This window comes from Mytilus edulis, chromosome 3 (assembly GCF_963676685.1).
Source record: "Mytilus edulis chromosome 3, xbMytEdul2.2, whole genome shotgun sequence".
NCBI lineage: Eukaryota > Metazoa > Mollusca > Bivalvia > Mytilida > Mytilidae > Mytilus > Mytilus edulis.
Genome location: NC_092346.1, coordinates 55,651,201 through 55,795,379, shown reverse-complemented (window position 1 = coordinate 55,795,379; position 144,179 = coordinate 55,651,201). Strand labels below are relative to the sequence as shown.

At 32.0% G+C, this 144,179-nt stretch overlaps 4 protein-coding genes across 10 annotated transcripts; 1 reads left to right on the top strand and 3 right to left on the bottom strand.

Annotated features, from left to right (window-relative positions):
- Window positions 1-47,282: 47,282 nt before the first annotated feature.
- Window positions 47,283-71,758, bottom strand: LOC139514362 (uncharacterized). Of its 4 annotated transcripts, none has more exons than XM_071303481.1 (8): window positions 71,572-71,758; window positions 68,206-69,625; window positions 67,353-67,391; window positions 66,507-66,554; window positions 62,609-62,650; window positions 51,394-51,585; window positions 49,130-50,404; window positions 47,283-48,809 (listed from the first exon to the last, which is right to left on the bottom strand). In XM_071303481.1, exons 2-8 carry the CDS (start codon window positions 69,617-69,619, stop codon window positions 48,340-48,342), a joined length of 3,480 nt encoding a protein of 1,159 aa, XP_071159582.1. In that variant the 5' UTR covers window positions 69,620-69,625; window positions 71,572-71,758; the 3' UTR covers window positions 47,283-48,339. The 4 variants fall into 4 exon arrangements, with proteins under 4 accessions (XP_071159582.1, XP_071159580.1, XP_071159581.1 ...); XM_071303479.1 differs by having other exon boundaries at window positions 66,486-66,554; window positions 71,572-71,698; XM_071303480.1 differs by lacking the exon at window positions 71,572-71,758 and adding an exon at window positions 70,935-71,017 and having other exon boundaries at window positions 66,486-66,554; window positions 68,206-70,896.
- Window positions 71,759-72,122: 364 nt separating this feature from the next.
- Window positions 72,123-88,754, top strand: LOC139514360 (uncharacterized). Of its 3 annotated transcripts, XM_071303476.1 has the most exons (9): window positions 72,123-72,600; window positions 72,871-72,978; window positions 80,188-81,608; window positions 81,867-81,905; window positions 82,306-82,353; window positions 82,939-82,983; window positions 84,364-84,549; window positions 84,737-86,011; window positions 86,816-88,754. In XM_071303476.1, the coding sequence occupies exons 3-9, from the start codon at window positions 80,195-80,197 to the stop codon at window positions 87,253-87,255; spliced, it is 3,447 nt and encodes a 1,148-aa protein (XP_071159577.1). In that variant the 5' UTR covers window positions 72,123-72,600; window positions 72,871-72,978; window positions 80,188-80,194; the 3' UTR covers window positions 87,256-88,754. The 3 variants fall into 3 exon arrangements, with proteins under 3 accessions (XP_071159577.1, XP_071159575.1, XP_071159574.1); XM_071303473.1 differs by lacking the exon at window positions 72,871-72,978 and having other exon boundaries at window positions 72,475-72,600; XM_071303474.1 differs by lacking the exons at window positions 72,871-72,978; window positions 82,306-82,353 and having other exon boundaries at window positions 72,474-72,600.
- Window positions 88,755-88,853: 99 nt separating this feature from the next.
- LOC139514361 (mucin-2-like) lies at window positions 88,854-110,712 on the bottom strand. Of its 2 annotated transcripts, none has more exons than XM_071303478.1 (11): window positions 110,549-110,712; window positions 106,589-106,854; window positions 101,091-101,231; window positions 99,888-100,023; window positions 98,760-98,921; window positions 97,975-98,129; window positions 96,963-97,124; window positions 93,495-93,535; window positions 92,632-92,760; window positions 90,322-90,759; window positions 88,854-89,847 (listed from the first exon to the last, which is right to left on the bottom strand). In XM_071303478.1, exons 1-11 carry the CDS (start codon window positions 110,657-110,659, stop codon window positions 89,621-89,623), a joined length of 1,968 nt encoding a protein of 655 aa, XP_071159579.1. In that variant the 5' UTR covers window positions 110,660-110,712; the 3' UTR covers window positions 88,854-89,620. The 2 variants fall into 2 exon arrangements, with proteins under 2 accessions (XP_071159579.1, XP_071159578.1); XM_071303477.1 differs by lacking the exon at window positions 110,549-110,712 and adding an exon at window positions 107,686-107,874.
- A 9,027-nt stretch (window positions 110,713-119,739) lies between these two features.
- Window positions 119,740-136,181, bottom strand: LOC139515329 (nuclear pore complex protein DDB_G0274915-like). The gene is made up of 9 exons (XM_071304895.1): window positions 135,934-136,181; window positions 127,703-127,838; window positions 126,805-126,966; window positions 124,992-125,146; window positions 124,698-124,859; window positions 123,437-123,477; window positions 122,782-122,910; window positions 122,045-122,449; window positions 119,740-120,315 (listed from the first exon to the last, which is right to left on the bottom strand). Exons 1-9 carry the CDS (start codon window positions 136,179-136,181, stop codon window positions 120,089-120,091), a joined length of 1,665 nt encoding a protein of 554 aa, XP_071160996.1. The 3' UTR covers window positions 119,740-120,088.
- Window positions 136,182-144,179: the final 7,998 nt, after the last annotated feature.

The following is a 144,179-nucleotide window of genomic DNA, read 5'->3' as shown; positions in this document are numbered from 1 at the left end:
AAATGTTTTTTTAGATTGCAGTATAAAGACAATAATAGTGCATTGACTTGACATATCAACGATATAAGGATTCGACCCGAAACGGGGAAATAGCTCGGCACAGCCTCGCATTTCCCCGTTTCTAAGCCTCATCCTTATATCGTTGATATGTCAAGTGATTTTCTCAAGTCAATGCACTATTATTGTCTATATACTTGTATGTATATGACATGCTTAATGCCTAATTCATTTGCAATGAACTTGAATTAAATTAGTATAAGTTATACAAACTAACAGCGTTCGATTTATTAACTTTATGTTACATTTAAAAACTATTGATAAAGAAACTTTGTATGCACTCTACTGGTCTTGCATCTAACTAAATCCCGATAAAATTATTCCATAAACTAAATAGAATTAAATTGTTGTATAAGAATGATTTATTTTGTTCTTGAAAAACGAAACAAGAATATTTTGCAGGACCTGGAAATATCATAACATGAGACTAATTTTGTCCACGGGATGCACGTTTCTCCTTCACAAGACTCATCATAGATTTAGTGTCTTTTTGTTGTTTGGATGTACAAGTCCTCGACCAAGTCCACTCTGTGTTTTTGTCAGATGTATGTCTATTTGTATCCATCTGATGAGTTAAGCCTTTTTCAACTGATTACTGTAAATTCAGATATTATTGCAATGTTTTTATTATTGCGAAAAATACGACAGGATTATAATCGCAATAATTTCAACTCGCAATTTGAAATTTTTTTATATGAATTAAACAAGATTTTTCTCATTATCGCACACATTAAAATCGAATTTAAGTCTAAAATGACAAAATCGCAATAATAAATGCACGCAATAATTTCTGAAAATCGTTCTTATGTTCTACTGTTACACACTGTCCCAGGTTAGGGGAAGATATGTATCCCGGTAACATGTTCATCCCCGTAACACTCTGTATGTTTATGCCTGTCCCAAGTCAGGAGCCTGTAATCCAGTGGTTTTAGTTTGTTGCTGGGTTACATAATGGTTTTGTCATTTTATTTGTGCATTAGTTAGACCAGTAGTTTTCTCGTTAGAATTGTTTTACATTTGTCATTTCACGGCCTTTAATAGCTGACTATGCGGTATCGGCTTGGCTCATTGTTGATGACCGTACAGTCCCATATAGTGTCTCATAAGTCAATTTGTTTGGCTGGGTGTTGATTATCTTAAATATTGTATTTGTTTTACTGTATATTGTTCAGCTGTTAATCAATACGTGACACTTTGATAACATAATTTATTATTTATTATTATTATAGTTGTTAATTTATGTGTCATATTTTGGATTCGATCGTCACTGGTGAGTCTTTTGTGGACGAAACGCGCGTCTGGCGTAATTACAAAATTTAATCCTGGTATCTATGATGAGTTTAGTTGGTCTCTTGTGAACAGTTGTCTCATTGGCAATCATACCACATCTCCTTTTATATATAAATAAGGTTTTACTTTCAGAAGATATCAAAAATGACAAACCAAATTCCATATAAAAACTGTAGATTTATGAAACCGAAAAAAAGAGGAAACACATGAATTATTATCTGGTTTAATTTTTAAATTTAAACTACTGTGCTAGTTTTTTCGTGTCCTAATTAAGTCATGGTTAACCATACCATTGGAATTACAATATTCTGATGTCAAGAAAGATTTGATGTTGACGCATTTATTGCCGTTCAGTTTTAGCTTAATCATTAGAGATTTTAATTATAAAACATATTATAGTCGAAGACATCAGATTGCTTCATTAATGCTGTCATAAATTATTGCCTTAAATTGGTTTAAAGAAATTTTACTTTCATTTCCATAGGAACTGAGAAAACGATTAGTTCCCCATAACTAACTTGCGAGTTTTTTTATTTTGTTCGTCTGCACGCAAAAACTACACAAATTGTATACTAAAAAATCTAAATCTGAAAATTTGTAGTATATATAGAAGGAAATAAGGGGTAGACGTCAATTAAATAGTACTCAAATGAACACTAACAAATCACCAACACTGACTTTGAAACGACATCTATAGAGGTCAACAAACGGTCTTTAAAAACATTTAGTAAGTGTCCTTACCAAGTTTCGAGCACTATACTAGACAAGTTTGGAATAAGTTTACTTGAGATCTGCAAAAACCACAAACGTGTCTACAAATCAACGAATATACCATAGACACCATTTACGGGGTTTCAGATATGTCAGATGCGCATTGATTGAATGGGATTTCATATGTTATATTACGCATGCCCATTTTATTTAAGGTTCATAATTCAATAAATCTGTTATATGATATTCTGTCTTCGAACACACAAGTAGCGTTTGTCTTTATGACATTCAAAGTGTATTATGACTGAATGTTTCCATTCTGTGTACACGAATATTCGTTACTTCTTTCTTTTTTTATTCAAATTCGTTGAATATTGTTTGTTTTTTTTTCCACATCATTTGACAAATGAAATGTTGATATTTATCCGGTAAACAAAAATGTATAATTTCAAAATGTAAATATGCACAAAAGAAATGTAATGTACCAATGTTAAGTGTTGCATAATGCATAATTTATTCTGTATTTAAATTTACCGCAAAGAATTGCTCCCAACCGGTATCTACTTACATCTAGGGTTCTTTCAAGGAGCGATTAGTAACCATATTTTCCCCATAATTTAGAAGAAAGGGTTCGTTTTCAAGTATCGAGGTTCAACTAAACTTTCCATATCAAACAACATGTAAGCACCAGATGATAGCTGAAGGAACTGGAATCAATGTAAGATATTTTTGATTGCGTTTTTTGAATGATAAATACTGTATAACATAGGATTTGGTACTTCAGATATTCATTAAACCAGAACGCTCTAAAATGAAATTAACGATATGTCGATATACTTTTCTTCCTCCAACACAAAGAGCTATGACTTCTTGAAAATGAAGAATTCAACAAAGAAAGCAATGGGGCAACACATTAGTGGTACTAGTATGCTTTCTTAAATCAATAACTCATCCCCCTTTTTCTAATTCGATGTGGTAGATAAAAAAAAACAAATAAAGATTTTTTCAGACAAAACACTCACCTCTTTAATGTCGGAACTACAGAGAAGAAAACAACGAGAAAATGCACCAACTCTTCAATGTCGGTTGAAAAACAAAAACGGGACACGTAAACCGATATTGAAAAATATCATACCGAAGAGAATTCTTACAATTACAAAGTCGGTTATTTTCCCCGGCTTCATTCACCATTAGAAACTGACAACTATTATACAACCAAAGTTGCTGAGAGTGGCGTTAAAAACCAATCACATCTCTAAATTGAAATATTGAGCGAGAGAGATGGTCCGAGAACACAATTAATTCGTAGTGCATTTCTTTTAGAACATAAATGAAAATTAAAAAATTCCCACCTGCGCTTTCTCAATGAAATTTTTACAGTGTGTTGTACTACTTTTGGGACAAATTATATCAAAATTATAGAAAACTTCATCGCCTCTAACTCAAAATATGGACAATTTTGTGTTTAGGGTGTCTTGAAATCTTTTGACAGCTTCCGAAGTGCTAATTTTTAACCTTTTTCAGCTGGACCAAATCACTACTTTTCTGTAAAATTCTGGACCCAAATTTTTTTACAGTGTAATTTCACCCCCCTACTTACAAATTGAGGCATTAAACATGGAGAAATAAATTTGGAAGAGGTATAAAAATTATTGGCAAGTAACCCACTGTTAACACTAGGGACTATATTCGTGAACAACGAAAATCAAGGGACGACAATTGTGGTCTCGGACCTAATAGGATAGAAAGAGTTGACAAATCTTAAAAAAACTTGGTATGACCAAAGCTTAATAAATTATAACACTACTTGCAAAGTTTCGTAACAATAGGATATATATTATAGACAATATGTTAAATTCTATACTCATCTTTGCGTGTTAAATTTTGACGTTAAAATTGAATAATTTCAACTATCAACATTTTGGGCTTTGAAAATTAAAATATTGCAAAAAAATACTTTTTAAATGCCCTAATATATCATTTATTATGTACTAAAAGCAATAGAGTACTCATTTGATTTATCAGAGTTAGCATAATTATTCAAAAGTCAAATTTATATCAGCCTGGGCCTAAAAATTGAGGTTTTTCAATGAAAGGGGGCCTTACATGAAGATGTAATATTTTCCAGCAATTTTAAGTTTGTGAAGCTTTTTGGTTATAAATAATCCTTACATATGTATTGAATGTACTTTAAATGGAAAGAAAAGTCACAAATAACATATCATATTAGTTTAAAAGGGTCTTAAGCCAAGTAAGACTGGAAAAAAATAAGGGTCAATTTAGGCCGTGCCACATATTTACATTAAAAAATGCATATTGAGGCTATAAGAAATAAAAAATTGTGTCTTTTTTATCATTTCTATACTCATGTGATATGATACAACAAATCGGAGCACAAAAAGGCTCTTGCAATTAACTTTTCTTACAGACAGTATGGTCTGATACAAAGATTTTTGCCTTTTTAATGAAAAACTTGATTGTAATTTTAGTCTCAACAGGCTTATATTTAAACCACTTGCTATCCTACAGAAGAAAAGAAAGATATTATGTGAGATGGAACAGGTACAATAGACATTGTAAAGTGCTTTTGATACAAATTTAGTGAGGTCTTTATTGTGGACTTCAAATTTTATGTACCAAGAACCCCACTTTTGACTTCATCCAAACAGGGCGTTAGACAAGGGTCATTAATACAACACATTTTGTACATATTGTCTGAGATAATCTTCTTTTCTGTAGATTCTGAGTTCAAAAACAAGTAAAAGAACTAGATAAAGGCATAGAAACACAAGTATTGACACATGAAAGCCTGTCAGATAGAAAGTCAGGATGCCATGTATGCATCAGTATTAAAAAAGCCTTGAAATGCCTATTTTGACCATAAAATGCCAAAATTGGTCATTTTTGCAGATATTCTATTAAATAAAAGTTTAAATCCTTTAGTTTCATGCTATTTGACAAATTGACACCACCAAATCATTTAGGGAAGATGCCAAAGTACAGATTCTATATTTACAGACTTCACCTCTTAGGTCCGAGAACACAATTAATTCGTAGTGCATTTCTTTTAGAACATAAATGAAAATTAAAAAATTCCCACCTGCGCTTTCTCAATGAAATTTTTACAGTGTGTTGTACTACTTTTGGGACAAATTATATCAAAATTATAGAAAACTTCATCGCCTCTAACTCAAAATATGGACAATTTTGTGTTTAGGGTGTCTTGAAATCTTTTGACAGCTTCCGAAGTGCTAATTTTTAACCTTTTTCAGCTGGACCAAATCACTACTTTTCTGTAAAATTCTGGACCCAAATTTTTTTACAGTGTAATTTCACCCCCCTACTTACAAATTGAGGCATTAAACATGGAGAAATAAATTTGGAAGAGGTATAAAAATTATTGGCAAGTAACCCACTGTTAACACTAGGGACTATATTCGTGAACAACGAAAATCAAGGGACGACAATTGTGGTCTCGGACCTAATAGGATAGAAAGAGTTGACAAATCTTAAAAAAACTTGGTATGACCAAAGCTTAATAAATTATAACACTACTTGCAAAGTTTCGTAACAATAGGATATATATTATAGACAATATGTTAAATTCTATACTCATCTTTGCGTGTTAAATTTTGACGTTAAAATTGAATAATTTCAACTATCAACATTTTGGGCTTTGAAAATTAAAATATTGCAAAAAAATACTTTTTAAATGCCCTAATATATCATTTATTATGTACTAAAAGCAATAGAGTACTCATTTGATTTATCAGAGTTAGCATAATTATTCAAAAGTCAAATTTATATCAGCCTGGGCCTAAAAATTGAGGTTTTTCAATGAAAGGGGGCCTTACATGAAGATGTAATATTTTCCAGCAATTTTAAATTTGTGAAGCTTTTTGGTTATAAATAATCCTTACATATGTATTGAATGTACTTTAAATGGAAAGAAAAGTCACAAATAACATATCATATTAGTTTAAAAGGGTCTTAAGCCAAGTAAGACTGGAAAAAAATAAGGGTCAATTTAGGCCGTGCCACATATTTACATTAAAAAATGCATATTGAGGCTATAAGAAATAAAAAATTGTGTCTTTTTTATCATTTCTATACTCATGTGATATGATACAACAAATCGGAGCACAAAAAGGCTCTTGCAATTAACTTTTCTTACAGACAGTATGGTCTGATACAAAGATTTTTGCCTTTTTAATGAAAAACTTGATTGTAATTTTAGTCTCAACAGGCTTATATTTAAACCACTTGCTATCCTACAGAAGAAAAGAAAGATATTATGTGAGATGGAACAGGTACAATAGACATTGTAAAGTGCTTTTGATACAAATTTAGTGAGGTCTTTATTGTGGACTTCAAATTTTATGTACCAAGAACCCCACTTTTGACTTCATCCAAACAGGGCGTTAGACAAGGGTCATTAATACAACACATTTTGTACATATTGTCTGAGATAATCTTCTTTTCTGTAGATTCTGAGTTCAAAAACAAGTAAAAGAACTAGATAAAGGCATAGAAACACAAGTATTGACACATGAAAGCCTGTCAGATAGAAAGTCAGGATGCCATGTATGCATCAGTATTAAAAAAGCCTTGAAATGCCTATTTTGACCATAAAATGCCAAAATTGGTCATTTTTGCAGATATTCTATTAAATAAAAGTTTAAATCCTTTAGTTTCATGCTATTTGACAAATTGACACCACCAAATCATTTAGGGAAGATGCCAAAGTACAGATTCTATATTTACAGACTTCACCTCTTAGGTCCGAGAACACAATTAATTCGTAGTGCATTTCTTTTAGAACATAAATGAAAATTAAAAAATTCCCACCTGCGCTTTCTCAATGAAATTTTTACAGTGTGTTGTACTACTTTTGGGACAAATTATATCAAAATTATAGAAAACTTCATCGCCTCTAACTCAAAATATGGACAATTTTGTGTTTAGGGTGTCTTGAAATCTTTTGACAGCTTCCGAAGTGCTAATTTTTAACCTTTTTCAGCTGGACCAAATCACTACTTTTCTGTAAAATTCTGGACCCAAATTTTTTTACAGTGTAATTTCACCCCCCTACTTACAAATTGAGGCATTAAACATGGAGAAATAAATTTGGAAGAGGTATAAAAATTATTGGCAAGTAACCCACTGTTAACACTAGGGACTATATTCGTGAACAACGAAAATCAAGGGACGACAATTGTGGTCTCGGACCTAATAGGATAGAAAGAGTTGACAAATCTTAAAAAAACTTGGTATGACCAAAGCTTAATAAATTATAACACTACTTGCAAAGTTTCGTAACAATAGGATATATATTATAGACAATATGTTAAATTCTATACTCATCTTTGCGTGTTAAATTTTGACGTTAAAATTGAATAATTTCAACTATCAACATTTTGGGCTTTGAAAATTAAAATATTGCAAAAAAATACTTTTTAAATGCCCTAATATATCATTTATTATGTACTAAAAGCAATAGAGTACTCATTTGATTTATCAGAGTTAGCATAATTATTCAAAAGTCAAATTTATATCAGCCTGGGCCTAAAAATTGAGGTTTTTCAATGAAAGGGGGCCTTACATGAAGATGTAATATTTTCCAGCAATTTTAAATTTGTGAAGCTTTTTGGTTATAAATAATCCTTACATATGTATTGAATGTACTTTAAATGGAAAGAAAAGTCACAAATAACATATCATATTAGTTTAAAAGGGTCTTAAGCCAAGTAAGACTGGAAAAAAATAAGGGTCAATTTAGGCCGTGCCACATATTTACATTAAAAAATGCATATTGAGGCTATAAGAAATAAAAAATTGTGTCTTTTTTATCATTTCTATACTCATGTGATATGATACAACAAATCGGAGCACAAAAAGGCTCTTGCAATTAACTTTTCTTACAGACAGTATGGTCTGATACAAAGATTTTTGCCTTTTTAATGAAAAACTTGATTGTAATTTTAGTCTCAACAGGCTTATATTTAAACCACTTGCTATCCTACAGAAGAAAAGAAAGATATTATGTGAGATGGAACAGGTACAATAGACATTGTAAAGTGCTTTTGATACAAATTTAGTGAGGTCTTTATTGTGGACTTCAAATTTTATGTACCAAGAACCCCACTTTTGACTTCATCCAAACAGGGCGTTAGACAAGGGTCATTAATACAACACATTTTGTACATATTGTCTGAGATAATCTTCTTTTCTGTAGATTCTGAGTTCAAAAACAAGTAAAAGAACTAGATAAAGGCATAGAAACACAAGTATTGACACATGAAAGCCTGTCAGATAGAAAGTCAGGATGCCATGTATGCATCAGTATTAAAAAAGCCTTGAAATGCCTATTTTGACCATAAAATGCCAAAATTGGTCATTTTTGCAGATATTCTATTAAATAAAAGTTTAAATCCTTTAGTTTCATGCTATTTGACAAATTGACACCACCAAATCATTTAGGGAAGATGCCAAAGTACAGATTCTATATTTACAGACTTCACCTCTTAGGTCCGAGAACACAATTAATTCGTAGTGCATTTCTTTTAGAACATAAATGAAAATTAAAAAATTCCCACCTGCGCTTTCTCAATGAAATTTTTACAGTGTGTTGTACTACTTTTGGGACAAATTATATCAAAATTATAGAAAACTTCATCGCCTCTAACTCAAAATATGGACAATTTTGTGTTTAGGGTGTCTTGAAATCTTTTGACAGCTTCCGAAGTGCTAATTTTTAACCTTTTTCAGCTGGACCAAATCACTACTTTTCTGTAAAATTCTGGACCCAAATTTTTTTACAGTGTAATTTCACCCCCCTACTTACAAATTGAGGCATTAAACATGGAGAAATAAATTTGGAAGAGGTATAAAAATTATTGGCAAGTAACCCACTGTTAACACTAGGGACTATATTCGTGAACAACGAAAATCAAGGGACGACAATTGTGGTCTCGGACCTAATAGGATAGAAAGAGTTGACAAATCTTAAAAAAACTTGGTATGACCAAAGCTTAATAAATTATAACACTACTTGCAAAGTTTCGTAACAATAGGATATATATTATAGACAATATGTTAAATTCTATACTCATCTTTGCGTGTTAAATTTTGACGTTAAAATTGAATAATTTCAACTATCAACATTTTGGGCTTTGAAAATTAAAATATTGCAAAAAAATACTTTTTAAATGCCCTAATATATCATTTATTATGTACTAAAAGCAATAGAGTACTCATTTGATTTATCAGAGTTAGCATAATTATTCAAAAGTCAAATTTATATCAGCCTGGGCCTAAAAATTGAGGTTTTTCAATGAAAGGGGGCCTTACATGAAGATGTAATATTTTCCAGCAATTTTAAATTTGTGAAGCTTTTTGGTTATAAATAATCCTTACATATGTATTGAATGTACTTTAAATGGAAAGAAAAGTCACAAATAACATATCATATTAGTTTAAAAGGGTCTTAAGCCAAGTAAGACTGGAAAAAAATAAGGGTCAATTTAGGCCGTGCCACATATTTACATTAAAAAATGCATATTGAGGCTATAAGAAATAAAAAATTGTGTCTTTTTTATCATTTCTATACTCATGTGATATGATACAACAAATCGGAGCACAAAAAGGCTCTTGCAATTAACTTTTCTTACAGACAGTATGGTCTGATACAAAGATTTTTGCCTTTTTAATGAAAAACTTGATTGTAATTTTAGTCTCAACAGGCTTATATTTAAACCACTTGCTATCCTACAGAAGAAAAGAAAGATATTATGTGAGATGGAACAGGTACAATAGACATTGTAAAGTGCTTTTGATACAAATTTAGTGAGGTCTTTATTGTGGACTTCAAATTTTATGTACCAAGAACCCCACTTTTGACTTCATCCAAACAGGGCGTTAGACAAGGGTCATTAATACAACACATTTTGTACATATTGTCTGAGATAATCTTCTTTTCTGTAGATTCTGAGTTCAAAAACAAGTAAAAGAACTAGATAAAGGCATAGAAACACAAGTATTGACACATGAAAGCCTGTCAGATAGAAAGTCAGGATGCCATGTATGCATCAGTATTAAAAAAGCCTTGAAATGCCTATTTTGACCATAAAATGCCAAAATTGGTCATTTTTGCAGATATTCTATTAAATAAAAGTTTAAATCCTTTAGTTTCATGCTATTTGACAAATTGACACCACCAAATCATTTAGGGAAGATGCCAAAGTACAGATTCTATATTTACAGACTTCACCTCTTAGGTCCGAGAACACAATTAATTCGTAGTGCATTTCTTTTAGAACATAAATGAAAATTAAAAAATTCCCACCTGCGCTTTCTCAATGAAATTTTTACAGTGTGTTGTACTACTTTTGGGACAAATTATATCAAAATTATAGAAAACTTCATCGCCTCTAACTCAAAATATGGACAATTTTGTGTTTAGGGTGTCTTGAAATCTTTTGACAGCTTCCGAAGTGCTAATTTTTAACCTTTTTCAGCTGGACCAAATCACTACTTTTCTGTAAAATTCTGGACCCAAATTTTTTTACAGTGTAATTTCACCCCCCTACTTACAAATTGAGGCATTAAACATGGAGAAATAAATTTGGAAGAGGTATAAAAATTATTGGCAAGTAACCCACTGTTAACACTAGGGACTATATTCGTGAACAACGAAAATCAAGGGACGACAATTGTGGTCTCGGACCTAATAGGATAGAAAGAGTTGACAAATCTTAAAAAAACTTGGTATGACCAAAGCTTAATAAATTATAACACTACTTGCAAAGTTTCGTAACAATAGGATATATATTATAGACAATATGTTAAATTCTATACTCATCTTTGCGTGTTAAATTTTGACGTTAAAATTGAATAATTTCAACTATCAACATTTTGGGCTTTGAAAATTAAAATATTGCAAAAAAATACTTTTTAAATGCCCTAATATATCATTTATTATGTACTAAAAGCAATAGAGTACTCATTTGATTTATCAGAGTTAGCATAATTATTCAAAAGTCAAATTTATATCAGCCTGGGCCTAAAAATTGAGGTTTTTCAATGAAAGGGGGCCTTACATGAAGATGTAATATTTTCCAGCAATTTTAAATTTGTGAAGCTTTTTGGTTATAAATAATCCTTACATATGTATTGAATGTACTTTAAATGGAAAGAAAAGTCACAAATAACATATCATATTAGTTTAAAAGGGTCTTAAGCCAAGTAAGACTGGAAAAAAATAAGGGTCAATTTAGGCCGTGCCACATATTTACATTAAAAAATGCATATTGAGGCTATAAGAAATAAAAAATTGTGTCTTTTTTATCATTTCTATACTCATGTGATATGATACAACAAATCGGAGCACAAAAAGGCTCTTGCAATTAACTTTTCTTACAGACAGTATGGTCTGATACAAAGATTTTTGCCTTTTTAATGAAAAACTTGATTGTAATTTTAGTCTCAACAGGCTTATATTTAAACCACTTGCTATCCTACAGAAGAAAAGAAAGATATTATGTGAGATGGAACAGGTACAATAGACATTGTAAAGTGCTTTTGATACAAATTTAGTGAGGTCTTTATTGTGGACTTCAAATTTTATGTACCAAGAACCCCACTTTTGACTTCATCCAAACAGGGCGTTAGACAAGGGTCATTAATACAACACATTTTGTACATATTGTCTGAGATAATCTTCTTTTCTGTAGATTCTGAGTTCAAAAACAAGTAAAAGAACTAGATAAAGGCATAGAAACACAAGTATTGACACATGAAAGCCTGTCAGATAGAAAGTCAGGATGCCATGTATGCATCAGTATTAAAAAAGCCTTGAAATGCCTATTTTGACCATAAAATGCCAAAATTGGTCATTTTTGCAGATATTCTATTAAATAAAAGTTTAAATCCTTTAGTTTCATGCTATTTGACAAATTGACACCACCAAATCATTTAGGGAAGATGCCAAAGTACAGATTCTATATTTACAGACTTCACCTCTTAGGTCCGAGAACACAATTAATTCGTAGTGCATTTCTTTTAGAACATAAATGAAAATTAAAAAATTCCCACCTGCGCTTTCTCAATGAAATTTTTACAGTGTGTTGTACTACTTTTGGGACAAATTATATCAAAATTATAGAAAACTTCATCGCCTCTAACTCAAAATATGGACAATTTTGTGTTTAGGGTGTCTTGAAATCTTTTGACAGCTTCCGAAGTGCTAATTTTTAACCTTTTTCAGCTGGACCAAATCACTACTTTTCTGTAAAATTCTGGACCCAAATTTTTTTACAGTGTAATTTCACCCCCCTACTTACAAATTGAGGCATTAAACATGGAGAAATAAATTTGGAAGAGGTATAAAAATTATTGGCAAGTAACCCACTGTTAACACTAGGGACTATATTCGTGAACAACGAAAATCAAGGGACGACAATTGTGGTCTCGGACCTAATAGGATAGAAAGAGTTGACAAATCTTAAAAAAACTTGGTATGACCAAAGCTTAATAAATTATAACACTACTTGCAAAGTTTCGTAACAATAGGATATATATTATAGACAATATGTTAAATTCTATACTCATCTTTGCGTGTTAAATTTTGACGTTAAAATTGAATAATTTCAACTATCAACATTTTGGGCTTTGAAAATTAAAATATTGCAAAAAAATACTTTTTAAATGCCCTAATATATCATTTATTATGTACTAAAAGCAATAGAGTACTCATTTGATTTATCAGAGTTAGCATAATTATTCAAAAGTCAAATTTATATCAGCCTGGGCCTAAAAATTGAGGTTTTTCAATGAAAGGGGGCCTTACATGAAGATGTAATATTTTCCAGCAATTTTAAATTTGTGAAGCTTTTTGGTTATAAATAATCCTTACATATGTATTGAATGTACTTTAAATGGAAAGAAAAGTCACAAATAACATATCATATTAGTTTAAAAGGGTCTTAAGCCAAGTAAGACTGGAAAAAAATAAGGGTCAATTTAGGCCGTGCCACATATTTACATTAAAAAATGCATATTGAGGCTATAAGAAATAAAAAATTGTGTCTTTTTTATCATTTCTATACTCATGTGATATGATACAACAAATCGGAGCACAAAAAGGCTCTTGCAATTAACTTTTCTTACAGACAGTATGGTCTGATACAAAGATTTTTGCCTTTTTAATGAAAAACTTGATTGTAATTTTAGTCTCAACAGGCTTATATTTAAACCACTTGCTATCCTACAGAAGAAAAGAAAGATATTATGTGAGATGGAACAGGTACAATAGACATTGTAAAGTGCTTTTGATACAAATTTAGTGAGGTCTTTATTGTGGACTTCAAATTTTATGTACCAAGAACCCCACTTTTGACTTCATCCAAACAGGGCGTTAGACAAGGGTCATTAATACAACACATTTTGTACATATTGTCTGAGATAATCTTCTTTTCTGTAGATTCTGAGTTCAAAAACAAGTAAAAGAACTAGATAAAGGCATAGAAACACAAGTATTGACACATGAAAGCCTGTCAGATAGAAAGTCAGGATGCCATGTATGCATCAGTATTAAAAAAGCCTTGAAATGCCTATTTTGACCATAAAATGCCAAAATTGGTCATTTTTGCAGATATTCTATTAAATAAAAGTTTAAATCCTTTAGTTTCATGCTATTTGACAAATTGACACCACCAAATCATTTAGGGAAGATGCCAAAGTACAGATTCTATATTTACAGACTTCACCTCTTAGGTCCGAGAACACAATTAATTCGTAGTGCATTTCTTTTAGAACATAAATGAAAATTAAAAAATTCCCACCTGCGCTTTCTCAATGAAATTTTTACAGTGTGTTGTACTACTTTTGGGACAAATTATATCAAAATTATAGAAAACTTCATCGCCTCTAACTCAAAATATGGACAATTTTGTGTTTAGGGTGTCTTGAAATCTTTTGACAGCTTCCGAAGTGCTAATTTTTAACCTTTTTCAGCTGGACCAAATCACTACTTTTCTGTAAAATTCTGGACCCAAATTTTTTTACAGTGTAATTTCACCCCCCTACTTACAAATTGAGGCATTAAACATGGAGAAATAAATTTGGAAGAGGTATAAAAATTATTGGCAAGTAACCCACTGTTAACACTAGGGACTATATTCGTGAACAACGAAAATCAAGGGACGACAATTGTGGTCTCGGACCTAATAGGATAGAAAGAGTTGACAAATCTTAAAAAAACTTGGTATGACCAAAGCTTAATAAATTATAACACTACTTGCAAAGTTTCGTAACAATAGGATATATATTATAGACAATATGTTAAATTCTATACTCATCTTTGCGTGTTAAATTTTGACGTTAAAATTGAATAATTTCAACTATCAACATTTTGGGCTTTGAAAATTAAAATATTGCAAAAAAATACTTTTTAAATGCCCTAATATATCATTTATTATGTACTAAAAGCAATAGAGTACTCATTTGATTTATCAGAGTTAGCATAATTATTCAAAAGTCAAATTTATATCAGCCTGGGCCTAAAAATTGAGGTTTTTCAATGAAAGGGGGCCTTACATGAAGATGTAATATTTTCCAGCAATTTTAAATTTGTGAAGCTTTTTGGTTATAAATAATCCTTACATATGTATTGAATGTACTTTAAATGGAAAGAAAAGTCACAAATAACATATCATATTAGTTTAAAAGGGTCTTAAGCCAAGTAAGACTGGAAAAAAATAAGGGTCAATTTAGGCCGTGCCACATATTTACATTAAAAAATGCATATTGAGGCTATAAGAAATAAAAAATTGTGTCTTTTTTATCATTTCTATACTCATGTGATATGATACAACAAATCGGAGCACAAAAAGGCTCTTGCAATTAACTTTTCTTACAGACAGTATGGTCTGATACAAAGATTTTTGCCTTTTTAATGAAAAACTTGATTGTAATTTTAGTCTCAACAGGCTTATATTTAAACCACTTGCTATCCTACAGAAGAAAAGAAAGATATTATGTGAGATGGAACAGGTACAATAGACATTGTAAAGTGCTTTTGATACAAATTTAGTGAGGTCTTTATTGTGGACTTCAAATTTTATGTACCAAGAACCCCACTTTTGACTTCATCCAAACAGGGCGTTAGACAAGGGTCATTAATACAACACATTTTGTACATATTGTCTGAGATAATCTTCTTTTCTGTAGATTCTGAGTTCAAAAACAAGTAAAAGAACTAGATAAAGGCATAGAAACACAAGTATTGACACATGAAAGCCTGTCAGATAGAAAGTCAGGATGCCATGTATGCATCAGTATTAAAAAAGCCTTGAAATGCCTATTTTGACCATAAAATGCCAAAATTGGTCATTTTTGCAGATATTCTATTAAATAAAAGTTTAAATCCTTTAGTTTCATGCTATTTGACAAATTGACACCACCAAATCATTTAGGGAAGATGCCAAAGTACAGATTCTATATTTACAGACTTCACCTCTTAGGTCCGAGAACACAATTAATTCGTAGTGCATTTCTTTTAGAACATAAATGAAAATTAAAAAATTCCCACCTGCGCTTTCTCAATGAAATTTTTACAGTGTGTTGTACTACTTTTGGGACAAATTATATCAAAATTATAGAAAACTTCATCGCCTCTAACTCAAAATATGGACAATTTTGTGTTTAGGGTGTCTTGAAATCTTTTGACAGCTTCCGAAGTGCTAATTTTTAACCTTTTTCAGCTGGACCAAATCACTACTTTTCTGTAAAATTCTGGACCCAAATTTTTTTACAGTGTAATTTCACCCCCCTACTTACAAATTGAGGCATTAAACATGGAGAAATAAATTTGGAAGAGGTATAAAAATTATTGGCAAGTAACCCACTGTTAACACTAGGGACTATATTCGTGAACAACGAAAATCAAGGGACGACAATTGTGGTCTCGGACCTAATAGGATAGAAAGAGTTGACAAATCTTAAAAAAACTTGGTATGACCAAAGCTTAATAAATTATAACACTACTTGCAAAGTTTCGTAACAATAGGATATATATTATAGACAATATGTTAAATTCTATACTCATCTTTGCGTGTTAAATTTTGACGTTAAAATTGAATAATTTCAACTATCAACATTTTGGGCTTTGAAAATTAAAATATTGCAAAAAAATACTTTTTAAATGCCCTAATATATCATTTATTATGTACTAAAAGCAATAGAGTACTCATTTGATTTATCAGAGTTAGCATAATTATTCAAAAGTCAAATTTATATCAGCCTGGGCCTAAAAATTGAGGTTTTTCAATGAAAGGGGGCCTTACATGAAGATGTAATATTTTCCAGCAATTTTAAATTTGTGAAGCTTTTTGGTTATAAATAATCCTTACATATGTATTGAATGTACTTTAAATGGAAAGAAAAGTCACAAATAACATATCATATTAGTTTAAAAGGGTCTTAAGCCAAGTAAGACTGGAAAAAAATAAGGGTCAATTTAGGCCGTGCCACATATTTACATTAAAAAATGCATATTGAGGCTATAAGAAATAAAAAATTGTGTCTTTTTTATCATTTCTATACTCATGTGATATGATACAACAAATCGGAGCACAAAAAGGCTCTTGCAATTAACTTTTCTTACAGACAGTATGGTCTGATACAAAGATTTTTGCCTTTTTAATGAAAAACTTGATTGTAATTTTAGTCTCAACAGGCTTATATTTAAACCACTTGCTATCCTACAGAAGAAAAGAAAGATATTATGTGAGATGGAACAGGTACAATAGACATTGTAAAGTGCTTTTGATACAAATTTAGTGAGGTCTTTATTGTGGACTTCAAATTTTATGTACCAAGAACCCCACTTTTGACTTCATCCAAACAGGGCGTTAGACAAGGGTCATTAATACAACACATTTTGTACATATTGTCTGAGATAATCTTCTTTTCTGTAGATTCTGAGTTCAAAAACAAGTAAAAGAACTAGATAAAGGCATAGAAACACAAGTATTGACACATGAAAGCCTGTCAGATAGAAAGTCAGGATGCCATGTATGCATCAGTATTAAAAAAGCCTTGAAATGCCTATTTTGACCATAAAATGCCAAAATTGGTCATTTTTGCAGATATTCTATTAAATAAAAGTTTAAATCCTTTAGTTTCATGCTATTTGACAAATTGACACCACCAAATCATTTAGGGAAGATGCCAAAGTACAGATTCTATATTTACAGACTTCACCTCTTAGGTCCGAGAACACAATTAATTCGTAGTGCATTTCTTTTAGAACATAAATGAAAATTAAAAAATTCCCACCTGCGCTTTCTCAATGAAATTTTTACAGTGTGTTGTACTACTTTTGGGACAAATTATATCAAAATTATAGAAAACTTCATCGCCTCTAACTCAAAATATGGACAATTTTGTGTTTAGGGTGTCTTGAAATCTTTTGACAGCTTCCGAAGTGCTAATTTTTAACCTTTTTCAGCTGGACCAAATCACTACTTTTCTGTAAAATTCTGGACCCAAATTTTTTTACAGTGTAATTTCACCCCCCTACTTACAAATTGAGGCATTAAACATGGAGAAATAAATTTGGAAGAGGTATAAAAATTATTGGCAAGTAACCCACTGTTAACACTAGGGACTATATTCGTGAACAACGAAAATCAAGGGACGACAATTGTGGTCTCGGACCTAATAGGATAGAAAGAGTTGACAAATCTTAAAAAAACTTGGTATGACCAAAGCTTAATAAATTATAACACTACTTGCAAAGTTTCGTAACAATAGGATATATATTATAGACAATATGTTAAATTCTATACTCATCTTTGCGTGTTAAATTTTGACGTTAAAATTGAATAATTTCAACTATCAACATTTTGGGCTTTGAAAATTAAAATATTGCAAAAAAATACTTTTTAAATGCCCTAATATATCATTTATTATGTACTAAAAGCAATAGAGTACTCATTTGATTTATCAGAGTTAGCATAATTATTCAAAAGTCAAATTTATATCAGCCTGGGCCTAAAAATTGAGGTTTTTCAATGAAAGGGGGCCTTACATGAAGATGTAATATTTTCCAGCAATTTTAAATTTGTGAAGCTTTTTGGTTATAAATAATCCTTACATATGTATTGAATGTACTTTAAATGGAAAGAAAAGTCACAAATAACATATCATATTAGTTTAAAAGGGTCTTAAGCCAAGTAAGACTGGAAAAAAATAAGGGTCAATTTAGGCCGTGCCACATATTTACATTAAAAAATGCATATTGAGGCTATAAGAAATAAAAAATTGTGTCTTTTTTATCATTTCTATACTCATGTGATATGATACAACAAATCGGAGCACAAAAAGGCTCTTGCAATTAACTTTTCTTACAGACAGTATGGTCTGATACAAAGATTTTTGCCTTTTTAATGAAAAACTTGATTGTAATTTTAGTCTCAACAGGCTTATATTTAAACCACTTGCTATCCTACAGAAGAAAAGAAAGATATTATGTGAGATGGAACAGGTACAATAGACATTGTAAAGTGCTTTTGATACAAATTTAGTGAGGTCTTTATTGTGGACTTCAAATTTTATGTACCAAGAACCCCACTTTTGACTTCATCCAAACAGGGCGTTAGACAAGGGTCATTAATACAACACATTTTGTACATATTGTCTGAGATAATCTTCTTTTCTGTAGATTCTGAGTTCAAAAACAAGTAAAAGAACTAGATAAAGGCATAGAAACACAAGTATTGACACATGAAAGCCTGTCAGATAGAAAGTCAGGATGCCATGTATGCATCAGTATTAAAAAAGCCTTGAAATGCCTATTTTGACCATAAAATGCCAAAATTGGTCATTTTTGCAGATATTCTATTAAATAAAAGTTTAAATCCTTTAGTTTCATGCTATTTGACAAATTGACACCACCAAATCATTTAGGGAAGATGCCAAAGTACAGATTCTATATTTACAGACTTCACCTCTTAGGTCCGAGAACACAATTAATTCGTAGTGCATTTCTTTTAGAACATAAATGAAAATTAAAAAATTCCCACCTGCGCTTTCTCAATGAAATTTTTACAGTGTGTTGTACTACTTTTGGGACAAATTATATCAAAATTATAGAAAACTTCATCGCCTCTAACTCAAAATATGGACAATTTTGTGTTTAGGGTGTCTTGAAATCTTTTGACAGCTTCCGAAGTGCTAATTTTTAACCTTTTTCAGCTGGACCAAATCACTACTTTTCTGTAAAATTCTGGACCCAAATTTTTTTACAGTGTAATTTCACCCCCCTACTTACAAATTGAGGCATTAAACATGGAGAAATAAATTTGGAAGAGGTATAAAAATTATTGGCAAGTAACCCACTGTTAACACTAGGGACTATATTCGTGAACAACGAAAATCAAGGGACGACAATTGTGGTCTCGGACCTAATAGGATAGAAAGAGTTGACAAATCTTAAAAAAACTTGGTATGACCAAAGCTTAATAAATTATAACACTACTTGCAAAGTTTCGTAACAATAGGATATATATTATAGACAATATGTTAAATTCTATACTCATCTTTGCGTGTTAAATTTTGACGTTAAAATTGAATAATTTCAACTATCAACATTTTGGGCTTTGAAAATTAAAATATTGCAAAAAAATACTTTTTAAATGCCCTAATATATCATTTATTATGTACTAAAAGCAATAGAGTACTCATTTGATTTATCAGAGTTAGCATAATTATTCAAAAGTCAAATTTATATCAGCCTGGGCCTAAAAATTGAGGTTTTTCAATGAAAGGGGGCCTTACATGAAGATGTAATATTTTCCAGCAATTTTAAATTTGTGAAGCTTTTTGGTTATAAATAATCCTTACATATGTATTGAATGTACTTTAAATGGAAAGAAAAGTCACAAATAACATATCATATTAGTTTAAAAGGGTCTTAAGCCAAGTAAGACTGGAAAAAAATAAGGGTCAATTTAGGCCGTGCCACATATTTACATTAAAAAATGCATATTGAGGCTATAAGAAATAAAAAATTGTGTCTTTTTTATCATTTCTATACTCATGTGATATGATACAACAAATCGGAGCACAAAAAGGCTCTTGCAATTAACTTTTCTTACAGACAGTATGGTCTGATACAAAGATTTTTGCCTTTTTAATGAAAAACTTGATTGTAATTTTAGTCTCAACAGGCTTATATTTAAACCACTTGCTATCCTACAGAAGAAAAGAAAGATATTATGTGAGATGGAACAGGTACAATAGACATTGTAAAGTGCTTTTGATACAAATTTAGTGAGGTCTTTATTGTGGACTTCAAATTTTATGTACCAAGAACCCCACTTTTGACTTCATCCAAACAGGGCGTTAGACAAGGGTCATTAATACAACACATTTTGTACATATTGTCTGAGATAATCTTCTTTTCTGTAGATTCTGAGTTCAAAAACAAGTAAAAGAACTAGATAAAGGCATAGAAACACAAGTATTGACACATGAAAGCCTGTCAGATAGAAAGTCAGGATGCCATGTATGCATCAGTATTAAAAAAGCCTTGAAATGCCTATTTTGACCATAAAATGCCAAAATTGGTCATTTTTGCAGATATTCTATTAAATAAAAGTTTAAATCCTTTAGTTTCATGCTATTTGACAAATTGACACCACCAAATCATTTAGGGAAGATGCCAAAGTACAGATTCTATATTTACAGACTTCACCTCTTAGGTCCGAGAACACAATTAATTCGTAGTGCATTTCTTTTAGAACATAAATGAAAATTAAAAAATTCCCACCTGCGCTTTCTCAATGAAATTTTTACAGTGTGTTGTACTACTTTTGGGACAAATTATATCAAAATTATAGAAAACTTCATCGCCTCTAACTCAAAATATGGACAATTTTGTGTTTAGGGTGTCTTGAAATCTTTTGACAGCTTCCGAAGTGCTAATTTTTAACCTTTTTCAGCTGGACCAAATCACTACTTTTCTGTAAAATTCTGGACCCAAATTTTTTTACAGTGTAATTTCACCCCCCTACTTACAAATTGAGGCATTAAACATGGAGAAATAAATTTGGAAGAGGTATAAAAATTATTGGCAAGTAACCCACTGTTAACACTAGGGACTATATTCGTGAACAACGAAAATCAAGGGACGACAATTGTGGTCTCGGACCTAATAGGATAGAAAGAGTTGACAAATCTTAAAAAAACTTGGTATGACCAAAGCTTAATAAATTATAACACTACTTGCAAAGTTTCGTAACAATAGGATATATATTATAGACAATATGTTAAATTCTATACTCATCTTTGCGTGTTAAATTTTGACGTTAAAATTGAATAATTTCAACTATCAACATTTTGGGCTTTGAAAATTAAAATATTGCAAAAAAATACTTTTTAAATGCCCTAATATATCATTTATTATGTACTAAAAGCAATAGAGTACTCATTTGATTTATCAGAGTTAGCATAATTATTCAAAAGTCAAATTTATATCAGCCTGGGCCTAAAAATTGAGGTTTTTCAATGAAAGGGGGCCTTACATGAAGATGTAATATTTTCCAGCAATTTTAAATTTGTGAAGCTTTTTGGTTATAAATAATCCTTACATATGTATTGAATGTACTTTAAATGGAAAGAAAAGTCACAAATAACATATCATATTAGTTTAAAAGGGTCTTAAGCCAAGTAAGACTGGAAAAAAATAAGGGTCAATTTAGGCCGTGCCACATATTTACATTAAAAAATGCATATTGAGGCTATAAGAAATAAAAAATTGTGTCTTTTTTATCATTTCTATACTCATGTGATATGATACAACAAATCGGAGCACAAAAAGGCTCTTGCAATTAACTTTTCTTACAGACAGTATGGTCTGATACAAAGATTTTTGCCTTTTTAATGAAAAACTTGATTGTAATTTTAGTCTCAACAGGCTTATATTTAAACCACTTGCTATCCTACAGAAGAAAAGAAAGATATTATGTGAGATGGAACAGGTACAATAGACATTGTAAAGTGCTTTTGATACAAATTTAGTGAGGTCTTTATTGTGGACTTCAAATTTTATGTACCAAGAACCCCACTTTTGACTTCATCCAAACAGGGCGTTAGACAAGGGTCATTAATACAACACATTTTGTACATATTGTCTGAGATAATCTTCTTTTCTGTAGATTCTGAGTTCAAAAACAAGTAAAAGAACTAGATAAAGGCATAGAAACACAAGTATTGACACATGAAAGCCTGTCAGATAGAAAGTCAGGATGCCATGTATGCATCAGTATTAAAAAAGCCTTGAAATGCCTATTTTGACCATAAAATGCCAAAATTGGTCATTTTTGCAGATATTCTATTAAATAAAAGTTTAAATCCTTTAGTTTCATGCTATTTGACAAATTGACACCACCAAATCATTTAGGGAAGATGCCAAAGTACAGATTCTATATTTACAGACTTCACCTCTTAGGTCCGAGAACACAATTAATTCGTAGTGCATTTCTTTTAGAACATAAATGAAAATTAAAAAATTCCCACCTGCGCTTTCTCAATGAAATTTTTACAGTGTGTTGTACTACTTTTGGGACAAATTATATCAAAATTATAGAAAACTTCATCGCCTCTAACTCAAAATATGGACAATTTTGTGTTTAGGGTGTCTTGAAATCTTTTGACAGCTTCCGAAGTGCTAATTTTTAACCTTTTTCAGCTGGACCAAATCACTACTTTTCTGTAAAATTCTGGACCCAAATTTTTTTACAGTGTAATTTCACCCCCCTACTTACAAATTGAGGCATTAAACATGGAGAAATAAATTTGGAAGAGGTATAAAAATTATTGGCAAGTAACCCACTGTTAACACTAGGGACTATATTCGTGAACAACGAAAATCAAGGGACGACAATTGTGGTCTCGGACCTAATAGGATAGAAAGAGTTGACAAATCTTAAAAAAACTTGGTATGACCAAAGCTTAATAAATTATAACACTACTTGCAAAGTTTCGTAACAATAGGATATATATTATAGACAATATGTTAAATTCTATACTCATCTTTGCGTGTTAAATTTTGACGTTAAAATTGAATAATTTCAACTATCAACATTTTGGGCTTTGAAAATTAAAATATTGCAAAAAAATACTTTTTAAATGCCCTAATATATCATTTATTATGTACTAAAAGCAATAGAGTACTCATTTGATTTATCAGAGTTAGCATAATTATTCAAAAGTCAAATTTATATCAGCCTGGGCCTAAAAATTGAGGTTTTTCAATGAAAGGGGGCCTTACATGAAGATGTAATATTTTCCAGCAATTTTAAATTTGTGAAGCTTTTTGGTTATAAATAATCCTTACATATGTATTGAATGTACTTTAAATGGAAAGAAAAGTCACAAATAACATATCATATTAGTTTAAAAGGGTCTTAAGCCAAGTAAGACTGGAAAAAAATAAGGGTCAATTTAGGCCGTGCCACATATTTACATTAAAAAATGCATATTGAGGCTATAAGAAATAAAAAATTGTGTCTTTTTTATCATTTCTATACTCATGTGATATGATACAACAAATCGGAGCACAAAAAGGCTCTTGCAATTAACTTTTCTTACAGACAGTATGGTCTGATACAAAGATTTTTGCCTTTTTAATGAAAAACTTGATTGTAATTTTAGTCTCAACAGGCTTATATTTAAACCACTTGCTATCCTACAGAAGAAAAGAAAGATATTATGTGAGATGGAACAGGTACAATAGACATTGTAAAGTGCTTTTGATACAAATTTAGTGAGGTCTTTATTGTGGACTTCAAATTTTATGTACCAAGAACCCCACTTTTGACTTCATCCAAACAGGGCGTTAGACAAGGGTCATTAATACAACACATTTTGTACATATTGTCTGAGATAATCTTCTTTTCTGTAGATTCTGAGTTCAAAAACAAGTAAAAGAACTAGATAAAGGCATAGAAACACAAGTATTGACACATGAAAGCCTGTCAGATAGAAAGTCAGGATGCCATGTATGCATCAGTATTAAAAAAGCCTTGAAATGCCTATTTTGACCATAAAATGCCAAAATTGGTCATTTTTGCAGATATTCTATTAAATAAAAGTTTAAATCCTTTAGTTTCATGCTATTTGACAAATTGACACCACCAAATCATTTAGGGAAGATGCCAAAGTACAGATTCTATATTTACAGACTTCACCTCTTAGGTCCGAGAACACAATTAATTCGTAGTGCATTTCTTTTAGAACATAAATGAAAATTAAAAAATTCCCACCTGCGCTTTCTCAATGAAATTTTTACAGTGTGTTGTACTACTTTTGGGACAAATTATATCAAAATTATAGAAAACTTCATCGCCTCTAACTCAAAATATGGACAATTTTGTGTTTAGGGTGTCTTGAAATCTTTTGACAGCTTCCGAAGTGCTAATTTTTAACCTTTTTCAGCTGGACCAAATCACTACTTTTCTGTAAAATTCTGGACCCAAATTTTTTTACAGTGTAATTTCACCCCCCTACTTACAAATTGAGGCATTAAACATGGAGAAATAAATTTGGAAGAGGTATAAAAATTATTGGCAAGTAACCCACTGTTAACACTAGGGACTATATTCGTGAACAACGAAAATCAAGGGACGACAATTGTGGTCTCGGACCTAATAGGATAGAAAGAGTTGACAAATCTTAAAAAAACTTGGTATGACCAAAGCTTAATAAATTATAACACTACTTGCAAAGTTTCGTAACAATAGGATATATATTATAGACAATATGTTAAATTCTATACTCATCTTTGCGTGTTAAATTTTGACGTTAAAATTGAATAATTTCAACTATCAACATTTTGGGCTTTGAAAATTAAAATATTGCAAAAAAATACTTTTTAAATGCCCTAATATATCATTTATTATGTACTAAAAGCAATAGAGTACTCATTTGATTTATCAGAGTTAGCATAATTATTCAAAAGTCAAATTTATATCAGCCTGGGCCTAAAAATTGAGGTTTTTCAATGAAAGGGGGCCTTACATGAAGATGTAATATTTTCCAGCAATTTTAAATTTGTGAAGCTTTTTGGTTATAAATAATCCTTACATATGTATTGAATGTACTTTAAATGGAAAGAAAAGTCACAAATAACATATCATATTAGTTTAAAAGGGTCTTAAGCCAAGTAAGACTGGAAAAAAATAAGGGTCAATTTAGGCCGTGCCACATATTTACATTAAAAAATGCATATTGAGGCTATAAGAAATAAAAAATTGTGTCTTTTTTATCATTTCTATACTCATGTGATATGATACAACAAATCGGAGCACAAAAAGGCTCTTGCAATTAACTTTTCTTACAGACAGTATGGTCTGATACAAAGATTTTTGCCTTTTTAATGAAAAACTTGATTGTAATTTTAGTCTCAACAGGCTTATATTTAAACCACTTGCTATCCTACAGAAGAAAAGAAAGATATTATGTGAGATGGAACAGGTACAATAGACATTGTAAAGTGCTTTTGATACAAATTTAGTGAGGTCTTTATTGTGGACTTCAAATTTTATGTACCAAGAACCCCACTTTTGACTTCATCCAAACAGGGCGTTAGACAAGGGTCATTAATACAACACATTTTGTACATATTGTCTGAGATAATCTTCTTTTCTGTAGATTCTGAGTTCAAAAACAAGTAAAAGAACTAGATAAAGGCATAGAAACACAAGTATTGACACATGAAAGCCTGTCAGATAGAAAGTCAGGATGCCATGTATGCATCAGTATTAAAAAAGCCTTGAAATGCCTATTTTGACCATAAAATGCCAAAATTGGTCATTTTTGCAGATATTCTATTAAATAAAAGTTTAAATCCTTTAGTTTCATGCTATTTGACAAATTGACACCACCAAATCATTTAGGGAAGATGCCAAAGTACAGATTCTATATTTACAGACTTCACCTCTTAGGTCCGAGAACACAATTAATTCGTAGTGCATTTCTTTTAGAACATAAATGAAAATTAAAAAATTCCCACCTGCGCTTTCTCAATGAAATTTTTACAGTGTGTTGTACTACTTTTGGGACAAATTATATCAAAATTATAGAAAACTTCATCGCCTCTAACTCAAAATATGGACAATTTTGTGTTTAGGGTGTCTTGAAATCTTTTGACAGCTTCCGAAGTGCTAATTTTTAACCTTTTTCAGCTGGACCAAATCACTACTTTTCTGTAAAATTCTGGACCCAAATTTTTTTACAGTGTAATTTCACCCCCCTACTTACAAATTGAGGCATTAAACATGGAGAAATAAATTTGGAAGAGGTATAAAAATTATTGGCAAGTAACCCACTGTTAACACTAGGGACTATATTCGTGAACAACGAAAATCAAGGGACGACAATTGTGGTCTCGGACCTAATAGGATAGAAAGAGTTGACAAATCTTAAAAAAACTTGGTATGACCAAAGCTTAATAAATTATAACACTACTTGCAAAGTTTCGTAACAATAGGATATATATTATAGACAATATGTTAAATTCTATACTCATCTTTGCGTGTTAAATTTTGACGTTAAAATTGAATAATTTCAACTATCAACATTTTGGGCTTTGAAAATTAAAATATTGCAAAAAAATACTTTTTAAATGCCCTAATATATCATTTATTATGTACTAAAAGCAATAGAGTACTCATTTGATTTATCAGAGTTAGCATAATTATTCAAAAGTCAAATTTATATCAGCCTGGGCCTAAAAATTGAGGTTTTTCAATGAAAGGGGGCCTTACATGAAGATGTAATATTTTCCAGCAATTTTAAATTTGTGAAGCTTTTTGGTTATAAATAATCCTTACATATGTATTGAATGTACTTTAAATGGAAAGAAAAGTCACAAATAACATATCATATTAGTTTAAAAGGGTCTTAAGCCAAGTAAGACTGGAAAAAAATAAGGGTCAATTTAGGCCGTGCCACATATTTACATTAAAAAATGCATATTGAGGCTATAAGAAATAAAAAATTGTGTCTTTTTTATCATTTCTATACTCATGTGATATGATACAACAAATCGGAGCACAAAAAGGCTCTTGCAATTAACTTTTCTTACAGACAGTATGGTCTGATACAAAGATTTTTGCCTTTTTAATGAAAAACTTGATTGTAATTTTAGTCTCAACAGGCTTATATTTAAACCACTTGCTATCCTACAGAAGAAAAGAAAGATATTATGTGAGATGGAACAGGTACAATAGACATTGTAAAGTGCTTTTGATACAAATTTAGTGAGGTCTTTATTGTGGACTTCAAATTTTATGTACCAAGAACCCCACTTTTGACTTCATCCAAACAGGGCGTTAGACAAGGGTCATTAATACAACACATTTTGTACATATTGTCTGAGATAATCTTCTTTTCTGTAGATTCTGAGTTCAAAAACAAGTAAAAGAACTAGATAAAGGCATAGAAACACAAGTATTGACACATGAAAGCCTGTCAGATAGAAAGTCAGGATGCCATGTATGCATCAGTATTAAAAAAGCCTTGAAATGCCTATTTTGACCATAAAATGCCAAAATTGGTCATTTTTGCAGATATTCTATTAAATAAAAGTTTAAATCCTTTAGTTTCATGCTATTTGACAAATTGACACCACCAAATCATTTAGGGAAGATGCCAAAGTACAGATTCTATATTTACAGACTTCACCTCTTAGGTCCGAGAACACAATTAATTCGTAGTGCATTTCTTTTAGAACATAAATGAAAATTAAAAAATTCCCACCTGCGCTTTCTCAATGAAATTTTTACAGTGTGTTGTACTACTTTTGGGACAAATTATATCAAAATTATAGAAAACTTCATCGCCTCTAACTCAAAATATGGACAATTTTGTGTTTAGGGTGTCTTGAAATCTTTTGACAGCTTCCGAAGTGCTAATTTTTAACCTTTTTCAGCTGGACCAAATCACTACTTTTCTGTAAAATTCTGGACCCAAATTTTTTTACAGTGTAATTTCACCCCCCTACTTACAAATTGAGGCATTAAACATGGAGAAATAAATTTGGAAGAGGTATAAAAATTATTGGCAAGTAACCCACTGTTAACACTAGGGACTATATTCGTGAACAACGAAAATCAAGGGACGACAATTGTGGTCTCGGACCTAATAGGATAGAAAGAGTTGACAAATCTTAAAAAAACTTGGTATGACCAAAGCTTAATAAATTATAACACTACTTGCAAAGTTTCGTAACAATAGGATATATATTATAGACAATATGTTAAATTCTATACTCATCTTTGCGTGTTAAATTTTGACGTTAAAATTGAATAATTTCAACTATCAACATTTTGGGCTTTGAAAATTAAAATATTGCAAAAAAATACTTTTTAAATGCCCTAATATATCATTTATTATGTACTAAAAGCAATAGAGTACTCATTTGATTTATCAGAGTTAGCATAATTATTCAAAAGTCAAATTTATATCAGCCTGGGCCTAAAAATTGAGGTTTTTCAATGAAAGGGGGCCTTACATGAAGATGTAATATTTTCCAGCAATTTTAAATTTGTGAAGCTTTTTGGTTATAAATAATCCTTACATATGTATTGAATGTACTTTAAATGGAAAGAAAAGTCACAAATAACATATCATATTAGTTTAAAAGGGTCTTAAGCCAAGTAAGACTGGAAAAAAATAAGGGTCAATTTAGGCCGTGCCACATATTTACATTAAAAAATGCATATTGAGGCTATAAGAAATAAAAAATTGTGTCTTTTTTATCATTTCTATACTCATGTGATATGATACAACAAATCGGAGCACAAAAAGGCTCTTGCAATTAACTTTTCTTACAGACAGTATGGTCTGATACAAAGATTTTTGCCTTTTTAATGAAAAACTTGATTGTAATTTTAGTCTCAACAGGCTTATATTTAAACCACTTGCTATCCTACAGAAGAAAAGAAAGATATTATGTGAGATGGAACAGGTACAATAGACATTGTAAAGTGCTTTTGATACAAATTTAGTGAGGTCTTTATTGTGGACTTCAAATTTTATGTACCAAGAACCCCACTTTTGACTTCATCCAAACAGGGCGTTAGACAAGGGTCATTAATACAACACATTTTGTACATATTGTCTGAGATAATCTTCTTTTCTGTAGATTCTGAGTTCAAAAACAAGTAAAAGAACTAGATAAAGGCATAGAAACACAAGTATTGACACATGAAAGCCTGTCAGATAGAAAGTCAGGATGCCATGTATGCATCAGTATTAAAAAAGCCTTGAAATGCCTATTTTGACCATAAAATGCCAAAATTGGTCATTTTTGCAGATATTCTATTAAATAAAAGTTTAAATCCTTTAGTTTCATGCTATTTGACAAATTGACACCACCAAATCATTTAGGGAAGATGCCAAAGTACAGATTCTATATTTACAGACTTCACCTCTTAGGTCCGAGAACACAATTAATTCGTAGTGCATTTCTTTTAGAACATAAATGAAAATTAAAAAATTCCCACCTGCGCTTTCTCAATGAAATTTTTACAGTGTGTTGTACTACTTTTGGGACAAATTATATCAAAATTATAGAAAACTTCATCGCCTCTAACTCAAAATATGGACAATTTTGTGTTTAGGGTGTCTTGAAATCTTTTGACAGCTTCCGAAGTGCTAATTTTTAACCTTTTTCAGCTGGACCAAATCACTACTTTTCTGTAAAATTCTGGACCCAAATTTTTTTACAGTGTAATTTCACCCCCCTACTTACAAATTGAGGCATTAAACATGGAGAAATAAATTTGGAAGAGGTATAAAAATTATTGGCAAGTAACCCACTGTTAACACTAGGGACTATATTCGTGAACAACGAAAATCAAGGGACGACAATTGTGGTCTCGGACCTAATAGGATAGAAAGAGTTGACAAATCTTAAAAAAACTTGGTATGACCAAAGCTTAATAAATTATAACACTACTTGCAAAGTTTCGTAACAATAGGATATATATTATAGACAATATGTTAAATTCTATACTCATCTTTGCGTGTTAAATTTTGACGTTAAAATTGAATAATTTCAACTATCAACATTTTGGGCTTTGAAAATTAAAATATTGCAAAAAAATACTTTTTAAATGCCCTAATATATCATTTATTATGTACTAAAAGCAATAGAGTACTCATTTGATTTATCAGAGTTAGCATAATTATTCAAAAGTCAAATTTATATCAGCCTGGGCCTAAAAATTGAGGTTTTTCAATGAAAGGGGGCCTTACATGAAGATGTAATATTTTCCAGCAATTTTAAATTTGTGAAGCTTTTTGGTTATAAATAATCCTTACATATGTATTGAATGTACTTTAAATGGAAAGAAAAGTCACAAATAACATATCATATTAGTTTAAAAGGGTCTTAAGCCAAGTAAGACTGGAAAAAAATAAGGGTCAATTTAGGCCGTGCCACATATTTACATTAAAAAATGCATATTGAGGCTATAAGAAATAAAAAATTGTGTCTTTTTTATCATTTCTATACTCATGTGATATGATACAACAAATCGGAGCACAAAAAGGCTCTTGCAATTAACTTTTCTTACAGACAGTATGGTCTGATACAAAGATTTTTGCCTTTTTAATGAAAAACTTGATTGTAATTTTAGTCTCAACAGGCTTATATTTAAACCACTTGCTATCCTACAGAAGAAAAGAAAGATATTATGTGAGATGGAACAGGTACAATAGACATTGTAAAGTGCTTTTGATACAAATTTAGTGAGGTCTTTATTGTGGACTTCAAATTTTATGTACCAAGAACCCCACTTTTGACTTCATCCAAACAGGGCGTTAGACAAGGGTCATTAATACAACACATTTTGTACATATTGTCTGAGATAATCTTCTTTTCTGTAGATTCTGAGTTCAAAAACAAGTAAAAGAACTAGATAAAGGCATAGAAACACAAGTATTGACACATGAAAGCCTGTCAGATAGAAAGTCAGGATGCCATGTATGCATCAGTATTAAAAAAGCCTTGAAATGCCTATTTTGACCATAAAATGCCAAAATTGGTCATTTTTGCAGATATTCTATTAAATAAAAGTTTAAATCCTTTAGTTTCATGCTATTTGACAAATTGACACCACCAAATCATTTAGGGAAGATGCCAAAGTACAGATTCTATATTTACAGACTTCACCTCTTAGGTCCGAGAACACAATTAATTCGTAGTGCATTTCTTTTAGAACATAAATGAAAATTAAAAAATTCCCACCTGCGCTTTCTCAATGAAATTTTTACAGTGTGTTGTACTACTTTTGGGACAAATTATATCAAAATTATAGAAAACTTCATCGCCTCTAACTCAAAATATGGACAATTTTGTGTTTAGGGTGTCTTGAAATCTTTTGACAGCTTCCGAAGTGCTAATTTTTAACCTTTTTCAGCTGGACCAAATCACTACTTTTCTGTAAAATTCTGGACCCAAATTTTTTTACAGTGTAATTTCACCCCCCTACTTACAAATTGAGGCATTAAACATGGAGAAATAAATTTGGAAGAGGTATAAAAATTATTGGCAAGTAACCCACTGTTAACACTAGGGACTATATTCGTGAACAACGAAAATCAAGGGACGACAATTGTGGTCTCGGACCAGATAGAGACAGAAAGACGGGCATTCGGTTCATTTTCTAAGAACAAGAGACAATTTGCAGCTTTCAACGTCCGCAGCAATAAAATGACAAATACCATTATGATATGGAGGTGCAACATTATTCTAACATTTTACACCTGTAATTAAATCAACAGAGTCTTAGGATGTAGCTGGGATAGGTGGGATGTGCCAGTACAGGCGACAACATAAAACGACACGTGAACGACAGTTCTGATAATTCGACAGGAAACAAAGTGTTATTCTTGGCAAATAATTCAATTGACCAAGAAATAAATGTGTTCGTAATTGATAATAAAATTGCAGTTTTCAATACTCCTGCAGTCACGTTTAATGTTTAACCATGTAGTCATTTCGAGGAAATTTGTTCCACGATGTGAGTTATATGGATGAACAAATTAAGCGCTTCTTGTATTTTAATGTAACTTTAAATGATTAATAAATTGATGAGTGCGAAATATAAGGCCAGTCCAACATGAATCTGACGGATAACAACAAACAAGGTAATTAACAGACCAGTGGAAGACATATCACCCTGCATGGACAAAATGTTCTTCCGAGGAGCCTACTGGTCTTGACTTAAGTGTGCTGCTTACCAATTCAACCCAGCTTTACATGAGATATGCTACTGACCGCTCCTGACACTCAATGCATACACCAAAATATATAAAAACCTCTTTAAAATAGGTCAAGAAACATTTCAATATTACTTACGATCAACTTTTAACGTAAGTTTTTTTTTTGTGTGAAAAGGGTAACGGACTCAGCAAGTCACAAATTGCCAAACAGGTCTTCGGTCAAAGCCACTAAGGAGCGGATTCAAATATTTAGTAAAACATTTGCAGATAGGTATAACTAAAAACTGGAAAATTATCAAACAAGGAGCAATGCATAGGGTACGCCTTAACCACTCTTACAAGCGGGTTATCTCATCTTATTCCTGAATTATCTCGCTATCTTTTAATATTAATAATTCGTATATTTTAACAAATTTGGAGTAGGTCCAGTAAGACCCCTTTTTGGCCCCAAAATATAGCAGTTTTACAAAATTGTTAAAATGTAAATTTTTTGTTATTTATTGGATAGTAGAATGGTTCTGCTACATAAATATGGGCTGTTTTTGACAATACAATGCACATATATTGGGTACAATTCCAGCATTTTAGTTACATTTTAGACGGTTTCCGTGTAAAACGAAAGTGGCCGCATTCGTGTTCATCCAAAATATTAAAATGGAAGTTGTATTTGATAATACATAATATATATAAAGATTGAGAATGAACACGGATGCGGCCACTTTCGTTTTTGACAAAAACCATCTGAAAAGTGACATTTTTTCGCATATTTGGTAGATTTTTCATATTTGAGCTTGAATCGGATTGTTTTTAATGATTAAATAAGCTAAAATCTTTCACATAAATTAATTGAATCCTATGAAATAGACACTTAAGTGTTTAAAAAGTGGTCAAAATCTTTCGTCAGATGAAACTGAAATTTGAGGCCAAAATCGGTCCTTACCGGACCTACTCCTTTGATTCGTTTAGGGATAGTCACATGTTAAACTATATTTTTGAAGGTAAAAAGAAAAAACGGATAATAGAAAGCATATTTGCACAGCAAAAAGCATATTGCACGGTTATTTTTAGAATATCTAAAAACCGATATACTTTGTGACATCATGTAATGAATTTCAGGATATTATTAAAAATATCTGTGATCAATTATTTGACGAAACAAATCTTCAAATACATAAGATGACAAACAAACAAAAAAAAAAGCAATTGAAATAACAACTATAATTTTTTGTTATTGTCAAGGAGACAATATGATATCTATAAAATTCCAACAAAATCAATTGACGATTTTGATACAAATATGGTCGGAAATTAATAATATAACAAACATAGCCTTTGTATGAGGTCAATACAGGATATATCGACCCAAAGATGTATATCGATCTCGGACTTCGTCCTCATTCAATATACTTCTTTCAGGTCAATATATCCTTGTATCGACCTCATACAAAGGCTATATTTGTATATTATCTTGAGATAAACCAGAATTTACTCGGGATATTTTTAGATAATCTGGAATTTATTCAGATGAATCAATAAGTATTTACCAGTTTAACAAAAAACGTTACATATCTTTAAATTTCATCCATATATATATAATGACGTTTCTCATTTTGGAAGAAACACTTACCAATACACTCAGGTATAACGCTTTTTGTTTTATGTGTTATACATTATTTTACTTAAATATATTTAAATATTGTTGTCTAAATTTGTTTTATTATTTATATTCCTGCTTACCAGTACTTCTTGTACTGAATTTTAAATATATACCGTCCTCTCAAAGAATTTTACTATACACTGCATATTTTTTGTCACTAGAATTATTATTGTCAATCAAGTTAACTAGGTAAAAATAAACTTGAAATGCTAAATTTATAAGAAAGAGTACAAATATTGGAACCAATTACTAACTTACAGTGAAACCCATGCATACCGCTGACCCTTTGACCAAGGGGTACAGTACATGCACATGAATATATTCAAACTGTTATATTGTTTTTGTTGATAAATAGGGAAAACCAGCTAAGCATGAATCGTAAATGATGGAAATTGAAATTGATAGCGTTTATTCTGTAAAATTTACCAAATATGGAAAAAAAAAGAATTGTGTAGACATTTATATTTTGTCACCAGAAATTTTATTAGCAATCAAGTTTACGAAGTAAAAATAAACTAGAAAGGACAAGTTTGTAAAAGAGAGCACTTATACTGGAAACAATTAGTGGCACCCATGCATAACAATGACCTTTAGACCAATCGAAGTTAACGTGTACGTTTCATGCACACGAAACAATTAACCCTGTTATATCTTAAAAGTAAAAATCTTAAGCATGAATCTTAAATAATGGAACAATTGTATTTGATTGCGGTTATTCTGTAAAAATTAGAGACTTACCTGCCCTTTACAATTTCACAGACTCCTATCATAGAATTGATTTCATTTAACAGATGATGAGATGTATAATAAATGAATCCTGTCTGCATCTGGGGGCTAGGTCATTCGTGATGATACGAAGTGTACACCTCTGAGCAAGCAAATTAATTAACGCCTTTTATCTTTTAATAAATGAGACGTTTTGTCAATTTCTTATTTCAGAAATAATTACTATATTTATTATTGACTATCTAGGTATTGTTTTAAATCTACTTGTTCTAAACGAACATATCATACATAAAAGATAAATAAATAAATAAATAGATAAGTCAATGATGAGATTTTAGATTTAATGTTCACTCTAACCTTATTTTACAAGTGCATTACTAAATTTTGTAAATGTTTACTTTGTATACAGACTATAATTAAAAACAAATAAATGTTCCAATTTCAAAAGGAAAGAACCATCTGTGACTGTTATGAGTACAATGTGATACTTAAATACTTTAAAGAGCAAATAAAGTTCAATTACTACCACTGATTCAAACGTATCTCTTTTATAACCAAGAAATCGTTTTTCTTTTCTTTCGAGTATGCAAACTAAATTTACATAAAGCTTATGATTTGAAGTTTGCTAGGAAAGTTGTTATTGTGGCATGTTCATTTGCGAATAAGAAAACATTCTTCACAACACTTATCATATTGAACCCATCATCTCTTTCAAATTTACAATATATTTTTCATTTACATATCTTCATGCATATGTAACTAGGATATTTGTCTTAAACAATAATATTCTTTGAAAAAAAGTGCTTCGACTATTGCTTTCAATTATTAACATAAGAGCATGCGATCCTTCTGGGCGTTCGTATGCATGTAACTGTTCGTTATACTGGATTTACTTCGCTTCCTTCCTTCGCTCTGTGAAAGATAAGGTCGGGTGCCAACGACTATAACTATGTGTTCTGGTATCAGCTTTTGGTCTGTATTCATTTCTCTTCGTACGATCAGTAGAGATTCATTTTGATATGATTCCTTCGTGTGTAATTAAATTTGTATTAAATCAAATATACAAATAGGAACTCTTTTGTAAAGAGATATTTTAAGATGCCGATAGATAGGAAATGTAAAGTGAATGTGATTGACATGTCGTTGTCATCTTAGCTCGTTATCGTTGTGTTGTTGACTTACTAGAACGATACATCATTATTTATATATATGGACCACACATAAACTTGTTACAGCTTAGCGACCTGCTAATGGTAGATCATTTATCCATTCTTTTACTCGCGAATTTCGTAAAAAATAAGCTAAATATTTTCACAATACAAACAAAATAAATTAAGTAAGGTTCCTGTCCGTACGTCATAACCAAATCAATGTAGACATCAAACGGAATAATTTGATTATATGTTTTCATTGTTTCGTCTCAGATCTACCAGATAGCACGTTGAATCAGCTGATTTGTAATGTTTAAACAGCATATGTTCTAGACCGCATCTAATGATGCTTCTCAATAAATATTATATCGAACCACGCACGTTTCCAAACCAAAGAGTTCTTAACGTTTTATCTTTGTATGTAGGATAATATTAATTATTCGGACAGAAAATAAGCTAAAAGCTTCATTTAATTTCAAGCATACTTATTGGTATTTCGATCAATTAATAACTCTAGATTGAGATTATCTGTACAACAGAAAAACCTTTTGTACGAGTTTACAATTACTTTGATAGAAATTCTTCAATTTTTGATACAAACATCTCTATTTCTTCCGTTTGTCCCCTGTTTTCGTAAAAAGCAATTTTCAACATTATTGAGAATTAACGATCATTTCAGAAATTTTCTTTGTTGGTTCATGTACAAAACTTCCTTCATTCCCCCCCTTATTGAGCGGCTACACGTTAACAAGTAATGCTTAAATTCAATACTACTGGTTGCCACATCATAAAAAAAGTGAGGACGTTGTTTTAATCCGCCTTCGACTCGAACATCATTGAAGAGACGTCTATTGTCGAAATACACATCCGGTATTAATGGTATCACTATACAAGTGAGGTGAAAGATACCAAAGGGACAGTCAAACTCATATTAAGTAAAAAATAAACTGAGAAAGATCTGACAAAAAAGACCAAAATGACCAACATTCTTACACAAAACAAGACAAAGAAAACTAAAAAAGAGCAACACAAACCTCTCCAAAAACTGGGGATAATCTCACGTGATCTTGATCCTGCTCCATATGTGGCACCCATCGTGTTGTTCGTATACATACACACCTGGTGATTAGTCTAATTCATAAGGCCACATTCTAGAAAAGGGGACGGACTTGTGGTTACGACAAGTGGAACATATCCGTCCGTTGTAAACTGTGAATTAAATATTCCAAAATTGTCAACCAATTCGTGATGTTGTCTATAAAACTGACGTAGATATTATTTCAACTTCCCCACTTGGTTTAATAGCTTCCTTTTGAGCACCAACTCTCTATCAAGAAAAGCATACAAGTCCTGGAATCTGGAATATCGTTTTAACTGTAAGATATACCCCCTATTCAGGCGCTGTTGTTTTTATATTGATATTAAGATGATAACACAATATTGACTGCTGTACCCTTATTTTTGACATTTTTACTCTTTGAGTATGTTTGTTTTGTTCATGTATCGTTGACAATGTAATGGAATTTGATGCGACTGTCATACAAGTGAGAGGTTTATCTACAGTAGCTATAAAACCAGGTTCAATCCACCATTTTCTACATTAGAAAATGCCTGTACCAAGTCAGGAATATGACAGTTGTTATCCATTCGTTTGATGTGTTTGGACTTTTGATGATGCCTTTGGTTTTGGATTTTCCTTTTTGAATTTTCCGCGGAGTTCAGTATTTTTGTGTTTTTACTTTTTTTTTTTTGGGAAGTTGCTAAATAGATTTGAAGTTGAAAGTTCACTATTGAAGCTGAAATCATCACTTTTCTTGTAAATTTTTGTTTTCACCCGACCCTCATTGTCAATGTCTAGATGTTGGTCCTGATATGAGACAGGCTTAACTTAATCTATTGTATCCATTATTTTAAGTTCAATAGGATAGATAAATAAAAAAACTTTGAATTATTTATAGTGAGATAACAACATCTATGTAGCGGAGAATGAAGTTAAAAGCTCATATGAATAAAGGGACAAGTCGGCTAGACGAGGAGCAAAGTTGGTTCCCATGAGAATACCAATTGTTTGTTAAAATCAGGTGTGTATGAAATTGTAACCACAACTGGCATCAACAGTAACAATCAGTGTGTTGTTAATGGGTAGAAATGAGATAATCGAGAAAAAAACCGCATTGAATCTGACTTCGACTACTGAAATTCAGTTACATAACAATCAATTATGTTAACTTTACCATAAAGAACCCTTTCTATAGTAGTTTGCTGTAATGTTTGTAAAATTCCATTAGAGAAATCTTGATAGGAAACTCACGCTGGAATATCATCACACTCTTTATAGGTGCTACTTGAATGCAACAACAGGAATATGCCAGTTGCTTACTATTCGACGTTGGATGTGTATGATCTTTTGATATTTTTATTTGATAAGGGACTTTCCGTTTTGAATTTTCCATGGAGAACTTTGCTTTCTATATGAAAATTGCACGTCGTAAAATTGTACAGAACATTTAAGTTCAAGGATATATAGTGCTAGCCCTTTTCATTTTCGTAGAAAGACACGGTGTACGAATTGTGTCTCATATAAAAGGGAACAAGTTTGTGAGAAAACGAGCATAATCAGTTCCATAAGATCTTTGACTGAAATTGTGACATATTTTAAGTTATCTCTAACTCTTACGTGGACAAGCCTCGTCTGAGACTGAGATATCATAATGTGGTGTCGGAGATCTCCTGGTCCTTCAATCGCCCTAAAATTATTGATAAGCAATGTTTTTCTAGTTTCCTTGAAATGTTTCTATTTGTACTAGTAATATATAGCGTAAACAGTTTTGTAATTTATATGCATTCAATTATATCTACCTCATAATATTTGTATATCGATGAATTCATCTAAATAAAATTAACTTAAATTGATCTTGATAAATGTAATATTGCATATGAAATAACTGATATTAGGTGTGCCATGGTAGCCTGACACATTGAATTTTGACCATGAGATACATACTCTCTCTGAATAACATGAACGCCCCCTTATAATTTTTGGTGATATCGTCATTCTCCAGCTATATATGATTCCGTTTTTCTAAATGATGCATAATGTTGCAGTGCTACTACTTGTCATCACTAATGGATTGCATTTGAAGCTGTTGATCTGTTAAGAATTAAATTTCGATTAGATTGTTGAATGTAAATGATCCATAGTCAAGTGTAAGTGCACATGTCAATATTGTTTGTTTATTTACGCCTCATTATCTCTTTTGAACGATTTTTCACATTGTTCATATGCATTCTCAGACTCCTGGTTTAGTCTTTTCTTTGCTAATCAATGTAATATTGAGAACTGATTTTCACATACTTAACTTGTTCATTTACCACATGCTAAAAATATGTAAATTGTTTATTCAAGATATATCTTATACAAAAACTAAAACATGGCATTTTTTAGAGACAAGTCAAACAAATAATTTTAACTGAATATTTTGTAATATTTGATTCAGAATATTAGAATAAATGATAAGTGTGCAATATCGTTTGAAATTGACATTATAAATTTGACATGCATGGTTTGTCAAACACAAAACAAATGGTGGTGGTCCCATGTTGATGAATAGTATCACTAGAAGAACAATTGAGCAACATCCAAGTGGATATATAACATTTTAAAACTTGGTCATATTTCTTCCAGGCCGTGATAATTACGTGAAAGGGAAACAGTGGTAACGTGTTTCTTTGTAGAATTTCTACTGGACGGTTTAAGCGTGTTTGGAAGGCTAAAAAAAGCTTCCGTTATTCGACGATTATACCCAAGTTCCATTTTAATTGACGTCAGAGATCCAAGGAAACATGGATGACTACAATTCATTAAGGACCTTCATTTCAGGGAGCAGTTCACCAGCGATGTATCGGCCTGGTGTTTTAGAACAAACATAAGTGAATATTTGTTGCACATTAGACATGTTTTTTTATTGTCACAAATGTTCCCGATCAACTGTACACTTGAAAATGCATGCTATAATTGCCAATAGAATTTAAGCAACCAACAATCAATAAAAAATTTAAATAACAAAAATACCGTAGACCAATATAACGGAAGACGGAATGCTCTATAGCAAATGGCAAACTCACAAGCTCATATACATCAAACGAATGGGGAAAAAAACTGTCATATTCCTGACATACGATATTACTTTATCTTTCATAGATATTTTCTTTCCTCGAAGTTAATTTTGACTGCTATCAGTAGTGAATAATTTTCATATGGTAGAATATGTGCATGTTTTCAGTGATGTTAAATATATCAATGAACACCTTTTCAGTTTTATTCATTTTTACAAAACTGAGAAAGATATCCTTAATTGATCAAAATAAAGTGCAGAATTTTGATAAAGAGGTACATTTCACAACCTGATTTTATTTAACGGTTGTATTACTCATAAATAAAGGCACCGGTAGTATACCGATGTTCAAAACTCATAAATCGATAGAAAAAAACCAAATCCGGGTCACAAACGAAAACCGAGGGAAACGCTTTAAATATAAGAGGAGAATGACGACACAACATAAAAATGTAACACACACAGAAACGAACTAACCATTAGACAAAATCCGGTGAGAATAACAAATATAACATTAAAACCAAATACATGAATTTAGGATAGAAAAGTACCGTGACACGTCTTATAATAATGTGAATTCACACTCAAATATAAGAGGAAACAAACGACACAAAAGAAACACAACGTTAAAATGTAACACACACAGAAACGAACTATAATATAACAATGGCCATATTCCTGACTTGGTACAGGACATTTTTTTAAAGAAAAAAAATGGTGGGTTGAACCTGGTTTTGTGGCATGCCAAACCTCCCTCTTTAATGGCCATGTTAAATATAACATTAAAATGACAACACAACATTTCAGGACTACAATACAAATAAATAGGAGAACATATTTGACACATGAAACACACGAATAATAGCGAACTAAAGGCACCAGGTTTAAAATTTAATACGCCAGAAGTCCGTTTTGTCCACACAAGACTAACTAGTGACGCCCAGATATATATAATACACATATATAAAGTTTGAAAGCCAAAACAAGTACAAAGTTGAACAGCATCGAGGACCAAAAGTTCAAAAAATTTGTGCCAAAAACGGCCAGGGTTTTCTGTTTGGGACCAGAACATCCTTATTATTTAGAATAATTTATTCTTTTGCAAACAGTAAATTTTATAAAATGACTATATAAAAGATATACATGATAAAACTGAAGTATTAAGTAATTACAGAAAACAACCGGATACATTACATAAACCGACAAAATCCAACACAAAAAATAGACACACCCGAATTAGTCAAGGCCTCAACGCAAAGTGACGTCACATTTGAAATTGTAAAAAAGGACAAAAAAAAAAATGACGTCAATTTTGAATTTGTAAAACAGCACCCAAAATTGACGTCACATTTGAATGAATAAAACTATCTATCAAAAATAAGATAGAATTAGGATTGATTTAAGATTATATATGTACTAAATACTGATATAACATTTAATAACAATGAACATTGCAATACTTATTAATATAAAAAGGTAGCAATTAGACAATTAACTATATTCTATGTCCTGTTAATTCTGAATCAAACTGCAAACATAATACATCGTACAAATTACGTTGAACCAAATCAAATCTAATAAATGAAGGCGGTGATTAATTTTTTCTACCATAACACATGAATATAACCGAAAAGACGTCAAGACATTTGACAAAATCCGATGAGAATTATAAATATTACATCAAAACTAAATACATGGATATGGGATAGAAAAGTATCGTAACACGTCTTATGGCAATGCGAACTCACACTCAGCAAAACAGTCACAATCGGGAACAAGTCACGTTCGGTAATTAAAAGATTATACGACGTAATGACAAACCACAATCTAACATGTGGTAAAAATGTCTGTAACTAGTTTGGTCAAAGACACATCGTATGGATCAACCAATTTGTGATGGTGTCCGTAAAATTTACGGAGTGTCAATTTTAATCTGTCCTCCTCATAACTTTGTTGTAGCAGTTTCTGCGTAAGGAGCACACTCCTGTATATGAAGTCCGTATAGTGACAACAAGCACGAGGATAACGTATCAATCGAGATATGAAAACACCATACGAAGGGGCAGAGGGTACGTTACTGCTGAGAAATGGGAAATTGATAATTGGGAAGTTGAAATCGTCCCGTTTATCATAGATTTTCGTGTGAAGTCGTCCATCTTCGTCAATATTGAGGAAAAGATCAAGGTATGAAGCAGTCCTTCTAGTATCAGTAGTATCCTTAATTTCAAGTTCACTGGGATATATGAGATGTAAGTATTGGCTGACATATGGGTTTTCAATGATAGAACATCATTAATATATCGGAAAGTAAAATTAAAGAATTTTGCAAGGTGCTTTTTCTTTTTGTCTTTTAGAAGGTTTTGAATGAATTTTGCTTCATACGAGTACAAAAACAAATCGGCCAGTAGGGGTGCACAATTAGTACCCATTAGAAAACCGACTGTCTGTTGAAATATAAATCCTCCAAACTCATAAAGCTTATAATAACATAAACGGTACCATTTATTCTGCACCAGATGCGCATTTTGACAATCAATGTCTGTTCAGTGATGATTGAGTTCAAAATATTTGAAATATAAAGATTAACTTAGAAGGTGAAGAGTAATTATTCAAAAAGAAAAAAGTAAGAATTGGAATTCTTTTTATGGTCACTCAACAATTTGAATAACTTTAAAGTTTCCTTATTTTTCTGTTTTGATATTTTTAAATACTGTGATGGTACTTATTTTCGTGGGTACCAATTTTCGTGGTTTGTGAGAAATTTACTGGTTCGTGGATTTTTGAATTCGTGGTTTTAGAATTTACATATTGAATCAAGAGTGAAAAAAGCATTTCGTTGGATACTTAAATTCGTGGTTTTCATCAACCACGAAATCCACGAAAATTGGTACCCTACGAATAATAGTACTTTCACAGTATTTGCTTTTGGCATATCACACCGTGTATCATTTACTCGTGATATTCTAATTGAAATCTACTCTGATTTACAGTCAGTAATAGAACAATTTAGAATGACACGAATTAATATCAGCACGTTTAATGTGTGAAGCTTGTTTTGAGTTACTGCGAATATCTATGATACGGTCAGTATAATTGTTTTAACTCAAGAAATTAATTCATATGCCAGCTCTAAAAGTTAGACAATCGATACCAAACGACATTTAATCATATAAGTAGAGACTAAACTGCATATGTTATCGCAAAACTGAAAAAGACCATAAAAATATATACAAAACACAACATAAAAAGCTAAGGACAGGGCAACCCGAATCCCTCAAAAAACGGGCTGAACTCATGTGCTTCAATAGCGTTACACGTTTCACCTGTCGTTTTTGATTATGTAAGTATAAATACGTTGTTAAGTTTAATTCGGTAGGTCACATAAGAAGACGGGATTGTGGTTACTTACCTTAATCCTCTTCATGTTCTTGAACACATAAGGCATCAACAATTGTGGTTACAACGGAATATATCCGTCGTCATCTGTGAAAGAGATATTCCATAACAGCCAACCAATTCGTGATGGCGTCTGTAAAATTTTAAAAGGGATGCCTTCAACTTCATCATTTGGCACTCTTGATTAAAATAACTTCATGAATTACACCAACCCCTTTAAGGTTGCACTTTGTAAATACAGCTGTTTCTCAAAACTTGAATATTCATAGAAAATTAATTTTGTTTACATCCTGGTTCCCAGTTATGCTCTCTCTTTTCCATCTCACAGAGACATAACTTGGCAATGTTACCAGTAAAAAAACATGTGCATATTGTTTACATTGAAAGCAGATTTAACCGTATCTGTTTTATCTCTTATTTCGAATTCGGTAGGCTAGTTGTGTTCAACATAAGCACTAAACTTTTGAGAACATCATCTATATAGCGGAAATTGGTGTTAAGGAATAATGGTAGCTTCTTTTCATTCTTCCTAAAGGACTCCTGTATGAAATTAGCCTACTACGGTATGAATATAAAGCCGACAAGAAGAGGAGCACAGTAGGTACTTATGGCTATGCCGATTGTTTGTAGAAAAAACACATTCATCAAGCGAAACAATATGTTGTCATTCAAGATATAAAACATCTTGATAATGTCAGTTTCAGAGAACATTCCTTTGGATGAGAGTGATGTCTCGCAAAGTACGGTACTATTTTCTCTCCCTAAGACAAGATACTTGTAACTAAATTGACAATTCTTTTTTGTAAAAGAAAACATAACCAATTTAATTTGACTGTTAGTTAAGAACTGTGAATACTGTTTTGATACTATTGAAAGATGAAAAAGTCTTAGAGTGTATGTATGCTTACAGATCTTTGGATTCTTTAGTATTCGCATCTGATTCATGCCGTGTTTAGAACAAATAGTTTCACTATAACTTTGCAACCGGCTTCGGTTGCTGATGCAATTGATGTTATTAATTTGAAAAGAGGTTTCATGGAGCACTTGGAAGACCCATCAATATAACGTTGTTTGAGAGGACACTTATGTAATTAAATTTTAAGTTTTATGTCAACTATTAAGTAAGTCTTTATTATATCTTACGATTCCTTTTTTGTCTTTTAGAAAATTTGTTTTGCCATATATATTTAATATTCTCTTTCATTCTTTTAATTTCTATGTAGTGTTCTGTTGACTGTTGCTTGTTCCTCTACCCAATGATGCCTTCTGTTTTATTCTAATGGGTCAATATTAAAGTATGTTGGTTACTTGGGACTTTTTTAGTTTTTTTAAAAGAAATTGTGTACTTTTTCTGTAAGTACTGTACACAATTATAATTGTTTAATGTTGTTGCATGCCTTTATATATTAATACATATTTCTACTTTATAACTAGTAATTTTTTTCAAAGGACTATCTAAGTTGTGATAACTTGTGTCTGATTCTTTTTGTAATACCATATATCGAATGAAATATATTTGTTGAATATATTACCCTTATTTCAGCCATACCACATTTGTTACGTGCCGAGTCAAGAGCCTATAATTCAGTAGTTTTGTTTTTGTCGTTTGAATCGTTTCACATATCTGGTAGACAATTATCTCGTTGGTAATCGTACCACACCTTCGTATATTCATTTTAGTATATTTTTATGTTTTTGTTTAGTTTTGGAGATATTGATGGCATTTGATTGATAGGCTCTGTTAAATTTATTTTGCCATTTTTTCGGACGTGGAGCGATTGGAAATTTAACATATTTTGAAGACATCAGTCAATTGTCAAAGCATTTTACCTGAAGTCATATTTTATCGTTAGGTTGCTGTCTTTTGACGAATACAAAACCCTCATTTTAATCATCTTGGAAGAAATTTAAAAAAAAACAGTCTAAGGGGGAGTTTTAGTTTTAATTAATTTTATGATTTATCAATTTCCTGGTGATTTCCTTTTTTGCTACTGTCACAGTAGATTTAATATTTTTCATGGATTTAGGATAAATTGTACATTAGTTGATATTTACAGCTTTGAAAAATTCTATTGCAAATTTGTATTTTAGATCATCTTTAATAACGGAATTCACTTAAATTGGAACACTTATGATTAATATTGAAAAAAGTAAAATCACAAAAATATTGAACTCTGAGTAAAATTCAAAACGGAAAGTCCCTAATCAAAAGACAAAATCAAAAGAACAAACACATCAACGAATGGAAGAAATAGAAAGAATTGGATATAGTCGGAAAATTTAACCTCAACATCTACCATAATAAACTTACTCTTAGACTATGGTGCGGGAAAGTTGTTTTTTTTTTCGCGCTAGGAATGTGGTACTATCTTACAGGATGATCTTTAACGTCCCTTTTGGCTTGCAGATTCAACGCACTCACAACAGCCCTAGACACAACTTCAAGACTAAAGTCGTATTTCTAAACACGATTTAATTTCTCTACCCGGGATTACCTCAGGAGTTAAAACGATTTTTTTGTATCGACACATGGAATAAAACATACTGAAGATTCAATGTAAGAAGGATAACTCGGAAAACAATATACATTATTAATATATCTTTTTTCCTTTTGGTAGTTGTAGTTATAGTTTTATCAATTTATTTTGCATCATTTAAATGCTTGCATAGGTTCATTAATGGCTAGTACACCACTGTTAGCTTATATAAATATATGTTTGCGGGACTATTCAGTCGTACATAGCAGGAGTCTTTGTCTAGTTCATCTATACATCATATTTTCTATTGATCGAAATTAATAGAGAGGATGGAATACAGATAAGAACGTTGTTCAATCTAGCCCCATTTTCTTGAACCATGCTTATGTGTGAAATAAATCAGCTGTTTTAAAAACTTGTGTCTAAATGGTTTTTGTTCTTCAAGACTTTTGTAGTTTTTGTGCAGATCTTTCACGTTATGTCATAGTATTACAATAAACACGCTAAAAATAACCAAATGATAACTTAGAAATCCAACGTCTGAGTAACACATACCCCACCAAACACCCGCAGATAATTGCTGGTGCTCCGTTTAGGAAAGCAGATCCAGCTTCAAGTGTGGCATCCGTCGCATTGCTCATGTAAGTACAAACTTGATGATAAGTCTATTTCGGTGATATCATTGTCTAACTGAAGTTTACCAGCTGTGGATTTATAAAAATATGATTGCAGTTTCTATCTTTACTAGGCATATAATCACCATTTTCAATATGATACCACTTTTCCTGCATTTAAAGCCTAATTAAACAAAACAAACCATATGACATTAAGTTCGAAAAATGGTTTTAGTCCGCCGTAACGCCACTGTTTAAGAATCATAATTAATAGTTAAAACCATATATTTCGATTCACCGCCATTACTATAATTTATCTTATAATGAAGAACGTTTTAGTGGATGTTTTCAGTTAAAGCCAGGTTTGATCCGGTTTTGTCTTATGATATTTGAATAGTCTGTGTGGAAATTGTTTTTGTTAGCCATCATCCATACTGTGTTTTTTTTTATCATCATGGTTGATACCAACTTTAAGACGCCTCAAGAAATGTTTTCTTTTGTTGTTAGTTTGGTGTTAAAAAAAAAGTAAAACTCCGAAGTAAATTCTTAAGCAAATGGCAAATCAAATCACAAACACTTTAAACGAATGGATAACAACTGTCATATGCCTGACTTGGCATGTTCTTATGAAGAAAATGGTGGATTGAATCTGGTTTTATAGCTAGCCTTACCTCTCACTTGTATGACAGTCGCATCAAATTCAAAAAGCTCAAACACATCAAACGAATAGATAACAACTGTCATATTCCTGACTTGGTACATGCATCTTATTATGAAGAAAAGAACGGAAACATATTTGAAATAACTTTATTTGTTATAAAATACTGAAGAAGACATGCATATTATATGTATACCGATAATTTTGTATTGAGTTTTTATCCACAAAGAAATGAAATAAAATGTAAATATTTGTACACACGACACGTGGTACTTGAATAAACTTCATTAGGTATGACCGAGACCAAGGTAGGCCAAACATATAGATATCGCTAGTACAGTAAACACAGTGAGACTAAAATAAAAGATCAGCCGATAGCTTAAAAACAGTTCCGCCTTAAAGAAATGTATCATTTAAATCGCACCAGTTCCAGCGCCTTAAAAGACATTGATCTTTATTTTTTTGTCAATATATTTTGGTAGACAACAAAAGCTAAACGATTATTACATTGTATTTGGCATTATTCATTAGTGCATTGCAATAACTAAAAATCTAAATTAATTCATACATTTCAGGACTAATGTGGTCATATATCTACAAATAAGTTTAAATTATTATTAATATTTGGAGATGATTAAGCATATGTCGTCGCCAAAAGTATCAACCAATGGCAATTTGTGTATTTTTTTTTGTATTTTGTAATGAAGACAAACAGGGTGATGATTTTTTGTAATATATGTTATGCAACTTGTTCATTGTGTATTTTGTTGGGCAACAAAGCTTAAAATTTTTGCAGTCACCTGAAAACCTCTAAAATAAACGGCTGTAATATTGTATATGGTATTATTGGGTAAGTCCATTTATCTCATTTAAAACACTTACTTAATTCATATTTCGACTTTATAGTGCATACATGTAAATGTAATAGCCAAACACTTGTGATTAATGTCGTGCGTTTTGGTCTTACATGTATTTGTATATTTCCTGTGCAACAAAAGCCTTGAATACTATTTTAAGATTAATGGCTGTAAGTTTAAATGCGACATTATTAATAAGCGCATTGATTAAAACAAAAAGCTTATTTCATTCCAAATTCTTTGGGACCTTTTGAGCAATATATATACAAATTAGGACTATAATGAATATTATTAGGTTATTTAGCTACTGCCAATTCCAAGATGATCTACGAATTAAATTTGTTGTTTATCTCTATTGTATATCAATGCATATTTATAAGCCTTTAATTTTTTCACAAAGTTGTCAACTGCACTTGGGTTCTTATCACACAGATAAATCTTTCGGATGCTTGTTTTACTTCCAGGCCGTTTCAGATACTCATTTAAAGCCTCCACAATCCAATCAGTAGATTTGTTCACCGGGTATTCATTATTTCCACAACATAAAGCTGGCATGGCAATACTCTTACTTTTCTTTTCTTCTGCTTTTTCTAGAGATGAAGTAATCAGCTTGATGAAATTATTCTTCCCATCAATCTCACTAGATTCTTTGACATTTTCCCATTTTTCACCAGGTATGTGAACAACCCATCTAAAGTTGGTAAGTTTCCCAGATGAACTACAAAATACCTCGTCCTTATTCAATTCCTTTATTTGTTTTGATTGGAGGTAGGTGTGACATTCCAACTGTATTTGGTCACCACCTGTCAAGAAGATTAAAAACAATACCTTTATATTAAACAATTTAAATTTGAATTGGGTTATGTTTTATTTAAATCAGTTCCATATCTAGCATTTTTAAAAAGCATAATATTTTATTGAAATTTAACCTAAAATTTCTAGATTTTGGAAATAATTTAAATGTTTTAGCTATTTACACTCATTCAAAATGCTGTAACGTTCGTAAACGGAATAATGTATCGACACAGGATGAAATGTTAACCTGATAAATGTTACTTTTTTTGTTTATATTGATATCAAACCAACTGTTTACCTGACATATAAATAATTTTCAAATAAATACCTTTTTGAACAAGGTCATGGCCTACACCAATACCAAGCTTCAAATGTTTGTCAGAGCTGCAAACAATTACATCTGCATCAAGATCTGTAATATCACCGAGCAATGTTGTTATAGATTGGCCTGTCTCAGTACAGAAATGGGCTGTACAACGGACACTTCCATGGGGATATCGGACAAAAAAATTGATATGATCTTTGATAGCCTCTACAGTTGACTGTGGTATTGCGTAAATTATAATTTTACTGTCAGATCTTCGAACTTCTACTGTGTCGCCTTTCTTTTTTCTGACTTCTTGCAACTCTTTGTCGAGAAGTCCAGGTGGCGTTTCTTTACCAACGTTAACTTCTGCTATTGTTTTTTTCACAACGTTGACTGCTTTTTCACCTTCTGTTCTAGATAATGCGTAAATGATAATTTTGTTATCTTTTTCAAATTCAACTGCACATGTTACACCTTTATCTTTGAATTCTTTCTCTAATTCTTTCTGAACTGATTTTCTTTTGAAGAATTGATATCTTTCGTTTGCAATATCTTGGATAATGAGAGTTACTTTTGTTTTTAGTGTATCAGAAACTCTATGCTTTGCTGATGCTACAATGGCTGCAGTTCCTGAATATTCAATATTACTGTTTGCTAAATCTGGAACAATGTTTATGGATTTGTGTTCGTTTCTTATACTTTCCATTTCTTTTCCCGCTACTAACAAACGTATTTCGTGATTTTCTAATCTTGCCCTGACTCTCACGGAGTCTGTCAGGAGGTTGATGTGATTAACCACAGATTTAAAGGGAATCTGGTAGCCAACTACAACTATGCTAAATCTGTTTTCATTGGTTGCTATCATAACTCTTTCCTTATCCTTGACATCGACTGGATGAACGCTTTTCTTGATTAAGTCCCATTCGTTTTGATCTATTTTGTATTCTTTAACTTGTAATGTTTCAAAGAACTGTAACACCTCTCTTTCAATATGTATACCCCATACCCTGGATTTCTTCTGAACATCTATCATATCTGAAGTAAGGTTTGAAGCTATGTGAAGAGAACGCTTATCTGGTTTCACAGAAGACCAGTCTATTTTAGCTGAAAATATGCTTAAGCGAGTTTGTAGAACATCTTTGCTAATATTTGAAGCTGTAATGAAAGCTAATTTGTGTTCATCTAAGTTAGAAATCACTTTGACCTCTGGGACATTTTGTCTTTTTTTACCATAAGCTTTTACATTTATGTCGTGGTCCTTCAGCTTATGTCGTCTGATGCAAACATCATTAACAGCTGTAACAAATATATAAAAACATAACTTAATGTGTTTAATTATTCGTTTAGGAAAAATTTATTTGTATCGTTCACTATTTCATTTTGGTCGAAAGACGTTCATTTTCATTGTGAACAATAATATAACCAATAGAAATGTATCGGTTAAATTTATCTAATATTATGGTGAAATATTATTACGACAACCATATCATAAACTATTTTTTGGGTTTATTGTTTTTAAATAAATAGCTATGAAAGTTCAATTTACAAGAATGTGCACGAGTCTATAATTTTGAAGAAATACCTATATTAGCTGAATATTAGAGGCGGAATCTTATCACCTATGCATGCATTCTACTGTGTACTAGTAAACTGCTTTCCAATCAATTTTCATTCATTGTATATGATTTTTAAATTAGTATAGTAATATATATTTTTTAAACCATGGCGTTGTCAATTTATTTTCGATCTATGAGTTTGTATGTCTCTCTGGTATCTGCGCTCCTCGAGCTCTCTTATGAAACTCTGTATTTTATTCCGATAAGTTAAGCGGTTATGGAAACGTGACTTTCCCTCGAAAATGTGCTTAATTATGAATTTGTAACGTATGAAGAGAACTGGCAAAATCAATTATTTACAATTTAGATTAAACATTGCCACACATATAAATTACGCGATGTTTTGTTACTAGTTACTTCTATGCCATTGATATAAAAACATTTTATATCCCATTTATGGGCATTATGTTTTCTGGTCTCTGCGTCCGTCCGTCTGTCCGGCTGTCCCGCTTCAGCTGGTTAAAGTTTTTGGTCAAGGCAGTTATTGATGAAGTTGAAGTCCAATGAACTAGACACTTTGAACACATGCTCCTTATGATATGACCTTCTAGTGGTAATGTTAAATTAGAGTTCTGATCCACTGAACATGGAAAATGATATTGCGATTGGGGCATCCTCGACTATGGACCGATTCTTTTTTTTAAATATATTGAAGTGCCTACAACTTACCTTGAGAGCTTGTAAAAACTACAACACACCATCCTTCATCAATATTGAATTCAATTTTCTTCACTGTACCTCCTCCAGAGAGATCATTGTTACTAAAATAATCTCTTACATCATTTTCTGTGATTTTACTTTCACAGAAACCGTCGATTAAAATACTGCAAGTCTCTCTATCTGTCGTCAATGACACGGCTTCTGTAATAACGAAAACAAAGATTGAATTGTTAAACGGCTCAATATTTTGGAAAATTTAAAATATTAAATTAAGGACTTTTTTCTATTTCAATAATTACATACACTTGTCTATTTCCTGCTTTGTTTGGAGATCCAGTTTTTATGTATGATGATCTATTGTCATTACAAAATAAAAGGTCAAGGAGGTTAATGCGTTTATTTCTTAAGACTCTGGAAATTTAGGGCCTGCCATTTTATAAAGACACTGGTGGTTGCCTCTCTATTGTAAACGTCTCAGCTGAGATTGAATTTCACTTAAACAATCAAGCATATCCTGACAGGAAACAGTATAGCAGAGTTCAGGTTGGATTGTACTACAGTAATATGAAACGTTTACATAAGGAAAGATATAGCCAAAAATTTCTGAGTTATTTCAAGGTTTAGGATAGTCTTCGTTGTAATTGTTTTTTTTTTCTTTTATTCATAATTCATTCATTTGGATTTTTTGTTTTCAAGACAGTTTATTAAAAGATATCTTCTACATTATAGTAATGAATGCTTTTTTCGGATGGATTATTCATGTGTAAAGTCGACCGACTTAATTACGAACTGAATAAAGTTAGAAAGACATTGTTTAATAAAGTGATCAAAAATCCGAATTTACACAACTAAAAACTTAAAATTAAATTTATGACATATAAAATTGAGAATGGAAATGGGGAATGTGTCAAAAAAATAACAACCTGACATCAGAAATTAGATCAACTGATTAAATCAACGTTAACGAAATGAGTTCTTCTGTGTAGGAATTTTAACTTATGACAGGACGTCATAAAACGGTTTCATTTATGTCTATATATATTAACTGAATGTTGATAACAAGGGGGTCAAAAACTAAAACGCTACATCTTCAAACTTTGGCATAATACCAAAATGTAGTTTTATAATATAATGTAGCATATTTACCTGACGAAATCTGGATATAGGTATTTAGTCGGATCTTAACATGTACTTGTGAATTGTGTCGAAATGTTCAGGACTTAATTAAATCTGAATTTGGGTAAGATAATGTAAGCATACGATTTGTATTGAGTCTTACACTTTGAGAAGCAAATAATCTTTAACTACTTTATCAAAATATTGTGTAAAAACGTTAATTATGAGCTATGAAAGTCAAGTGGCTCGAGCATTTTTCTGAGTAAGTTTAAAAAAATTTCAAAGAAATAGTTTTACAGTGGGTTAGCTTTCATTAGTCTTCACTATCCTATAGATTAACACCTTTTGGTTATATTTATAATTTATAATCTTTATTGAAGGTGGAGCACGAATGCACAGTTTATTAATTATATTGATGTGCCATGTGTCTGCAAGAGTGACATTCCTTTGTATTATGTGCCGATTCGAAAAAAGTTATACGAATATTGTCTCCCTTTCATTTTTCAGGTTCATTATTTTATAATTAAGTATAGGTTTCTGATTTAATTTTGAATAATTACAAAATGTATCAATTCAATATATTTCAGTTTTTGTAATTGGTGCATCAAAGACATTGATGTACGAATATAATTTCATAAATTTGAAACGTTTAAAATGATAACTTACCAATATAAAGAACAGTTCATATTTTTTGAAAAAAAGACTATAAATGAAATCCGAATCATGTATCTCCCCTTCATGAAATATTGATTGTGAGATTATGTAATATTGCTAAAGATAAAAAAATAAATATCTAATATTAATCATAGAGATGGACTAGCAAGCAATTTTTAATTGTAGCTTATTTAACGTTAAAGCAATTTGCCACTATAAACGAATGTTACTTGATACAAATATAAGGACTTTGAAAGCTAAATATACAAATTTTATTAGATATTTATGAATTTGTATAACAGTAGATTAACATGCTATATAATGCTATGTCTTTAAAAAATGCTGAGTGTAAAGAATCATACAGGGGAAAATATATTTTGTGTGAATAGAAAGAAAAACAACCGACAAAATTTAATAAAGCAATTACGAAATTAGATAATCTGAGTTATTTCCCCTTATGTTGGTAGTTGAAAAAGAATTACCTACTGTAAATTCAGTTATTGCGTGCATTTATTATTGCAATTTTTGAAAAATGGATAAAAATGCATGATGTATCTTTGCGATGTTAGGAAAATGAGAAAAAAAGATATATGTATCAAATATCTATACAATTATTGGTCGATGTCTGGAAAATATAAACTTTTTTGTATGAGGCTGAGAAACTGGTGAAGAGCCTTCCTCAGTTTTGCGCCGAGAACAAATTTTTTTTTATTTTTATGACATTGACCAAATATTGTTTTTAGACTGCAACTTAAATTAATAAAATGATAGCTTTTTTAATCGTAAAACAAATGTCAAACTTATTTTCACCCCTTAATGGACCTCTGATTGTGGAGAAAGTGTTCCATGATGAAATTAACATTATACAAAATATAGCTATGATACTATATTTAGGAAATAAACACAACTAGTTGCAGTATAAATAGACAATAACTGTTTAGTGTCTTTAAATATCAGCTGTATTTGTACGAGGCTAGGAAACAAGGTGTATGCGAGCTTTTAGCGAGCTACTACACCTGTTTCGAGCCGAGTACAAATACAGCTGATATTTAAAGACACTAAACAGTTATTGTCTTTATCCTGCAATTAATTCTGTATATTGTTTGTGGTTTTTGAAAGACACAAAAACTAACATATTTAGCATTTATTTTCGATTTGTAATCCCTTGAGGCCCGCGTAGTAATATCAAAATCACACATTACGCTGAAGACGGGTTCGCAAAAAAGAATCTCGAATGGTCAACAATAATACATCGCTCAAGGTGAATAATTATCTATTTTAACATAACAACTAATTTCAACAGTAAAAACAAATAACAAAACATTGTCAAATTTGAAACAGAAGTGTACGAGTTGGACTTCCGGTTTTGGATTTGGATGACGAAGACGCGCCTTCTAAACCAGAGGAAAATCTGATAAGTTTGTGTTGTATAACTAGCCATCCGTTGATGGTTAGTCAATATTATTCCTTATATTGTTTAAGTAGAACTATTTGAGGCCATATTTTGTGCTTTTTTGACACTTATTAAGACTTTCTCACCTCCCTTCACCATGTCTGGTGGAAGGGGGGATGGTCGTTCCATTAAAGAGAAAACTGTATTAGTGGATGTAGGTGATAACCGGAATATAAAAGCTGCCGATGTCATCGCTAATGTGGAAAAAGAAGTTGGTGAGGGAACTGTCCTTGCATGTGTTCCAAAAAGCGGTAATAGTTATGAGCTGACGTTGACTGATAAAGATGCTTTGGATTTGATTGTAGACACAGGTTTCAAGGTGAATGACTCAAATTTTATACCCAGAGCTATTTTTTCGCGTGATAAAGTTGTCAGTTTTTTCAACGTGTCACATTATGTGCCTGATACAGAAATACGTGAGAAATTACTGGAGTTTGGTGTTATACTTAAGTCGCCTATTAAGCGGAAAATGCACCCTGGTACGGACGTCGCAAATGGTACGAGGTATGTAGTAGTTCGATTTCCCCCTGAACGACAAAGTCTACCATATACTTTGAAACTTTCAACTGGCGTGAGTTCTTTCGAATATATAAGAGTAGTTCACGACGAACAGAAGAGAGTATGTACCCAGTGTTTTGAGACAAGTCATGTTTATGCAAACTGTCCTGATAACATTTGCTACAAGTGTAAACGCTTCGGACATCTAGCAAGAGCTTGTGAAACTCCGCCGTGTGAAACATGTCATAAAGTGTTATCATACTGTCGGTGTGAGCCGGTATGGAACAGGGGTGAAAATGAAAATGAAACAACTAATAATGACACAGAAAACGATATCAATGCTAACAACTCGAGAAACGAAACAAATTCCGACATTCCTGAACGTGAAACAAACACTGAACAACAAGAATATGATGGTATGAAAGAGAATGAAGCTGGAGACGAACACACGGATGGAGCTAATGGTGATGTTGATAACATGGAGCAGAGTGATGATGACGATGATAACACGGCGAAAAGTGACGGTGAAGACGATGATGATACCATGGAGGAAAGTAATGCTGACGACGATGCCAAAGATGAACAATTTGTTGAAAACGCTAAAAAAGACAATGATGTAACAGTTTCCGATGAAAAACAAATGTCTGGTGTTGATAATGATGAACTAGATTTGATGACTGATGATGAACATTCAAACAAACAAGAGACAGTAAATGTTGATAATAAAATGCATAAAAAAGGGGGGTCTAGCCCATCAAAATTAGAACCACAGCCAGTTCCTCGTGGGCCTAATTTGACCGATACTGCTGGTAAAAAAACAAAAGTAAATGTATCTAAGGAAGCTGATATTGAAATGACCGACGAGGAATTGGCTGCGAATATGAGTAAAGTTAGGAGGAAACGTTTAGTTTCATCTCCGAAAGTTACTTCAGATGAGCTTAAAAAATTAAGGAGGGAACCCAAGAGTAAAAAATCAAATTCAAGTTCATAGGTATAAAATTACTTTCTTTCTTACTTTTTGTACTGATGGTTAATATTGTATCTATTAATGCTAATGGTTTGAGGGATCAGTCAAAATTCCAAAAGTTTTGTTTTTTTTGTTCGGAAAATTATTATGATGTTGTAGCTATCCAAGAAACTTTTTGGTCAGATGATTTAGTTACTAGTTTTGCTAAGTTTTGGAACGGTAAAATATTTTACTCGTGTGCTGAAACACATAGACAAGGTGTTGCTTTCTTGATAAGTAAAAAGGTTGAACAAGAAGTAAATTATATACAAAGTTTTGACGGTAGATGTGTACATATTCAATTACAACAAGATGACAAATTAATAAATATTGTTAATTGTTACGCACCTAATTCTGTTCTTGAAAGAACTACTTTTTTCGAAAATTTGAGCGGAAAATTGATAAATACAGAAAATATTATTTTGTTGGGTGATATGAACACATCTATGTCAAAACTTGACAGGTGCGGAAAAACACAACACACAGAAGACAAATCATACAAAACAATAAATCAGTTGTGCGAAAATTTTAATATTTATGATATATGGCGAGCAAGAAATCCAACATCACGAATATTCTCTTGGCGTCGAGTTGTACAAAATAATTTAATCCAGAGTAGATTGGATTTTATATTTATTCCAAAGTCCTTTTCTGTATTTGTGAAGAACGTTTATTATAAACATAATGCGTTCAGCGATCATTCTTTTGTAAATCTGAATATAGATTTTAGTGAAATTGAAAGAGGCCCGGGCTTATGGATATTCAACAACAAATTGTTAGATGACGAAGAGTTTGTAAACAAAATAAATAAATTAATTGAAACCGAAAAACAATGTCCTCTTTATGACGACGAACCTTTGGTTTGGTATGATAATTTAAAATATAAAATAAAGCAACTAGCAAAAGTTATTGCGCAAGATAAATCCCGTGCCGAAAAATCGGAATATTTTAAAATTCAAAGAGAATTTGAAAAAATTTCATTAGCTGTAGCTAATAATGAAATTGTTGACCTAAATAAATTTGAGGAAGTTAAATTGAAATTAAAATGTCACGAAGAAAACATTTGTAAAGGCGCAATTTTGCGTTCTAAAGCCCATTGGGCAATAGATGGTGACAAAAATTCTAAATATTTTTTACAACTTGAAAAATATAAACAAAACTGTAATGTTATAAAAGAATTAAAAAATAGTGATAATAATATAGTCACATCTACGGAGGCAATTCTTGATGAAGTTCATAAATTTTATAAAGATTTATATTCTTGTACATCAATAAACAAAGATAAAGCAAATGAAATTTTAAATTTTATTTCGGAAAAAGTTTCTGAAGATGATATGGAAAATTTAGAAGCGGAATTTAGTTTAGATGACATAAAAACCGCTTTATTTAGTATGTCTAAAAATAAATCCCCGGGTCCCGATGGACTAACTGTGGAATTCTTTTGTCATTTCTTCCATTCGTTCGGAGAAATATTTTTGAAAATTTTTAAAGCCATTGAAGAAGAAAAACTTATGACAAGATCTATGAGACATGGCATAATTACTTTGGTCTATAAAAATAAAGGAGACAAAAATATGTTAAAAAACTTTAGACCCATTTCATTGTTATGTGTGGATTATAAAATAATGGCTAGAATAATGTCTAACAGACTAAAATTTGTTTTGCCGAAATTGATTTCTATTTATCAAACGTGTTGTATCCCTGGACGAGATATTGCAGATACAACTGCAAGTATTAGAGATTTAATTGAAATCATTGAAAACGATGATTTAGAAGCTTTTCTTATAAAAGTTGACCAGGAAAAGGCTTTTGACAAAGTTGATCATGATTATTTATATTTAGTTTTAGAAAAATTTGGCTTTGGTCCTAAATTTATTCAGTGGATAAAAATATTTTATAAAAATGTAAACAGTAGCGTAAAATGTAATGGCTTTTTAACAAAATATGTCAAACTAAATAATTCAATAAAACAAGGATGTCCCGTGTCTGCTCTTCTTTACGTTCTAGTTGCGGAACCATTAGGGCAGGCAATAATAAAGAATAAAAATATTAAAGGTGTTGTTATTCCTAATTCAAATAAAGAGGCAAAAATTTTTCAACATGCAGATGATACTAATATTTTTACTGCCGACAAAAATTCTATAAAAGAAACATTTAAAATTTTGAATTTATATAGTGAGGCATCAGGTGCTAAAATTAATAAACAAAAATCTGAAATTTTATGCTTAGGTTCTGGTAGCATAAATGATCAAGAACTAAATACATTGCAAATTCAGCGTTGTGAAACTGTAACTAAAGTTCTAGGAATTTATGTTGGTAAAGATAAACAGTTATGTGAATTATTGAATTGGAAAGATAAAATTAAAAAAATAAAAACAATTTTATTTTTTTGGAATAAAAGAGATCTAACACTACCTGGTAGAGCAGTTGTTCTTACTTCGCTTATAATGTCTAGATTTTATTATACTTTAACAGTATGTCCGTTACCAGAGAACATAAAAAACGAAATTCGATTAATAGTTTTAAAATTTCTTTGGCAACATAAGTCCCATTTGGTAAAGTATCAAACAATAATTGGCGAAAAATTAGTAGGAGGTTTAAAGATTCCAGATATTTTTCTAAAAATGCAAGCTTTTAGATTAAAATTCCTTAGAAAATATCTTGACCCGAATTGTCAATCAATTTGGAAAAGTGCGCTTGATTATTTCATTACTAAAGTTGAAAATATGGATTTAAAACAAAACATTGTGTTTACGTATTTGAATTCCAAGCATTTGAAACACTTACCGCTTTATTATCAAGAAATGTTTAATGCCTATTATAGAATAAAATCCAAGATAGAATTTGAAATTGAAATTCAACATGTGTACAATAATCCTATTTTTTGTAATCCAAATATAAAGCTAAACGGCAAAATGCTTCTTTTCGAAAAATTCATTCACTCAGGTTTGATCCAGATAAAAGACTTGTGTTATGAAGTAATTCCCGGATTTTTTACTTCCGGTTCGATAGTAGAAATAATTCAACAAAATTTTCCTGACGAAAAACCACATGAAATAAAAGCTGCATACGACAAGATTTTAAGATGTATTCCTGAAATGTGGAAAATTTTACTGAAATCCATAAACCCGTTAAATACCGAGAGTATTCCGAAGTTACTTATTTGTTTAGAAAACGGCAGAGAAGTTCCGTTTTTAGGGGCAGTTACAAAATTATTTTACAAACTCTTACTGTCAGAAATGTTTGAAACGCCCACAGCTGAAAAGCATTGGGAGGAGAATTATCCGTCGATCAATTTTACTAAATTATATTCAGTAGCCAATCAGAATGGTCTACCTCCTGACTGTCATTGTCTGAACTTTAGGTTGGTTCACAGGGCTATTTTTACCTTAGAAAAGTTGTTTAAATTTGGTCAAGTGGTCAGCAAGACATGCAAAGCGTGCGGCCTATATACAGAAAACTTGTTCCACCTGTTCGCCTTATGTCCGAAGTTGACCCCGATACATAACTTTCTGAAAGATATGTTACATAACATTTTTATTGATTACCCCCCTGATATTGTGAATTTGATAAATTATGAGGAACTGATGATATTTGGATACCTTGGTAGTTCAAAGATTGTGAACACATATTTTTTGAACTTTTTTCTGAGTATAGCAAGATTATGCATCTTTAAAACACGCAATCTTAAAGTGTTTCATGACAAAGAAATAGACACAGTGAGACTATTCAAATTTACAATTAGAAAATACATAGAATATGCATACACTTATTACAAAATAAAACATCAACAACAGATCTTCGATAAATATTTTCTACGCAATAATTCCTTACTACGCATTGAAGACGAGAAAATAATTTTATTTTTTTAAACACATGAAATCTATATCAAACTGATTACAATTGTTAACTAGCAGTTTTTGAACATTTCATTTAGAACCGTTAAGAGAACATTATAATTTTGGAAAAACAAGGAAAAAAGGAAAATTGTCCGAAAAATCACTGTCAAATAGGTGTGTTTGACTTTTGAGAAAATATTAGAGTTATCTCTCTTTGGGTATACGTTGAATTAATTGCCATTGTTTTACAAACACTTGTCTTTTAAAAAATATATCTAGATGGAAATCATTACTAACAAAAAGGTTAATACTAACAACTCTGTACATACCAAAGATGGCACCAAAGAGGTTTGTCTCTTGGTGTTTTTATGTAAATAGTAAATAAATAATTTTAATGATAAAAAAAAAATTGATTGTGAGATTATGTAATATTGCTAAAGATAAAAAAATAAATATCTAATATTAATCATAGAGATGGACTAGCAAGCAATTTTTAATTGTAGCTTATTTAACGTTAAAGCAATTTGCCACTATAAACGAATGTTACTTGATACAAATATAAGGACTTTGAAAGCTAAATATACAAATTTTATTAGATATTTATGAATTTGTATAACAGTAGATTAACATGCTATATAATGCTATGTCTTTAAAAAATGCTGAGTGTAAAGAATCATACAGGGGAAAATATATTTTGTGTGAATAGAAAGAAAAACAACCGACAAAATTTAATAAAGCAATTACGAAATTAGATAATCTGAGTTATTTCCCCTTATGTTGGTAGTTGAAAAAGAATTACCTACTGTAAATTCAGTTATTGCGTGCATTTATTATTGCAATTTTTGAAAAATGGATAAAAATGCATGATGTATCTTTGCGATGTTAGGAAAATGAGAAAAAAAGATATATGTATCAAATATCTATACAATTATTGGTCGATGTCTGGAAAATATAAACTTTTTTGTATGAGGCTGAGAAACTGGTGAAGAGCCTTCCTCAGTTTTGCGCCGAGAACAAAATTTTTTTTATTTTTATGACATTGACCAAATATTGTTTTTAGACTGCAACTTAAATTAATAAAATGATAGCTTTTTTAATCGTAAAACAAATGTCAAACTTATTTTCACCCCTTAATGGACCTCTGATTGTGGAGAAAGTGTTCCATGATGAAATTAACATTATACAAAATATAGCTATGATACTATATTTAGGAAATAAACACAACTAGTTGCAGTATAAATAGACAATAACTGTTTAGTGTCTTTAAATATCAGCTGTATTTGTACGAGGCTAGGAAACAAGGTGTATGCGAGCTTTTAGCGAGCTACTACACCTGTTTCGAGCCGAGTACAAATACAGCTGATATTTAAAGACACTAAACAGTTATTGTCTTTATCCTGCAATTAATTCTGTATATTGTTTGTGTTTTGAAAGACACAAAAACTAACATATTTAGCATTTATTTTCGATTTGTAATCCCTTGAGGCCCGCGTAGTAATATCAAAATCACACATTACGCTGAAGACGGGTTCGCAAAAAAGAATCTCGAATGGTCAACAATAATACATCGCTCAAGGTGAATAATTATCTATTTTAACATAACAACTAATTTCAACAGTAAAAACAAATAACAAAACATTGTCAAATTTGAAACAGAAGTGTACGAGTTGTTCTACGCTTCAGACTTGACATTCACTAAACATGCATGCTGAAATTGACATGGTTGATTTTGTAACACAATCATACACATTCAAGTTTTGAAATCGACAATTGTCATCGTCATTGGAATGCAACTGGAATACACATTCTGAGGTCACACAGGTTCAAACAATACTCAGTCCGGCAGTGGGCGGAGCTTTAAAGCGATATCTGTATAGTATACAGATACAGCATAGCGATATCTGTAGGGCTGTATCTGTATAGTAGGACACCCAATTGCAGGATAAAAGAATGCAATGGTATGGTTATTCATATTAAATTCCTGCTACAAATTTTTGAGTTATTCGAAAAACTAAGGATTTGCTTATCCCAGGAATAGATTACCTTAGCCGTATTTGGCAAAACTTTCTTGGAATTTTGGATCCTCAATGCTCTTTAACTTTGTACTTTGGCTTAACAACTGTTTTGATCTGAGCGTCACTGATGAATCTTATGTAGACGAAACGGTAGTCTGTCGTATTAAATTATAATCCTGGTATTATTATTATTGTGATACTCACTCAGTAGCAATATTCGAATTAAACCTCGCAATAATTTCTGAATATACAGTATACGATTCATAACAGATTTAGACCAATTGTGGTCTGCTATTTTGCAATCCAATAGCGATAAAGACACTAGATATACCATTACATCAAGTCTATGATAGAACCGTGCTACTTTGAAATTAAAGGAATATCAGAAATTAAATAATTTCAATCTTTTGAAGATACAAAGTCTGCTCTGCAAATAAACGAACAAGTCGATATATTTCTTTTTTGAAATAATGTCAATTATCAGATAAAGAAAAACTCAAACGCCACTAGACATATCAAATATTAAAAGATTCATATCAAAATAAACTCACCATAGATACCAGGATTAAATATGGTGTGTCTATAATCAAAAATATATAGTCAATTAATATGTAAAAATTCTAACAGAAACAACCATACTCACCATTTTCGTGATTGATATCATCAGCTTTATCTGGACTGAAATCTAGAAAAATAAGACAAAAATAATTATGTAATCGGTTTGTTTGTTTCAATAACCAAAACATACAGTACATCTTTTTGATTGAGTTAAGCCCGTCAATTGATATTTTATAGTGTGTCTCTCTATATTGTTATGCTACATTAATGTTTCATGTTAGGCCACACCAATTTGATTCCTTGTTCGACGGACCCGCCCGCACCTATTTTTTTCAAAACAGAATATTTTTATTTTTTTTATATTCCCGTTTCCCGCATCCGGAAATGTAATCATGTCCATTTCCCGCACCGTTTTTTGTTGTTGTAAATATTATAAAAAGATATCAACATTTGTTTTTAAAATCACAGTCTAACCTGTATATAACGATTTTAAACATAAAAGCATCCCACCACGCTGTGTAAATATCTGTGAGAATATTTGTTCTAGCATGAAACCTATTTATCAAAAGTGAGAGTGCTCCGATGTAAATAGCGGGAATACCTGTAAAGAACAAAAAATTGGTTTCTTTCCCCCTTACTTATATTCCCTATCAAAACATGTTCGTTGTTAGAATAAAGTACAAAGAACTTTTGAAGGATTTGCCTTCAACTGCAATTATATTGTATGCTGGCGAAACAAACTATCAATAGCCGCTGCATGTTTATGCACCTGTCCTGATTGATTCAGGGGTCTGTCGTTCAGCAGTTATCATTTGTTGATGTGGTTCATTGGTATTTTCCGGTTCGGATATATAAATTAGATCGTTGGTTTTCCTGTTCGAATTGTGTACGCTAATAATTTTGGGGTCCTTTTTAGTTTGCTGTTTCGTCTGTATCAAAGCCCTGTGTAAAAGGCCGTACTTTGACCTGTGTTTGTTATTATCAGGTTGAGAACAACCCTCCCTCAGACAAGGGGTCATTTTACTGATGTAAAAAAGAAAATAGAAATATCAAGGATTTGTATAGTTCTTCTGTACGAAACCTTTGAAAACTTATAATTTTGTACTCAAAAAGAGGAAAGTTACATCATATGTTAAACAACTTTTTCTAAAAGAGGGGTCCACTTATTTTTAATAATATTAAACAGTTAAAGTAAATGTGTTAACATGGTTAAAGTCCAGGAATATTACAAAAATTCTTGGACATGTTTTGACCATTTTAATACCAGATAGATATATAGTTCTTTGAGAAAATATGAGCCCTTTTGTACAAACAAATATATTATATTTTATATTGATCCCTCTTAAAACATGTAAAAGGGATATTTATAACATTAAGGGGTTGTCCCAAAACTGATTATGACTTGGATTGAGAATTGTCTCATTGTCAGTTACACATACATAGACCAGATTTAATTATTTCTTGGTGAACAGGGAAAAAATACTTCAGAAATTAAAGAAATGTCAAGGTACAAGTGATAAATCAAGTTTTAATATTGTCAAAACCTACTATTTTGTATACAAAAAATTTTTATAATTGCTCGCCTTTACTTTTCAAGCTTCGCCTCAAAAATTTTCAAATTAAATATTTTTTTATTAAAATTTTCAAATCGCTCGCTCGCCCCAAATTTTGGAGTCCAAAAATCCGTAGAACAAGAAATCAAATTGGTGTGGCCTTAGGGTGAAGGATTGCGCCTGTTTAAAAGTTTAAATCCGCTGCATTTGTTTGCACCTGTTCTAAGTCAAGAATTGATTAACAGTAGCACTTTTCACAAAAAATCCTAATTGTAAAATTAATCTTACGATACGAATATCTGGTTGAGTTTGACTGACCCTCTGGTACCTTTCGTCCCCCTTATAAGGAATATTTTAGACTTGGGATACAATTTATACTTAAGATATATTTTGTGAAAAGGGCTAGTGTTGTACAGTGGTTGTCGTTTTTGAAGGTGGTTCATAAGCGTTTCTAGTTTCTCTGTTTTACACACATTAAACCGTTGACTTTCCTGAGTTTGAATTGTTTTACACTGGTCATTTTTGGCTCTTTATAAGTTGCTGAATGGTGTGAACAAAAGCTCCTTGTTGAAGGCCATACTTTTACCTATAATTGTTTACATTTTACACATTGTAACTTTGATGGAGAGTTGTCTCATTGGCATTCGTACCACATGTTCTTATTTCTATTGAAAGTATGCAGTGCTGAAATCTTTCAAAATAAAAATTAACTTGTCTAAGTGGTATTCAATTGTTTCCTGTTAATTCTAATAAAAAAGTACATCCGCTCGACTTTTGTTTTTTGCTTAAGATATTTATAAGTTTACTCCTTATTTCTCATTTTTTAGTTTGGTTGCACTCATTCGTAATAATAAGTTATTTATTCAATCAATACACTACCAAACAATTACAGATATAAAAATCCACACGTTCCTGAATCTAATACAATCTTACACAGTGTGCATGTTGGAAAACTGGCATATTTTTTTTTTTATATGACACATGTTCCGCGAATTAACTATCACATTTCTTCCTGTATATGCTCTGCATGTTTCCGTTTTATCAATACTAGAACACACCCGCGAAATCGCAGGATTTCAGAGCGTGGTTGAAAGTATGGAAAGTGTTTTAGGGAGAATTTTGTAAAAGATTTAATGACTTTCAGGAAATGTATCAAAAGGTACTTGGGGACAGTAAAATTGGTTTTTTTTATCCCTCCTCCTTTATTTCCAAAATACCCATTTTTTTTTTTTTTTTTTTTTATTAATTTCAGTATGAATATACATTTAGTGTATTATGAACATGCAAGTCAGGAGCCTGTAATTCAGTGGTTGTCGTTTGTTTATGTGTAACATATTTGTTTTTCGTTAATTGTTTGTATATAAATTACCTTTCTTGTTTGAATTGTTTTACATTGTCATTTCGTGGCCTTTTATAGCTGACTATACGGTATTGGTTTTGCATATTGTTAAAGGCCGTACAGTGACATATAGTTGCTAATTTCTGTGTCATTTTTGTCTCTTGTGGAGAGCTGCCTCTTTGGCAATCATACCACATCTTCTTTTTTCGTAATCAATGATTTTTTTGTGAAAGATTTAATGACTAGAGAACTCAAGTTCAGAAAAGGATAAGTCATAGGTATTTTGGGACAGGACAATTGTTCTTCTAGCCCGGATCCTCTTTTTCCCCAAAAAGTTCCCCCCTTTTTTCTATTAATTTTAATAACACATGAATAGTTTAAGCGCTTATCTGTATATTTTATACATCCATTACTATAAATAAAGAGTAATTGCTTTTTACTTTCAATTTTCAGTTTACTAATCGATCCACGGCGGTCATTGATATATATTACAGACTCTCTCTATCTAACTCTGTGACTGCCTCGGATAGTAAACTTGATTTTAATGATATCAGATAGAAAATACACTTTATTCTTAGTATATGTATGTTCAAAGTATACAGAAAAACACAAACCGGAAGTCTTATCTGACTTAAAAGATCGTCCAATGAAGGAAATAATATTCGGACGCTTTTTTTCTCGTTTTTCTCCCAAAATAACTCAATCTGAATAATCATATGAAGGGATGACAAATGCGACTATGCATTGTACCTATAGGACACAGAGGCATGATGAATGATTTATTGTGGAAAGAAGAGAAGCGACACACAAAATGAGGTCTTCTCGTTTAATAGTATAGATAGCGGAATAAAACAAACAACTGTCATATAGGTGGACGGTCTAGCTAGGTTTAACCCACCAAATGACTGAATCATGTCAAGAATGTTAAAGTTTTTTTTCACTCGTAACTTATGTTGATAAAGTTTAATTTTGTCAGTTAAGAGGTAGAGGACTTCACCATTTTTGAATTTTTCCTGAAGTTTGGTATTCGTTTTTTATTGAGAAGTGTAAATAAAGCAACAGTAGTGTACCACTATAAAACATTAACAGACCCCATTCTCCTTCAGAATCTGTAAATTCTTTTTCTTCACCGAATAAATCTAAAATAAAATACCGAAAGTGTTGATGTGTGTATACACTTATTCATATACAAACTATATTATATTACAATAAGCATATTCAAATACTTGTTTAGTCATAAAGTATCAGATTAGTCCATTTTATCATCTTATAAATGTTAAAACATTTATAGAAAAGGAAGTGGGGGCGTACTCAGATTTTGAATTTTGAATCAAACATTCTTAACTCAAAAATTCCTTAAACGTGTCACAGAAGCTATGAAAAATATGTACATAAACATTTTGTATTTGGAGAACTAAACTTCAATCTTTTGTTGAGTCCTCAGATAACCATTTTGACAGTTTACGCATTTTGCGTTGAACTTTACTCCAATAAATCCTGACTCAATCTTCATACTTTCTATTTTAACAACATTTTTGAGACAAAGGCATATCATTTAAAAATGAAGTATCGAAAAACAAAACACCAAAGGTAATCTCATTTTTATTTTCATTTTTATTTTAGTCAATGATATTGTTATCTCATTTGAGGGGATGGAGGCGATAATTATAAAATGACCAATGATAATCTGTTTATCGCTATTTTACCTATGAAGACGTTGTCAATTTTATGTCAATTTCATTTGCAAGTCAACGTGCCTCCTTAGTTTCTAGCGATAATTTTCCATCTCAAGCGAGTAGCATGATATGAAAAATTATCACAAAAAAGATCAAAGGAAAAGTGCACAAAATAGCGACAATGATGCACATCAGCCAGTGTAGACTCTTTTACACTTCAAATAAAAATAAACAAGCGTGTTGATTAATTGTAATGCTTACCATTTTCTTCTACATTATCTGTCTCTTCTTCTGGATTACCTATGAAAATACATTAATGAATATCTATATATAAAGTTAAAATCAAAAGCAAAATAAGGATGTTTAATTTGATGTAGGCCTTTCTGTGCTTCTTTGTTACATTTGTTTTTTTATTTTGATTAAGATGAAAGCACAATGTTCACATATGTACCCCTATGTTTGACATTTTTAACCTATTGTGTCTGTTTGTTTTGTTCACGCATCGTTGTCAATATAACGAAACATGATGCGACGGTCATACAAGTTAGAGGTGTAGCTACATATAAAACCAGATTTCCACCATTTTCTACAAAAGGAAATGCCTGTACCAAGTCAGGAATAAAACAGCTGTTATCTATTCGTTTGTAAAGTTTGAGCTTTTAATTCTGGCATTTGATTCTTAACTTTCCTTTTTCAATTTTCCTTGGCGTTAAATGTTTTTGTGATTTTACTTTATACTTGTTTCTGTAAACCAAAAATTATCATAAAAATCGTTTAATTGTGAACAAATGTTTTATTGACATGATAATATTTGTTTTGACCTTGGAGTACAGATATTGCAAGAGACTAATCTTTTTGGTTTAATCATCATTTTTTTAATATACCATGGCATCCATATTGGCTTCTTGTGAACTGCAAGTGAAATGTCTGTGATAGAGAAATTGTAAAAACGTTAATATTTTTTATTGAGCGAACAGATTGTTGTTAAAGACATGAATTGCACGGGAACATATGAACAAGAAATATTCTTATTATTATAAATTTGTATTTAGTTTTTTTTATCAATCAATTCATTCTTTTTTTTACGAATCATTTACACTAATTATAATTATACCTGTTACACAGTTCAATGACTCAATCTTCACTTCTTCTGTGAATTGTTTCTTATTCAGCAGAATTTGAATATAAACATTCGAATCTTTGATGTTCTGTAAAGATTTAAATCTGCCATTACCCATACTGGTAAATCGTAATTGTGTTACATCACCAGAGGATTCGTCCTTAAGAACAGCAGACACCCGTAAAGAAGAATCATTTATGGTATTCTCCTTGAAATCCTTCAAAGTTACTTGAAGAGTTTTATTCCCTCTCGTATTTACTATTATCATTTCTGTCCTTGGTGGATATGCATTTGTAGCTGAAATTGCCGCATGGTTTTCAATAATTTTCTGTAGATTTTTTCCGTTCAGTATGCGTGAGTCATCTCCTGTGGTTACGTTTGAAAAACCGATTTGGCTACCAACTCTAGGAGCTTCGTCGTACTTTTCTTGTATCAAATCTTCAAATCTTTGGTTTATAACTGGAACGAGGTTCAGGAATCCTGCTGAATTATTCGAAAGACATGATTGCTCAAGGAAAATGTTTGCATCTGACAATCTATACTTGGACTCTTCTAGTTCCTGTTTCTGTTTCGTCAGAACAATTTCTTTGTTCTGTGAAATCGTGTTAACCGTCTCCAACAGCTCATCTCTTCTTTTCTCTAACAGCTTGATACACTGGTTAAAAAAAGAACTAATTTCAAAATCCGCTGAAATAGTTTGCTTTGTGACATCATAAGCTTCCCCATCTATTCTTTTTTGGAGTCTCGTTATCTGAACTTGCTTTTCATTTAGCTTTTCTCCTTTCTTGAGAAGACTGTCTCTTTCCTCTACAAATTGGTCCTCGATATCTGTTGGTGTATGTTCTGTCTTGTCAGAGTGGTCAACCATCCAGCATGTACCGCACACAACCTTTTTACAACTATCCCCTGTACAGTAGACTTCTAATGGCTTGTTTTTATGTCCTTCTCTACTACATAGCACCTCATGTCGGAAATCCGAAGGATCTTTTATTTCAGTAATGCTTACAACTTTGTGAGTTCTCCATTTTTTATTTTTCTCATGACCTTTATTGCAGCCGCTACATAAAAGGTTTTCACAAACGTAACACCAGAAATCGGCTTTGTTATCACACATATCACACTCTACTTTTGATGACTGGCAGAACTTCTTGTGGAAGGAAACTAGATCTTTTCGGGTGAAATCAACCTGGTAAGTTTCCAATGAATCTCCGGATGTTTTAGAGTTATCATGACATGTTGGGCAAGTAAGGATATTGTTTTTTAAAAGCTTCTCTAAACACGTCGAACAGAAAGTATGCAGGCATGGTAACACCCTTGGTAGATGGTTCTCTTCATCAAACTTTGCTTTACAGTGTAAACATTGAAGGCGTTTTTCTCTTATACTTCCATGAAGACCTCCTTCTGCCATGGTTCACTAAATTAAAGACTATCATTATTTACTGCCTGCATAATGAAACAACTATAATTTCAACAATGTTAAACATCCCCACCGTGTATTGGTACCTCCGAAGCAAAGAAAAAAAAAGTACATACAATCATTTTTATAACAGCGTGGACAAACCACTTCTTGTCGCGCTCAGGTTATCAATTGACTGGGTCATTTTAGGTGAATGTTCGTCTGTAACGCCCACTTGTCATATCGTACGTATCATAGACATTTAAACTGTGGGCTGTCAAAGGTTCTTAGCGCCTAAATCAAATAATACAAAAAACTAGCATAGGACTAAACCTTGTGTGTTGATTTAAATGTTGAATACTGAAACTTTTTTTTTTTTGCTTCTCGTGCATCTGCATGTTCTTTCCTCTATAATTATATTAAAATCCCGATTGAAACGCCTCTGACCGACTGAGTGAGCGTAAAATCACTGTTATCGACAGCCGATAACAAACAAGTTAAGGGTAAATGATTCAGTATTTTTACCAACATACGTATTACGGCTGTCCGCGCTGTTATGAAAATGATTCTATTCTTATCCCCGTACAGAAAACAACAATTCAGTATTGTTGAAGATTAAATGGCATATACCTCTATCCTACGAAAACATCAAATATATAGTTGAAGGATAAACTTATTTGAAAAAAGTAAAATCACAAAAATACTGAACTCCGAAGAAAATTCAAAGCGGAAAGTCCCTCATCTAATGGCAAAATCAAATAATAAAACACATCAAACGAATAGACAACAACTGTCATATTCCTGACTTGGTACAGGCATTTTAAATGTAGAAAATGGTCTCGTTTTTCGCTTAACAGGTACCCTCCTTTCCGATTCAGGTCTAGATACCGCCAAAACATGATCATTCTCAGCCCTAAATAGTAGCTACATTATAAGAATCAATATCACAAAACTTTACACATGCAAGCAAAACGTAGAGTATATTGAAAATATGAAAACATTGATCTTACGTTTTCCCGACGCTTCGTAAGTACGTATGTCCGGTGGTTGATGCTACACAGTATTTAATGTATGATTTTAGTTGTCAAAATAATTGCCGAATTTCCTGTAGTATAAAGTGTTTGTAGATACTAATTATACACGTCATAAAATTTCCCTGTCTAGGCTTTCTTTTTTAAAATATATTCTCTTAGCCTTATCTAATTAATGTGGTACTATTCCATATATACTTTGACAATCTGCTGTTAATATAATTATCAATTTACATGTTAGCTTTTCAAAATCGTGCTCTGATTTTCCTCCGAGTGCAGTATTTTTGTGATTTTACTTTTTTTTTATAGGCCTTTTGAACCTTGTGAATACGAGCGAGAGAAACTATATATAACGTCCGTCGTAAACTTTTATCTATTTGAGAATTCAAAACCCATCGAGAAAAATGTTTATCTTTCTTATCAAACATATTTTTAATCAATTCAAAATGGCCTGTCATTGTTTAAAAATAGAAGTATTCAGTCACGTCTAACTTAACAAGATGTAAGTCTTTAAAATCTTGCATATAAAACCAATGACACAAATTTAACATCAAACATTCAACGATATTGCGACTTGACGGGTTCATATTTTAAAGTACTTTTCCAGACTAGCATCAATCAATTACGCTCAATGCAATATTTACATTTCGAAAATGTTCTGGAATTTAATAAGATGATTATAAGACTTTGAAAAATGATCAAGAAAGTAATAACACAAGATAATATTTCTAAGTTATATTTAAAGTTTAAGTGTCAGACGTCAGCCAGAAAAATCGCGTCAGAAAATAATGAATATTTGACTATTTATAAGAAACGAAACAATTCTGATACCAGATCAACATTTAAATATGAAAAAAAATGAAAAAAAACCTTAATGTAAGATCAAAATTAGTCGATGATTTTTTTTTAATTTCGATTTTAAATATGACTTACCTTTAACCTACGTGTACTCTCACTAAACGAAAATGAGGAAGTAAGATAACTGTTATATTTAAACTCGAACCCATCAAATGTATGTCTGTACGTACTTATTTATAGATTAGGAAATCCAAGAGATTTTCTGAAAGTATGGAGTAAGCGGAATCAATAGTGGGTGACTAGAGCATCATTGCAGAAAGTCGAAAAAAAATATTTAAATTTTAAATAGTAAAACTATACTTGCAGAAGATGATAATTAACAGACAGTTAAAGTAATTTATTGTTTTTGGGACAACACAAAAATAACTAAATATAAATACAATCGTGTAATCTTGAAAAACGCTGGTATTGTATATGCTACCACTGGCGAAACATAGAAACGGAAATAGCCGATCGTTTCGGAAGAATTAGTACATTAAATGCCTGTACCAAGTCAGCAATATGATAATTGTTATTTATTCGTTTGATGAATTTGAGCTTTTGATTTTGCCATTTCATAAAGGGCCTTCCCTTTTTGAATTTCCCCAGGATTTCAGTATTTTTGTGATTTCACTTTTTATCGCATTGCAAAAGAAACAAAATGTGCGCATAACCTATTTAGTAAAGGAGTAACAGAACCTTTACAAACTGTCGAAAAAGGGTTGACATGTGATGTTGGTTATATTAATATGATTGATGAAGCTTTATAATATTTGACAATGTAAATTACAAGAATTACCTTTATAAAATATGAATATAGATATAGGAAGATGTGGTGTTATGCTCATTACTCAAAATAGGTCTTTACAATTCAGAAAAAAACCTACTTTGTATTTTAATTTCCATTTGTTGAGAACATGCATGATTCATGCTTCCATGGCTTCGTTGCCAACGAAACGTATTTCTTGACCTTCGATACAAGCAATGACCAATGATATAAAAAATATTTGAAGCGAATTGCGATGCGCACTTCCACTGTCATATGACATTGACACAAAGATCCAATGATTATCTACCTTGGAATATCAATCAAAGAACTTCCTTGTTCGATTTTAGCTTCCCGAAGTAAGTTACTGTTAGATTTCAACTAGAGTGTCTCCTTTTTGTAAAAAAAAGTTTCTCTAATTATCATATAATAATTATATATAAGCTTCACCTAAGATGTTGCTTATTTGTTTTAAATAACTTGTTGTTGACTGTCAATTGTTCATTCGATTATCATGTAAAAATGGTTTGCTTCACTTTGTGCAGCTTATCTTAAAGAACGGCAAAGTTTGTACCTAATCAATTGCAAAACAAGTAAGAATACGCTATTCAGAGGTCTATTCATTGCAGGTTCATTCAATGGTTTTGACGATCAACGATTTGGTTATGAATACAATTATAAGTAGAACTAGCACAAGTTTTATTTTTGGTCGATTCTAGGGGTGACTGCTGTGAAAGGTAAACAACTATTGACTCTAATATATATTATGTGCAATACAATTCATGCTTTTTAAAGCCTCGTTTTTTCGACGTCAATTTAACTTTATTATCAAGTTTAAAACGTATAGAAAGACCAATAACTGAGTTAACATAAAGTTATTATTTTGCCATAGATAAATTTCATTGTCCTGGCATGCACCTTTTCAAATGATTTTTTCGGGGATATTTATTTCAAATTGTGTCAGGTAAATACATACTAAGATACAGAAGGGCAGTGTCCTCAATTTGGAGGAGTTTTGTGTCTGTTTATGAACACTAAAATTGAGAATGTAAATGGGGAATGTGTCAAAGCGACAACAACCCGACCATAGAGTAGACAACTGCCGAAGGCCACCAATGGGTCTTCAATGTATCGAGAAACTCCCGCACCCGGAGGCGTCCTTCAACTAGCCCCTAAAAAATATACATACTAGTTCAGTGATAATGGACGTCATACTAAACTCCAAATTATACACAAGAAACTCAAACTAAAAATCATACCAGTCTAACAAAGGCCAGACTAGTAAACAAACAGTCAAGTAACCCGGCTACGTCCACATGTATTTTTGTCCATCTGATGAGTTAAGCCTTTTTTAAATGATTTTTATAGTTCGTTCTAATATTGTACTGTTATACCACTGTCCCAGGTTAGGGGAGGGTTGGGATCCCGCTAACATGTTTAACCCCGCCACATTATGAATGTATGTGCCGGTCCCAAGTCAGGAGCCTATAATTCAGTGGTTGTCGTTTGTTTATGTGTTACATGTAGTTTTACGAAAATTTACGTTCATTTTTTTTTATGTCAATAAGGCCGTTAGTTTTCTCGTTCGAATTGTTTTACATATGCCTTACGGTGACGTACAGTTGTTAATTTCTGTGTCATTTTGGTCTCTTGTGGAGAGTTGTCTCATTGACAATCATACCACATCTTCATAGTCTACGTTAATATATGAAACGACTAATTATAAACTTAGCCTTCAATTTCATAGGAACAGAATGACAGTTGTATATACCTTCTTTATTATAACATAGCTTTCAACCTCATTTATCAAGCTGTAATATTAGTGACGAAGAAAGTTTGTATATTAAAAGATTGTCAAAATGTTTTAGATTGGAATTTTGTTACATTTACACCAATATCTATAAAGGTTCAACATTTGCAGATGACTCTGAAAAGGTGGATTGATTATCCAGGAATTTTTAAACAAGCATTTCGTAAAGGGTAGGGAGTGACAAACATTTTATATTATTTTAGAATGAAATTCAAAACAGTGTGGCTGTGGCCATTGATTGACACATTAAATTCATCCATTGACTGGAACAATTTAGGTGAACGTTTGTATGTAACGACCACTGCTCACTATGTACTTTTTAAAGACACTTAAACTATGGGGTCACCAAAGGTTCTCCACACCTTAATAAAGTAATTCGAAATATTAATCAGAAATAACACGATGTTTTGATTTATATCAATTATATAAATCAAAACATAAAGGTTATTCCTGATTAATTTTTCAAATTATTTTATAATTAAAGGCGTTAAGAAACCTTTGGTGACCCCACAGTTTAAATGTCTATCGTAGGTACGTCGTGAACAGTGGTCGTTACAGACAAACGTTCACGTAAATTGTCCCAGTCAATGGATGAATTTAATGTGTCAATCAATGGCCACAGCCACACTGTTTTGAATTTCATTCTAAGTATTGTAATTTTCATTGTTATTAATACATGTTATATCAGTATTACAAACCTAATGTTGAATTCTATCCTATTTTTGGGAAATTTTTGAAATGTGACGTCACTTTGTGCGTCGATTTCTTCGGTTAACTCGGCTCTGCCCATTTTGTATGTGCTGGTTTAGATTGTTTTACGTATTCGTTTTTATTCTGTAGTTAGTCACCACTTCGATGTTAACATATATGTCTATTATATAGTAATTTTTATAAATATTATGTTTGCAAAAGTATGAATTATTCTAAATACTAAGGGTTTTCTTATCCAGGCAGATACAGCCCGTAACAGAGAAGTGATCGAATTGGTGTTTCTTTACCGTCAAAATTAGCTACGTTATCGACAAACTTAATTGAGGAGTGACCGAACTATTTGTACTTTAACGTTAAAAAGATTGACAATGCTGACAAACTTTCATGTGTCGATAATCAAGTTTAATACCGATAATATTGAAAATAATTCTTATTAATATGAATGAAAAATATGTCCATGCACCATTTCGATTGGGCGCAAAGTAGTCATTTCTTCAAAGTCAGAACAGAAAAAAAAAGATTTATGGAAGGACGTCTTGATAGTATTATTTCCTTTACAATTTTACCCAAAACTAAAAGAAATATACTCAGTCTGGTAAACAATTAAAAAGGTGTTTCATAGGAATGAAGTCCTTTATTTTTTCGGACTACAATGTGTACCGTATGTGTGATGGATTTGAATTCAATCAATAACTTTGAAATGTTTTCTCATATGTATACACAAAAGGGAGGACTGGTATTTGTACTTCTGTTAAAATATGTCTTCGTCCGTTTCACATGCCAAACTTTTTTCTAGTACAGTTTAAACGGGAAAATTTTGTTGAGAATTTTTTTTAATATGACAAAATAACGAGCAAAACTATTTCTTGCAATGAAAATGCCTGTTTTGTACATTTAGTTTAACAGATATGATCCAATGAAAATTTTCACATGGAACCTTCGGTAAATAGGAAAATGAAAAGATACGGGGTAATTTACAGAGAGACCACACTCCATCCATGAGAAAAACGGAGGGAATTTAAAAATATAGAGGTCACAAGGCTTTCAACAAGGGTGGAATCTCACTTCTTCTGAAAAGCTCTAAATCGCCCCAACGTGTACATAAGTTTGGTTATCAAGAGATTCTGTTTCTCTTTTTGTGTGTCATAAACATTCAATTCGGATTTGAATTTAATTTACCGAAACATTTCCGTACATTAAATCTTAGGACGGTCAGAACATTTTAAGGACGCAACAGATCGAAGTACAATTTTAAGTAGTACATAGATATGCAATAATTCAGCTTCCTGTACATGTTCATGAAGTTCTAAATTTTGAATGTTGATTTCTTTAAAAAAAACACCATTTTTTTACAATAAAAAATCTCAAAATGTCCGTTAACAATGAAAAAGTTTGACCATGAAAAATCACATATCTAAGAAAAGCAGTCGTTTAATTGATTATAAGAAAGTTTCAGTATATCATGTCAAATTTCTTTAATTTGAGAGTTTTCCTTTAGTTACAAATGTAGCTCCATGTCGGATGGTGAAATAAAAATGAATGTCTCAGAAAGTGGTGAATAAGTTTCCATAAATGACAGATGAATCGGGCCAAGCTTAGTAACTTACAGTAAACAGACTACTGTAACATTGACGCACTCGTCGAACTGTTTAAAAGATTTGTGTTTATGACCAAAAATGTATACACAACTTCATTTATAAATTAATCTGAATTTCATAACACGTCGTCACAATAATGAAAGTTATAAAAAAAAATCTTTAACCACCAGATCTATACTTCTATAAAGAAAGTATTCTTGTACAAAAGGGTATTTATTATAAAATGGTCCTAACTATAGAATAAATAGTTTACCACAGAAATCTTAAACGGAAGGTTCCGACAATTTTAAACAGAAGAGATTTGAAAATAAATTTAACTTTAAATAAACACTGAAATAATTTTAATACCTCGAAGGTGTAAAGAATAAACCAACAATCTCAATCTTTAAAAGTGTCTTTATTGCACTAACCGACGAGTTTATGTTTACAGTAGAAACAGTGGATGTGACTCCAATAAATTCATTATTATCGGCTCCTATTATTATCGGCTCCTTATCGGCTCCTAGGAGTCGATATTAAGAATTCAGTGAACGATGGACAGTCAGTGCGTGAATTTTTCTTGCTACCTGATTGGAACTTGAGATATTACGAGACGTGAATAATCAAAGTTTATTGATTGGTTAGGACAATCCAAACCTAGTAAATGTCCTTCAATCCCGTAGAGTATCGGGTTTGTCCTCTCTATTTTAGCAATTAGATTTTGCCTGGTCATTAATCATGCATTTTTATGATATTGGTACACAGGTAACTTTTATCTATAAATAGTCGAATCTTCTGGAGTTTCGTAAACAACAACGTGTGGTGTAATTCGTAGAATAAAAACAAAATATAAAAATTTATGTTCATTGTCAGAAAAATAAAATGTATTTGTACTCACTAGGAAACAAAATTCCTTCTGTCGTTTGAATAAAAATTTAGTCAGTCGTTTGCTTGTAAATTTCGAGAGAGAAAAAATGTAACGGAACCAGTCTGACTACAGCCAGTCCTGACTATCAACTTGCGTTTATATACGCAAATGGATACATGGGGCTGACTTTAATCAGACTTTACCTGGACCTGAATTGATTTTAATTTTTTTTTTTGCCGAATCAAGTTCTCGTGTATTTCTCAGTCTACGTTAACTTTCTCAGGCCTCATTCCGAATTTGCTGTCTGTCCCATGTAGATTTGGTCTATAGGATTACAAAGCTAGCACTTTATTTTATAAATGTTACAGAAACTATATCGGATTTACTCTCTACAGACCAATGAATTTCAGAGACTGTTTATACTTGGAACACAGGGAAAGTTTTTTGGGAAAATAACAAAGTTAAACCACTTGTTTACATTCCATACTAACAAACTATTTTCTGTATGGGTTTCAAAGTCTGATTGTACAATGTATTGTTCTTTTTCGCCTAATTCTATTCGAATTCTCATCCAGATGATAACCCTTTTCCATTTTGCCCGAGCGGTGTTTTTGACGACCATTTTAACACGAATTAATAGTTGTACAATTCCTGTTTTTTTACAAATCATTCTTAGTTTCTATAGATTAGAATTCTACGTTCAAAAGAAAATTTCATGGGAATACGGCGTGCATCATGAATAAGTATTTTTATTGCAAAAATAAACCAAGAATAAAATAAAGTGACAACACTGAGTTTTTTATTCATAAGAACATATATAGATAAATCTTGCAGATGCTTAAATGTTCAAGAAACAAAATGTTTAAAAGTAAAGTAATACATTTGTAAATGTTAAATGAGCAGAAGAATTGCCGGAAAACGATAAAGCAATCTATGTCAAATAAGTCAACTGTTACGTAGTGCATACAAACTCTTGGCACTCTGCATCTAGAAAAAGTTTCCGTTAAAAATGTCACATAGTTACCAACATGTTTTTTTATTATTTAAGATCACGTTGTTATTGCAGAACCTGCTGCATTGGCTTGTATACATGTGTGAACGTTATTCGATAACGTCAGGAACGATAACTCGTGGCGTAATGTCATTCGGTATCGTGTTACCTTAAACGATATATATACTACTTCATAACGTGTGACCTCACGTGTGTGGTAAAATTTGTTGATTGATGCACATGGCTATTCTAGTAAATGAATTAATCTACAAAGCGAAAGCACTTTCCATTTTCATCAGCTAAGAGTCGACTAGCCCTTTTTGAAAGGCTAATGCTTGTCATTGTAGTCATGAATATTGTTATCGCTTATATTAAATTGATAAAGATTTTATCCAAGTCGCTCCAACTGTTTCTACAGCTAAGATCAGTTACATGTAACATGATCTCGTCGATTCTGTATTTTTGTTTCCGTCAGTTCGAAAGTTTTTGATCATTTCAACTCCTTTGTATTTCATAATATGTGTCATGAACAAAGACATATGTTCGATTGAATAATGATTTCCTCGTAACAAATGATAGAATCTTCGGAGATCCCGTATTTGATCCTTTACCGTTAAAATGAAAATGCCAATGACAGAGGTTGATTATAAAAAATGTTTTACTATGTTAAAAAAACTTCGACTTAAACAATGAAACTTTACACGTTGGACATGAAATATTTTGTCGATGAAGAAAATTAAATTATGTCATTTCTGAAATAAGTTTGTCGATAACGTAACATATTCTGACGGTAAAGAAACGCGAATTCGATCACTACTCTGTTACGGGCTGTACCTTTGGAACTTTTGGTCCTCAATGCTCTTCAACTTTGTACTTGTTTTGGCTTTCGAACTTTTTTTATATGAGCGTAACTGATGAGTCTTATGTAGACGAAACGCGCGTCTGGCGTATTAAGTTATAAGCCTGGTACTATTTGGTAGCTATTATTTGTGTGTCTCTCTGTCTTGTGTGTTCTATCATTTACTTGTAGTGTAGAGTAGTCCTGTCATGTAATGTTGTCATTTTAGTGTTATATTTAATATTGCCATAAAAACGGGAGATTTGGCTAGTCACAAAAACTGGCCATTGTTATATTATATTTTGTTTCTGTGTGTGTTGCATTTTAGTGTTGTGTTTCTGTTGTGTCGTAGTTCTTCTGTTATATTTGATGTGTTTCCCTAAGTTTCAGTTTGTAACCCTGAATTTTTTCTCTCAATCGATTTATGAATTTCGAACAGCAGTATACTACTGTTGCCTTTATTTACATAAACAAGAATATCATTTTTTAAAAAGATTGGTGTGTAAATCTTTTGAATGTATAAAACGCTACTCCATCTCCATCATGATTGAAATCTACTTGACAGCTTGCTTTCCCGCCTTTCCTAGTTTGAATTCACATATGGCAACATGTTTTATTTTTCCTTTAGTGCTATGCATTAAAGAATAATATGAATTAAATAACAATTAGACAGCATACCAGACAACATATACTAACAGCAACCCCTCCTCCCAGAAAACAGAACAAAGACAAACAATGAATAACATATGGTCCAGATAGACAAAAATGGTACATACACACACTGTGGGTGGGTTAACCAGTTTTGGTCCAGATAGACAAAAATGGTAAATACACACACTGTGGGTGGGTTAACCATGTTAACACGCGTTAGAACTTGATATGGGAAAAAGAGTTACACTCTTAGTCTGTTTCTGAAGCGTGTTGAGTGGCTTGCTCCCTCCACACAATTTCAACCTTTCAACATGTACTTACTACAGTTCAACTATAATTACTTGTCGTAGAACCTTATTAGAGGCAACTCTTAATTTGATATAGAGCATTATATTTTTTTCAACTCTCCGTATAGAAATATATTCATGTATATCGATAAACACTCTATAATGAGTTAAGCTTCAGGTAACCACGTCTAAGATACTTATTCATTCTTGTAGTTCAAATATGTCAGAGGAAGTTGAAGGCCTTGATAAATGTGAAGGTATCAACAAAGAGTATTTAGATTGTATGCAATGTAAGAATCAATTTGACGAAGATGACCGGCAACCAATAGTTTTACCATGTCTTCACACTGTCTGTTCCTCGTGTGTGAATAATGGTATTGAAGAATCGCAATTATCATGTCCAATTTGTAGTCGGAAGTATGAAGTACCTGATAGTTCGTCGGACGCGTTTATTGTCGATTATACACGATTAGACATTGTGAATTTTGTCAATACGTTTCATCAAGGCAAGGACATTTCATGTGAGAACTGTGAAGATAGTAAAATCGCTGACTATAGATGCCAAGATTGCGAAACGTTTCTATGTACACCATGCAGAAAAAGTCATACAAACATTCGAAGACGTAAACATCATAAAATCATTGCCATCGCAGATATAAAAGATGTCTCCGATTTTAAACAGGAAATGTTGTGTACAATACCCGGACATAAGGACAACCCACTGGACATATATTGTGCAGGTGAGGCGTGCAAAAAGGCAGTTTGTAGTATGTGCTGGATGGAGGACCATTCCGGCAACGACCATATTAGAAAAGACATAACTAATCAATTTGAAGAAGAAAAAAATCTTCTTTTAACTAAAGCAGATGTGGTAAATGAAAAGTTTAGGAACCTTAGTCGACTTCAAGAAAAGTTGAAGGACGAAACTGATGATGTAAGCAGACAAACGATTAAAGCTGAGTTAGAAATAACATCGTTTTTCAATCGTTGTATTCATTTGATGGAAAAAAGAAAAGAAATTTTGCTAGAAAAGCTGAACACAATGTCGGAAAAAAAGCTAGAAGACTTAAGAAATCAGAAAGTAGATTTAGAAAGTAGAAAAGGCATGTTATCTCATGGTTCTTCATTTCTAGGACAGGCCTGTTTATCTCAGAATCCTGCTGCATTCCTCACTTTAACTTCAACGATTTATAAACACTTAGAAGAGTTGAACACCTTGGAGTTTGAGACTGAGGCAAACATACACAGGGAGCTCACCTTTTTCATTGAAGGCAAAGGTGCATGCTTCGAGGAAAAAGTGAAAACATTGGGAGATGTTCTATCATCCGATGCATACCCTGACACATCAAATTTGTCAATACCAAATTCAATGTTCAGATATCTAAGCAAAACCTTCAAAGTTACTCTGCGAGATTCCAATTCAAAACCAGTTGATGAATCAGCTCACGTGTCATTGTTAGTAAACGAGGAAAGCTCTGGAAAAAGAGCTAGAATTAATTTTAAAGAAATTGGAGAGGGCGTTTATGAGGCCGACTGTACATTTAAAAACTGCGGGACCTACAGTTTAAAACTGTTGGTTAATGGAGTTCCATTCAAAGATTTGCCAGAAATGGAATGCGTAGAACACAAAACAGGTATGCATATTTCCAACATTGATTGCTGTTTAATTAATGTGAAATGAATAAATTAAACATAAACAAATACACATATAAAGCACAACATACATGTAGTTACTTGTGATATGAACAGGAACAGCTATCATTTAAAAATTATAGTGCCAAGACATAAAGGAAATCGAAATTTCAAAGTAACAAACAAAGTATTAAGAAAATTCAAAATCAAAACACACCTACTCGTGTATAAATTTCAAACATTTATCATTATTCTTACAGATTCAATTGAAAATGGTGACAAATATGAAGAAGAAGAGGGTAAGTAGACACACTGAAAACCAAGTTTATGAGATAGTTTGAAATCTTGCTGAAAGCTAAAATTGATATTATACGGTTGTCGATTTTAATTTCAACAAGCATCTATTGTTTAGCCTGCTTTTGATTTCATGAGTTATATATAGTTGATCTATTTTGCCATTTAAATATAATCAGGTGTTTTTGTTTGTTTTCAATTGACCATGTGATCTACTTAATTTCCCTTCAACATACTGCATTATTACAGTTTCTTAGGTTGCCAACTATGGTTAAGCAAAACGTTTAAAGCAAAATAAAATAATATAGTATACATCTTTTTATTTATAAAGTATCATATATTCAGAAAAAAAAAGAAGAAGAAGCATTCCATCTATTGTTTAATAAAATGTTGAATGTTTTGTAGCTTTCTTCTGCAATGGAGAGGAATGTTTTGAAACTGAAGATAAATGTGGTAAGGATATTAATCATAATGTTACCAAAGTGTGCCGATCTATGTGTGAATAATCTGCAACAATGTGTGTTGAGTGTAAAACCTATAAAAGAATTATTAGCAGCTCTATATGATTTTTTTAATACAACTAGCTACGTAGTAGACACAGATTTATTGTGTTATTCTGTTCTTGTTCTCACCTTGCCATGCATTTATACGCTTATTCTTGAGGCGATATATGTTTGCACCAAAAATAAACTCATTTCGCCACAACTGTTTTGCGCCAATGCTACTTTTGCCCTACTTTAACTTAGAAATTAAAGGTATAATTTACGCCCCAAAAAAAACCCATATAATTGCGCCAATTTTATGAATTGATTGACGGTTTTACGTTTCTATGTAGATTGGTCAATCTAAATGAGACGTGTAGGTGATATCATGTATCTACATTTTAATACAATTCTCATGAAATATGATGGACATGTTGAGTATAAACAACGAGATAGGAACACAAAGATTCGATATTTTTTTAAATAGCTGTTCATTGAATTCATTGATCTAAAGCCAGCCTAGACAAAAACAAAAAATGAAAACAATTATTTTCAGGTTCATCGGACGCATATATGGAGGACGATGATGATGATGACTTTGGTAAGTAATTAAAAAAAAATGATAATAATAAAATTAATAAAATAATAATAATATTAATAATAATAATAATAATAATAATAATAATAATAATAATAATAATAATAATAATAATAATAATAATAATAATAATAATAATTATGATAATAATAATAATAATAATAATAATAATAATAATAATAATAATAATAATAATAATAATAATAATAACGATCATTATTATTGTTATAATAAAAGGACATTTATCGTATCTGCACATGAATATCCTATCCGTGCCGTGTCAGATCATTTACTTTGTGAAACGTCACTAGATATAGCCTACATGCTGTTACGTCACTCTTATCGGTTGAGTGAGGATCGTGTACCCACAAACATGTTTAACCTCGCAATATTTTATATGGTCCTGTCCTAGAGCAAGTTAACATTGGTTAAGGGATTTTCCTTTTTTGAATATCCTTAGAGTTGGGTATTTTTGTTATTTTACCTTTTCCTGTAGTTAAGGGGTTGTCTTTGGTTGCTGTCTGTAATTTTTTTTCATTTTCCTTAGGTTGCTGTATGTTTTTTTTATCGTTTGTTCTTTTGAAATAGGTTGCATCGTTGATTTTTTCGTTTGACTTATTCAAAATACTGTCATGGCATATCTCCTTATTTCAAATTGTAGTCGATGCTTTTGAAACAATGTACCCTGATGAGGGAACTATATAAATTCATGAGGTCAATATTGTGCTTTTAATATTGTTTGGGTCAATTATGTATCAATATTTAAAGTCTGTTACATGTTGCCGATGCCTCGGCTATCAATGTAGAAAAAAGCATCGTTGTTTTGATTCAACTCGAACGATATGTACGAGAGGAAAAAATGTAGTCCTTAATGAATTTAAAAACAAATTCTTGCGCTGATGTACCATCATTTACTGTCACACGAGGAGCAAGATCTGCTTACCTTTCTGGAGCACTCAAATCATACCCGTTTTTGTTTTGGTGGGGTTCGTTTTGCTTTTACTCTAATTTTCAATGTCGTGTTTTATGCACTGTTGTTTGTCTTTTTCGTCGGTTTTCTTTTTTATTTCATTGTCATTGTCAGTATGTTTTTGACTGATGAGTTGAATATTCTTTTCGTCTTTCTTTTACAACTCTTGATTATGGATGACATATCTTAAAAAAGGCGTAGTTAGCTACATAAATGAAGGGGAGGACATGATGCTGTCGATGTGTCGAAATCATAAAAATTTTCAGTGAGGGACAATGTTTGTCGCCTTGTTGATAAACTTTAACCTCAGAGTTACCCTAATCGTTAAATATAAAAATAAATAAAAATGCATAAAAATTAAATGGAGTTAAAAAGAATTATTTCATAATTATATCATGCATTGTATATTTTAGGGAGCGAATACCAGGAGTCTGACGAGTCAAATAGTTTTATTGTCCAAGGATTTCCTAATGGTACACCACCTAACAGGATAGAAGATTATTTCAATGAAATGCTGGTGTCCGGCAAAGACAAAGTGTGTGAAGTACAGATGGCTGAGGATGAAGGATGGTGTAAAGTTGTCTTTTCTAACACAGATGGTAGGTTTGATCAATCAAACACAGCAAAAGAGGTTGAATATCATAGCAAATTAAATCAGCTTGTAAATGTTAGGAGCTTTAAGTAGATTTTAAAAAAACTTGATTTATGTTTTAGATGTTTTAACCGATACCTACTATTAAGTCCTTTTAAGACACTGTATTGCTAATCTATTTATTTTGTTTTTAGTTTTGAAAAGATTTTCCGGTCGGAGACTGAAATTCGAAGACCACGACTTGACAATAGAAATGCATAACAGCGAGATTCCTAGCCCAGTAAAAATTGCAAACTTAAATATGAATAAGATTAAGTTCCTCCTAGGATCACCATTAAGCAAGGAAGTTTTAGACGAACGTCTTCAACAATTATATGCCAAAATACAATGGTCGTCGAGTATCCATGATGAAAGCTCCTTGATCATTGAATGCTGTTTGGATCCATATATGAAAAACTTTAAAAAGAAAGCACACACATGGAGAAGATGTGTTGAAAGGGCAGTACAACAGTTCTTAGAAACTTTATATGTTACAGAAGAGAAAATTAAAGAGGATGAATGGAATTTTCTGGAAAAGCGTGTTCGTGAAATCCGGGTTACGAACGACAAAAGAGTTTTTATAGACGAAGATAAAACAAGGTTTTATATTGTGATTGTTGGGTACAAGATCCCTTTCATTGATGCAACAAATAAAGTTCGCCTGTTTACAGCAGACGTCATTGTAAGTGAAAGGCTTGAAGAGTTTGAAATACATTTACTGTCAAATGGAAAGGTCCTTGATGACATTTGCAAAGATTTCAAAGGAATGAAAATTATACCAAAAGGAGACAGAAACATCATAGAATTTTCTGGAACAGCTGGGATTGTAGCAGTTGCAAAGCAGCAAGTGGCCGAAGCCCTTCAAAAAGTAGCAGAAGTACCGATTAGTGGATTTTCGCCCGATAAGATAGCGTTTCTTCAAACGCCTGATGTAAAATTAGAATTGGATAATCTACTGAAGGAAAATGGAATTCTTGGTGCATGGAAAGTAAAAAACGACAACACATTAGTGATGTATTCTTTGACGAAAACTTCGGCTCAGAGTGCAGCACAATTGGTCGAAGACTCTGTAGTGGAAGTTTCCATTGATGTTGATACCCAACCTGACAATAAAGAGTGGAACCAGGAGGTAGAGCATATGAAGAAAAAGAAAGGTGGCCATGTCAACATCGTGACAACTGAAAATAACAAAGTTATAATATTTGCAATTCCAAAAAACAATGCAAAAGCGATTGAGGAGCACGTCAAAATCTTTCATAAATATCCGGACAAGAAGGTACGTGGTACAACACATTTCAGCACAAAAACAGGTCAGACAATAACCACAATAGTCGGCGACATCACCGATCTTGACAACGACGTGATTGTATGCAGTTCCAGTCGATCCCTTGAACTCAGTTGTGGTGTTGGACATGATCTTGTTATTAAAGGTACATTTCATCGTATATATAAATTAAGATATATATATATATAATCTATCCTCTCGGTTTCAGTGTTACTGTGTTTCTGTAATACGCTTCAACAGATACAAAAACATGAATATTTGTAAACTAATACAAAAGAAATTGTGAGGAAATTTAAAATGATCTGGGCATATTTATATTTTTTTGCTGCAGAAATTTCAATTTGATATTTTTCATACGTTTTTGTGTTTATTCCTGATATTAAAATGATTTAAGATCGCTGATTTCCATAAATTGCGTTTGCATTTTACACCTTCATCACACAATTTACACAAAACATATATTGTTTAGATGGTTTTTCATTCGGTGTGGTAAAGTATATATATGCCTGTCCCAAGTCAGGAGCCTGTAATTCCGTGTTTATCGTTTGTTTATGTGTTATATATTTGTTAATCGTTTGTTTATGTGTTACATATTTGTTAATCGTTTTTTATGTGTTACATATTTGTTTTTCGTTCATTTTTTTTACATAAATAAGGTCGTTAGTTTTCTCGTTTGAATTGTTTTACATTGTCCTATCGGGGCCTTTTATAGCTGACTATGCAGTATGGGCTTTGCTCATTGTTGAAGGCCGTGCGGTGACCTATAGTTGTTAATGTCTTTGTCATTTGGTCTCTTGTGGACAGTTGTCTCATTGGCAATCATACCACATCTTCTTTTTTTATATATGTTGGTTCTTTTTTTTTTTTAAATATGTGCACGCGTTTCTTTGTAGTATCTGACTATGTATACCTGTTGTTTAAACAGTACATGAAAGTCTCCTATTTTCAGGTGGTGTTGAAATCCAAAAAGAATGTAAGGACTACCTTGCAAAGAAGCCAAACAAGCAACTTGATGTAGATGAAGTTTTTTGTAGCTCTGCGGGAAAGCTAAGAGGTAAAATGGTCGCCCATGTCGGTGGTAAATCGTGGTCAAATGATCACGAGAAAGAAAAAAAATCTCTTGTAAGGGTTGTGCAGGAGGCCATGAGAAAGACCCAAGAAAAGAAATTTACAAGCTTTGCGATACCAGCATTATACACAGGTCATTCTGGGTTTCCTGTTAAAGAGATCACAGAGTGGATAGTGGAGGCCATAGATAACTTCCTTGAATCACATGGTAAAAAGACTAGTCTTGAAAACATTTATCTCTGTGATATTAAGAAGACTACTGTGGACAGTTTTGTCACGGCTTTAAGAAAATATTATAGCCTGACGTATGAAAGAGAATAGAATATTATCGCATTTAACTTCGTATTGGCATGTTAATTTATAGATTTACGTTGCTTTCAAACTATTTCAATATCCATCATCGTTTTTTTGTTGCATTTGTGTTGCATTCTGTTGTTTTTGAGTGATCAATATGATAGCAAAACTTTGAAAAAATCTTGGATGCATAAATTTGATGATTCGGTTGAACACACATTCTTGGATACAATCAATGATATTAATCAGATAAAAAAAGTAGACCCAATTTACCTCTAATTATTTCACTCATAGTCAAACGTTTAAGGTTGTTAAATTTTACTTGGATCAAAGAGTCTTTATCATTAACGTTAAAATAAGATTTTAACAATTGTACATATTTCCACAAAATTCAAATTTTATTCAGCAACATAATTTGTTTAAAAAATTGCACAGTAGTATTGTGCATGTGTTTGCATCAAAGGACGTTTCGCTAACCAAACTACAATTATTTATAGCAAAAAGACAATACATACCATTTACTTCCAACATCAGTTTGGTATTGGCAAACGATATCATTATTTACATGTTTGGATTTTAGTATACTAATTTATAAAAACGTGTGTAAGTATCAGTCGTAATTTCAGTTTTGATCTATCGATGAACTTGGCGACGTGTTTAGAAAAAAAAACATAAAAATTTAAGACTCAAGGTCCATATATTAGGCTATGATCTTATGAATGCAAGTGAAGATTGGAAAACATTTTTAAAACGGCCATGGTTTAAAAAGAATTCAAGGAAATTTATCAATTATCTTTGGTTTGTTCGTAACATTGGTATTATTATATGTTGTGTACAAGTTGTTATTTTGTAAAAAGTATAATTTGTATAATTTGTATTTTAACAGTGTTCAAATTGGAAGTCGTTCAAAAATTGCTTGAAACTACAAATTGTGCAAAATTTTACTAGAATTCGCTTTTAACTTTTAATAATAATTTAAAATTATGTATTTGGTTAACAAAGTATTGATACATACTGTTTAATGAACAAACAGTAAACTTTTATTTACACAAAACAAAAATAAATCATGTGTTTATGCCATCTAATCCTTATTATCAATGTAGCTGCAATCTAAGTGATGGTCACAAACAGGAGTTTCTATAGACTTGATGAAGAGTTTGATTCTTGTAAATAAAGTTTTATTCAATTAAAAACAATCAGTTTGTTCAAAACAATGTCTTTGTGGGATGCTTTCATTTATTCAATTTACCAAATTAAATGTAAAATATTCCTAATACAATAACTTTTTGTTGTTAGTAAAACAAAAAGAAGGATACTAGGTACATATCGTTTTATTAGAAATAAAATTGTTTTAAAAATATGATTTTTGAGGAAACACATTGTCTCTTTAAAATTTTGAAGGGAAATTATTAAGTCAATTACATTTAAACGAAGAAAAATATGGAAGGATTAACAAATAAAAACTTGTTTTTAAATTGAATTTGTATTGTATTCATCAAAACAACAAAATAAAATGTTTCGTTAAAGTATTTTTTTATTATTTCTTTTAATACATAGCGAATGAAACAATGAGTTATAACATTAACGTTGCCAAATGTATTACAGCAGATGCACATTTCGTTAATAGACCTCTTCAGTGAGACTTGAGGCAAAACTATTTGCTAGTTAGAACCCTAATACAAACAATGAATAGCTCATAAACCATAAAGGAATTAAAAGCCGGTAGAAAACATCCCTGAATCACCAAAAATTCATAAAGGATGCTTACATTTTCAGTATATTAGCATGAATTTGTTAACCCACACATCATTACATATTGAATGTATCACTTGTAATAAGAGTATTTCCAAAAGACCAAGCTTTAACCTTAAAATTAATTTTACTTGTTATCGGTTGTTATCATAACATGCTCGTCCTTAACGAGGTCCCGATTTTTATTCTCAATTTGAGAAACAAAAATTCTTTACTGAATGATTTTGAATTGATTTACATGCTTGTTTTTCGTAAACGTCAGGAGTTTTGTTTATTTCGGTGTTCTGTTATCGTTGAGAGAATATTGTGTTTTCGTTGATATTTGATTTTTAGTGTTTTTTACAAGTTTAACAAACCAGTCATAGGATTTTTTTAAATCATATTGTGTTACACACTTTAACTCGTGGGTAACGTTTACTTTACAAAAGCAAAAAATATTAATTACACAGTACTTGAAATCAACAACGAAACCAAAAAAAATATAAATACAGAGACAACAAGTGTTCTTCGGTCAAGAATTCGACTACCTTCTAGTGTTTCATTTTACATAAAATAATTCATTTGTTTTCAATCTCCAAAATTCATTTTTCCATCAAAATATCATTTTACACTAATAATCGAAACTACATCTGAAAGGATTTCACTTTTCTGAATTTATGTCAAAACTGTCTTTTGACGAATTCATAGCTTTGAGTTGATTTTTCATTTTAAACACCATATATCCCAATATTCCACCAGCTGCTCCCAATGCAAACAGTAAAATAGAACAGAATGTTGCAAACAAAACCACCGGCTCTGACTTAAAGCAGTTATGTCCTGGGATCTTCTTGTGTACATTGGGCGTTTGGCCCTGTTTTACAGAATTACCTATAAATATGAAAAAGCTATTAACATCTAATGATAATTATGATCAGACCTATAAAAGGAATATTTTTATGGAACAACAAACTAGTCTTGTGTCTTAAACTAGCTATATCTGTTTTTTAACTAGTTTTTTTAAGCAACAATTTGAGTCATTGTCTAAGAAATGTATATTCAGTAATACTACTTAGTTTTTATGTAATGAGACGTTTCAAGTTAAATATATATAGTGGCCATGGTAAACCCCTACAATCTGTTTCAAACAACTATAATTGGCAAATATCCACAATATCATTAAATATCCTTAGAATGACTGTGATTGTTTAATTCCAAATGAACAAACCATACTACCGATTAATCAAAGTTAAAGAAAAACGAGGTCCCGAAAAAATTAAACAATATAATTGATAACGAAATGTTTCTGAATGAATTGCATAAAGTCCTCTTTCCAACACATCTCACAAAAAAATCTAAAATTACCATTTTGCGAAGTAATCATTGTTGATGCTGTCATCCTATTTGTTGTTGTTTGCGTACTCTTTCTGTTCTTTGTAGTCGTCGGTGTAGTTTTTGTTTGTGTGGTCATGGTTGGCTTGGCCGTAGTTACAGTAGAAGTTGCTTTTTTGATCGCTGCTTTTGCGGTTGTGGTCGGTAATATCGTCGTTGGCGTAGTTGTTTGTCTGGTTGTGGTCGTCGTGGGTGTCGTTGGAGTGGTTGCTGTCGTCGTTGGAGTGGTTGTTGTCGTCGTTGGAGTGGTTGTTGTCGTCGTTGGAATGGTTGTTGTCGTCGTTGGAGTGGTTGTTGTCGTCGTTGGTATGGTTGTGGTCGTTGTTGGAGTGGTTGTTGTCATTGTTGTCGTGGTTGGAGTGGTTGTTGTTGTCGTTGGCGTCGTTGTCATAGGGGTTGTTGTGGGTATATCTGTAAGTAAGCATACAAAATGAAGCTGGTTTTTTTTCCATTATTTTTAATTGTTTAATGCAACTGTATATATTAACGATGTTTTCTTCAAACGGGAATTTTGAGACCTACAGAATAAATTCCAGACAGAAACTTCATCAGTGAGTTTTTTGTGTCAATGTTTTTTTCTTTTGGTATTTAATGAGTTTTATAGTGGTGTCAGATCTTTGCTCTATAATTAATTCATCACAGCTTTTATTTTAGACTCTGGACGCCTAATACGGTATATCGATGCAGACCGAAGGTTGACCCGGATGTTTTTTTTTTAACTATATCAAGCCAATTAGGAACTGACAGACTAATAAATTTGACAAAGCACTGAACAATCACGCTGTGAATTAATAATGCTTTAAACACAATGCATATGTATGTTGTAGTTCAGTAATTTTGACAAACACGTACGGAAAAGCTGTATCTAATCTTAAAATAACGATTACTGATTTTCATAACGGTTACTGAAAGAAATTCTTTTACGAAACTGTAAATCAGAATTTTTCAATTATCAACATAAACGCAAAAAATCTTTCAGCTTTATAGCGTTCGGTTAGTAATTATGTCGGCGTCACACATTGGCGTATGGACCGGCGTGCACCAGACGTACAGAGAAAATTGACAAAGTCCGAATACGTCAGATGCACTCCAGAGGAACGCTAAGCAATCGTTAAACGTGCGTGGCATAAGTTTGAAGTACTTCGACATGCAAAGATATACGCTTGGTGTACGCTATAACTCCAAAAAAAATGTTATGCAGCATAAAAATTTCATCCAGCTCAAGCGTTTGCAAACCGTATACCTGTACGCTACACGCACGTATTACATACGCTACAAGCGCGTTGAAAACGCTACAGATGAGTTAGAAACACGCTTAGGGCAAAAATATGCGGGTATGTTCGTAACAAAAACCCCATAATTGAACGTCACAGACACGCCAAAAGCACGGATTATTGTCCCAGATACGACCGGGGCTCGTCTCAAACACGTTCAAGAAACTTTTTTTCTTTGGTAGCTTGCATTCTATATACGTTAGACAAACGCCAGCCATACGCCAACATACGTTACTTGAACGCCCAATAAACGCTAAGGTACGCTTCTCGTACGTCCAAGACACGCTTAAAGCTCGTTGTGCACACGATTCAGATATGATTGACAGGTTGAATGCATCCAAAATCACTAGCGTTTTAGCGGACGGTACCTGATTTTTTACAACGACCTCGAACGTCAGAGCTATACGCTAATGTGTGACGCCGGGATTAGCAGTTAATGAAAAAATAACACACAAAATATATACTCATAAATCGTAACATTTATTTTCTGCGTGTGTGCAATCATATGTTGATACTTACTGACGCAATCATGTGTGTGTCTGAAATTTCGCAGTGACTGACGAGTATCTGAAATCTTGCAGTGACATGTATAATATGAACTGTCGTCAGTCTCAGTCAAACGTCATAATGAGTATGGTGAAACATAAAGTTAAATGGATGAAATAAATGAACTGACAAGGATAAATAAAACATTTTAACTAAGGACAACGGTGACAATAGAATTTTTCATTCTGTTCGAAAATTTTGTCGAAATTAAAAATGCTTCTTTTCGGCAAGGTCGACGTTAGAAATTCTCATTATTTTTTTTTATATGGCTCATCAAATATTTAAACTTGTATGGCGTTCACAACGTTTGACTTGGGATAATTATGATGGAACTAAAACCAAATCAAAGACTTCAAAACCGGAGCTATTTATTTTGATTAGACCTTAAAACAAGCTATTGCAGTTGACAATTATATATAGTATTTTGTCTTCATTTTTATCCATTTTATTTTATACTTATTACCTTTAATGCATAATTGTCCAATCAATTTCATCTTCTTCGGACAAACACATTGTACGTTTTGTGACGACCCAATTCTTGAACACGTTTGATTTCCTTTGCATGGATTTGGACTGCATGGATCTGGTGAATCTGATCAAGAGCAAAATTTCATTACAAAAGGATCATACTATATTGCATAGTCTGTTCGCAATCAAAATCATGGAACTCTATGACTGACTACCGTTACTTATCATTTTGAACGAATATAGCTATAATCATAAATGCTATTGATTGCTTAATGTCCAGTTGGAAATAGTTTATGCATGTTCAAGACAATGAAAAATATTATTGAGTACATATGGATTTTTTCTATGTTATATATTTCCTATAGATCCTTATCAAAGAATGCATTTATAGGAAATGTCTGTAACTATATATGTAACTCTATAATGGGGTATGTATTGCATACAATAATGCCATAGTACAGAAAGATCTTGTACAATGCAAGTAATCTTAGTACTCGACAACATTACAATATGGAAATTAAAAAGATAAAACATTTGAGTATTGCTTCAAACTGTATAAACTGGCAATATGTTCAATAAAAAAAATCATGTTTATAGATTTAGGAAGATGAGATATAAGTGCCAATTATACAACTCTCCACCCAAGTAACAATTTGTAAAAGTAAACCATCCCATAGGTTAATAACATAGAAAGACACACTATAAAATATCAATTGAAATAGCTTAACTCAATTAAAAGACATATTGACACAAGTGAACACACGCTGAACGAACAAATTTGAATTATGGCACAATGTAAATTAAGTCAATGTCTGACACGTCTTAAAAATAACTTTGCCATTTCCTAGTGATACTTACCCCAGGCTATCAGTGTTATGCACCTCGTGTCACTTGTATGTCTAAAGTTAAAAATATATATTACTGCACAGTCAGCTATAAAAGGCCAAGACACAATGCTATCGTAAAAAAATAATATCCTGATTTAAGTTAATCAATAGAAGGAAAACAAATACGACAGACATCAAACAACAACAGATTACAGCGGCGGCTATTTACCCAAAAAAATATAACACAAAAAATTGATCGTTCGTGAGTTAATATATATACTGGAATGATCAGTGGATCCTAAAATACCATTTTCACTGTATATGCCACGCATTTCTGATGTAGAATGGTAAATAAACAGACGAAAAAATTATGATATTTGAAGAAAATGAAGAAAAATAGTTCACATGTCAATGTTAAGTAATAAATAATACAAGTTAGACAAAATAAGAGATGGGAACGGGTTTTTATCGCGACGAGAGCCATCCATACGTGAAATATATACCGAAATAGGTGAATATTTAGGACGTTTTACGAACAAATCGTTCAGGTGATTACAAACTAGCAGGAAAGATGTAGTTGAAGAAAAATATTCATTTCAACACAATTATTAATTTTGTATAACGTAAAATAGCTTTTGTTATTTGGTTTGTCCATATTGTATTGAATTCCACTATAATGCTATCTTTATGCGAGTCATGTTTACTGTTGAATAATGATACTTTACTTTCATTTTCACTGTAGAGCGATTCATTAGTATTGTATAAGCGGTGCATTTTCACTGTATGAGTTTTATTAATTTTTATGCAATAAATTCCTAATTCAGCCGACTTACTCAAACAATGGTTAAAGTAAGAAAAGGGTTTGATAGTACTGACTTTGAGATGGAAATTTTGATTGAACAATCCATTTAATTCAATAGAATTAATATTTATTTTATATAAAAGTCATGATATAACAACATGTGGATCATTTAAGAGTTGAAAGTGTAACTGTTTTAGATTAAAGAAATATATTTTAAAATGCATGCCAATTTGATAAAATTCATGTTTCTGCAGTAGTCATTATACGCATGTGCAAACAAATTTTATCATTGGATTTCGAGTATGGGTCTATTTACAAAGCAGAAGAAGCAATGTCATAGATTTTTTTTATAATTCATCAGCATCTTTATTTAAAGTACAGTTATATTTATCCAATGCAATGACACTTCATCACTGAATACGTACATCTATCATGTCTATCAAAATAGAATGGGATAAAAGGGATAAAAAAACAACAATTCTTTTCTAACATTTTTTTATAAATCACTTCTTGACCAATTTCAACGAGGTTTTGACGTAAGATTTTTGATTTTGGGTCCGGTTTTAAATTGGCCCACAGGGTCCAAAATAAAACTTGATGTTCTTTGGTAGGCTGAATCTATACATGATTGTGTTTATTATTTTTTTGGTCCATTTAACAAGTTTGTGGGGTCCTAACTGTCAAGAAATAAATTCTTTTGAATTTCAACAACAATTGAATATTTAGGGTACTTTGGCATGCTGAATCTCACCGTGTTTTTAATTTTGGGATTTTGGTATTTTGGGCCAAGATATCAAAATGGTCCACATTGAGGTCCAAAGGGTCCGATATTCAACATTTTCTTTATTTCATCAAAAATGATGTCTTGCTTAAATGTTGTGTACATACTTGCCCCAAACTGTTCGGGGTTCGACCTCTGCGGTAGTATCAAGGGTGCTCTACAACACGTAAAAAGCTTGATACTATCTGAATTTGAATTGTGAAATGACGTTATATAGGTTTCTGACACAAGGTAAATGTGGTCGAAGATTTTATAAATCGTATGCGCAATACTGTGAAACTGAAGGCTTCGTCTTGAAACTTTTCAAAAATTTCGTCTTGAAATTTAAAAAAAAAATAAAAGCGATATGAACCCCTTTAAAAAATTAGAACCGACCATTACATTTTGTTTTCCGTCTAGGACCAATAACCATCAAACCCAATACCAGTCTTTCCTTTGTGGTAATGAACCTAGTAGTACAATTTTAGAGAGATCCATACACTTAAACTCAAGATATTGTCTGGAAATTAGAAAAAAAAATGCCATTTCTTTTGCCCCTTATTTCTGCATGTTTGGGACAATTATCCCCGAACCTAACCCCAGTCTTCCCTTTATTTGTGATATTGTTCCTTGTGGCACAATGCTAGAAAGATCCAAAAACTTACACACAAGTAATTGTCCGGAAACTACAAAGTTAACAGGATTGTTTTTTGTCCCTTTTTTTGTTCCTTCATTCCTAAACTGTTAGTACCATAACCCCCAAAATGAATCCTAGCCTTCATCTTGTGGTATTGAACGCTGTATTACAATTTCAGAGCAATCGAAATTCTTATACACTAGAAATTATCCTGAAACTAAAAAGAATGCTTCTTTTATGCCCCTTTTAGTAAAAAGTTGGAACCATCATCCCCAAAATAATCCCAACCTTCATTTTGTGGTTTTGAACCTTCTTTTAAATTTATATAGATCCATTCATTTAAATTGTAGTTGCCTGGAAACCAAATGTGTCTTCGGACGACGCAGACGATGACGACATCATAGCAATATACGAACCGAAAAAAAAATTGCCCTCGTATAAAACAACTCTTTGATGGCCAAGTCAACAAGCACCTAAACAACAAGCCCTATAAATTTAAGAAAGTATTTTTTTTACAAACATAATTTGAAACAACATGCACCAAGAAAACAACAAAAAGTATCAGTATGATTTGTGTAATCAGGAATTTGCAACTTTTAAAGACCTAGCGAATCACAAAGCAGGGAAACATGGCAATACAGTTCACACATGTCAATACTGTGGGAAAAGATACAAATGGCCAGCCAGTTTTTATAGACATAAACAAGTTATAAATAGATATAAATATTAAAGCAATCTAATAAGTTTTTCATTTGTTGCAAGTCTAATCATCACATTAATCTACAATAAAAATTCATCGCATCTTCGAAAATTCTTCATCAGAAATGACTGCCATACAGTGATAATTCATCGCATCTATAGTGAAAATGGATCGCCTTTAATAATTGATATTCTATATTATGTTGCTTTTATAACACATATTTGAACTTTAATACATTTATTTTACATTAAAAAGACACATCATAATGAAAATATGTTAAAATTTAGTTTCAAATCAATTATTTTGGTATTTTTAAAACGTAAACAAATAATGTTTTCCCATGATCCTTTATTCTACAATGAACATACTCGCATACAACAGTGAAAATGAACTGACTGGATTCGCACTTTATATACACTGAATGATTATCACTATTTATTTTGATAAAATGGGGTTGGATCTTTGGACAGGCAAATATATTAATGAGTATACTGAAAGTAAAAAAGATGTCAAATAAATCATTAGCAGGTATTCTGTTCTTACGGTCTCATTATATGATTCATCACTTAAAAGACCATCTATGTACTATTGAAATTTTACCCTGTGCTGTCTTCAGCCATGCCACATACAATGTGATTCCCTTGGTCGTTGACTGTCGGTGTCCATGACAATTCCCAGAAAACGACTCCGGCTCTATTTGGAACGTTTGTCGGACCTTTCACAACCATTCCTGCTGGCCTGGTTAAACTTAATTTGGTCACACTACAAAAAGTGCAAAACGAAATAAATTAAATATGAAAACAAACATCCTAACTAAGATAGACTTAGACGACATTAACCGTACTCTCTAATACCAAAGACATATGGATTCCCTTCATTGAGTTAATCGTTGCATTTTGTGTGAATATTGCCATATTTTTTTTTTTAAAGAAAGCGAGCGAGCGAAAAGATGCAACGGCAATGATTTAAAACAAAACAAAAAATACTTGTATGAATAGTAGGTGAAATGGTTAGTCTTATAAACGTTAATGAAAAAGGTAAAATAACAAACATACTTAACTCCGAGAAAAATTCAAAAACGGAAAGTCCGAAGTCAAATAGCAAACTCAAAAGCTCAAACACATCAACGGAATGGATAACAACTGTCATATTCCTGACATGGTACAGGCATTTTCTTTATTGAAAATGGTGGATTTTATCTGGTTTTATAGCTAGCTAAACCTCTCACTTCTTTGACTGTCGTATAAAATTCCATTAAATTATTATGACACAGCACATATCAAAACACACACACACACACAAACATGCTCAGCTACTGCAAATTCATCTTTCATATATTTTCTAGGCAAAAAATAAGAAAAACAGTTGACAGCTCTTTTCCTATATTTAGTAATAAGGAGATGTGGTATATTTGCCAATGAGATGACTATTCGCCTGTTGGTGAAGATAAAACAGATAAATAGATAGAATGTTGTGTGTTACAAAGTTTTGTATATACATACTGTTTTATATACTGTTTTATAATATACATATCAAAGGCCATCGTCTACCAAAAATTCATCCCAAAATATAGGTTCTATTTTAAAAAATAAATAATAAATTTTTGTCTTACGTTTCTTTTTTATTTGCCAAGTTTGCAGCATAAATCTTCTGTGTAAATGATTTCCCAGCAGATATGCTGATTTTTGTTCCCGCAAGAGGAGTGGGCGAGACAAATTCGGGTTTCCAATTGCATGGGGAATTTTTCCCCACCAAATGAATGAGAAACTGAAATTGGAAATAATCTTACACATTTGCATGAAAAAGTACGATTCAATAACTCATAAAATAAATAGAAACGGTTGCGGAATACATGGTCAAAGTCATAAATAAAAAGTGAACTATTGTGTATGTGAAATTATCTAAAAAAAATGTTCAATTTATGGCAAACAATTCAGAAAATCTCACAAAAGAGCAAAAACGTTAGCTGTTAAAAATAGAAGACATGTTTTTTGTAAGTAAGTGAAGCTTTTTTTAACATCAGATAAATTAAGAACCCAGGACGCAAACTTTCGGAAGCCAATGTAAAAGAATTATATCTGTTTAACGTTCGCCCGAAAACTATAGACAATACAGTTTATTCAATTAATTGTTGCATTTTTTCTCTGTATTAAATGTGAGTGTTGATTCTCACAAAATTGCAGTTCTGTTTGTACATTGACTTTGTTCTTCATTAAACAACAAACTGTCAACTGTGTAAACTTTAAAGTTTTAAAAGATACTTCCATAATTTTCTTATAAAAAGTAAAGTACTAACTGAAAAGGATTCCAAAAGTTTTGATGTAATATGAACTTCAAAATGATCAACTCCCATTATATAACTGTATCTATTGTAGACGTTCGATATTTTAGTTTTACCTGTAATGGGACAGTTGACATAGGTGTTGTCTCGTTGAATTGCTCATTACCAACGTGTATTGTTTTCGTAGGAAAGTCTTCAAACGTCAAAGCTACTGCATACCAACCGTTATTTGTGTAGTTACGTCCAGTAGAAGTGTTGAACTTTAACGTGCATGTATCCTGAATATGAAAGTACAAATTTGCATAAACACAAAGGACTAAAGCAAAGAACAGACCTAAATTACAATCTAACTACTATCATTATCACTTTGGCATGGCATGACACGGGTTATGTTCTTCTCATATATTTTATGATAGTATGATACTAAACCCATAACGGGAGGGATTGTGCCTGATATTCATATGATGAAGACACAATCTTTCAATCCGTTTAATTAAGGTCTGGAGCTGGCATGTCATTTAACTGCTACAAGTCTGTTGTTATTTATGTATTATTGTCATTTTATTTATTTTCTTTTGTTACATCTTCTGACTCGGACTTCTCTTAAAATGAATTTTAAGGTGCGTATTGTTATATGCGTTTACTTTTCTACATTGGCTAGAGGTATAAGTGGAGGGTTGAGATCCCATAAACATCTTTAACCCCGCCGCAATTTTGCGCCTGTCCCAAGTTAGGAGCCTCTGGACTTTGTTAATCTTGTATGATTTTTAATTTTAGTTTCTTGTGTATAATTTTGAGTTTAGTATGACGTCCATTATCACTGTACTAGTATATATATTTTTAAGGGGCCAGCTGAAGGACGCCTCCGGGTGCGGGAGTTTCTCGTTATATTGAAGACCCATTGGTGGCCTACGGCTGTCGTCTGCTCTATGGTTGGGTTGTTGTCGCTTTGACACATTCCCCATTTCCTTTCTCAATTTTATATAAACAATAAGGATTTGAAGATCTTTCGTCACCCAAAAATTCTATAAGGTATAGTTTCCAAATGACAAACTTCATGTTTACAAAACATGATTCCAGGTTCAATGTGCATTTAAATTTGTAGAATTGAAAAAAAAACCTGCAAGGCTTTCTCTACCCCCTAGTTCATGTTCATTTAAAAATATATATAAATGGCATGTTGCAATTGTTTTGAATATGAAGCAGATCAAAGCATTAGGTGTTTGTTATTAATTATACCGAACCTCGTCTAGACTAGCAGACGGCATGGCATGACACACACTATCACATTCTTTACCAACGGCCCATCTACATTTAACCAGATCACCATCGGGATCATACATTGGTAGTTTCAGCTCGTGGTAACAAGAAAATTGTAATCTATAAGGAGAGTACAGACATCGATTAAGTACGACATTCATTTTTAAATTATTTTTTGTTGTTTATACATTTTAATATTGTAGCATACTCTCATAAAATAGACCATACATTTTATTTCATGTACTTTAGACTTAAAGATTCTTTGTATTATATCCTAGTATGCGAAATATTTCAAAATTAAAACAAATCAATTTGTTTATTTGCTGCAAGACCAGTGATCCGTGTGTCTGTATTTGTAAATTTCAGTTATTTTTTCAACTTCTTGTCGCATATGATGTAACGTTTTAAATTTTACTATTCGTGTAAGGAAATATGAAAATGACGCTTTACAGAGGCGCTTTTCTATGTCAAAAATCACACCACATTTTCTACTCGTAAAAAGTAAGGTTATATTGATTAGAGTTATTTTAGTTTTTTAAGTTCCTTGTATGATTTTGTTCAGAGGAGCCTGATGTTATTTGTTTGATATGACCATTGGTACTGTGTCGTATTCTTGCCATTCTTGTTATCCTTCTACATGTATTTTTATATTTGCACGTGCCTGTACATTTCTATTCTCTATTTTACGGAAACCGGTTAGTGTCACTGTGGAGTTTTTATTTTAAGTTGTTATAACGACTTAGCTAATCTAACTCGTTATAACAAGTTAGCTAAGTTGTTTAAACGAGTTAGCTAAGTCGTTTCAACAAGTTAGCTAAGTCGTTTAAATGAGTTATAGAAGTCGTTAAACGAATCTGATAAGTTGCTTAACAGAGATAGCTAAAATGTGTAAACGCGCTAGCTAAGTCGATAAAATGAGTTAGCTAAGTTTTTATAACGAGTTAGATTAGATAAGTCGTTATAACAAGTTATATAAGTCGTTTTTACAAGTTAGCTTAGTCGTTTTAACAAATTAGCTTACTTGTGTTAAAACGAGTTAGCTAAGTCGTTAAAACAAGTTAGCTAAGTTGTTATAACGAGAAAGATATGCTAAATATAATATAACAAGTTAGCTAAGTCGTTGTAACGACTTAAAAATAAAACTTTAAACTGACACTAACCGGCTTACGTTCTACTTTGATACGTACGTATATAGTGGTTTACTTGCAGTTATCGGACTGGAATTTGTAGAGTTTATATCGTCTCTAACTCTGAGATCTATTGTTGTCTGAAGGTTCCATCCATTTGGATTACCAAAATCTAAAGTCATCCACATCGCTCCAGTATAACTGAAAACAAATGATTGCAAGTAAACTCTTTTCTCTAATCACCGCCTTGAATTATGGTACAAAATAATTTTACTCTAATTATTGTTAGTATGTTGCGTTTAAATGCTCTTGAAGTAAATATTTCATTTTGTTTACTTAAATTATGTCATTAAAAAATCATCCATGATAAATGACAAAGAATTGGTAAATATGGAATTGCCATCATATAAATAAAATTGTTACTAAACATCCCAAATGAGGCTTATCAACACGACTGACGTGTGCCACATGTGAAGCATGTTTTTTTCTGTGTTGTTTTAGACTGATGTTTGTTTTTTGTAGGTTTCAGTTTTTGTCATGGCTTTGTCAGTTTCAGTTACACAACTTTCCCGTGTTATAGGGGGACGGAGGGTGGGGTTTGTGTGCTCCCACACGTTTAACCCGTCTAATAATGTCTTTACATACATATATTATCAAAGATTTCCATTATAGGTGTATGATACACACGTCACCCTTTTATCTCATTTGTGAACGAATATAATCATATAACCGTACAAAGTGTGAACAAATAAAAACATATAACCGTACAAAGTGCGAACGAATATAATCATATTACCGTACAAAGTGTGAACAAATATAATCATATAACCGTACAAAGTGTGAACGAATATAATCATATAACCGTACAAAGTGTGAACAAATATAATCATATAACCGTACAAAGTGTGAACAAATATAATCATATAACCGTACAAAGTGTGAACAAATGGAAACTTTCGACGATTTTTTAAAGAATAAATTAACTCGCCAATGTCATACCAAAACTAAACAAAGCTTATTTCAATAGATATAACCAAGTCAATAAAGTTTTATGAAAACAACTACAGGCGCTTTTTAGTTATTTTTTTAAAACTTGGGAAATTACACCTTTTTATGAATAAAAAACGTAAAATAAGATATTTTTAAAAAGTAAGTAAAAATATATTATAAAAAATTATTCATCAAAGTTTCCTGAAAATTACTTAAAGAATTGTTTAGTTATATCTTGAATTTCCATAAGCGGATCCAGGAGGAGGGGCAATTATCGTGGCCAGGACGTTATAGAATTGTAGTGAGGTCGTACTGAGGACGACAAACGCAATATAGCAGCGTATTATTGTTTTCCTCATCGTAGTTTGTTCGTATCAATATCGTAGCAGAAGCATAATAAAGACGTAGTGAAATCGGGATAGTCTCAATGAAATTGTAGTTAGGTCGCAGCAAAATATTTTCAATTGGCTTTCCCGAATGAACCAGGTTTCCAATAAGAGGCTTCTTTGCCCATTCCGATCTTACTTCGTCCTTATTACGATCTTCCTACGCTTCTTCTACGACTAGTTTTGGCCAAGAATGCACTACGAATGTTTTGATTATGTTCAAAGTTGGTCGTGAACCTCCGCGATCATGAAGACTTTGCAGGTCCTTACTATATATACGACCTAACAACGACCACCACGATCTGACTACGACTTCCAAATGTTTTTATAATTTCTGAGGTCGTAGCGGGATCGTCGTCTTAGTGTGCTAAAATAGTAAGAAAATTTACAAAAAAAATAATTGACAAAATGTGTCCAAAAACTTATAGATATATATTCATCTTTATTGCAGATTATCGTCCTCACGTCGTCTTTTTTATTTAATAATTCAAAAATTTCGTCAAGTTGAATAAAATCATATTACAAGAAAGTCTACTGGCTTATGAACACAGTTTAACTCATCGTTTACATTCTCTAAAGTCAAGCATCTTTACAAAAACTTAGATGTCAATAGATCGTTTGTCACCAACATTTCCCAGAATCCACTGCCTGCATAGCACTTTAGATAATCAATATCAAACATAAACTATCCTCTTTATATATATATTTATCTAGTAATCGGAGTCATTGCTCATGTAACGCTGCTGCCGTTGCATTTTTAACATGATTCGAGTCGCCTACAATTGTTTTTAAGCATCCTCATTTAGGTGGATTCTTCCCCTTTGGTTATAACTACTCCTTAATCTTGTTACATATCAACCGCCAGTTCTGAAATTTCAAACATAAAGTATATAACTAAATAATTGGCAAGAGGTATAGAGGGAGGGTTGAGGTCTCACAAAACATGTTTAACCCCGTCGCTTGTTTGCGCCTGCCCCATGTCATGAGCCTCTGGCCATTGTCATTCTTGTATGATTTTTAATTTAGTTCATTTATAAGATGCTTTTTTTTTACAGTTTGATTTGTCAAAAAGTGGTACATTTGCAAGCATGAGGCTCTCGCGTTACACAGCTTTTTGAGAAAAAAGAAGAAGAAAGGAATAGTACAGCGAACGGTAATTATTTTAGGTGTTTTAAGCTTAATTTTGTCGTAAAGCATGCCACTAAATTGACTGCTAACATGTCAACAAAACAAATGATCAATTGCTTGTTTTTTTGATTTGTAAGAATTTCATCATTGAAATGTATATAAACGGGTTATTCCACCATTTGATTATCAAAATTCTTCCCTGGTTTAATTTTGAAGTAATTGTATAGGTTCTGCTGAAATACTTTTCTGATTCATTTCCACAACTGTTTGTAAGGGCGCACATTTTAGTGATAAATCTGCATTTCCAAAACTCCAAAAATTATAAGAATTCAATACGCACTTATTAAATTCTTAAACTTACATAAAATACTTTTATGGTGCTGGATAAGTAGTCATCTTCAACGTTACAAGAACTGCGAAATTTTCTCTGCATTCTCTGTTAATCTTAAACTATGATATTTTCAAAAGTGTTTGCTTTTAAAAATTAAGAAACATATAATTTTGATTTATCTAAAATCAGCAAGCATGCTTTTATCAGTGGCGTGGTCAGGCGTTTTATAATGTTTGCCTTTTTTATATAACATATGTGAAAAACCTTGAAGTCAGTAATGAGTAATACGGCAAAGAATACATTGGAGTTAAATATCCGAAGAATAAATATTGGACTTTTTTTTTTAATTGTCAATTCTCCACTGTCTGACTTCAGTGGTACATGGTGTGTTCGATTTGAATGCGTCAACTTCCTGATTCAATTTTATCGGGGTTATACAGGGTGATTTCTGTTAGATGTGATCATATTCACTATCTTTGAAAGATTATGCATCCTGCTGGTGCTGTACACTATCAAAGATTTAATAACGACATAAATACTTAAAAGATTGCACACTCACTTCAATATTGCCAATAATTTATTTGCTTGTCAGACATAAAAGGTTTCTTCGTGTGACCCTCAGTAAAATAGATATTTTGATTGCAGCCCCCAGTGGTATAGTTTTGGTAATGATCCCCCAATAAATAATGACAATTACCTAAAGCGAATGATGTTTAAAGAAAGCAACAATTAGATAAGAGGATTATCCACACTTTTGAGGATGTACATTTAGTAAGATAAAACCGCAATGCATAAAGTATAAAACCACTACTAGTAATTCATAGGCCCAATGGTTTCTATGTTAAATTTTGCATATATACTTATGTTCTCTCCGACCGGGTCTGAATTAGTGGTTCTTTACCATAAGGGTTTGTTCACATATAGATGTTTACATTCGTTGAAAATACGAGAATATGATATTTTTCATTTATTCACGCAAAGAACCTCCTACTTTTTGAAACGATGAAGGCATAACAGCACGAATTCAACACGAATTGTTCGGCATTCAAACAAAACGTTCTGCAACCATTTATACTTCAGTCTGTTCGTCAAAAGAGGAATTTGTAGATTAAATACTTAAAAATTAAATTTTATGTTCCTTATATGTTTTAAATATAGATATACATACCTATTAAATCAAGTTTTGTTGTTCATTTTCATCGGTAATGTTTTTTTCAGTTCATGACAAGCGCGCTCAGAAACACACATCCGGAACATTAATACAGCACGTGCCTTTATAATCGTGGATGTGTTTGGAATACTTGACGTTCAGGGAAAACGATAGACTGGAACGCATCATGTTTGAGACCAGAACACTTTTACTATAACAACGAATTTATTCGCATTTGTATGTAGTTACATAAGTTAAAAAAATATACTTGTTCCCAAAGAACTGAGATCGTTAAGAAAAAAATATACAATGATCGTCAAATTATGATATGAATCATCCTTATTCATCGCTTGTTTGACTCTATGAAATATTATTTCACTCCCCAAGTTTTCAAATTCAGTGAATTATTCTTGACTGTGTTTAAATTTGTAACGCGTCAGCGTGATCTAGACGTATTAGTTTCCTAACATTTGGCCAAACAGCAGGTTTCACAGTTGATACATGTTGACAGACTTCCGTTAATTTTATTTCAGTAATGACAAATAGTATTTAAGTTGATAATTCGTACTGTGTTATAGGTGGAAAATCTGTTTACCCTTCCAGAGACCTCTATATCTTTTGTTGCAATCGTGTTGCTAATATTTTAGTTGTCTATTGTTTTTTTTATAGTAATGTTTGGTGGGTTTTTTTTGTTGTTTTTCTTTTTATCTTTTTTTTTAGTTTTGTTGTTTCTCTTCAACTTTGCATTGGTTTTTTTTTGGTGTGTTTCGCTTCATTGTTAAGGATAATAATTTTGTTTATTAATTTACCAAAAAACGAGTTGTCGTGAAGAGTCAGTCATCTGCGACAAACGCAAACCCAATCTTGATTCATCATCATGCAGTAATGTGCAAAAACTCTACACGATGTAAAAAAACCCAAAATAAACAAAAAACCAACAAAGACGTGATTTTATTTTTCAAGTCCAAGTACCTTAATTCTGCGAAAATCAGAACGAAATAAAATTGAATGCGTAAGCCATCATTAATCATAATCATTTGGAACGGTCTGAATGTGATTAAAAACATCAGAGCAAGTACAATGTTTCTGACCTTTTTAGTAGAGGCAGTGTATGTACATTTCATATCAACAAAGAACATTTTAAAATATGTTTTACGGGGTATTAGTTCTTGTAGAGGATTGTTTTTTTTTTATCTTTCAATTTGGAAATAAGCCAAAAGATTCGCTCTTTCAGCTGATCACATTTCATCTGAATAACGTCTTTGGTTTTGATCGTTTGTCTCCATTTATATGTAAATAAGGGTGCGGATAGCCTTATTTTATCAGTTATTCCAACCGCATTTAGGACATTTATTACTGCCTGTCCACGATTGTGTCGTTTAGTGGTTTCTTTCTTGAAATGTAAATTCATTGTTTGTGTTTTGGTATTTTGCGATAACATCAGATATCCGTTTTAAAATTATATCATTTATACTCTCGAATTCATTGACACATTTATACTTATTCTTTTATGTTTAGTCAAATTCAAATTGAATTGATTTATATCCTTATCTTATATAATTTTGATACACACCTAATAATAAAAGGTCCATTTCCAATGAATGTCTCTTGAAAACGATTTTCTCCTTGTTCCCATTTTTCAGCATCAGTACCTATTTCATTGGCACCAGTACAATAATAGAAAACAGTACCGACTGGTTTCTTTGGCACTTTACAACCTTGATCACATTTCCAGATTTTATCACCTATAAATGTTGTGTTAACAAACTGTCCGATTTTGCTATTTGAACATCCTGGTCCACTTCCAAAAGTCCATCCCATTTTGAATGTGAATTCAATCTACAATATTTATAGTACAACTTTATTATGATAATCAGCCTCTTCCCTATGCCATCTTTGGGCTGAAATAGTAAATGGTCTACGTTTAGATCATAAGTGTCATTTGCATAACCTTTTTATCAAACGAAATATGTTTTAAGGATTAATTTGGAAATCACAGAATGGAATTGACTACTAAACACTAGGTCAGGTGGTTACATTTCCTGGTTTAATATCGCTATAGACAGTAAATTTACAGTTCAAGTATTTAAGTCTAAAAGGCAACAAATAATGCAACTAGGCAGGCATGTGTTTAATTCACCGTCATTTAGCAAACGATGTATTAACTAATCCAACCATAGGGGTTTGTTACCATTTGCCGTGATTACTATCCATACGAACCCAGAAAAACGATTTTTTTGTCGGGGCGTATGGATAGTAAACCCGGCAAATACTAATACCATCTTGTGATCCAACATCATAAGTAAGATTGTCATTCTTACATCAATATATGTTTGTACTTGAAGAGAAATATTGGCAAGTAATAAATTAAATATTGGCATGTACAATCAAACATTGTATGACTTAACCACAGCAACACTGCTTACCAAGAGAAGACATTGAACAATGTGTAAACCAACTGGTTGTTTTATCATTTTATACAATAGAATAAACAATTTTCTTTTTCAATCAAAAGGGTTTCCCATTACGACCTAATCTGGTTTGAGATGTGAAATATAGACTATTTTTTTTATAGTCAAGTTATAGATTTGTTTAGATTTACAGTATGTAAAATCGCATGCCACAAATTTGTTTCTCATATATGTTTTTAGTTGGAGTGTTTTGTCTTACCGTATGGCCATGTATAGGTTTCCAGCTTATAGTTCCACCTCTGAAATGTGAACATTCTCCATAATAACTGAACACAAAAAGGAGAACACTTACTCCTACGGTATGCTGCATCGCAATTATAGTAAGAAATATATTATACTTCCTGCAATTTAATTTTTATACAGTTATCTACAAGAAACAGTGGTAGTGTTCTACATAATTCCGTTTCAATGATAAATACTTGTATTCGATTTTCATATACTGTAATCTTTAAAAGTCCTTTCTCCTTATTGGACTTTCGGTAATCTGTTAGTTAAAACGTGACATAATGAATATTAAAAAATTTGAAGATTTCTTCAATTTCGCATTCAAATCTAAATTAATACATATTTGGTTGTTTAATCATATGTAAATATGTAGATAACATGAAAGACTATTGATATAATAGAATGTGAATTTTGGTTTATACAATAAGGATATGATGGTATTAGCAAATACAATGCGTTTCAAAAAATCCAAGAAGACCAATGTGAATAATATTTCGGACTTCTTTTTCATAAAGTCTATGGTTGACATTGTTGAGCCTTTAAAGTAATACAAACTAGGTTAAAAGATCTAGAGTTGAAGGGCTTTTTAGATAACCAATTTTAGCTCTGAAATTTGAAGAAATACAATGATAGGAATATGTATTTTATTTGTGACTTTGTCATAATATGTTTTATTTTTCCGTTAATTCGAGTCACCATTTAGAAAGTAGTTTTAAAAAATAAAGCACACGCTTTAACCATAATTAAAAGTATTTTTCAACAAAAACAAAACACTTTAACAGAATATTGAAAAAATAGTTTCTCAACAGCTAAAATACTCCATTCCTTTCTGTACATTGTATTTAAAATATATAATTTTGTTTTTTATTCAATGGTTTGTCCAATACAAATGTCTAAATTCGTACGACACGTAAATAGTTGATTCAGCTTTTAATGACAATTTACACATGATCAGATTGGAAGGGACAGTCGGACAGAGATCCGTTCGTCCATAGTAGTCTAGAAAAACTGTGGAAGATTTCTTTTTAAGAAGAAATCGACTTTGCATGCTATATTTGAGACCGAAATTCAAAACAAATGCAATTGAAAGAAAACCGTGTTGTAGATTTTTTATTCAATTATACTTTCGTAATTATTGTTCTTTTTTTTTTTTAGAAAATTCGTATGCTGGTAGAAATGCTTCAAACTTAAAAACGACAGATGGTATAAAGATGATAGAAAAAAGACACTAATATTACTAATAAAACTAAACTAAAGATTTAGAAAGTTAAACATGAAACAAACAAAAAACACCAACATACGTAAAACTCTTCAAAGTGTTCTATTAAGGATACGCGTGTCTTGTTGTTGTCCATTCGTTTGATGTGTTATATCAGTTGATTTTGCCATTTGATTAGAGACTTTCCGTCTTGAGTTCAATTTTTTTTATGATTTTACTGTTTGCTTTACACATCACAGCAGGTTGTAGTCCAAAAGGGATTGATTGCTTGATTGTTAATTGCTTAGAGACTGATGGTGGCAAATATGTCATGCATGTTTAAGACGAGAACATATAAACACTATGATAATATATATGTTGTGTTGTAGGGTTGGATACGGCGGAAAATTTGTATTTTCACCAAAAAATAAGGGTCGGTTTGGTTATGTATGAAGATTTTTTGTACCAATTTTGATGAAAAAGTCAATAATGCAACTTTTTTTAAATTTGATAAATATACAGCATAAAATGACTTTTTTTTTTTACATTCATGAACATTTGTTAAAGTTTTGTTAATTCTAAACAAAAACAAATCACAAATTTATAGGATACTTATGTTAAAGAGAAATTATAAATAATTTAACAAAAAAAAACAGCTTGTGTTTATCTTTTGAAACAAAAAGGTTGTGCATTTCTGTCAGAAGGAAATGTATGTCCAAAAATCCGAAATTTGAGAAAATATCCGAAATTTTGACCTCATTTTACTCCTAAAGTAGCACATGAAGGTATATTTTTTTATTAAATATTTGATAAAATCAGGTAAAAAAATAGCATAATTGCAAATTTTCATCAAAATTTCAATATGGGATCAAAACTGTATCGTATGCCCTTAAGACACCATGGTCAACACAAAGGATGACCCTTGCATAATGTTTCTTGTATACAGAAACGTGATTATATATGCATTTTGTTATTTCAAACTTTATATATTTCTTATATTTATAAAACGTTTGAAATGATACTTATATTCTATCCCTTTTTATATTAGTGAAATCTACGATGATGAGGTGTGTTTGAGATAAATTCCTTGTGCTTGTAGATTTAAGCATTGGTAGACTTGCTTGTTTTGTTTGTATTTACGTTTGCCCAAGCATTGAGATTGACATTTGCAAACAATATGAACAATAAAAATTGGAGGTAAACCTTACCAACATGGTTTTGTACAATCTTTCAGGATAACATCCAATGAAATTTAAGTATAAAGTAAATCTGCCTATTGTATATTGTTTGCAGATATCAATTTATTTTACAATGCTTGAGCAAACATCAATACAATAAAAGCAAGCAAACAAGCCAACAAAGTCTTTGAAGATATAAACATTAGAAAATAAACCCCAAAAGCAAGAAAGTTTTTTTCTTTCTTTTTCTTTTCCTCTTATTGTTATTGTACATTCATATTTTAGTAATTCTTTTTAGTTACATTGCAACATTGGCAATCTAAGGTAAGGCCCAGTGACTTTAATTCCAAACAAAAAATGTTGGCTCACTGTATGATCATGTATTGATTTCCAGCTAATAGTTCCTCCCCTGAAATGTTATTTTAATCGACGGTCTAAGATAAGGCCTAGTGACATCTTACCGTATGGCCATGAATAGGTTTCCAGCTAATAGTTCCTCCTCTGAAATGTGAGCAGTTTCCAACCCTACTTAACATGATAAAGAGAACAATTATTCCAGTAGAATGAGACATTTTTTTCTCTCTGTTAAATCTGAGAGTGTCTTAAAATTGAAACTTTCTTCAATAGTAATTATATTGATATCGCCAATTTACGTCTTCAGAATTATTTGTCATTGGTTAATTCAATTTCAAAAAAAAAAATTTTCGTTGGTTACTAGTTCGATCTCAAAAACTTTTCATTGGCTGTACGACAGTTTATGTCGAGTTTGGAAGACTTTATTGGTTAACTCAATTTGAAATGTTATCAATACTTGTTTATTATGAACTTATATACAATTGAAAGTTTATCTGTTTTGTCTACATGTTTAGATAAACATGATATTAATAAAGATCATTTTTGGTTGACTTATATCAGAATGATCAGTCTAAGCATTCAACACGGAAGTACTTGACTCATTAGAACACTAAATATTATACAATGAATTTCCATATGCTTCATAAAATCCAATAAAATATCACGAATTTAAATGTGATAAGAAATATATTTGAATTGGATAGCATATACTTTGTTTTACTAAGAAGAAGATATTGACCAAATCCACCTTTATTAAAGATACCACTTAAAGTTCATCTCCTCGGTGTATATTTATATTTACTTCATAGCAAATTGTATTACATCTTGTATAACATCTTCAGTAGCTTTGATAAAAAGTTTCAATGTTTGAAATTCATATCGTATTCTAAGTCTTGGCGTGTTGCTATAGTTAATCTTCTGAATCACAGAACCACTCAAATTTATGAAACAGGAAATAAAAACGGGCTGATTAACATCATTGTAATTTTTTATTTAAACCTCATATTGAACATTTCAAGGTAACATACAAACACCACCAAAAACTACTGAATTTTTATTAAACTTTGTCAAATCTTATGTGAAATATCACTTTTCATAGATTTCTAGTGATTTAAACAAAATTATATACATAACAAGTGTGATCAAGTGTGTTAAGAAATCTTCTTTATATGCGGATGCCATCTATCTTGACCGCGGAAACTTTGGTTCAACTATCGCACGGACAAGTAACCCTGCTGGTCTGTGTCAACCCGATTTAATAAATGAGCTTTAAGTGTTTCAATAGGATTCAAAAACTTGTGTTTCACATGTTACGAAAAAAATCCAGAAACACGCGTCAGTTGTTAATCTAACTGTACATACGACATATCAATCCTTCACCGGAGTTTTAGTCAACGAAAGTATTTTGCATCATATATTTAGAAATGTTACTATCAAGTTTAAATAGTACATTTTACAGGCCGATATCTTGATTATCAGACAAAGAAATAGAACTCTTTATAAGAGAAGGTAAAAATTATATACTTGGATTGTGTACATCTGTTTACATCATAAACAACCACCATTAAACCATAGATTCTTTTAATCATTAAAATGGAAGCCATTGTTGGGATGACGCGCTGTCAACATAGCTCTTGAAACCCGATAGATTTAGTGGACATATAACTTCGTCACGATTCTCACGGGTGCCACATGTGGAGCAGATTCTGCTTACCCTTACGGAGCACATGAGATCACACCTAGGTTTTAGTGGGGTTCCTGTTGCTTATTTTTTAGTTTTTCTGTTTGTCTTTTTCATTTTAAGCCATGGCGTTGTCAGTTTATTTTCGATTTATGAATTTGACTGTTCCTCTTTTACATAACCATTTTATCTACAAAAAGACAAATGTATTTACTGTACTAACTATTAAGCATCATTTAATATTCTATTATGCCTGTTATCAATTTATAACAATTGTCTGATCGGTTGTAAGGGAGAATTTTAGAAAGATTAATAAAAAAATCTAATTAGGTATTTTGGGGAAGAGCAGACAAAATATTTTATGTTGAAGGTTAAAGACTTATCATCCGATATTTTTTCAAGTTTTGCATTTTAAAGATCCTTTACGACGTTTTTTCGTCATGTTCTGTTAGTAAAACATTCAAACACACCTCCTCTATAAAGATTATTATTTTGTCTTTCTTTTTTTCTCTCGGTGGAATTCATAAAAAAAATAACTACATGTTCTTGACTTGTCCAACCAAAATCGATTGCTTTGAGAAAAGTTGTCTTTCATTGAAAAGATTTCAATTCTATCGAAGTGCCAATTATATTTGAATTTACCATTTTCTACATAAGAAAATGCCTGTACCAAATCAGGAATCAGGAATATTTTCGTTTGATGTGTTTGAGCTTTTGATTTTGATATTTGGTTACTAATATAATATTCTGTTTTGGATATTCCTCGGAGTTCAGTATATCTTGTTATTTTACTTTTAAAGTAAAAACACGTATATTAGATGCACAAAACCTTAATTCAGGACCATACATTAAACTCTGAAAGCCCTAAGAAACAGATATACAAATTTCCAAATATACCAAATTGACATTTTTACCCTCTTTAATAAAGAGTCCCTTTTCTTTTGTTTAAATGGAAATTAGATGTAAACTCATGCTTATCGATTTGACACAAATTCTCAAAATGTTTACCATACTAAAACGTATATCCATATTTCAAAAGGTTAAAAATAACAATTTACCATGCGCAGACTCGATCATATGTGTATAACGTTTAGATGTCACCTTTGTAGAGTGTTTAAGGTTATATTATTCGATATTAACATAAACATATATGTAAAAAGATAGCGAACTCGTGCAATAAGATTTGTTTCTATGTCAGCTTGATTTCGTATTATATGTTTAAAACATATTTTAATAATCGTTTTTACCAGTATAAGATTGAATATTCGTAAATCGAATAAGTCAACCAAATGGATGCCAATGTTTCTCTTCAAATGTTGCCATTCTTTTTCTTTTAAATATCAGTAAACGCATAATTCATGCGTAACCCTTCTCTAGCTCTCTCGTTGTTAAAGCCCTTTAATTTCAAGTGGTAATCATCCTTGTAAATTTTTTTAAAATTAAAGACAAATTTTCACAAAATAGGTCGATTATGGTCGCTTCAATACAAAAAGCACAAATTTCAGTGGAAAAAAGTGTTTTTGGAAAAATCGAAAAAAAATGGCAATAATATTCTCGATTAGAGGAAGTCGGGTACACCTATATACGTTCAAGAGTGTTTGAGTTGACTTTTCGTCTTAAAAACGTACAAAGCAAACTATTTGATATATCAAATTCTATCATATATTGCAGGTTTTAAGGCCACATGCTAATATATCACATTAATCAAAGTACATCGGATGACCGGAAGTTATGTTTGATGATGAATAAATGACAGGTGGTAATACGATAACTACCAAACAGATATGTACACCAGTGAACTTACAATTATTCAATACAGATGATATAAATCACATATTCATCTCAAACACAATTTCGCGGTACGTGTGCATAGATTAAAATGATTTTAAGCGCAAGGTACGTGTGCAAAACTTTCTGCGGCAACATAACATCGGTATGACCTCTCAATGTCCTCAACCTTTAAAATATTTTAGTCCTTCTACAAAATATTTGGATTTTTTTATAGAGTGTTTTGAACTTTTGACAACCAATCAGACTATTAAGCTCGTTGGCAGCGATTAGAATTATAATGTTGCTCAATCCATTCGTCTGATACTTTTGGAAATGAACGAAAATTCGTGTTTAAGTCGCGACTTAGATGTTAGATGCATCTTTTGTTTTTTGCACCGTTATTTTGTTCCCTTTTATTCTAGATAATGTAAAAGATGGTATCTCCAGGTACTGTTTATGAAGTTGTTTTTTAAACCTTCTCTAAAGTACAAGGTAAATTTTATCATCGGTATAAGAAAAAAATTCGTAAATATAACTTAACATGCAGACATCTTATACGTTCAGGTATTTCACATTCAATCTTTTATGGTAATATTCTTTACAAAGCACAAAAATGTCAGTATTCACATCAAAAGCTTACAACACCTTTAAACAGACTTATTAAGAAGGTATATATTTACGATACTGTTGTCAGGTCATTAAAAATTGCATATTTTGGCTTTAATATTGATTCACTTATAGGGTCTTTGCATCGGAACTTTGAAAGTTGTTGGCATGACACAGGTTATGTTTTTATCATATATTTTATGATAGTATGATATTAAACACTAACGGGAGGGATTGTGCCTGATATTTATATGATGAAGACATAATCTTTCAATCAGTTTAATTGAGGTCTGGAGCTGGCATGTCAGTTAACTGCAAGTAGTCTGTTGTTATTTATGTATTATTATCATTTTCATTTTTTTTTACATAAATAAGGCCGTTAGTTTTCTCGTTTGAATGTTTTACATTGTCTTATCGGGGCCTTTTACAACTGGCTATGCGGTATGGGCTTGCTTATTGTTGAAGGCAGTACGGTGACCTATAGTTGTTAATGTCTGTGTCATTTTGGTCTTTTGTGGATAGTTGTCTCATTGGCAATCATACCACATCTTCTTTTTTATATTTTATTTATTTTCTTTTGTCACATCTTCTGACATCGGACTCGGACTTCTCTTGAACTGAATTTTAATGTGCGTATTGTTATGCGTTTACTTTTCTACATTGGCTAAAGGTATAGGGGGAGGGTTGAGATCTCATAGACATGTTTAACCACGCCGGAATTTTGCGCCTGTCCCAAGTCAGGAGCCTCTGGCCTTTGTTAGTCTTGTATGATTTTTAATTTTAGTTTCTTGTGTATAATTCGGAGTTAAATATGACGTCCATTATCACTGTGCTAGTATACATTTTAAGGGCCGGCCGAGGGACGCCTCCGGGTGTGGGAGTTTCTAGGACCTTCGGCTGTTGTCTGCTCTATTGTCTGCTCTATTGTCGGGTTGTTGTCGCTTTGACACATTCCCCATTTCCTTTCTCAATTTTATCTGATCATATATTCTTTATGAAGTTATTTTGTTAACCTTCTCTAAAGTACATGGTGTCTTTATATATTATATATATGTATTGCTTTGTTTCATTAAAAAAAATGGCCAACGTAGATACAAATATCTTGCCTTGGGAAGGGATAAATCCTACTTTGTAAAGGATCAACCTGATTCAAACAAAAAACTCTCTGAAACTGACATTATCAATATGCTTGATTTCTTGATTGACAACATATGTGTTACGTTTGGAGGACGCATTTTTTAACAGACTGTCGGCATACCAATGGGAACTAATTGTGTCCCTCTCCTTGCCGACTTGTTTCTTTATAGTTATGAGGCTGACTTCATACAGGAACTTCTTAGGTCGAAAGATAAGAAGTAATCCACATCTTTTAACTCTTCTTTTCACTATAAAGATGATGTTCTTTCACTAAATAATTCAAAATTTGGTGACTATTTTGAACGCATCTATCCCATCGAACTAGAGATAAATGATACAACAGATACAGTTAAGTCGTCCTCATATCTTGACTTACATCTAGAAATTGATTATGACGGTTGGTTGCAAACAAAACTTTACGACAAAAGAGATGATTTCAGCTTTCCAATTGTGAACTTTTCATTTTAAAGTAGCAACATTCCAGCAGCACATATATACGGGGTATATACCTCCCAATTTATAGGATATTCCCGTGCTTGTATTTCCTATCATGATTTTCTTGATAAAGAGTTGCTGCTCATAAGGTAGCTATTAAAGCAAGAGTTCCAAATGGTGAAGTTGAAATCATCCCTTCGTAAAAGAAAAGAGGGACGAAAGATACCAAAGGGACAGTCAAACTCATAAATCTAAAACAAACTGACAACGCCATGGCTAAAAATGAAAAAGACAAACAGAAAAACAATAGTACACATGACACAACATAGAAAACTAAAGAATAAACAACACGAACCCCACCAAAAACTAGGGGTGATCTCAGGTGCTCCGGAAGGGTAAGCAGATCCTGCTCCACATGTGGCACCCGTCGTGTTGCTTATGTGATTACAAATCCGGTAAATAGTCTAATTCGGTAGGTCACATTCATGAAAGGGAAGGGGATTGTAGTTACGACGTAAGGAACATATCCGATATCATTTGTGAAACGGTTATTCCATAACGGTCAACCAACTCGTGATGGCGTCCGTAAAATTTATGAAGGGATGATTTCAACTTCACCATTTGGAACTCTTGGTTTAATAGCTTCCTTGTGAGCAGTAACCCTCTATCAAGAAAATCATGATAGGAAACGCAAGCACGGGAATATCGTATCAATTGGGAGATATATACCCCGTATGCAGGTGCTGCTGGAATGTTGCTACTTAAAAATGGAAAGTTCACAATTGGAAAGCTGAAATCATCTCTTTTGTCGTAAAGTTTTGTTTTCAACCGACCATTCGTAAATTTTACGGACGCCATCACGAGTTGTTTGACCGTTATGGAATAACCGTTTCACAGATGATATCGAATATGTTCCTTACGTCGTAACTACAATCCCCTTCCCTTTCATGAATGTGACCTACCGAATTAGACTATGAACCGGATAACACGAGCAATACGACGGGTGCCACATGTGGAGCAGGATCGGCTTACCCTTCCGAATCACCTGAGATCACCCCTAGGTTTTGGTGGAGTTCGTGTTGCTTATTCTTTAGTTTTCTATGTTGTGTCATGTGTACTATTGTTTGTCTGTTTGTCTGTTTCATTTTTAGCCATGGCGTTGTCAGTTTATTTTTTCGATTTATGAGTTTGACTGTCTCTCTGGTATCTTTCATCCCTCTTTTACTTATGAAGTTGATGTATGAAATCTACTATCAGGTGCAGAGGTCGATGTTCTAGTTTAGAACGAAATAATCCCTTTCTGTAACTGCGAGCACCAATGATCGAGATAATAAAGTTTGGGTTGAAATCTTAAACATCTAGGTTTACCCAGAAACAAGTAAAGAATTTCGAAAGCATTGTCACATATTTTTTTTGTTAACTTTTTGTGTTTATTTTGTTATTTAGATAATTTGATATTTATGGTAGATCTTTGATAGTCTCATGTTCTGATATTTGTAGGACTCTAAAGTGCGATGGTCACGCAAAAGTGCGATGGTCTACGCTAAAGTACGATGGTGTCTCACGCTATTTAAAGTTCGAAGGTATATCACGCTAAAGTGCGATGGAACAATAGGGTACTGTTTAAGAACTAAAACATTTAAGTACATAGATGTTAAAAACAAGTCTTTTTGCAAAAGCTAGTATGCTAAGGCATAACATATGATGTTATCAGCTTTATAATTTACCGTTAGGCTTAATTGTATCTAAATTAAGAGGTTTGACCAAGTAATAAAGGTAAATAATGTAATATTTTAAACTTTAATTTTAGGGCGAGAAACGGCGGTGTTCGCCAAGCTTTACCCTTTTTCGTAGCGAGAACAAATACATGTTAGGATTTCCTACAATGAAGAAACAAATGTTTTCGTCCACAATTTATAATTTACCCTTGAAAAATCGTACTTTTATTTAACCGATGCTACTTTTCAATAAAAGTGACAATATTTTAACGGGTACCGCAAAGTAAACTGCAACACAAATAATGATTTTAATGTACTCGTTCGCTTCCCACTATAGCAAGATTCATGATATTGATGCGAATACTATTTTGTATCTAAATAGTAAAATGGTTGACTACAGGATACAAGTCCTTTTTTTCAAGCATAAAACAAATACATTTGCTTCAGACGACAAATCACGGTTAGGTTTTGATTAATTAAGTCATTGAATACTGGTTAATTTAACAATTTTTAATCGATATTTGTTATTCATCTTACAGAGCGTTCATTTTTAGTTTGTATAAACGAATGTAAATCAACGCCATAATCCAACTACGTTTCTTACGTCTATACTTTCGCGGACCATCAGACTTAAGCGTATGGAGGCATCGAACTTTAGCGTATACTATCGCACTTTAGCGTGACCATCACACTTTAGCGTGACCATCGCACTTTAGTGTCCCCATTGCACTTTAGAGTCCTACATATTAACTACTTGTTTTTATACGCATTTTCGGGGAATGATTGAAAGCTCGTTATTTTCACATGTATGATGTAGCTTCAAATGCACAATAATTACACCCCAGTTCTATTTTTATACTTCATAGTTTCTTTTTTTTAAACACGTGTAAATTTAATAGATCTATTGTTACCACAGGCTGTGACAAGCGGGATTTCTGAAAACCCCTGCTTCTACATCCCGCAAACAAAGTCCATTGTTATTCGTAACAATAGAAATTGATCATTCTTTTTTTAAATAGCATGAACCTATGTAATTACTAAAAGTGTTTACTACAATTGCTTCAAGATAAAAAAAAAAAAAAACATTTTAGGAAATTCCTTCAGCGAATAAAAATAAAACTAAGCATCTATTTTGAATACAAAAATATAAAAAAAAATCCTTTAATTACTCCTTTGCTGAAAGTAATATTTGTTATCCCAGTCATCTGTTTCTATTTAAAAAAAAAGGGGGGGAATTATAACTCTCGGACACCCCCTCTCGTTATCCAGTGACAGATACAGGGTTGGGATTCCGCGGGTTGGACCCGATTTAAAAGATCAATATATTTGACTGATTGGAACCCCATCCCCTTTCTGTTGAGTTGGGAACCCCAGCTGGATCAGCCCCTCTCCCCAAAAGAGAGAGTTACGAGGTATTAAATCTGTATCTTTGTATGCTGAACGTGTCTGGTATTCTATTGCAGAAACACATCCCTTTGTAGGTCCGAATATGAATGTTTATTTATTCTCGAGAAGAGGGGGGCTTTTTTTCTATAAAACCGTTAGATAAAAAATATAGTCATGATTACCTTTATTAAACTGATACAGGTAAGTACTTTGGGTTATAATATTGTCTTTATATTTAGTCTCTTCTACCAAATCGAACGCTTGCCAAAAATGTCGTCCGTGTCATACCTTTCCATATTGACAACTGCATACAAGGAGCATGACGTATTTTTTTGTTTGTAATATCAATACGCGATACAATCAACCTTGACCTGCTGCTCCATATTAACCCAAGGATTTAATTGGAATATGCAAAACAACATTGACATTGGTAAAATAAACTCACTTGTCAAAGTTTGAACGAAGATAACCAAAAAATGTTACTAGTGGGATTTCGTGTAATAAAAAAATATCCTATAAATCATGGTTAGGTATTGTCAACAAAATATATGCTATCGGTTTTTTTTTTCATTTAATAATCAATGTTAACAATATAGAGTTTAGAATGGGGTATAAGTTAGTTAAACACTTTGGGATACGCCGACGGGATTTCTTATCCAGACACACCTTTCCTCGCGGTATAACTATTACTTACTGATTTATCGACCATCATTTATTGAATGAATTATTGACCACGCCGAACGTATTTTCTCAAAGAGCCAACTAAAGTTCAATCTTAATAGTCCTGATTTCGGCTACCCTTCAGTGTTTAGTTTTACATGATAAAAAACAAAAAACGTTTTCAAAGCCCAAAATATATTTGGTTTTAGAAAGAACATTCTACAGTTATAATCGAAACTAATTCTGAAATTATTTCATTTTTCAGAATTTATGTCAAAACTGTCGTTTGACGAATTCATAGCTTTGAGTTGATTTTTCTTATTGATCACCTTATATCCCAATATTCCACCAACTGCTCCCAATGCAAACAGTAAAATAGAAAAAAATATTGTAAATAAAATCACTGGTTCTGATTCAAAGCAGATATGTCCTGAGGTCTTCTTGTGTACATTGGACGTTTTACCCAGTTTTACAGAATCACCTATAAATATGAAAAAGCTGTTAACATTTAATGACATATTTGAACACATGAAGTAGGCCTAGCCTTGTGTGTTAAACAAGCTATATCTCTTTTTACCTTTTCCCAACTTATTATTTAAGCATGGATTTGTGTAATTAACTTAGGAATGCATATTCATCACTGAAGAGACATGTATTGTCGAAATGCGCATCTGGTGCAAGAAAATTGGTACCGTTAATTTTATTCAGTAATACTAGTTATCTCACAAACTAGGTATACTACATACCAGTTTGTTAACTTGAACCTTACGTTGTCTGACATATTTTAACCTTTCGTTTTAAGATTGCCTGTCTTTTTTTCATGGTATTACAGCGTGTAAATTCTTATATTACAGCCACTTATATATGCATCTTATTTTCGTTTTAAGATTGCCTGTCTTTTTTTCATGGTATTACAGCGTGTAAATTCTTATATTACAGCCACTTATATATGCATCTTAAAGCCAGCATTTCTTACAAAACGTAGGGAATTATATTTTAGATTGATATATGCATATTAAACCAGCATTTCTTATAAAACGCAGGGAATTATATTTTAGATTGATATATGCATCTTAAACCAGCATTTCTTATAAAACGCCGGGAATTATATTTTAGATTGATATATGCATCTTAAAGCCAGCATTTCTTACAAAACGCAGGGAATTATATTTTAGATTGATAAATGCATCTTAAACCAGCATTTCTTACAAAACGCAGGGAATTATATTTTAAATTGATATATGCATATTAAACCAGCATTTCTTACAAAACGCAGGGAATTATATTTTAGATTGATATATGCATATTAAACCAGCATTTCTTACAAAACGCAGGGAATTATATTTTAGATTGATATATGCATATTAAACCAGCATTTCTTACAAAACGCAGGGAATTATATTTTAGATTGATATATGCATCTTAAAGCCAGCATTTCTTACAAAACGCAGGGAATTATATTTTAGATTGATATATGCATCTTAAACCAGCATTTCTTACAAAACGCAGGGAATTATATTTTAGATTGATATATGCATAGTAAACCAGCATTTCTTACAAAACGCAGGGCTAACTGTACACTCAAGTATCCCGCGTCATAGAGATGTATCTTTAGAAAAGTACTTGTTCGGTCTAGTACCTCGGCAAACTGGCACATGTAGTTATTGTATTTAACATTTAACGTCCAAAATCAGATTGGACGTTATTTTGTATTTTTACATCATACAGTTAAACACACAGCTTAAAAGGGCGTTTGAATTAAGTATACATGGAAGGCCTGAAATAGTCCAATAACAACATTTACAAAAAAAATAATGTCAATGATATGACTCAATGTGTACTAATACATCCTGCATAACCAATTAACATTCAAAGATAGGCGAAAGATACCAAGGTGACATTCAAACACAAGACCTAAGATAGTGGTTAACGCCTATAATTACTTTTAACAACGACAATTATAATTGGCGAAAATCTTCATTATTATTTAAAATCATTAGAATGACGATGGCTGTTTTGTTCCAAATGAACAAACAACATTACAGATAAAACAAAGTTTAGGCAAAACGAAGTCCTGAACAGAATGAAACAATCATTGTCTCGGAATGAATTGCATAAGTCCTCCGACTACATTAAAGCAACAGTAGTTTATCGGTGTTCAAAAGTTATTAATCTATTGAGGGAACAACCCCCCAAAACTATTAACTTACCATTTTGCGATGTATTCATTGTTGACGCTGTTTGTATGGATGATGAAGTTGCTTTTATAACTTTTGAATATAAATTTACGACTGTCGCAATCTGTTTTATTATATTTGTTGATCTCATATGTGATGTTGTTTTTTGTGTTGTTGTCTGTGCATACTTTCTACTCTTTGTAGGTGTCGACGATTTCGGAGTTAGCGTAGTCGTACTTTGTTGAGTGTTTGTGGAGGTCGTTTTCATGATTAAGGTGGTGGTTGGCATGGTTGTGGATTTCGTTGCAATAGTTTTGGTCGTTGTTGGCCTGGTCCCCGGCCTGGTCGTAGTGGTTGATATCGTCGATGGTATGTTCGTGGTCTTAGTAGTTGTCATTTGCGTGGTTGTCATAGGAGTAGTTGTGGGTATATCTGAAACTGAGCGTACAAAATACTATTGTATTTGTGTTTTATGGGTCATTGTACAGTTCTTAAACGATATATTCTCTTAATGGGAATTAGAAAACTAAAGAATAATTTTCTAAGACAGTTCCTGCATCATTAATTTATTTATTTTTTCATTTAATTCGTTTGTTGTTTAGAGATTTTTACGATAGTCACAGATTTTTGATAGTCTGTGTTAAATTCTATTCGAAAAGATTGATTATTTTGATTAGTTTTTAAAACAAGCTATAACTGCAGTTAGACTTTACTTTGTACTTGTAGTCTTTATCTTTTACTATTTTTATTTTTATTGAAATACTCATTACCTGCAATGCATACTTGTCCAATCAATCTCATCTTCTTCGGACAAACACATTCTACTTTTAATGATGACCCAATTCTTGAACACGATTGATTTTTATTACACGGATTTGGATTGCAAGGATCTGTTGCATCTGAATCAAGAGAAAGGAAATCATTATAAAAGAACCTACAAATAGCATTGCACTTCTGATATCCAAAAGAACATGGAATAATATATGATATCCGTTACGTATCATTTTAAACACATATAACTGTTATAATAAAATGCCAAGAATTTTAAAATATGGAAATTTAAAAAAAAAAGTCATTTTAGTCTTGCTTTAAACTACATATTAGCCATATATTACCAACCTAGTAGTCAGCACTTCAGTGTTGACATGAATTATCAGTAATAAAGTCATATTACGAATTTAAACTGTTAACAAAACTTTGATTTGTTTTCGAAATATAAACCCAGGAATAGATTACCCGAACTTAATCTAAATTTTGAGTCCTCAGCGATCTTGAACATTATAACTTGTTTTATTCGAGCGTCACTGATGAGTCTTTCGTAGACGAAATGAGCGTCTGACGTACAGAATATTAATATTATGGGTTTAATTCAAAATGGCTTTAAGTCTATGAGACAATTTAAAAAAAATCATTAGTGATACTTACCCCAAGCTATCAGTGTTATGCATCTCATGTCACTTGTATGTCTAAAGTTTAAAAAAAAAGGAGAATAGTATGCAATGTGTCAAAACATTTTTACGTAAACGGCAGATGGAAATTGTCCAATTGAAAATGTGACGCGTGTTCAAAAGACGGTTACGTTTAAACATGAAAATTGTCCTTTATTGGTTAACAATAGGCATATGAAGCTAAATTAGTGCACAATTATAATACATACAAGTTGATAAGGAATTTTTATTTAAAATCAATCCTTATTCAAATATCCTTGATATCGAATAATTACTATCTTTGTTTTATCTTATGTCAGATGAAATTTGTTCATATGTTACCACTGCCGTTGTATGTGCACATGATGTCTATTTTTACCATGTCTGCTTCACTTAGACGCAACAAGCCACTGATTTCTTTCTAACGATTTGATTTCATAATAGATGGGTCACTGTTGTGTGATTGGATAGAAAATGGGACCAGGGATCTTCATGGATGAATAAAGCACGTGTTCGACTTGTTAAACTGTTTTCTTTGTAACTGGATTATTAATTTATTTATTTAATCTAAATTATCATAATCATTTGCTGAAACTTAGTTGATTACTTCGACAAATGGATCGTCTATCCTCAGATAGTATTCTCCTGTCTGGTTTGTTGATCTACCTGTACAAGCTCAGGTACAAGTGATTAGCGATCTTAATCCGGATATCCCTCAGGCGTTAGAACTGTATTGGATTAATTTATAACATAAAAAAGCCTAAGGGTTATGTAATTACATGCATTTGATTATAATTGATAAAAAATGGCGTCGGACTACAAAAAACGATGGTTTTGAAAGATGGCGGAAGACAATTTAACGATGGCGCAAGACAGTTTAACGATGGCGCGAGTCATTTGACGATGGCGCAAGACATTTGAACGATGGCGAGGCGCCATCGTTAAACAGGCCATGGAGATCCCTGTGGGACAACTATTTAAACGTTTCCAAAATGAAACTAATTTAAGCAACAATAAGTCAACATACGACCGTCAGACACTGACATGACAAAAAAGCAGCATAACATAACAATAAACATAAAAAAAAACAAAAATGACAGACATCAACTAAGGACAACCGCTGGATTACAGGCTCTTAATATTGAACAGGCACATATAGTATATGCCATTAATAATTACGAAGTCTTATAAGTTAATAGCAATCACTAGTCTGTGCGATCGGTCTTATATGATTCATAAGTGCATTTTTGAAATTTTACCCTGTGCTATCTTCAGCCATTCCACATACAATGTGATTCCCTTGGTCGTTTACTGTCGGTGTCCATGACATTTCCCAGAAAACGACTCCGGCTCTGTTTGGAAGGTTTGTCGGACCTTTTAAAACCATTCCTGCAGGCCTGGTTAGACTAAGTTTGGTCACGCTGCAAAAAAGTTTAAAAGGTATAATAAAGACAATAATATGCATACAAGACGAATAGTCGCTTACTTGAAAATCCTTCCCAACTATACGTTATATTTTCATTAATGAATAACCATTTTTGATTTTGTCTTACGTTTCATTTTTATCTGCCAAGTTTGCAGCATAAATCTTCTGTGTAAATGAATTCCCAGCAGAAATGCTGATTTTTGTTCCCGCAGGAGGAGTAGGCGAGACAAATTCTGGTTTCCAATCACATGGTGAACTTTTCCCCACCAGATGAATGAGAAACTGAAAAAGAAAAATAACATCACATGATTATATGAAAAAAGTACAGTACAATAATTCAGCGAATGTAGAAACGGTTACAGTAGGAGATGCTGGAAGTTAAAAATTAAAGTAAACTATATATAATGTTTTACTTATCTAAAAGAAATTGTATCTAAATTTAAGGTAAACAATTCAGAAAAATTTCACAAAAAAAAACAAAACCTCAAAATAGAACATTTATTTTTAAAGTAAGAAGAACTTATTTCACATCAGATTAAAAGAGAACTGTCAGGACAAGAACTTTCGGAAGACAATGTGAAGAAATATTACGTTTAACTTTCACTTGAAAACTATAGACAATGCAGTGTAATTGTCGCATTGCTTCTCTGTTCATTATTTAAATGCTGATTCTCAAATTTTTGTATGAAAAAAGCCACAGAACAAGTATTCAGAGAAACAGTTACAAGGTTGATGGTTAAAGTTTTAAAAAAGTTAATTATTGAATATGATTATTTATTTAAAGAAAGTATTCAATTGTATCTTAATTTATTACAATAAATTTTCGAAAATCTTACAAAAGAATAAAAACCTTATCTGTTGAAAATAGAAGGCTTTTTTCAGTAATAAGAACTTTTTAACACCAGATTAATTGAGAACTCTAGGACGACTAATTTCGGAAGCCTATTTGAAGGAATTGTATTTGTTTAACATTCGCTAGACAAAAATCTAGACACTGCAGTTTATATTATTGTTGCATTTATTATCTATAAATGTGAATGTGGATCCTAACAAAATTGTCAAATTTCCGTTTTTCTTTGTGTTGTTTAAATTATTAGTACATAAGTTACGAGATGTAGAAAAAAATCAATAAATGTGTTTGGTTAAATCATTCATGAAAGTGAAATAGTGAAATAAAAATTCGCAGTTCGGTTCAGTTTTGTAAAAATAAGCAAAGACAAATCGCTAATGAATAATTCGACCCCATTAAATCCGTATAAATGTGAACTGCAATTGAACCTTTTAGTTAGAGATAAAAACTAGGCGTGTTCAGCTGTTCAAATGAAAAGAATGCCATCATTTGAAGTGAAACAAGGGTAAATCATTTAGTTAACTGATTCGATCAACAAAAAACATTTTTTATACAGATAAGAGTGATTATTGAAACATTGTTTTAATCTATACGATGAAATCAAGCCGAAAAATCCAATTCCACGAGCTCGTTATCTATTTATATGTACAGTATGTGTATGTTTATATCGGATGGTGTAATCGTCATCAGTCTTGGAAGCTCACCTTGATGGTTAACTAGATGGCGTCAGGACTTAAATACACACAAAATGATGATACATATTTTCGAGTTAAAGCATCATGAACTGTTTATTTAAGACTATCTTGATTTGGATAAACGTTTCAGTATGTAATTAGTCGAATAAGAGAATTTGAGATAAATTAGTGAGCATGAAATTTTCATGTATTGCCGCTTTAAACAATGATTTATAAATTATATATATAAGTTTCAAAAGATGCTTCTGTACATCTGTTAAGATGCTCTTTGAAAACAACTATGATGCGTAAGTGATATACCCAAAATGGTTTCAAAAAGTTTTAATGTACTTCAAAATAATCAACTTCCATTGTGTTGTCGTATCTATTGTAGAAGTTTGATGTTTTAGTTTTACCTGTAATGGAACTGTTGACAAAGGTGTTGTCTCATTAAATTGTTCATTGCCAACGTGTATCGTTTTCGTAGGAAAGTCTTCAATCGTGAGTGCCACAGCATACCAACCGTTATTTGTGTAGTTACTTCCAGTAGAAGTGTTGAACTTTAACGTGCAAGTTTCCTGAATTTGAAAACACAAAACTGTATTTACATAATAATATTCAAATGAGTAAAGGTATATAGTAATGAACACATCTAGTTTGCTCTCTACCTAGACTTATGTCATCCCTATTCACATTGTAGACTCAGGATATAGGTTTGGGTGAAATTTCGTTGTCCAAGAATTCTATAAAGTATTATTTCCAAATTGATAAACTTGGACTTTTTAAAACATAAATCCTGGTGCAGAAAAATCATATCTTAATTTTCTGATCCACATATTTCAATATATTTATGAAAACACGTATCAATAAAGATATGTAACCAGTAATTAAACTTTATTGTTCAATTTGAACATAATTACAAAATGAACAAAGTATTTATCTGCATTCCTTTCAGTTTCGCAAAAAAAAATGACGATCGTATCACCAGGTTTGTACTTACATGAACAGCATGACCTTTTCCACTAATAGATCAGGATATGCTTACCTTTACAGAGCACTTGATATAGCTTTTATATTTTGTGGGATTCCCGCGTTCACGTTTTAGTTTTCTATTATGTGTTTTGTGTACTGTTGTTTGTCTGTTGGTCTTTATTAGCCATGGCGTTATCAGTTTATTTTCGACTTAATGAGATAAAATGTCCATTTGTTATCATTCGCCTCTCTTTTAAAACCATGTTTTATAAAAACAACAATTCCACTTTGCAATCATTATATCAATGTAAAGAAGATCAAAGCATTCAGATGTAAACTAACCTCGTCTAGACTAGCAGACGGCATGGCATGACACACACTATCACATTCTCTACCAACGGCCCATCTACATTTAACCAGATCACCATCGGGATCATACATTGGTAGTTTCAGCTCATGGTAACAAGAAAATTGTAATCTACAAATAAGAATTAATAAAAATCGAATAAGTATAATAAACATGTTTTAAATATTTCTGTCGGTAATGCATTTCGTAATTTTTGGCACAAGCTGATACATTATATCTTTGTTTTGTATTTATTTAATTGTTGAATTAAACCTCCTCGTCTTTATATATAAACTCATCATAGATACCAGAACTAAATTTTGTATGTACGCAAATTTTTGTATATAAAAAAGTTAAAAAAGCCAAATAAAGTATGAAGTTGAAGAGCATTGAGGACCAAAATTCTTAAAAGTTTTGCCAAATTCAGCTAAGGTAATCTATGCCTGAGGTATAAAAGCCTTAGTATTTAAAAAAATTCAATATTTTGTAAACAGTTAACTTATATCCCCTTCCCTTTCATGAATTTGACATACCGAATTAGACTATTTACCGGATTTGTAATCACATAAGCAACACGACGGGTGCCGCATGTGGAGCAGGATCTGCTTACCCTTCCGGAGCACCTGAGATCACCCCTAGTTTTTGGTGGGGTTCGTGTTGTTTATTCTTTAGTTTTCTATGTTGTGTCATGTGTACTATTGTTTTTCTGTTTGTCTTTTTCATTTTTAGCCATGGCGTTGTCAGTTTGTTTTAGATTTATGAGTTTGACTGTCCCTTTGGTATCTTTCGTCCCTCTTTTATAAGGCCGTGTTCACATTGACCTAAATTCGGTGTTGTGTTAGTGTAACTCACACGTAAACTAAACACAATTGCGTTCCCATTGATAAAACTCAATGTTTACATGTAGTTTAAATCATGTTTTATCTACACACAGTCGATAGTCAATGTAGGCCTTGTGTAGGTTAAGTGTACACAAAACTAGGCATTTAGGACATTAGTTTTACCGTGTATATATTTAAGGAGGAAACTATTTTTGAGTAAAATTGATATTTTTGATAATTATTAGTATAGTTCTTTACAGAAATTGTTGTCTAAATTTTACAGATTTTTTTTGTTAAAAACAAATTCGCGTACTTTATTAACCCCTGATTAAGACTCAAAGCAGCATCATTGCCGAACCCATAAGGCAGGAACCAATTGATTTTCGGGAAGGGGGGCTATTATAGTTGAGTATAAAACATAAAGGCATGGGGGGGGGGGGCTATTATAGTTGAGTATAAAACATAAAGGCATGGGGGGGGGGGCTATTATAGTTGAGTATAAAACATAAAGGCATGGGGGTGGGGCTTATATAGTTGAGTATAAAACATAAAGGCAAGGGGGTGGGGGTGAGCTATGGATTTTGTTTTGGAAACAAAAAATGTTTCCAGTTTTTGGCCCTGAAAAAAAATTTGTTTGTTTCACCCTCAGCTGCCACTATATATATATAATGCTAAAATTGATTTCGACTTGTCACCAAAATTTGTCCTGGAAAAATCAATAGCCCACGCCCCTCTACCCCCCCCCCTTTTCCCTCCCTAAAAAATGAAGTAAATAGTTGCTGCCTAATTCATTTGAAAAGGTCTTCCCGAATCGACTTGACGTACATAGAAATATTTGCCACTGGTCTTTACTCAAACAACGATTCACGCATAAATGCATGACTAAAAAAAGTGTGGGGTAAATGATATGTTTGTCTAGTATCTCAAATCCGTTAAATAACACTTAAAATAAATTAAAAAAAACGTGACCCTATTCTTTTACCAAATACTCCTTGGAGAAGAAATACCATTTGAAACAAACAGAAAAGATAAAAATTTAGAGATCCCTAATAACTCAATCCTTTTTTTCGGCTGTAAGCACGCTGCTGCAGCTAACGTTTTCTACTGCGTAATCGAGACATCTCTAGTATATTCAAACTACTGCAAATTATAAAAATGGCTTTCATAAAGTAGTAACCACTTAACTTAAAAAGGGGGAGGGTTATTTTTTTTTTTATCTGAGTAAGATTTTTTTTTCGCGCGTACGTTTTTATTCCTTTTTTTTTTCGATGCTGGTGATCAAATACATTTTTTTTCAATATTTAACACTATAATGTATGGGGAAACTCTTTGATTCAGAATATTTCTTTTATCATCTGTATGATCATTTTTTTTTTTATCAAATTGGGGATCGGAATATTTCCATTCCCACCCCATCCACCCTTTTGAAGTCAAATGGTTGTTCCCTTACCGCTAGAAAAATTGTTCCAAAATTTTGAATTCAGTTCTACGTAATGAACATTTAAATGACACATAGTTTACAAGTGAGAACAAATCTTATGTACAGGTAGCTAAACAATGTGTATAGATGTGAACAAATGTAATGTGAAACCAGTGCACACTTCACTAAACTAATTGTAAACATGTTTACTCTACACGGCGTTTGGTGTGAACACGGCCTAAATGTAACCATATCAATGATAATTCATGTCAGCACAGAAAATGCTGGCTACTGGGCTGGTGATACCCTCGGGGAAATAAATCTCCACCAGCAGAGGCATGGACCCAGTGCTTGTAAATAATAAACTCATCATAGATATATGCTAGTATGCCAAATATTATTGTCGAAACAAAACAGTGTGCCCATGTGTTGCCAGCGCTCACTGTAAATTTCAACCTTGTATTTTATATATTTTTGTCTCCGCAATGTTTGGTCGAATTCCTGTAGTACTGAGGGAACATAACACTTTGCAAAGTTGCTGTGTCCGACGCACTTTTCTATATATATCTGTATCAAGAACGTGCTAACCTAACAATTTGAAAAACAACGAAGGATAGGTATTTTATGTAAATTGATATAACCTATTTTAAAAAACGTTTACACCCGCTGAATTTTTTACACTTGTCCTAAGTCGACAACCTGATGTTCAGTCGTTGTAGTTTATTGATGTGATTCATAAGTGTTTTTTGTTTCTGGTTTTTTATATATAAAACCGTTGGTTTTCTTGTTTAAATGGTTTGAATTCGTCATGTTGTTTCCTTTATGATTTGATGTTCAGTGTGAACCAAGGCTCCGTGTTGAAGACTGTAACTTGACCTATAATGGTGTACTTTTACAAATTGTGACTTGGATAACCAGTTGTCTCATTGGCACTCATACCACATCTTCTTGTATCTATGACTTAAAGAAACATGAAATCACAGTCAAATTCATTTCCGACCAGCTATGGGTTTCACTTATCATACTAAACTTCAAAGTAGTGTAATTGGGTTTATCGAGAAATAAAGATACAATAATATAGATTGATTGTTTGAGTTATTGGTAATTTTTTTTGTGAGATAGATGAACTTTTGTATTTTTTGTGGAGAATTTACTGACATAAAAGTTGCGTAGTGTTTTCGGATAAATCCTCCTACAGTGAAGCTTAAACATATGTGCCCCAGTGCTAAACTTGTATATTTGGTAATCACTTTGCATCTGCGGAGCATCATTTGAGTCTACCAGACACTATACTACCTCAGAGAAAGTCCTAAATTGACTTTGTTATCAACAGTTGCTTCAGCATTGAAGACTTATTGGTGTCCTTTCTGTTTTTGTCTGTTCTATGGTCGGATTGTTGTCTCTTTGACACATTCCACATTTCCATTCTCAATTTTACTTCAGAGTTGAGTGCAGGACAACACTTTCAAAATTCATCTACTCTCTATTATAGTATTATACGTGCGTATGAAGAGGTTGACTTGTAGTTATCGGACTGGAATTTGTAGAGTTTATATCGTCTCTCAATCTGAGATCTATTGTTGTTTGAAGGCTCCATCCATTTGGATTACCAAAATCTAAATTCATCCACATCGCTCCAGTATAACTGAAAATAAATAATTGCAAGTGATTACTCTTCATTCGATCACCCCTTTGAAGTATCATAGTACTACATAATGTTATTCGCATCCGTCTTTAATGTATTTGTAGTGGGTTCTTTTACTAATATAATTCAAAAGAGGAAAAGTAGAATTCTAACATCAAATTGTTCAATATAGAATTGCGGGCATTTAAGTTGAATTGTAACTAATATAACTGTTCAGTTATTATAAAACTATGTTAACTATGTTATGCATAGTTATTATCTAAAATTGATATGCCAAAACAAGAAGACTATTTAATATGACAGTTCTTGTCCATTCGTTTTGATGCGTTTTGTTATTTGATTTTCCTCAAAGTTCAGTATTTTTGTGATTTTACTTTTTTTAAACTAAAATTTTATTTTTTTTATAAGCAAATTGAGAAGTGACCGCCTCTTGAGATTTTTTTTAATTTCATTAATGAAAACACATGTTTCTGTTCGCATTTCTTTTAATGGCAACACGGATAGAGCAATATCTGCTTACACGTTCAGAGCACTTCATATCATTGCTGGTTTTTTCTTGTGGTTGCATTAATATTGTCCAGTCTTTAATTCATGTATTTGTTTTTCCCCTTTTTTATCATGGTTTTATCGCTCTCTCTTCGACTTTTCACTGTTTAACTGTCACTTTAATATCTTTCGCCTCTATCTTAGCTGAAATTATTTTGTTTGAGAAAATAAAACAAATATAGAGATCGAGCTGTGTTTAAATATAAAACTAATTTAAAGTATCCACCTTTAACATTATTGCGAATAGTCAATCAAAAGTACAAAGGCAAATCCATTCTTAAATTCATCTTGAAATATTTTAAAGGGTGCATTTATTAGCTACGAGATGTACAATAAAAATGTTATAGTGAAATAATAATTCGCTTTTGAGGCAACCAGTTTGTCCCATTGATGTGAGGAATATCGCTGATAAATTATTCATTTGCAAGTGAATAATTCGACCTCTATGAATCCATATCCATGTGAACTTTAATTTGACTTCTTAGCTAGAGATGGGTTATGCATTATTCAATAAATAAAAGGAAAAGAATGTCAACATTGAAGGTGTAACAAGGATGAACCATTTGATTATCTGATTCGATCCACACAAAATAAAATAAATCATTCTCATACGAGTAAAAACGATGACAAACATATTTAGGTTCGTGTTGTTTATTCTTTAGTTTTCTATGTTGTGTCATGTGTACTATTGTTTTTCTGTTTGTCTTTTTCATTTTTAGCCATGGCGTTGTCAGTTTGTTTTAGATTTATGAGTTTGACTGTCCCTTTGGTATCTTTCGTCCCTCTTTTAACGTACAATATGAAATTAAACAGACCTGGAAAATCCAATTGCACGTGGTCGCTACATTTTTTATAACAGTGTGTCACTGTTTTGATGTGCTGTACTGTTATCTTTGAAGGAAAATGTTCGTTGTTGATCTGCGGTTTGCTAGTGGTGTAGACTATAATATTATTTGTCTGTGCGTCTCTCTGCTATGAGTGTTCTTGCGTTTGTACTATATTTCTGTCATGTAGTGTTTTCATTGTTGTTTGGCTAACCATAAAACCAGGTTCTACTCGCCCTACTTTTTTTAATATATTTTGGCGTTTGTTCATGTTGCACTTCCGTGTACTTGTTCTTCCTTTGTTTTCCTTTTATAGTTGATGTGTTTCCCTCGGTTTTAGTTTGTTATCTGGATTTGTTTCTCGTCATCGATGTTTTGAATTTCGAACAGTGTTATTCTTCTGTTGTCTTTATTTATATTTATGTTTATATTAAGTTATATGCTGTAAGCAGTCTTCAAAGGACATCTCGATGGTTGATTTGACTACGTCTAGACAAAAATACACACGAAACGTTTGATTCAAGTAAAGCAGCATCTGCTTACCCTTCCGGAGAACCAGATATCACCCCCAGTTTTTGGTGGGGTTCGTGTTGCTTGGTCGTTTGTTTTCAAGAAAATGTCATGTGTACTATTATTTATATGTTTGTCTTTTTCGTTTTTAGCCATGACTTTGTCAGTTTATTTATCTATGAGTTTGACTGTCCTTCTTGTATCGTTTGCCCCTCTTTTAACGACCATGCATTGTTAATTGTTTATTTGAGATTTTTAGTGAGTTGGCTATGTTGTTCATCAAATATGAGGCTTTGACTCAAATTGATGCAAATAAATTTGAAAGCTTATGCCCTTTCAATGTTTGAAAAATCTGCTGCAAATCAGCAGAATAGCAAAATAATAAAATTTAATGATCTAATAATTAAATTGATTTATTGCATTAAAAATACACTTAGTTGTTTATTGTGTTTCAAGTGTACGTCAGTCCATTATTTACGTTTTGCCATTTACATAATTACAACCATTATTTAAACATACGAAAGAATATGCTTTGAAGCGCCTCGTGGACTTTGGTCATATATAAGCACGTGCTCCCGCTAAAGGAGTAGGTCCGGTAAGACCCCTTTTTGGCCCCAAAATATAACAGTTTTACAAAATTGTTAAAATGTAAACTTTTAGTTATTTATTGGACAGTTCAATGCTTCTGCTACATAAATATGGGCTGTTTTTGACAACACAATGCACATATATCGGGTTGTAGCACCATTAAGTCATGCTAAATTACTGAAATCTTCAAAATTCTATCATTTTAGTTAAATTTTAGACGGTTTCCTTGTAAAACGAAAGTGGCCGCATTCGTGTTCATCCTTAATATTGAAATGTAAGTTGTATTTTATGATAATACATAACATATATAAAGGTTGTGGATGAACACGGATGCGGCCACTTTCATTTTTGACAAAAACCATCTGAAAAGTGACGTTTTTTGGCATATTTGAGAGATTTTTCATATTTGGGCTTGAATCGGATCGTTTTAATGACTAAATCAGTTAAAATCTTTCACTTATACTAATTAAATCAAGTGAAATAGACACTTAAGTCTTTAAAAAGTGGTCAAAATCTTTCGTCAGATGAAACTGAAATTTGAGGCCAAAATGAGTCCTTACCGGACCTACTCCTTTTCATTCCACGAGTATTTTTCAAGATTGCACAACCCACCCTCCCTCCCTTTAACAAACAAAATTGCTGCTGTTTTTAGTTTATTTTTCAGATAACATGGTAAACAGATCCAAATGTATTGAATGTTCCAATTAGATTGTCATGTATCATCAAAAGTGTCAGACGTTTTAATATTCATCGGTAGATCAATGAAACCTGAATATTCAAGGAATTAGCAGGAATAATAAAAAAGAGTGTCTATCGTCATGGCATTCCGTTCAAAATGGAAAGTGCGTTGGATGTCATCATCAACATGATTCAACTGGCAGTGATTTATTCAAATATCGTTCATTAAGCTGTTATGGATCTGCCCAGCAGCTAGAAATTGTTATGCATTTACTGTTGGTTTTCCTTCAGTGACCAATTGTCATCAAGTTTTAACTTATTGGCCAGTTTGTTGATGTTGGTTGTTTGTTGGTTTGTATTGTTGAATATTGTTGAATAAATGCCATGACAAATAATCAGCCAAATTTCAAATTTAATTGTTTGTTTGTTGTTTATATTGTTCTTGCGAAAGATGGAACATAACACATCTGCAGTTGTATATGCATTGCGCACATTGAATATGCAATAATAAAAAAAAATCACCAAGAACAATTCAAAGAATCGTTTTTCTTCGAAAATTTGGTCAACCGGAACGAAATGCTGATTCCATATGTAAGTCATCATTACATTCTTAAATTCCGGAAATCATATTTAGGTCTGAAGGGGATTACATAAAAAAAAATCGGGACACGTTCAATTTTCATAAAATACTCATAGTCCAATTATCCATAAGTTTTCATGCAGACAGTGTACATGGTGTAAGTACAAGCTTCACGTCATACTTTTTATATTAATACCAAGAAGTGTTCAATTCAAGTTTATGTTGTTAGGGAGAATAAGTTATAGTAGTTGTATGACAGTTTATTTTATCTTACCATTTGGAAACTAGCAAAATGATATTCTCTTTCAGCATATCACTTTTCACGGTACCGTCTTGAGCTCTATCGATTGACTAAATTCGCATGTGAATGTAGTCTTTCTTAGTCAGTTTATCCAACCACTTTTAGCTGCACCTGTTCATGATTCTGACGTTAAGTTGTTTTCTCACTTGAATTGTACCTTCATTGGGTATGGTTTAGTAGTTTGCTAAATGAATTTTCTTGCTTATATTAAACATATCAATCTCGAATTCATTAACAACTTTTTGTTTATATTTTTTTATTTTTTATGTTTAATTAAATTGATTAACTTTACATCTATTGTTTTTCATACTCACCTTACTGTAAAAGGTCCATTTCCAATGAATGTCTCCTGAAAACGGTTTTCTCCTTGTTCCCATTTTTCATCATCACTACCTACTTCACTGGCACCAGTACAATAATAGAACAAAGTACCTACTGGCTTACTTGGAATGCTACAACCTTTAACACATTTCCAGGTTTTATCACCCACAAATATTTTGTTTACAAACTGTCCGATCTTACTATAAGAACATCCGGGTCCGTTTCCGAAAGTCCATCCCATTCTAAATGTGAACTCAATCTACAATATGTATAGTACAACTTTGATAGGAAAATTAATTTTTCAATAAATAAATTCTGCATTGGGTGGAGGTATAGGGGAGGGTTGAGATCTCAAAAAACATGTTTAACCCCGCCGCAATTTTGCGCCTGTCCCAAGTCAGGAGCCTTTGGTCTTTGTTAGTCTGGTATGATTTTTTATTTTAGTTTCTTGTGTATAATTCAGAGTTTAGAATGACGTCCATTATCACTGAACTAGTATGCATATTTGTTTAGGGACCAGCTGAAGGACGCCTCCGGGTGCGGGAGTTTCTCATTACACTGAAGACCTATTGCTGGCCTTCGGCTGTTGTCTGCTCTATGTTCGGGCTGTTTTCACTTTGACACATTCCCCATTTCCATTCTCAATTTTATCATCATAGATACCAAGATTGAAATTTTGTTTTTGCGCCAGCCGCGCGGTTTTTGTCTATAAAAGACTCATCAGTGACCCTTCAAACAAACAGGAAATAAAGAGCTAAGATTATCTATTTATGAGGAAGAAAAGCCATAGAATTTCAAAAAAGTTAAAGCTTTGTAAACAGTTAATTTATAATTGTGACCATATCAATGATAATGCATGTCAAGGTAGAAGTGCTGACTACTGAGCTGGTGATTGTGGAATTAGTAAATGGTCTACTTCTAGACACTTAGACTAGGTCGAATGTTCTTTTGTTTTTTTCTGGAACGAAATCATGTATTTCAAGGACCAAATAATAACTTTGCAATGTAGAATTTCAATTACTATCATTAACAGTTTTTTGTCGATTTTTCAGTGATACTTTATGCCAGTTGAAACAAAATTTCAGTTCAAAATACTGTATAGAAAAAATACATTATAAGACTATATGTCATGTGCTTAGCAAGGATTTGATTCGTTTTTCATAAGTATTCTTACAATTCATTTTTTATTGTGGCATCGGTGGCTCATCGCCTAAATGTCGTAGCGCGAGAGAGAGAGAGAGAGAGAGAGAGAGAGAGAGAGAGAGAGAGAGAGAGTTTTTACTTCAGAAAAAGGATTTTTAGCAGTTATTTCAAAATTGACTGTATGAAATGACATTAAAAGAGTAACTAGTCTTAAGGTCAATCTTAAAATATATTATATTTGAAGAAACAGTTGGTGGTAGTTGGTACTTTGGCAGTTGGCCTTGTAGTACAAAATGTCAATCTTGTATTCACTGGCTTTTGTAATCGATCTTGTGTTTAGAAATTTGTATACTGGTTGACATGCTCCAAACTTACAAGACAGTCACCACGGTCAAAAGACGAAAGACAAACAACCAAACACTTACAAACAACAATGTTACTGATAAAACTATGAAATTAAAAACACGAACCACAATAGAAACCTATGTTGAACACTCCAAGTGTTCTACGAGGACACACATTTCTTGCTTAACTGTCGACATTTCTGGCATCGTTTTATTCATGGAGAAACAGACAATTAGTTGTAATAGATCATTATAAGGGGGAAATGGGAAATACGAGAATCGTGTAATATGGTAATTGTAATACCTTAATATAATATTTAAAAGTACATCTTTTCATTTGTTAGACTGTTGTCTAATTATCGTATCCCCATCATATCATATTCTTTTCATCTTAAAACAAGAAGATGATGTTCTGTTTTGACAATGAGACAACTCTCCCTCAAAAATTAAATGACTAATGTGTACTCTCTTATTTTTTTTCTTAAGAAATGCGATTTTTAAACTTTAAACTTATGTTTTGTTTTATTTTCAGGACAATTATAGATAAAAACAAATTGGGCTAATTACATAAGCCAACAAAAACCGCTGTAAACATACAAAACCATGGCAAAAAAGTGGAAACTATAAAGATAAGGTATATTAAAGCAAGTTATGTTTTTCTTTTCGCTTTCTTCTTATCGTATCTCACATATAATCTATATTCTTGTTTAAGCAATTATATTTAGTAATCATTCTATGATCTTCTATCATAGAAGGAGCCTAGTTTCAGACTCTGTCTTTGAACTTACAAACTTACTTGTTTACTTAGAAGTAGCATATATACATAAAAAACGAGATAAATAAGTCTTAAAAACAAAGAATCCGATTGCTATAAAACCTATTGTGTATTTGTTTGCGTAAGTAGGTGGATGTTGCATGTTGCTTCTGGCGTTTGAATTTAAAACCTGGTGCCTATTTATTTGTATTGTAGTCCTGTAATGTTATATTGTCATTTTAATGTTATATTTAACATTGCCATTAAAGCGGGATGTTCGACATGCCACAAAACCAGATTCAACCCACCATTTTTTTCTTTAAAAAATGTCCTGTACCAAGTCAGGAATGTGGCCATTGTTATATTATAGTCGTTTCTGTGTGTGTTACATTTAAACGTTGTGTCGTTTGTTTTCTCTTATATTTGAGGGAGAATTCACATTACTATAAGACGTGTAACGGTACTTTTCCCCAAATTCATGTATTTGGTTTTGATGTTATATTTGTTATTCTCATTCGGATTTTGTTTAATGCTAAGTCCGTATCTGTGTGTGTTACATTTTAATGTTATTTCGTTGTTCTATTCTTATATTTAATGCGTTTTCCCTCAGTTTTAGTTTGTTACCCCAATTTTGTTTTTGTCCATCGATTTACGAGTTTTGAACAGCGGTATACTACTGTTGCCTTTAGATTAGGTTGAATTTCAGTTAATGAAACAATATTAAAAACATACACGCCTATTACCAGGTTAAGAAATAAACCCTTTTGGTACAATATTACGGTGTTTATATTTCACAAATCGTTCGCTTTGCCCTTTCCGTTGTGACGTTTTTCAAATTTAATGAATACGTACACATCAACGTTTGTCAAGAGTTTGGATTGCATTTTATAAAATGTTATTTTTATTTCGCAAACGTTTGTTTTGTTTGCCCATACACCATTATACCAGTTTCTTGTCTTGTATATTGTTACAGCCTCGTTTGAAAGTTTGTCCGGTTTTTTCGTTTTTTTTTTATTTCTTTTTAACATAAATTACACCATGGAATCATTATAATACTTCTATGGTTACACATTTTATTTCCGGAGCACCTGAGATCACCCCTAGTTTTTGGTGGGGTTCGTGTTGTTTATTTTTTAGTTTTCTATGTTGTGTCATGTGTACTTTTGTCCGTCTGTTTGTCTTTTTCATTTTTAGCCATGGCGTTGTCAGTTAATTTTAGATTTATGAGTTTGACTGTCCCTTTGGTATCTTTTGTCCCTCTTTTTTATCTTTCATTTACATTTCTTTTCAATCCACGTAGTTATGTTTTCTACTTTGTGTTCTTGTCCATGGTATGCCTATTATAGTGTGTGATAACATTGTGTGAGGGAATTCGACGTTTGATGTACCACTGTTCACTCCAGTGCAATTTATGACAATACCACTGCATCAATCAGAATTATTTTTTTTGCAGTGTTTTAAGAAATGATTTTGCTTTGTTGTCGCGTATTATTTGTGAAACATTCAATGTTTTAAAAAGGCGAATTTTCTTTATAAAGTCAATGATTATGTTGACTTTTGAAGGCCAAACTTTCTACAGCCTTAAATACGCTAATGAAAGATCCAAAAACTATACCAATACATAACGACATGATTATGAAATTATAACAAATCTATTGGTTAACAAATTTTTACTCGTTATTGCAAAATAATGAACTTAATATATCTGACATTTTCTCCCTACCCAGTTTACCCCTATACATTTTTATGATGTGGACTGGTCATTGTTATTGAATCGTAGGCAATTTGATTGGATTAAGTTGTTATTAGTTTACCTTCAAACTTGTTTATGCTTTTCATACACGACTATTGATTAATTAGAACGTGCATGAATGTGACCGGTAACTAAAATGACCTTCAAACTGGACACTGGACGAGTCAATATTATGTTTTATCAATGAAAGTTAAGGTATGAAAGGTAAGAATTGCCACTTATTCGATTTTCACAAAATTTTCGGACTATACAGTTGGAAAGGTTATTTTTTAATAGCCTATTGTGAAGAGTAAAGAGAAAGTTTACAAATAATACGTTTTGTTCCATTAAACAAGTCATTTTCGTAAGAGAAATACCGAAATATATTTTACGCACGACTACGGCAGGTAAAATTATTATTTATCATAATAAAAAAAAAGCATTTTTCAGTCTCATTGGAATATGTTGATTACAATTAAGCCCAAACTTAAGAAGTAAGTAACTAAAGTCAAAATATGTCCGATCTGCCTATTTCTGCACATCAAAAGTCAATACGATCGTTTTAAAGTCAATTTCGTCTACCTCACAAAATCTTGTTAGGCACTATAAAACAATTTGATTTTAATCGACGTTCTATGGTAAGGCATAGTGACATCTTACCGTATGGCCATGAATTGGTTTCCAGCTAATAGTTCCTCCTCTGAAATGTGAGCAATTTCCATCCCGACTTAACAGGATAAAGAGAAAAATTATTGCAGTAAAAGAGAACATTTTTCTCTCTCTCTCTAAAATCAGCAGTGACCTCTAAAAATATAAACTATCATCGATACTAATTAGATTTATATCTTCAATTTACATCCATGTATGCTATTTCATTGGTTAATTCAATCTCGAAACTTTTTATTAGATGCTCGAGAGTTTATATCTTGTTTGGAACGCCACACAGAGTTTCATTTATAGCTCAATTTGAAATGTTATCAATACTTGTTTATTGTAAACTTACATCAATTGAAAATTAATCTGTGTTGTCTACATGTTGAGATAAATATGATATTAATAAAAAGATCATATTTGGTTAATTTATAAGGAATGATCAGGCTAAGCATTCAACACGGAAGTATTTGAATTATTATGACATTCAGAACGTTTATCATAAGTATTGTTTATTTTGTACAATGGATTTTTCTGAATGCTTCCGAAAATCCAATAAATCTAACCAATATAAATTTGATAAGAAAAATTTAAAATTAGATACCAAATTCTTTGTTGTACTAAGAAGGAGATATTGACCAAATCCATCATTATTAAATGTACCAGTAACACTTAAAGTTCATCTTTTCGGTGTATATTGATAATTCCTATCGTATCAACATGTTAATAAATAAACTCATCATAGATACCGACTAAATTTAGTATATACGCCAGACGCGCGTTTCGTCTACAAAAGACTCATCAGTGACGCTCGAATCCAAAAAAGTTAAAAAGATCAAATAAAGTACGAAGATGAAGAGCATTGAGAACCAAAATTCCTAAAAGTTTTGCCAAATACAGGTAGGGTAATATATGCATGAGGTAGAAAAGCCTTAGTATTTCAAAAAATTCAAAAATTGGTAAACAGTCAATTTAGAAATATAACCATATCAATGACAATTCATGTCAGCATAAAAATGCTGAATACTGGGCTTGTGATACCCTCGGGGAAATAAATCTCCACCAGCAGTGGCATCGACCCAGTGGTTGTAAATAAACTCATCATAGATACCAGGACTTAATTTAGTATATACGCCAGACGCGCGTTTCGTCTACAAAAGACTCACCAGTGACGCTCGAAATAAGTGTTCGTTTGCTAAGTTTCAAGGTTTCCATGCATTTTTTTTAACTCATGTCGAATTGTAACTCCTGATATGTTGCTACATTGATTCTCCTGATTCAAATCTATAAATAAAAAATTAGAGGAGGCTGCTTAACATCACTGTAACCTCATATTGACCAGTTCAAGATAACATACAAGAGCCTTCAGAAACTGCTGCTTTTATGCTGGGAGTATGATAGTCCAAGATTTATGTTCCTACATAAAATTTTGGATCTAAAGTGAATTATCACTTTTCAAAAATGTCATGACGCAGATTTAGTCAGAAGTCTGTTAAAATTTGTAAACAAAACAAAAATAAATTCTGAGGTTGAAGACTAATTACCCAACAATATACACAAAATATGATTTTTTTTTGTATGTTAAGCATAATATAAAAGAGATCCACAACTCAAGTAAAGTATGTCGTCAACGACTTTTAGTTGAACAATGTAAGTCTATGTGGTGTTAGGAACAGTGTTTCCGATTATTTTTAAGCTTATTCCATGAATAGAATAATCAACACACCTAAATTTTAATTAAGGAATTGGTATAATTTTTCATTGTAACGATACATGTTCGTCTAAATAGTATTTGCCCTTTCTAATGGCATTAGCGATAAATACACCACAACTGATATTGAAACTTAGGACAAGGGACTTTTACATAATTTTACTTTTATATATAATTCGATAAGTTGTCAAATACTAGTACACCACTATAAATATGGAAGCTATTATAATAGTGGAATATGACCGTAAGTTGACACAAATCTATCATACTAGTACTTATAAAATGCTGTATAAGAGTGACGAAAGATACAAGAGGGACAGTCAAACTCATAGATTGAAAAGACAACGTCATGGCTAAAAATAAAAAGGCAAACAGACAAATAATAGTACAGAAGACACAACATAGAAAACTAAAGACTAAGCAAACCGAACCCCACCAAATACTTGGGGTGATCTCAGGTGCTCTGGAAGGGTAGTCAGATCCTGCTCCACATGTAACTTTTCACGAATAGACAATAGGTACCTCAAGAATGGATTGATTTATGCTGATCGAGTCTTAGAAAGATAGTTTAACCATTATCCATGGTCATGTGACACATTTCAAGCAAGGATAGAAGCTCATAAACTCGGCAATAAACTCAGGAATTCGGGAAAGTTCGAATAGCCGACGTATTTGCCTCGGAAGTTATTCCCGATGATTTGACTTTATAAAGCAAGAAATGTTGTAGGCTCTATCTAATAATTTTGTGTCATCTAAGGAATTGGTGTTTATGGCGGATCTTCGGCATTCTCTGTTAGATTTAAATAAAGGCAACAGTAGTATACCGCTGTTCAAAACTCATAAATCCATGGACAAAAAACAAAATCGGGGTAACAAACTAAAACCGAGGGAAACGCATTAAATATAAGAGGAGAACAACGACATAACACCGAAACGTAACACACACAGAAACAGACCAAGCATCAGACAAAACACCACGAGAATAACAAATATAACATGAAAACCAAATACATGAATTTGGGATAGACAAGTACCGTGCCACGTCTTATCTCAATTTCTCAAAAATAAGAGAAAACACAAACGACTCAACGTTAAAATGCAACACACACAGAAACGAACAATAATATAACAATGGCCATCTTAATCGATACATTTAGACTCATGCAATTTTGAACTGTTCATAGTATATACATAAACATCTGTCTATGGTTGAAAATCGGATGTGGAAGTGTTTCGCCACTCTACACAACAATGTACGACAAAAGTGTTCATAATGATTTGTTTTCACTATCGCTAATTTTCTGAACGGGGACGATGCTTTGGCACCATCTTACGGCATTTATATAGCCAAATTCGTTCACCATACCGGTGTGTAAAGTGACGTTTTATAAGTAAATGAGCGTAATCTATGTATTACTAGTGAAAAATTAAGTCCGGTGTTTCGTAGCCACAAATTACTTAAAACTTTTACTAAAGATTTCCACATATACAAAGAATTGGTTTGCAGGTTTGGCTGTACATGTAGAAAACTGATTTCAAACGGAAAATCATATCCTTAATTTTAACCGAGCCTGGAAATTAAAATACGATTCGGTAAACTTATCAATCTTTTAAATAAACTTATTCTAAAAGGTTACCAATTCAACACTGTAATAATATCTTTAAATATTGTTTTTATTGTTATAAATACTGAATGTTTTTTATCAGTAAATTAAAACAGTTGTTAATATTATTGTTATACACAATGTTAGGGGATGGTTGAGCGCTTACAAACATGTTTAATCGCGTCATATTCTTTATGTGCTTGTCCAAAGTCAGGAGTCTGTTGATCAGTGGTTGTCGTTGGTTCATGTCTGTCATATTATTTTTTTTGTAAATTGTTTGTTTTAAATGGCCGTTAGTTT

Coding starts and splice junctions, on each gene's coding strand:
- LOC139514362 (XM_071303479.1), bottom strand. CDS start 69,619: ATGGCAGAAGGAGGTCTTCATGGAAGTATAAGAGAAAAACGCCTTCAA. Junction 62,651..66,485: donor TCTGTTAATGTTTTATAGTG/GTACACTACTGT, acceptor TTATTTTTCTAG/ATTTCAGTCCAGATAAAGCT. Junction 50,405..51,393: donor AGTTTTTACAAGCTCTCAAG/GTAAGTTGTAGG, acceptor TATTTGTTACAG/CTGTTAATGATGTTTGCATC.
- LOC139514360 (XM_071303473.1), top strand. CDS start 72,518: ATGACATTGACACAAAGATCCAATGATTATCTACCTTGGAATATCAAT. Junction 82,354..82,938: donor TGAAACTGAAGATAAATGTG/GTAAGGATATTA, acceptor AATTATTTTCAG/GTTCATCGGACGCATATATG. Junction 82,984..84,363: donor CGATGATGATGATGACTTTG/GTAAGTAATTAA, acceptor TGTATATTTTAG/GGAGCGAATACCAGGAGTCT.
- LOC139514361 (XM_071303478.1), bottom strand. CDS start 110,659: ATGTCTCATTCTACTGGAATAATTGTTCTCTTTATCATGTTAAGTAGG. Junction 100,024..101,090: donor GCAAGTAAACCACTATATAC/GTACGTATCAAA, acceptor CTCTCCTTATAG/ATTACAATTTTCTTGTTACC. Junction 90,760..92,631: donor TGGACAATTATGCATTAAAG/GTAATAAGTATA, acceptor GCTTACTTACAG/ATATACCCACAACAACCCCT.
- LOC139515329 (XM_071304895.1), bottom strand. CDS start 136,181: ATGGGATGGACTTTCGGAAACGGACCCGGATGTTCTTATAGTAAGATC. Junction 122,911..123,436: donor CATAACACTGATAGCTTGGG/GTAAGTATCACT, acceptor CTCTTGATTCAG/ATGCAACAGATCCTTGCAAT. Junction 120,316..122,044: donor AATGAATACATCGCAAAATG/GTAAGTTAATAG, acceptor TCATATTTATAG/GTGATTCTGTAAAACTGGGT.